The following is a 119729-nucleotide window of genomic DNA, read 5'->3' on the forward strand; positions in this document are numbered from 1 at the left end:
TCTAATTTGGGCATGTTTAATTAAAAGAAAAGATAACAGGCTTCTTCCTAAAGTGCTTACTCAGCAAAACTCCCATAAAGACAGCCTACTTCAGGGCCCACAGTGCTTCAAAGCACAAATGGCACACATACACATGTACTTAAACAGTACGTGTGTTTCCTGATATGTTTAGGCTAGGTCCAAAGCATTCTAGTCTTATGAAATAAATGGGAGTAAGAAGGGTTATTCTTTAGGATTATCTCTTGGCACCCAGTTGCACCCATTGCTTGTATACCCTAAACTCTCATTCAAATCAGTGGGCATTTGGTGTGTGCAAAATATGAAATATCAGGCTCCCTAATGATACAAAGTAAAGTTAAGTTCTTATGTAGGAGTAGCATTTTATGCCACAAATAGTCCCATTGACTTTAATGAGCCCACTAGTAGAGTGAGTAATCTTTATTCACATTCAATATTAGAATGTGGTCTCAACTGAGATTACAGATAATCAGAAATAAAGTAACACATTTAGCAATTCAGAGATCTAGATTTTATTGTTTAGTCCACTGCCCCAAGTGGACATTAGTCTTTAGTATAACTCCATAGTCTTCAATGTCTAACATTATAGGTAACCATTCTATAAAACATGATTAGACAGTCCACACAAACAAAACCTGATTTAATGTCTTTCCTGACTTAAAGTTCTGTTGATGGCAAAACTCAAATTTCCTTCAGGAGTTATGCCCCAGGATTGAACCACTAATTTTGTTTAAAAAAATGTGTTTATACATGTGACATTATTACAGTGCAAAACCAGATTCTTCGTTGGAAAGTAGAAACAATTATAAATCTAAGGAAAGTTCCTGAGTGCCATTTGGTAAAGAATCAATGATTAACGTTGATCCTTTAGAGGAAAAAAGGGACTGTTACAAGCACTTACTGAATTTTGAGGGCTACTACTTCATTTAAAGTTTAGATTTGATATGGGATCCTCATGCATTCACTTCAGATTTTTTCAAAAAATCTTGGTCAAACAAATACTAAATTTTTTTACATTCTATTTTAAATAGAAATAGAAGTTATCACAGTTGAGGAAAGTGACCCAGATTCAGCCATGGTGTAAACACCAATAGTTTCAATGGAGCTGTGCCTGCTTGCACCAAGGTTGAAGTTGGCTAACACAAGGCTGTTTGAAAGATAGTACAAAAAAGTCAAAGTGAAAAAAATATTTTTTGCAACATTTTACAAAGACTTCCTAACATTGTTTAAAAGTCCTACCATAGGAAACTCAGAATACTAAAGCAACATTACTGCAGTTTCCACAAAAGTGCATAAATGGTTAATGTAAAGAGCTCTGCCCATACCTGCACATTGAAAAATGACCTTCTCCTTTAAAAAAAAAAAAAAAGGTCACTGTCCACTGTTCTTCCCAAAATTGCTTTAAAAAGGGTCAAACGGTCACAGGCTTGTTTTACAGATGTTTAAAAATACATGTTTCTAGTAATTTAAAAAGTGTACAATGTTTTACAAGAGAATTAAAAAAGATGCATCAATGTTTATAAAATATTTTAAGTTTTCCTTTACATTTAGTTTAGCCTGGATTAGTAATAATTTTCTAATACACCAGGCTGATGTTGGGGTTTCTTAAAGCAATGGCATTAGATTAAAATGAAACTGAAGCTGCTCATATTCTGATAATTTTCAGAAAGGTGACCAGTAGATTTAGCCCTTAGCCTATCTCTGTATATCCAAACTCATTATCCTTTACACGATCTGCTCTGTCAAACCTTCTTTAGCACATTTGGTGGGCTTTAATAGAAAAGCTTTGCTTTACAATGCTACATTACATTTATAGCTTCGGCTTACTTGGTTATACTGTACTTAATTTTATGAAGTGCTACATACATGTAATACAATATTTTGTACTTATTTATTCATGAACTAGAATAGTATAAGATAAAACTGTAAAGGTGTTTCTCTAAAGTTCATCAAAAACACAGACAAAGGCACAGATATATTTTGGACAAACGTCAGATTTTAGACAAACATCAGAACTTAAAAAATACACAGTACATACAACTTGTTTAACATTTCACATGTTAACAGCATAACATTTCAGACAGTTTAGAAAAAGAATCCAGTTCTCTTAACTGGAGCAGCATACAGGCAGAAACCACAACATTTATGTAAAGGGGAAAAACCCAATAAAATATAAACATAAGACAAGTTTTACTCAAGCTAATAAACATGAACTATATTACTCAATGGGCAAATAACTGCTCTGAGTTCAGGTGAAGACTACACATGTATATCAGCTAAAGAGCATGTATTTATGCCAGTGAGGCCATAGTCTTCATCATGGTTAAAAGGGAAGATATTCAAAATTAGAATGATAAAATATTGTTGCATTCCTATAATACATATTTTGGTGATTCAGTTTAAACCCTAAATTTAGCATCTGAGTAATTTCCTTTTAACCCAAACTTGAAACATATGGATAATTTGGCCAAGTTTCTTAGCTGGTTTGGAGGGCTCCCTTGAAATGAGTGTGTTACTGAAGTGAGTATGAAGTGACTGTGTTAAACTGTAGAGAAACACCTTACTTTGCCCTTTATGGCTACTTTGAAGCCTCTAACTGCATACTTGTCTTATAATTAAAGAGGAGGTGGCAATAGTTTGAGACCCCCTAAACAGTGGATGAATTACAAGGTGGCGAATCATTAGAGACTGCTTTGGATTTAAGACCACAGCAAGCAAAGAGCTGATTCCCCAAGGTTTTTTGAGCAAATCGGAAGTACATTATGTGGCCCATTGCAACAAAGGACACAGAAATAAGCACCAGTAAGCCGAAAGCTTCAGGGTTGGGGGCCAGGATGACCATGATGAAATGCAGCAGATCAAGAAGGTAATTCATGGAGTTCTGGACACCATTTATAATGCCTCTTTCAGACTCCATCACATTTTCTTGGAGCAACTGTGTGACAGTCAAATCAAAGGACCAGAGGCCTATTGGGAAAAACCAAAGAGGAAAAATCTTAATTATCTATATGGAAAGGTTAGATTTCCAAAGGAATCTCATTCTACAGTTATTTCTTTACCAACCCAATCTTCATTATGAGGAGCATTGATTTGAAGTCAAACATCTGGGTCAAGCTGTGCTCTCATCTGACTTGAGCAGATTTCCCACCAGTGTAACTAAGGGCAGAATTTGGCCCTTTGCTGCTATTTCTTATGAAGAGAGAACTGGTGCAACACTGAACCAAGTATGCCTGTCAAACAATGCTTTATACAACAATCCTTATTGATGAGAGAATGGAAATACTCTAGGATTGTGAAAAAATCTGGATTATCTGACACTCATACTAAAACTAAGTAAGGTAAATATTGTAATAAACATTAAATTTCTTTAACTAGTTTAAATTCTCCATGTGCAAAAGAGAAAATGTACAGATACAGTAAAATTAATTTTTTTCCAATGTAAAATTAAAGAAATTTAGAGCACATCATGTAGACTATAACTAAAGTCTACTTATTGTTTAAAGAATTTCATTCCAGTTGTCATCTCCATTTAAGGTTTGTGACTAATAAATAATAGTTCTGTCCTGTGGAGAGATTACTGTGTTGGGGGGGGTGGGGGAGTGCATGTTTTCAACTGTAAACACTGCAGGAAAGTTTGATTTCAAGAAGAAACTCATTGTAGTAGCTCCTGTGCCCGATTAATCTGTTTAGTTAGGATTTAAAATTTTCTTTGCAAGTAACCCTAAATGCATGCAAGCCAAGTACTTCCTCCTCCCAAAACAAAATGATAGAGAAGCCATAAGAGTAAGAGCAGAACTACAAAATGATAGTTATACATTGTTTCATTCATGCAATTAAATTGTTATGCTCTTTGATTCTGTTGAGATGTTAATACTAGGCTATCTAGCAAATCCTCAAAGCTTTAATTAAATATTGTCAAATATATAGCAATTTTAATTAAACATCTGCAAATACTTAATTCCTTCTCATGAGAGAATATACTACATATTTTTACACATGGTACTGAGTAAAGAAAATTATGAATTAAAGAAGGCATTGTGCAATATTATACACAAGAAACTAGGGCTACAGTAACTACATAGACCAGACTACTGCAAGATCAAATACCACAAGTTTTAGGCTTGTTATGAATCATAGAATATCAGGGTTGGAAGGGACCTCAGGAGGTCATCTAGTCCAACCCGCTGCTCAAAAGCAGGACCAATCCCCAATTAAATCATCCCAGCCAGGGCTTTGTCAAGCCTGACCTTAAAAACCTCTAAGGAAGGAGATTCTACCACCTCCCTAGGCAACGCATTCCAGTGTTTCACCACCCTCCTAGTGAAAAAGTTTTTCCTAATATCCAACCTAAACCTCCCCCACTGCAACTTGAGACCATTACTCCTTGTCCTGTCCTCTTCTACCACTGAGAATAGTCTAGAACCTTCCTCTCTGGAACCACCTCTCAGGTAGTTGAAAGCAGCTATCAAATCCCCCCTCATTCTTCTCTTCTGCAGACTAAACAATCCCAGTTCCCTCAGCCTCTCCTCATAAGTAATGTGTTCCAGACCCCTAATCATTTTTGTTGCCCTTCGCTGGACTCTTTCCAATTTATCCACATTCTTCTTGTAGTGTGGGGCCCAAAACTGGACACAGTACTCCAGATGAGGCCTCACCAATGTCGAATAGAAGGGGATGATCACGTCCTTCGATCTGCTCGCTATGCCCCTACTTATACATCCCAAAATGCCACTGGCCTTCTTGGCAACAAGGGCACACTGCTGACTCATATCCAGCTTCTCATCCACTGTCACCCCTAGGTCCTTTTCCGCAGAATTGCTGCCTAGCCATTCGGTCCCTAGTCTGTAGCTGTGCATTGGGTTCTTCCGTCTTAAGTGCAGGACCCTGCACTTATCCTTATTGAACCTCATCAGATTTCTTTTGGCCCAATCCTCCAATTTGTCTAGGTCCCTCTGTATCCTATCCCTGCCCTCCAGCATATCTACCACTCCTCCCAGTTTAGTATCATCATCCGCAAATTTGCTGAGAGTGCAATCCACACCACCCTCCAGATCATTTATGAAGATACTGAACATGATTGCCCCAGGGGTCGGTCCTGGGGCCAGTTCACTTGACACCAGCTGCCAACTAGACATGGAGCCATTGATCACTACCCGTAAGAGTAATGAGTAAGAGTAATGCAGTCAATTGTGGGTTCTTTATTAAAATCTGAGTTTAACAAAAAGGATCTACAACTAACAGAATTAAAAATAAGCACATATTAGAGATTTTAATAGACAGGCATTACTTACCAACTCTAGCAGTAATAACTCCTGCAAACAGAAGACTAACAGAGATTAAAGGCACAGAGTCAGAACTCATCTCTAGGTCACTGTTAACAGAGCTAGATCTGTTTAACCAGTTGTGCATTCCAGTTGTAAAGGATATTTCAGACATATCAGTTGGACGTGCAGTAGGCAATGGTTGTTCTTCCAATAACCTGGTACGGATGTCAGCAAATGGGGAAACAGTCAAATCCAAAGGACTTCCAGGCATGAACACAGAAATCACACATGAGACCAAGCAGGCAAACTGGGCTATTCCAGAGATGAAGCCTGTGCGAACTAGGCCATATTTGCGACGGAGCCAGGTAAAGGCTACTGTTCCCATGATTCCAGTTATGGCCGAGGCCCCCATCAGAAGGCTTAGCACAGAACCACTCAAACCCTGAGTGTATGCATAACCTGTAGTAATGCAATCAAAGCCCAGAACAGTCATATAGAGGAACGCAAGACCCAGACCTGCAAGAAACACAGGTTGCTTGTAGTATGCAACCCATCCATCACGAAATGTGATGAAAGGTTCAGCAATCCAGGCACTACAGCGGATTTCCTTCTCCTGCTGGGGCTCAGACACTGTTACATCTTTCTCAATTAACTGGACTCCTTCAGTGGGCTTCAATTCGCTATCTGTAAAACAGAAACATAACTATTAAGTGCTTTCCTGCAAAAGAACTATGGAGTATAACTCATTATGCTGTATGTATTTAATAAAGGTGCTTCCTTTTTAGGGAGGTTTGTCATTTTAACTATATTCTGGTTAATTAGGTTACAAAAACAGCTTTGTTAAAATTATTATATTTCACATTCTACCCATGCCCTTAAATCCAGAAAGGAATAGGGGAACCAAAAATAAAATTAATTTTCATTGATTTAAAAAGCAGCTTGTTGTGTTACATTGGTGAAGAGACAGTTCTTCTCACACTAGGTTTCTTGTGAGATGTGAACACTAAGCAATGGCTTGTGCAAAATAATTTGCTTAATGACACCACTAGGCACTTATATAGAGCTTTTAGTGTTCAAAGCACTGTACAAACATTAAAAACATTCTCAACACCCCAAGGGGTAGTAAGCAAATATTCCCCATCTTATTGGTGGGTAAATCAACATAGAGAAATAAAGTGACTTGCTGAAGGCCACTTAGGGAGTCTGTGTGAGAGCTGGGATTCTAATACAGTCATTCTTGATTTCCAATCCTAGACATCCCCCCCCCCACCCCACCACACACACCATGCCAGGTTCTCATTTTTTTGCAAACCTAGAGTCAGGAGAGAGTTGGCAAAGACTGAAAAGGCCTGTCAGCTAGAGTGGAAGCCATCACTGAAATTCAGTGTGTGTTCTGGAGTTTATTTGAACATGAAGCTTTGCACAAATCCCTGCAAACTGGAAGGCCTGTGTGAGGCATATTTACAGCCCTAACAAGTCTAGTTTTAAACCAAAGTCAAATTAATAGTGGTAATGAGACAGGTTTTCTAAACATTGCCAGTTGCTACTTGTCTTTAGTCTTAAGGAGCTTGAAGAAGCCCCATTCAGACCTCCAAGGAGCTGTACTCACCTTTTAGCCTCTTCACTTCACCCCATCACCTCTCCTATGCCGAGAGATTGGTGACAATGGCTCTTTCTGGAGCACATCACCACTGCTCCAGCATTAACCCTAGGGTTAACTGCAGGGCACTCTCCCCTATAGAGGCTAAATGTGTTCTCAGGAAGAAAAGCACTCAGTGAATGTTACTAACTAGGACCTCCTAAACTGTAATGAATAGTACTAGCAGTAGACTGCTAAGATGGCCTCATCCTTCACATCTTTTTACTCTAAGAGGCTATTATAAGTCATCCTAGAATTTACAAAGAATGTATTTAGTCTTACAATGGCCCCCCCCATACATCCCCCAGGAACTACTCTGGTCCCTCCTGAAGAGCCCTAATCAAACCCTAAGTATTCGAAAGGGCAGTCCTCATTTAGTGGTACCTCATGTTTAGAGTATCTTTTTCCAGCAACCGCAACAAATTCAATATCGTTGGTAAGGATGTTTGGAAGCTCTGTTTCCTAGGTGTGTTGAGTGGTATTTCCCTGCTAGACATCTCCCTTTTTCAAAGGGAAAAATATTCTTTAGACTTCATATTCCAACATGTGCCACATTTTGGATACATTCTATAAGTGAAACTGGCTAGTTTCTGGAAGGATTCTAACTTGTGAGGTTAAGAGACCAATTCAAGGAGAGAGTGTGTACCAAAAATGTCCATTCTTTGGCTGCTGTTTATGGGGTATTCCAGCCATCTGCAACCTCAAATATTGTTACTCAAAACTAAGTTCATTGGTAACACCACCCAACACTAAAACAAGTTGCTCTAACAGTAAAGAGTAAAATCCTGAAAAGTACTGTTAAGCAAAAGAACCAAAATGGTCTATAGGAGAATAAAGTGGAAAAATGAATGGTTTCCAGTTTTGGTATGATTGATGTAGTGTATATAATAAAATATTTAAGATATCATTGATACCTTTCTGTACATTCAGTTGTTTCAGCTCTGACTCCTCAATTTTTGAAGTAGCTTTGAGAGCCAGAGCAGGGGTTTTCTGGTAGACTTTCCAGAGCAGCAGATATTCCAGACACATAGACAACAGGTTCCAGCCAGAAATGAAGCCACAGCCAATCACTGGTGAGCCAAAGGTCATTATTTGGCCAACTGCCATTGGGGCCAAGATATTGGTCAGCTGATCAATTCTTCGTACTGTAGCATTCATATCTATTATAATTTGATAAGGAAAATACTAATGAAAACTTATAGAAGATTAAAATGAATACATCTTCTGTTATATTACATATACATGAGCCAAATCCCAGTCCCTACAAAAACCAATAGCAAACCTTCTCTTGACTTCACTGGGACCAGGATTTAGCCCTTATGTATAATACTTCTGTGTCTGATGAAAATTTGTTTAATTGTATTGAGCTAATCAAACTCAGCTCCCATTGTGGTCACAGAGTTTTGTCTGAGTGAGATGTTCATGATTGAGCATACTTGGATTAAAGTAAGAGGGATAACAAATTATCAAATGTCTTCAGAATAATACTCAAATGATTCCCCTTTCATCAAAGATCACTATGCATTCCTGGCCTGATTCTGAAGCAACTCTCTTGAAGTTAGTGGGAATGCCAAATACAGAATGGATCATGACCTATGAAAAAAATATTTCTGTAATGGATGACAGACATTTCTTAAACTATCTGTACAATACTGAAACATTTATTTATTGGCTTCCTCAGTTCACCTCTAATTACAAATGACCATATGATGGGATGTTAGATGGGGTAGGATCTGAGTTACTACAGAGAATTCTTTCCTGGGTATCTGGCTGGTGACTCTTGCCCACATGCTCAGGGTTCAGCTGATTGCCATATTTGGAGTCGGGAAGGAATTTTCCTCCAAGGCAGATTGGAAGAGGCCCTTGGGGGTTTTCACCTTCGTCTGCGGCGTAGGGCATGGGTCACTTGCTGGAGGATTCTCTGCACCTTGAAGTCTTTAAACCATGATTTGAGGACTTCAATAGCTCAGACATAGGTGAGAGGTTTATTGCAGGAGTGGGTAGGTGAGATTGTGGCCTGCATTATGCAGGTCAAACTAGATCATAATTGTCCCTTTTGACCTCAATATCTAGGAGAGCAGACCTTTGATATAACTAAATTGCCTTACTGGGGCACACAGTGGTCATCAATCATTCTGCAGTTTCAGAGAGCAAAGTTCTCTCTCCCCCTTCTGTTCCAGTCACGCACAGTTAGGTGCGGTCCCCTTGGGTTTTGACATTAATATATAGCTCATAGTTCCATTCCAATAATGGAAAGAGTCCTCCCTTTTCCTTCCCCCGACCCTATAAACTTTTGCCTTACTTTTCCCAGCAAGTTGCTGTGCATATAGCAGTGACTAACCTTTATTTGCAATGAACTGGTGCCATTAGGAATAACTTTATAACTAAAAGCTCTGGAAGAGGCTTCCATCTTTAACTAAAAAGGGAGGTAGTGGAATCCCCATAACTGGAGGCTTTTAAGAACAGGTTGGACAAACTTGTCAGGGATGGTCTAGATTGAACTTGGTCCTGCCTCAGTGAAGGGGGCTAGACTTGACCTCTCGAGGTCCCTTTCGGCCCTACATTTCTGACTGTTGTGGCCGACAGAAGCCACTGTATGCTCAGCTCCCCCCCACAACAGGCCACACATGTAGGTGCTTAAATATAGATATAGGAGTCTAATTTTATGAGTCCTATTTTGGAAAAATCTTGGGCTAAGCTTTCTGTAAAAAGATGAACCAAGGGTAAACCAATATACTGGTATTTTCCCGGAGTCTGCAGAGAGCCTGAAATTGCTAATTCCTTTCAAGGAATTAACTCTGAAATCTAAAGATAAATTAAGTGTCAGTATTAATAGCCAATTCACTACTGATCAAAGCACACAAGACAGAGTTATGAAGACCTGCATGATCTACTGAGAGAGAACCTTTGAGGTTTTTAAGGTCAGGCTTGACAAAGCCCTCGCGGGGATGATTTAGTGGGGGATTGGTCCTGCTTTGAGCAGGGGGTTGGACTAGATGACCTCTTGAGGTCCCTTCCAACCCTGATATTCTATGATTCTAGGAGATTGGGAGAATAGCATTACTCCCCCACCATGAGTTAGAAGGGAAGCCATATGGGAATCAAGGTAGATGGAGAGAACCATCTGGGATAAGTGAGGAGAGAACACAGTAGCTTTTATCTGCCTGTTCTGCTAAATTACATAGCAGTGTGCCTTCTTTGTGAAAAGAGTATGAAGAGAAATAGGTTCTTTTGGCCTTTAGTCATTCTGCATATTTCACAATCAAGGTAAATATTTTACAGATATTCCTCACAATATAATCCTCATTTTGTTTTAGATACTGTTATAACTAATAAAAAACCCACACCAGACACAAAAACCTCCTTGGGAGAAGTCTATGAAATGGAACAGGTTTTCTGTGTGCCTGGGAAATAGATACCTCAATCATACAGAACAGAAATGGCCATATGATGCTGCATTAATCTGTCAGAATTGAGGAAGGACAAAAAAAGGCAATACTGTCTATTACATTAGACCTATTACATGATAGCTCTCCCCCGTCATGATAGCTCCCCCCGTCATGATAGCTCTCCCAAGTCAGGTGCACCTCTTGTTTGCACCTCTTGTTTGAGGCAGAGATGGGATGTGATTTGCTAAATACAAACAAGAAAGATTAATGAGAACCATTAACATTAAAAAGAAAAGGAGTACTTGTGGCACCTTAGAGACTAACCAATTTATTTGAGCATGAGCTTTCGTGAGCTACAGCTCACTTCATTAACATTAAGGCTCTGCAAGGGAACTTCCATCAACAACTGGTGTGTGTTTGAAGAAAATTAAGACACTACTGGTCTACAGAAGGTAATTGCTAAGAAACTACTGCAAGGTCAAAATAGGGGACAAAGAGGGAGTTTGTAATGTGATAAATAAAAATTTTTAAAAAATCAGAAAAGGTTACAAGTTGTGCACTTTACCTAATAAGAGGGTTAATCTCTCTAATGTTCAGAATATGGGATTCCCTTGATGGTAATAGATGTTGATAAATCTTAATCAAATCCTGTTAGTCAATGTATTTACTATTGAGAATTAAACAGGTGATTTGATGAAATTCTATATTTGGTTTGCAGAAATAAAACTGATCTCCCTTGATAGTGTTAGAGTTGGATTAAAACAAGTAGTAGATAGTTTTATGGCTAGGTAACTATGCTGTGATCAGAGTTTTACAACAGTCATTACTAATCTTTGTAGATATAGTGAGGAATATGGTAGGGGGAAAGCTGCCCTTTTAAACTGTTGTTCTATGTTCCGGGAGCTGTGAGAGAAGAATGTGCTGACTTCAGGGTAAAACTGCAGTCTGTTAAAAATCAAGCCCACATGTTAAGACACTTTTAGATAGTGGAAATAATGTATTTCACCTGCCAATTTGCTTCTGTCTTCACCTGCAACCACAACAATCCAGTCTCTCTGAATTGTGATTGCTGTGGCAGTGCTGGCCAAATTTGCAATATTTGCTATTGTGATAACCAGGATATAGCACATGGTCTGGAGGAAAAGGAAAGGAAAGAAGTGTTAAACATGAGTAAAATGATGGACAAAGTTAATGACTAAAAATACACAGACTTTCTTGGACAATGAAAATTATAGTTCTGTATTTTAAACCATTTCATATAAATGTTACTTTTCAGACAGTACAATGATAATATGAAGATTTAAAAACAATTATTTTATTTATTAACAAAGAGGTATGTTCCCCTGTGCCTTTTTGCAACAAAGCCAAAAACAGTAAGTAGGATTTAATGGCCTGATCCTGCATCATTGAAGCCAATGACAAAGCCTCCATTGATGTCCATGAGTACAGGAAGAGACTCAGTGGGGCAGATCCTCAGTTGTAAGAGCTCAATTGGTGTCAAACTAACAAGTTACTTTCCTTTACTAGTGACACATAAGAAGTCTTAAATTTGAGTACTTACAAGAAGCCATCCAGAGTATAAGGTCAAAAGTTGGGTCTTAAACAAGAAGACAATCATCAGGATGATACCACACAGGATGACAGATGCATTCTGTACAACCAAGGAAGTCTGAGCCACTGTTTCAGGTTAAAAAAAATATATACATAGAATCTGTGGATATTCCCCCATCTTCATGTTTGGAATTATTTAATAATTTTTTTTCTATACAAGCTATATTCTTCAAGTCCTCCCCCCGCCCCATTTTCTCTTTTAAAAATTAAAGTTTATTTATAAAGGTAAGCTGTTTTTATAGTGTGAAGGGATCTCATTTTAACTTTGAATCAACCACCGTTTTACAGTCTATACACAGAATCAAATTCATTCTTAGTGTAGTTCCACTGACCTAGTAGTATAATACAATGAGAAAAATAGGCATTTTCCTCCATTCAGCAAGACTTCCAAACACTGTTTTTAAAAAAAGTGAGTGCTATTGTGTAAATGCTTTAAAATTAATTTTCATTTTACAGAACAGGGTTTTCAATTAATGTAACTACATAAGAGGTGACTGAAGAGAACATACAAGAGCAACAGATTACAAAGGCAGTTCTAATATACAGTGTGGAATATTTCCAGACAGAAGGAAGTCAGCAAGGAAGTGTTAAATTATGTTGTCAGATTACTGGAGTCCAGGAAACCGATTCTGCAATCCTTATTTAGGCAAAATTCACATGGATTTCACCCTCTCTCTCTAGCTACAATTAAGAGTTTTGCATGAATAAGGAATAGATCAGAGCCTAAAATTGGTGTTCTCTTATCTTTGATGTTATCCATACAGAATTGTTTAGTCCATTATTATTCTGAATAGTTTCATATTTCTAGATGGTTAGTAAATTAAGCCTGGTTTTCATATTTAACCAGCGGATCTTTTTAGCATGCCATTATGTAGATAGCTGCTTTAGATGGCTTCCTCTTCCAACTCTAATTTGAGTCACCCCATAATAGCTTGAGTCACCCCATAATAGCTTGAGTCACCCCATAATAGCTTGAGTCACCCCATAATAGCTTGAGTCACCCCATAATAAAGTAATAGCTTCCACTAAGGTTGCTAACCTTTAAGCCTTGGGTTCTTGTCCACCCAATCTCCGATAATGGCTCCCAAAAGGAGAACTGATCCTGCCACAACCAGTCCATAGACAGCAGTCAAGAGTAGGCTGTTTCCATAAAGTTCAACCAGAAAGACAGATACTGCAAAGTGCCACATCCGATCTCCCTTAAATAAGAAAAAAATTTGTATCAGTATTTGCATTTTGCTAGATGGTAGCTGATTTCCATGTTTTAATAGCTCCACAAAGAATACCTATGTGAACATTGCATTTAAGAACTTTGTTACTACCTCCCTGTCCATCCCTCCTGCTCCCAATATAAGCCCTATCTGCCATTCAGTGCATGATGTACCCTTCAACGTCAGCAGGAGCCGAGGTCCAAATCAATATTATTATTGGCCCCAATTAATGTTGGTTATCCCCAATACATCATAGTACCAAAGGCTTTCTATGGTAGTATTACGAGCCAAAATTCTGTCCTTAGTTACAACCAAGAAGCCAGAGAAAGACTAATTTTTATGAAGATTCTTCATCTCAGATGTCTCCAACAGCTACAAACGTATTTGTTTAAGCTTACCATCATCAGTGCTCTTTTAGAAAATGTAACTTTGTCCATGTGAAACTAAAGTTTCAAAGGGTGGAACTAAGCAACTCTGTCATCTATTCTAGCTGTAAAAGTTTAAAAGGACACTGCCAACTTTAATCAGCACTTCTGTCTGAATACATTTCACCTACAAAATACCTTCTAAGACAGAGGTGGGCAAACTACTGCCTGCGGGCTACACCTGGCCCACAGGACCCTCCTGCCCAGCCCCTGAGCTCCTAGCCCAGGAGGCTGTCCCCCAGCCCCTCTCCTGCTGTTCCCCCGCCCCCACGGCCTCACCTTGCTGCGCTGCTGGCACAATGCTCAGGATGGCGAGCTCCTGGGGCAGCACAGTTGCAGAGCCTGGCCTGACCAGGTGCTCTGAGCTGCGCTGTGCGTAGCTGGCTCCAGCCACCAGTGTTCCAGGCAGCGCAGTAAGGGGGCAGGGAGTTGGATAGAGGGCAGGGGAGTTTGGGGGGGCAGGCATGGACAGAGGTCGGGGTGGTCAGAGGGTGGGGAACAGGTCCCACGGGGGCTGTCAGGGGGCAAAGGGGGAAATCAGGAAGGAAAAAAGAGGGGTTGGATGGGGTGGCAGGAGGCAGTCAGGGGACAGGGAGAAGGGATGGTTGGATGTGGTGGGGGGAACGGGGGACAGTCAGGGGGCGGGGTTCCAGGGGCATGGCCTCAGGAGGCAAGAAGCAAGGGGGTGGGGGGAGAAGAGAAGAGAGATCTGGTGCAGGAGCTGGACCATGCCTGGCTGTTTGGGGAGGCACAGCCTCCCCTAACCGGCCCTCCATACAATTTCCGGAGCCTGATGTGGCCCTCAGGCTGAAAAGTTTGCCTGCCCCTGTTGTAACTGCTAACTGAAAGAGAGCAGAGAAGCTGATTTCCTAGGTAGTCAGTTTTACCATTTCTTTTGGTATTGTTTCCACTGTGAAGAGTCAGATTCCTTTGGCATTTGTACAGAGCTTCTACTTAGGAAAACATGACTGGAAAACCACAAATTAGTAGGGAGACAGGGGGCAGGTGTTGAATATGAAACCAGATTTTAATTCAGTTTTTGAAATTGACTAGATTTCAAATTAAGCATCCTTAAGTTTCCAACAGAAGAGTGGTATTTAGAAATAATGTATCCTTCCTGTATTGTAGTACCAACAAGATGATGCAGAACTTATGATAGCAATTGCAATAGTTTAAAAACAACTAAGTGTTAAAGATATTCAAGGATCTATGTAAAGGCAGCCATTCTTAAATTTTAAAAAAAGTTTCCATTATTATGATTCACTAACAATGCTGTGCAATACACATATCCACAGCTGGTCATTGAATATTTTATGTTTACTTTATTTATTTAGGCCACATAATTTAGGTCATTAGCCCAATTTAATTTAGAAATATATTGCAACAAATGCATTGCAGAAGTTGTGTACTATGGCAGACAGTTTGGTTAAGGAGAGTCCCTAATGTTAATCTATTATAGAATATACATTCTTCAGATATCTGCCTCTTCAAAGGCTCAGTAATCATTTTCCGTGTGGTACAAAGGACTTTGAAATGTAGTGTTCCAAGTTTGTTAAAAAAATTTTTTTTTGTTGCAAGACCAGAAACTGAGTAATCTGTAACAAGTTGAACAAGATGACAATAAAGGAAAAGGCCTCCAAAGTGTCACTTCATTTGGGACCAAATTCATTGTTGCTGAAAGTCCAGGGGAGTAGCAGTGATATACCCCAGTGATGAATTTGGCTTTTGGGATTCTTTAGAATACACGCACTGAGGCTCTTCTGGAGATGAGTTGCTCCAAACGCTCACAAATTTAAAAGCTATCATTTATGTAAGTGCCTGTGATAGCTGTCAGAAGCAGGGCCACATGAATTACTGGGGCTCAAGACAAAATCTGAAACTGAGGCCCCTGTGGAGGGAGGGTTGGAGAGCAAGTCTACCCCACATTCACATTGTAGCGGTAGATGTTGTCCTGGGGACCTGGGCCCACTCACTCCTGGCATTGCAACCTTTTGCACAGAATCACACCACCACTCAAATTTGGTCTGGCCACCCCCACCGTAATGGGGATGCAGCTGGGACAAACATAAGCAGTGCTGGTGCACCAGGTCACAACACCGTTCACTCAAATTCCACAGGCTTGGGACCATGCAGACAGGCAGACCCCCAACAATTGACTTGACTTCTCCATGTGTAAGGACAAAAAAAATTTCCCTCTAACATGCTATGCTTACATTCCTTATTTGTGAGAGGGGTGTAAAAGTATGCATAATTTAATTTTCATAAATGGAACTTAAGTGTCTTTCTGAATCAAGAGAATTCAGTATGATTCAAGCTACTTATTCAACTTTCACTTACAAATATATGTAGGTGGTCACTGAACCCTAAATTCTGCCTAACCTATTTGATTGTTCATTCAGGTAGAAAGTTAATGTCAGGAGAAAGCACTACTTTCATAATGATGCAGGCCTGATATACTTCTATTCCTGCATCAAAGTTTTAGTTGTTGAAATTGATTAAATAAAAAAGGAGCTTTATGGAACCCCTGCCCGCATACACCTTTTTAAATATTGGAAAATGATGCACTGTGACAGCTGTTACTCTCAAGGTAAAATCCTGGTCTCACTGAAGTCAATGGCAAACTCCAATTGATTTAAATGCACTCAAGATTTCTCCCTCAGTATCTGCAGGCCAAGATCTTGCTACTGGAGACTAAGAACCCAAATACATATTAAGTGTAGCCTTCTCTTGGTTCCCTATGCCTGTACTACATTGTATGAACATGGACAGTACTCTAGCTTTTATTAATGCAAAAAATTTTAAAAAGCAGTTTTGTCTTATTTAGACTGTGATAGTGCTCAAAGCTACTGCTACAGAATCAGTTGAGGAGTTCATTAACTGAACAATTTCATCCATTGTGTTCACCCACAGTACTTTCATACTATTCCACATCGCCTCAACTTCTCCAAAGCTAGCTGTTTTCAACAGGGGAAGCACACTGGTCTTTAAAAAAAAAGAAGTCAGAGATCATCAATTAATGGCACAGAACAACAGTGAATTAAAAAGCAAGCAGCACAAACAGAAAGTAACTACCCAGTTATGCATTTATAATGGAAACCACTGCACGTCCGGGAGTGCTGCAGCACACCCCACAGCTCTAGTTCCAGGACTTATGCCTTAATGAAAAGGCAGAACTACATAACATGCTTAATCCTGCTATTCTTGAGATCTTTCTTATCATTCATAACATGGATATTAAACCGCATTTCTGTATGAATGAAAACTATTATCCTAACCATTCCTCTTAACAGCAGTTCGATGATTTTAGCACTGTATTATACTAGTACTGTATATAGTTGATAGAATAAGGTTTAAGGCCCAGATCCCCAGAGGTATTTAGGCTCCTAACTTCCACTGATTTGAAGATATCTGTGGAACTGGGCCTAAGGCACCAGCTCAGTAAAGCATGTAGCTTGTCCTTGGCTTCTGCCATACTTTAGCAAAGCACCTAAATGCGTGCTTAACTGGGGCTTAATAGCCTTATTCAGGGCCTCCTTCAGGTCTCTGACCGATGGATCGTAGAGATAAGAGGCAAGTATGTTTAATCAGTTACAGTTTCTTCCTGTATTTAAGAACAGGTGCTTAAGTTGATTAGATTTTCCCCAACTAGAGTAAGAGAGGTTTATCTATATAAAATTATGTATTTTGAATACAGATCACTGATATTTCAGAATGAAAACTATACAAAAGCCATTTCAAAGGTCTGGGTTGAGGTGTTTCCATCTTGAGGGGCAGAGAAAAACCAAACGAAAACCAAAAATAACTTTCCCCTTCTTTCCTCCTCCCCCCTCTCTCTATTATTGAAGGTCTTATTTTAGGCTCCAAAGACGAATTATTGTGGGTTAAAGAACTTTCTAGACAAGTGCAGGACTGAGCCTTAAAAGTTAGACTAAACTTCTGTTGCTGAAATAGGAGTTTTCCTGATTTGGGACAGCGGATTCAGACCCTCAATTGGGTTTTTGAAATCAATAAAGGTGTATTAGTGTTTAATATTTCTAAAAACTGACATTTTTGTTAAACAAACATCTTTTTCACTCAGCTGTTTGCAGTAGTCCAGATTATTATCCTAAATTCTGATTCAGTCACCCTTATTCATGTTGAATGATGCCTTACCTTAATCTGCAGTATCCCCATTGATGGATTTCAGTGGGACCATTCACATAAGGTGCCACTCAATGTTAGTAGCAATAGCAGAATCAGGCTCAATGTGCTGCTAGTTAAGATATGTTCAGTCAACAAAACGCACACTACTTCTCATAGCAGCAGCACCAATGAAGTCGTTGGACTAAAATAATTCATTGCTATATAGCACCTGTTTAAACCTAAAGTTTATTCTCTCTCCAGGCCTTCTTAGGGGGAACACAACTGCGATTGTTTACATTAATGAAAGTGAGGCATACAACCTTGTAGTCCTAGAACAGAGTGTTCAGTGCTGTACAAAGTACATACCAAGCCAGTCCCTGCCTCAGATTTTACAAATTAGAACAGACATAGAAAGACAAGAATGAGTTACTTTAAAAAAAAAAAGTGCTTTTACTCATCGTAATTAATACTTGTCATTCACTTGCAAGATACTGGATTAAGATGATATTAAACAATGTAGCATTTCTCAGGCTAGATTTTGCCACTCCATAGTATTTTAATGAACTGGGAGATCATTTCATCCAAATCAGTTTCTAGATCTACTTCGTTCACTTTGAAGCACTGTAAATTGCTAATGAAGGTTGGTTTAGATACAGGAGAAAGTGTTTCAGTAAATAGGCACTTTGCTACCGGTAAGGATGTTACTGTTTCAGAAAAACAGAAGTTTGTTAATAAGCACAGAGACAAGGAAATCCATTGTACAACATTCAGTAATTTACATTGCTGGACAGGTATACAAACCCTTCAAATTATAAAAATCAAGGACAAAGCAGTACAAAATATACTTTGATAGGGCTCAATTTTGTTATCCTCCACTCACTTTGAGTAGTATTTACTGTTTAACAAGCCTTACTGGTTTCAATGACGTTCCTCAAGGAGTAAGGTATTACTCCGTGTGCGTAAGGGTAGTGAATCAGGCCCTTACACAATTGTGAGCACTGCACTTTTATTTATTAGAATATTAGCAAATACACTGTACCATATCATGTGAAGATTATGAAGACTTAGTGAGAGCTCACCACAGCACTTTTGCAATTAAGTCTTTGCCGAAGACCACCTTTGCTACATGAATTATAGCATGCAGTGCAGATCAGTCAAAAGCAGATTAAGGCGGTTCCACTGCGCGATGTAACTAAATATTTTTTTCCACTTACCCAAGTGGACAGTGAATGTCCAAGATAAAGAAGAAACTTTGCAGATGTAAAATAACTGACACAGGATCCTAAAAATAAAGTGAGAGATAAATGCTAAAGAGGATTCAGATGCATTTGCCTATTTGGCATCTTCCTTGGTTGCTACTAAGTTTTATTCATTTTAAAGTCAGCAATCTCTACACTGCAAAAGTCTTTTATTGCAAAAATAAGCTAAGATGTTTGCTATACATGTTTTAATTCCACACACTGGAATAGCTACAGCATAGCAATTGTGCAAGAGAAAAAGCCATTATACTAAATGAAGAAACACTGAATATTTCAACAGGTCTTACTAGCTAAATATACACAAAGTTTGGAGCGTATTTACATTGTGCCACCCGATTGCACCCCATCCAACATGCAATACCAGTGTTTCTCAATGACCAGTCTGCAGACCAACACCAATCCCTGAGATCTCTCTGACAGAGTTTAGGAAAAAGAACAGGAGTACTTGTGGCAACTTAGAGACTAACAAATTTACTTGAGCATAAGCTTTTGTGGGCTACAGCCCACTTCATTGGATGCATGGAGTGGAAAATACAGTATGATGATTTTATATACATAGAGAACATGAAACAATGGGTATTACCATACGTTGCAAATAGTTCAAGTTTAAGTTTCATCAGGGGAAATTTGAATCTCAAGACTGAGGTCTTCAGCTCCAGTCTGGATCACTCTGATATTGGACTGTAACCTATGGAACTAATTCTGGAAGAACTATTTGCAACGTATGGTAACACCCATTGTTTCATGTTCCCCGTGTATATAAAATCGTCCTACTGTATTTTCCACTCCATGCATCCGATGAAGTGAGCTGTAGCCCACAAAAGCTTATGCTCAAGTAAATTTGTTAGTCTCTAAGGTGCCACAAGTACTCCTGTTCTTTTTGTGGATACAGACTAACATGGTTGCTACTCTGAAACCCGTCATTATGCAAGGCACAGAGTTTAGGAAGGCAGCAAGCTGGTCCCTGGTATCAAAAAGGTTGAGAAACACTGCACTACACCACCTATGTGTGCACCCTTTCCACACTGCACTCTATACACAGCACGCATACATGTTGAGGTTGAACTACAGCCTAAGTCACTAGACTTGATGTAAGAATTACAGAATATAATTCTATGGCCTGTGTTACAGAATCACAGAAAAGTAGGGCAGGAGCTCACACTACACCAGGGGTTCTCAAACTTCGTTGCACCGCAACCCCCTTTGGGCAATAAAAATTACTATGCAACCCCAGGGGGGAGGAGGGGGAAGGACTGAAACCTGAGCCTGCCCAAGCCCCCAGTGGGTAGGGGGCCAAAGCCAAAGCCCAAGGGCTTCAGCCTCAGGCAGGGGGCCTGTCACCTGAGTCCCGATGCCCAGGTCTGAAGCCACTGGGCTCTGGTCACAGGGGCCAACAAGTCTAAGCCAGCCCTGGCAACCCCATTAAAATGGGGTCCAAACTCACTTTGGGGTCCCAACCCACAGCTTGAGAACCGCTGCACTACCTGATCAACAGGAACCTTTCTGGCCTCAATATCTCTGTATTACCCACTGCAGCTGAGCCGCACAATGCCATGCCCCCTTCCCCTGTAGCCCCCGCATGTGAGCGGCATGGGGTGAAGTGCCACCCCCGCACCCACTCGCACTCCTGCCCAAGCAGCGCGCCCCACAAACGCGCTGCGTCCCTTCTCTAGCAGCCGCCTTCGGCCAGCAGCCCCACCGCGCAGCCTGGTCCTCCCCGCAGGATACTGACCACAGCAGCCTCCGCCGCCTGTCTGCTCCGCTGCCCGAGCCATGTCAGCTTGCGCCCCGACTCCCGCTCGCTCTTCTGCGCTGCCAGTCCCGTACCCCAGCCGCGGGCACAGCGGGGGAGACGCACGGGGAGAGGAGGGGGCACGGCTTCTCCGAATGTTTGTCTTCCCCAACTTAGCTATCACTGTAGCTGAAGTCGGGGAGCGATAGCCTTATGCGCAGCGGCTGGAGGGCCTGCGCTCCACCGCCGGCGGGTCCCAGCCAGGCGCCCAGCTCCCGCGGCCGCTCCTACGGGCAGCCCAAGGGGCTCGCCGCCCTTTATAGCCTGGCTGGGCCGAAGGAGCGGCCTATCAGCGTCCAGCTGATCTGCATATTTCCCGGAGGCATTCCCTCTGGGAATATGCTATATTTAGCACACGCCCACGAACTCAGCATGCTCAGTAACAGCTGCCGAAGCCACTGCCCTTCACCCTGCCCGTACGAGCGGAAGATTCTGCTGGTCCTTTTTGAGAGGGGTTAAATTGGCGGAGGGGGCAGGCCAGGGTCTGAGCAAGGGGCGAAAGAAAGCCTCCCCCAGCCCCGCCCTGCCTATGGCGTGGGGGTCGCGGAGGGATAAAGGAGCGACGCGGCAGGGACGGCAGTTGAGCCGGCGGTGGGGCGCGCGCAGGATGGAAGAGGAGGGGCAGGCCAGGCCAGGCCAGGCGAGGCCAGGCCAGGCCAGGCGTAGAGAGCGGGCGGCGCGCCCCGTAGGCGCCTGGCTCTGTGTCCCCGCCCGAGGGGCAAACCTTCACGTCTTAAAACGTTGTAACCCTGCTTCGCCGTGGCAGAGTAAGTCAAACCCCATCCTGAGCATGAAGCGTGTTAATGAAGTAGGTGGCACCAGGGTCTCAGAACAGGTCAGGCTGAACGCTTTGTCCCTGTCCCTCGCCTCGACTCCTGAAGGGTGTAAGCAGGCAGTACTTTAACAACCTGTTTCATGTATTGATTGCTGGATTCCCCCGCTGGAAAACCCACTGGCGTTTGAGGTTAGGAAGCCTTCGCTGTAACTCACGTTTATTAAGAGGGGACTCTAATATTAAGTAATAAGGGAAAGGAAGAGAACAAGGAAAACGTTCTGCTAGTACACTGGGGTGTGTGTGTATTTCATCTATCTATCTATATCTATAGATGATAGATATGTCATCTTATGATCCACTAGGACAAGAAGAAAATAGAAACATATTAAGTCAGATCTCATGAGTCCAGTATTGCCAACCCCAATCATGAGATTGGTTTACAAAAATCATTGATTAAAAAAAATAAATGTTGGGTTCTTCCTATTTTCCTTTTGGGTTTTAAGCCTTTAGGGTTCTCAAGCTTTTCTGAACCATGAGGTCTAGAAATTTACTTTAAAAATCAAGCTGAGATTCTTGCCTAATCAAATGACTCAAGAAATTGAGTCTTCAGAGAAAACACCAAATGTAAGAGCCATGCTAAAATCACAAGGGTTGGCAGTAGTGTGAGTCATAGCTTTCAAAGTGCATATATAGTCAAAGCTCCTTTGGAGTATGAAGCAAGGGACCAACAAAAAATTGGTTGCTTAACAAAGTTGCCATAATTGCCTAATAAATAGTACATTCACAGGGCAGTGGTTTTCAAACTTTTTCTGGGGACCCCGTTGAAGAAAGTTGTTGATGCCCGTGACCCAACGGAGCTGAGGCTGAGGGGTTTGGGGTGTGGGAGGGACTTGGAGCTGGGGCAGAGGATTGGGGTACAGGGGTGACAGCTATGGGGTGGTGCTGGGAATTAAGGTTTCAGGGTGTGGGAGGGGGCTTTTGGCTGTGGCAGGGGATTGGGGTGCAGGAGGGGGTCAGGGCTCTGGGATGGGGGTGCAGGCTTTGGGGTGGGGCCAAGGGATGTGGGGTTTGGAGTGCAGGAGGGGCTCTGGGTTTGGGGGGGCTCAGGGCTGCAGCAGGGAATTGGGGTGCGGATTTACCTCTGGTGGCTCCTGGTCAGCGGCACAGCTGGGGTGCAGAGGCAGGCTTCCCACTTGTCCTGGCACTGCGGCCCGTGCTGCGCCTGAAGCGGCCAGCAGCAGGTACAGCTCCTAGGTGGAGGTGCGCAAGCAGCTCTGCACGGCTCTCGCCCGCAGGCACCGCCCCCCTCCCCAGCTCCCATTGGCCGGGAACTGGCCAATGGGAGTGCAGAGTCCTTTGGCCCCCCTGCCTAGAAGCCGGATCCGCTGCTGGCTACTTCTGGGGTGCAGCTCAGTGTTGGAGCAGGTAGGCAGTAGCCTGCCTTCGCTGAGCAGCACCACTGACAGGACTTTTAACGTCCCAGTCAGCCGTGCTGACCAGAGCAACCCAGTGTCTTACATTCCACAACCCAACCCCAACTTTGAAAAATGCTGGTTTAGGGTGATCTTTTAAGATCTGAGCTAGCCCAGTAAAGGTGGTCTCTACTACAGGTTTCACTATACTTCTTTCCACACCATATGGGTAACCTGCAGCATTCACTGTGAGCAGAAATTACAGAAACAAATAATTCTGTAGAATTTTTAAATGGTAGATATTTAAATGAACATTTCCAATATACAGATTTTCTAGCTAGGATGTCATGCAGATGTTTTAAGGAATATCAAATCTTGTGCTTCACAGTTCACAATGATTGCTCCTGATGGCGCCATGTGGGAGACTTATCTTCCCATTGTAGAGCAGCAGTTCTCAAACTATGGTTTGGGACCCCAAAGTGGGTCACGACCCCATTTTATTGGGGTTGCCAGAGCTGTGTTAGACTTGCTGGGGCCCAGGGCCGAAGCCCAAGCACCACTAGGCTGTGGGCTCAAGCTTTGTCTTTAGCCCTGGGTAGCAGAGCTCAGGCTTGGGCTTGAGCCCTAGGTGGCGGGGCTCAGGCCCCTCGTGGCGCTGACGCTCTTTGGCTTCGGCTTTCCCCTGCCCAGGGCAGCAGGGCTGGCGGAGGGGCTCAGGCTTTGGCTTTGTCTCCCCCCCCCCCACCTGAGCTGCAGGGCTCAGCGGGTTCGGGCAGGTTCAGGCTTTGGTCCGCCATCCTGGGGATGTGTAGTAATTTTTGTCATCAGAATGGGGTGGTGGTGCAATGAAGTTTGAGAACCCCTGTGCATTGCAAAATTGGCCTGGTGAATTTATGGGAGAGGATTTTCTTCCCCAGAAATAGTACGTATATAGGTCATTGCTGGAGGCAGGATACCAACCTCTATGGTCCAGTAATCCATTCTGGTATGGTCACTCCTGTGATCCTGTTCAAAGTATTTCTCTATTAAAGAGGTGGCTATGTTTTTTATCAATGAATCACAGTTTATTCTTTGTATAAAAAGAACCCTACCCTTGGAAAAAGTAATACACCTGTACATAAAAAAGGACTACAATTACTATTTTTATGGGGAGATTGTATATCCTGAAATTAGTTTAGTGGTTTTTCCATAGTGTATATTAACTAGAAAATGCACCAGTTCTTTCTCTCAGGTTGGGATCAAAGGGAGAGGAAGTTTTGGGAATGGCCATATTACAAAGCCTAAGTGCCTTCATTGTACTGTACTTCATCAGCAGGTAAAATTTCTGTGTATAGCACTTGACCTTTTTCCTAGTAGCAAACAGTTACTATTATGACATTAAATAAATTTAACGAATATTTAGTTGATTATTAGACCTATTTACTAAAGGCTTGATTCTGCTTCATTTACTCACAAAGAATAGTACTTTACTCTTTGAGTAGTCCCATTGATTTCATGGGGAGTACCTGTGGAGTATGACATTACTCAAAGGATTTTAAACCTTATGCTTCAGTGTTTAAACCAATCTCTAGCTATAAGACGCCAGGTAAGACCTGTGTGAAAGGCAGGTTATCCCACATCTGGTTTCTAACATTCCCTCCTCTGCAGCTTCTAGTTCTGACCACTGTCCAAGAGAGGATACTGGCCTCACAGGAGAGTGGTTCTGATCCAGTATGTCAACTTCAATGTTTCTGTGTTTGAGAAGCAGAACTGGGCCGGAAATAGTTTATTAAATTGCTATGATCCTTCAAATACATTTGATGCCAACGAACCATGTCAGGAAAACACTACTAAACCAGAGTTTTGGTCATGCTTTTTCTTTTCTGAGCTTCCCATGATGAAAGCTGGATGAATTAAAATACAAAAACACAAATACAATAAAAATACAAAATACAATATAAAGAATACAAATAACAACTGGAATGACTCCATACACATTACAAATGGTACATTATATTGTAAGATTGAAAACAATGTCCTCATTGTTTCTTCTGCACCTTTACTACACAAATGACCCCTCTGCCCAATTTTGTGGTGGTTAGAGTATGAAATTTGGATTCCGAAAGACTAGTTTCTGTTCCTGGTTTTGCCACTGATTTTAGGGTCTTTGCCAAGACACTTATTAACCACTCTGTGTCTCAGTTTCCTCGTCTTTAAAATGGGATAACAATATTTTCTTTAGAGGATTGTTGTGAGTCCTAATAAATTAGTTTAAGTGCTTTAAGATCTTTGTATAAAAGGTACTATATAAGTTCAAATAATTAATATTAAGGTATCCAATACAGCCAATGAATAATTTTAAACTGAATTGCGCTGCTAAGACATCATGAATATTTCTAAGGATGGAGTCTCATTCTGGAACATTAGTTCATTGGAATCTTTACATCACAATATTTACAAGTTTTAACTGGATCTTTGGAAGAGCTTAATGGCTGGAAGTTGTATGAGAGGAGATCCCTGTTCGACTTGACTTAGACCAGGCTGTGCAATCTTGCAGTAATAACTTACACAATTTTGGGGATGCTACAGCAGTAGAGGCAGCTTAAAGGTATAGCTTTGAATCTGAGCCTGGGACCCTAAAACCTGCACCTTCATTGAGAAAGAGGGAGATTTTGAAGGCCCTCTTGGATCCAAGGACCCATCTTTTGACTGTGTCTGGGTGCTTAAAGTTAGGCTTCTAAACCTGTATTTAGACTCCTAAATAATAGTAGCTGGGATTTTCAAAGCTATTAAAGAGACTTCAATAGAATTTGTGGACACCCTCCATAGTGAAGGCAAACAGTGGCTGCAGGAGCCCTGGATCATGTGTATGTATTTACCTGGGGCCCAGAGCCAGTGAAGAGATATGGGGCATCCTTGCAGATGGCCGTGGCCTCCCACAGATCACCTGGGATATGTATATTTATGGACAAACTCCACCCTCCAAGATAATAATCCAGATACTTCCTCCTCTTTACTCCATCATGTGTGTTTTCACATAGGAAGGGTTGATCAAGGCCTTTCTTTTTAATTAAACCAAAACCGATATCATCATGTAGATATTTCTTCACATAAAAAAAAAATCCTTTGGAGTCTCTGCTTAATATCCACATGTAGACTATGCAGGGGAAAAATTAAAATGCTGTCCTTTGTTTTTCAAGCTCTCTTAATTCTACAAAGCTATCTCTGAACAGGCACAGGAATAAATACAAATACACTGTAGATACATTATAATCTTCCTAGACAAATTGTTTATTGGATCAACAGTTCTAAAAGCTCTCAGGCTTTATTTAACAAACAGATAAAGTTGTTTTCTTTAGTTAAAGTAGTTTTCAGTTATAGCCTAGGAGAAGAAATACAACTGTTGAAGTGGTTTTGGATTTTTAAATAACAGATTAATAACTAAAACGATTTGCAGTTCACACAAGATAGAAAGGACTTCTTTAATGAGACAGACCAGAAAGAGCAGATGATATAAAACAGGAAAAATGTGGCATATCCAAACTGTCTCTGACTAACAGAGACAGTTGTAACAATAACATTGCAAAGGTGCAACAGCAGGAAGTGTTTTAATTATTAGTATGTGTGTAATTGTGACATAAACTGGATTAAAGGGATATTGAAATATATTTCCAGAAAAAATACTGACATAAAAAGTATTTGGGGATAGTATGTGCCTTTAAGCCATTGCCCACATCAGTGGCAGTATCTAGAGGCACTGAGGCTGTAGCAGAGATGCTGCAACCAGAGCCCTATCTATGCTAGGAAATTTTACAAAATAATTCCCACCAGTTCTACCACTGATTCAGAAGTGCTGGTGTCAGCATGAGACTTCACGTAGAATAAGATCCTCTATCCAGATTACTTAAAGATTTTAGTAAGTTTAATTAACATGATGGTAAAAAGCACCAGAGGCTGCTGGAACCCTTTCTGTATTAAACTCACATTAGAATGGGAGCCCTTTCTGTGAAATACACGAGTGTAGACAGAGCTTAGTAGTGCTGGGGAGCAATCAAACTCCTTACTGTGCTGACCCATGTGCGGAGGCAGTAGTGCTATGGCTCTGTCCTTGTCAAACTTTATGGATTTTAGCTATCAGCACTAAGTCTCCTAGTCCACTGACACCTGGAGCATGAGGACCAAGAATATGCCTAGCCCCTGTACAGGGGAACAAAGGGTGGAAAAGTTCCTCATGCTCACTAAGCCTCCTGCCCAATGTGCTTATTGAGAGGCTAGGCACATTCTTCTTATAAACTGTTGCTCTCTAGAACATAATCTGCACACCTGTCTGTTCTTACCTCTTTTCATGTCTCACATCCCTCCATCTACCTTCTTCATATCCTTCTCCCCATCTTACCAATGGGTTTTATTCCATTCAGCCCTTATCCCTGGAGCCCCATCTCTGACTGAGGTCACTATGTCTCTATCTTTTCCTCCTTGAAACACACTTCTGCCAAACACCTTAGGACCCTCCTCAAAGAAGTGTTAACAATAGAGGTAACAGGGGTTGAGTGAAAAACAAAGAAACAAAACTCTGAACAAAAAAATCATGGAACTAGCAAGATGCATGATAAATTCACAGCTCACTCACTCTCTCTTGCATCCATTTCCCCCCAGACTTTGCTTATGTGTCATCAAGACTCTGACCCTGCAGCTGACGGCATGGGTAGACCCCTAAATCTGTGCAAATCTCCACTGAAATCAATGGGGCTCTGTGCAGGTACAGACTCACATGGATTCAGTTGCAGAATTAAACAGAATCCAGGAATAAGATTAGTAGAGGTAATGCTTGTACCATCAGCTGAGCATATATTCCAGGGGTGGCCAAACTGTGGCTTGTGAGCCATATGCGGTTATTTTACAGTTAAAGTGTGGCTTGCTGAACCCCCCACATCCGGCCCCGTTCCCTTGCAGCAGGTGGGGGCAGGGGCTTCTGCCCAGCAGGGACAGGGGCTCTCAGGGCTTCATCCCCACCAGGCGTTTCTGCCACAGCTTGGGGCTTCATTAGGAGTGGGACTGAAGAAGCCCCGAGCCCCAGCAAGTGCCTCCTGTGGGTCAGAAGCCCTGAGCCCTGGCAGCTGTGCCCCGGCCCTCGAACTTCTGAAGATTATCATATGCGGCTCGGAGGGTCAATAAGTTTGGCCACCCATGGTATATTCCCACCTTTTTCTACAATTAGTCAAAACTGTGTGTTCTTACTGGATCTGTTGCTCCTCCTGGATTCTTAGATGGCAGTGATGACCCATAGGACCTTTCATTTATAGTTAGATCGTAGGCTGCAATTATTCCTGTCTAAATAGGAATTTAGACAGGAATTCTGTTTAGCCTGCAGAAGAGAAGAATGAGGGGGGATTTGCTAGCTGCTTTCAACTACCTGAAAGGGGGTTCCAAAGAGGATGGCTCTAGACTGTTCTCAATGGTAGCAGATGACAGAACGAGGAGTAATGGTCTCAAGTTGCAGTGGGGGAGGTTTAGATTGGATATTAGGAAAAACTTTTTCACTAAGAGGGTGGTGAAACACTGGAATGTGTTACCTAGGGAGGTGGTAGAATCTCCTTCCTTAGAGGTTTTTAAGGTCAGGCTTGACAAAGCCCTGGCTGGGATGATTTAACTGGGAATTGGTCCTGCTTTAAGCAGGGGGTTGGACTAGATGACCTTCTGGGGTCCCTTCCAACCCTGATATTCTATGATTCTATGAAAACAGACCTTATAATGGGCATATTCAAGTTTATCACCACCAAGATAGATTACTGTGATACACTCAATAGGAAGACCATTCAGAAGCTCCAACCAGTGCAAAATACAATGGTTTGCCTGAATTGAGTAGACCTCTCCAAGCACCTGTACTCATGTGTCTGCACTGGCTCCCTGTTTGCTTCTGTGTGCAGTTCAAGGTGTTGGTGGGTGAAAAGTGTTTAATACTCAGATTAGTGTGAAATTTGATTACCTGAGACTGTCTCTAAGCCCTATACTCTTTGTGGCTGTTCGTATCAGCTGGAAGGCTCTTGCTGTCAGCTCCGGATACTGTACCTTCCAGCTTCTCCAGCAGGGCTTTCTCAGTTAAAAATCTTCGACTTGGAATTCACTCCCTTTGGTAGTCTGCCAGAGCACAGTGCTAGCAGTCTTCTGAATATCAGGCAAGTTGCATTTATCTGGTATAGCTTTGGGTTGATTTTCCTTTCCATTAAAATATGGTTGCTACTATTCTGACTGTTGAAGCAGTGGTTTATGTGAATGCTACCACCATGAGTAGCTTTAGTTAATGTGTTTGAAAATGTTGTAAATAAGTGACTAGTTGTGCTGGCAACAGGCTCTAGAAACCATGAAAAGAAATAAATAACAGAAGGGACGGAAGTAGCAGATGGTACAAAAAAATAGAAGGTACAGAATATTCTGGAATGATATAAAGCATATAAGATACTGCTTATTAATTTTAAAATACACATTGTGAATAAAAAGAACACACTAGTGTGAACAGTATAATGTAATGAACAAGGTTTTTCTTTGAAATTTCACAAAATTAAAAAATGGTATATACAAATGGTGGCATCAGTGACATAAATCTGTGTCCATGACAGCGTGTGACAATGGAGATGCTTCTCTGAGGATAAAATTATTGCAGGAAAAAGTATTTGGTTGCAATTTGACTACTGACCATATATTCAGTCATAAAAAAAGAAGACACTGTGCATTAAACAGCTGCAGTTTAAGACTCTTGTACCAAGTGTAAACGAATGATTACAAAGAAAGTAAAATGTCACATTTTGTTAACAATAATGAGTGGACGTGCCATACACAAACAACGACGATATGTCTGTAAACAGCTCCACATCACACTGTAAACATTTACTCTCCAGAGTCTGGAAGTGATTGTTTGAATTGGAACACTATGTCTGGAAGAAGCAACTAAAATCTCTCTTGAGCATTTGATGACAGACTAGCTGTAATTCAAGCTCATTTTTTAAAGTTTTCCTCATTACAGCTTACAGCAATTTGTCCCCTCCAGGACATTACTGTTCTCTATGACTAAGCAATGCAAAATGTTTAATGATCAGGATTTTATTGGCTGGCTATATTTTGATCTGCAAAAAGAAAAGATTGGGATTTATCACTCATTTTCTCCCCACAATTTTCCCTTCCCCTCCCCTCCCCCTGCCTCCAAAAATAATTTTTTCTACATTTGTGTCTTAAACAGTTCTTTGGGAGTTTTACTGCAAATGATAACATCAAGTACAAGTACAAACCAGACAAGGTTTTTATCGCTTTTGGAAAATGCCTTTCTTGCAAATAATGCATTCTACATGCTTGAAGATCACTCAGAAGTTTAAACTGGTGCAGATCATGGCTCCCTGCTTACTCAGCTAGATTCTGATGTTCCCACTTAACCTCCAGTATTACCTTACTCTTACCTTGATTCAGGAAAAAACTAAAGGATGTTCTTAACTTTAGGCTCATGATAAATCCCACTGACTTCATTGAGGCTTAGGCACATGCCTGAAGTTAAGCACGTGCTAAAGGGTTTTTCTGAATAGAGATGGACTGCTGATTTGGGGCCTCTGTACTTAGCCCCATTGGTTTGAATGGAACTTCTTGTACTGTAAGGGATTACTCAACAGGAGCAATGGAGTAAAATCTAGCCTTTAGAGTTGGCTCCTGTTTGGGGCATAATTCAGCTGTAGTCTTTAGACCGCACTGGCTATCAGTTTGTTTCTGGGTCTAATTCAAGGCATGCTTTTTATCTAGAAGGTTGATTTAGGGACTAAAAGTCCAATAAATTTAAATTAAATAAAATTTTAAAGGAATTTCTCAGAAGACTGTCTCGCTACATTTAAAGCCAGAGGCAGATTTACAGTAAAACACAGGCTCCCCTGGCATGGGGCCCCCCCAATGACAGGGGGCCCCAGGGCCAGGCAGCTGCGGGGGCAGAAGCTTGGTCCTGCCAGCTCCTGGGGCTCCTGCTGCAAGCTCCACAGCCACTGGCAGCCAAGCTCCCCCCTCCCCTGCCCCTCCCTCCCAGCGCTTCCCCCCACCTCCAAACAGCTGTTTGCCGGTGCTCAGGTTGCTCCAGGAAGGAGGGAGGGGGAGGAGCAAGGCCACAACGCAATCGGGGGAGGAGGCGGAGAAAAGGCAGGGGTGTGGCCTTGGGGAAGGGGGTGGAATCGGGGAAGGGCGGAGCAAGGGCGGGACCCCCGCACTCCCCCTACACATACCCCCCAACCCCCTACTGTGAGCTACTCAGGGCAGGGGGCCGGGGTGGGGCTGGGAGCACCCTCATGACCCCAGCCCACACCCCCAGTCCCCTGCCCTGACTCCTGCACCCCCCCCCACACACACCCAGCCCTCCCTGGCTCCTGCACCCCCACACATCCTCATCCCCATCCTAAGCACCAAATAGGAGCTCCTGCATCCCCCCCACATCTCCACCTGCACCCCTCACACTAGATGGGAGCTGTCCCAGGTAAGCGCTCCACACCCCAACCTCCTGCCCCAACCCTGAGCCCCCTCTGACACCCTAAGTCCTGGCCAGACCCTGCACTCCAAAGTGTTTTTACATTTTTTTAAATAAAGCTCTCTTATCCAAAGCGCTTTACAATAGTTAGGTAACGGTACTAACAATATTTGGAAAGATCATTAAGTGGTCTGCCGAAACCCTCAGTGATTTTCAAGTGGTCGGTGAAAAAATAAGTTAGACTACAAAAACAATCAAGGTACCTCACTTTATTTATTTACTTCCTATTACTTATAGGAGGAGGATGAAGGAAAAAAAAAGAATGTTCTTTTTCTTCGCTGGGTCCCAAGGAGGGGCCCCCGAAATGAAGCTGAACACAGGGCCCTACTAACTCTAAATCTGCTACTGTTTAAAGCCAATTTGTACTCGTGCACTTTTATGAAAAAGAACTTGATTTCACAAGTGCTGTTTGTAAACCACGTTCCTTTTTCTTAATACTAGCTAAATAGTGAGAGACAACACATAACCCATCATTAATGTTTGTGGTTGAATAGCAGCTCCATACCCTGCATTCCATGGTAACCAGTCACATCCCTTTTTACAGGTTTAATCAGGAGCAGTAAAACATTTCACCAATGATTCAAGCACAGCATAAAGCAGCAGAGAAGTAAATAAGCTTGTATAGAATTACTAAAGGAAACAATGATATGTCAGCAAATATTCATCTTAATTTAAACTAAGAAATCACTTTCTGTGCCTGTGAAGGTAACAATGTTAACCTCATTTTGCTGGGAGGATTCTCTCACAGGAATCCGACAACAGCAGCTTCAGTGCTAGTACCATTTTCACTGATTTTGCAAGCTGCTCAGTGTGGATGAACCCTTGTGTTCATGCAGAGCCCCACTGAAGGTGATGGGGCTCCCCAGAAGTGCAGCTTGCAAGATCAAGGCTTCAGGTCTTCACAGTATACAACTTCAGCAAGGCAGGTTCTGGAGCTGCTTGATGTTATGTTAGTTTATGTGTGTGAGTGTGTCAGAAATAGTCTCTTTCTAGTCTCTGACTTTGTAAGAGACCAGACCATGTTCTGTATTTGATGGTGCCTGGTGATCATCTGTACTGTACAGCTTCTCATCTTCCTCTGGACTGGGCTGTGGCTGTCAGTCTTGCTTCAGGTCTGCTCAGTCATGTTATCTCTGCTTGCTTTTTTCTAGGTGTCATAAATATAAAGGGAAGGGTAAACCCCTTTGAAATCCCTCCTGGCCAGAGGAAAGCTCCTCTCACCTGTAAAGGGTTAAGAAGCTAAAGGTAACCTCGCTGGCACCTGACCAAAATGACCAATGAGGAGACAAGATACTTTCAAAAGCTGGGAGGAGGGAGAGAAACAAAGGGTCTGTGTGTCTGTCTATATGCTGGTCTTTACCGGGGATAGACCAGGAATGGAGTCTTAGAACTTTTAGTAAGTAATCTAGCTAGGTATGTGTTAGATTATGATTTCTTTAAATGGCTGAGAAAAGAATTGTGCTGAATAGAATAACTATTTCTGTCTGTGTATCCTTTTTGTAACTTAAGGTTTTGCCTAGAGGGGTTCTCTATGTTTTTGAATCTAATTACCCTGTAAGATATCTACCATCCTGATTTTACAGGGGGGATTTCTTTATTTCTATTTACTTCTATTTTTTATTAAAAGTCTTCTTGTAAAAAACTGAATGCTTTTTCATTGTTCTCAGATCCAAGGGTTTGGGTCTGTGGTCACCTATGCAAATTGGTGAGGCTTTTTATCCAACATTTCCCAGGAAAGGGGGGGGTGCAAGTGTTGGGAGGATTGTTCATTGTTCTTAAGATCCAAGGGTCTGGGTCTGTAGTCACCTAGGCAAATTGGTGAGGCTTTTTACCAAACCTTGTCCAGGAAGTGGGGTGCAAGGTTTTGGGAAGTATTTTGGGGGGAAGGACGCGTCCAAACAGCTCTTCCCCAGTAACCAGTATTAGTTTGGTGGTGGTAGCGGCCAGTCCAAGGACAACGGGTGGAATATTTTGTACCTTGGGGAAGTTTTGACCTAAGCTGGTAAAGATAAGCTTAGGAGGTTTTTCATGCAGGTCCCCACATCTGTACCCTAGAGTTCAGAGTGGGGGAGGAACCTTGACACTAGGGTCTAGTCAGTCATGTCATCTCAAGAATTAACAAACCCCCTCCCCACACTCCACTCCTTCCTTCGCTTGGGGCATCATTATTTGTTATCCTTTAAAGACAGGGATGGTTCCACTAATATAGTCAATCTACTCATTAGCTCTTTCCCTATATTACTGAGTTCTCAGTTCTCATACTTAGCTGCCTGAGTCTTCAAAGAGCACTTTACAGTTTTGCATATCAGTATCTGCCTGCCACTCTTCCCGCTCTGAATGTGGCTGACTTCATTAAAGCTAGCAGATGATAAATGACTATTTGTTGTTTTAGTCTTTATCTCTCTGACTTTGAATTTCTCACTCTTAAAAATAAAAAATACCATGGAAATGATCAATACTGCTGCTATCAAATATGTTGTCTGTCTTTAGGCTGTTTTCATTAGATTTAGGAAGATAACTAATAGGTTGTATATTTAGGAAGGAGCTTTTGTTTATAAGCTTCTTCTACAAAAGAATGCAAGTTAATACTTTTGTGTTACTATTGCAATTAATCTAAAAAAAGAATAATAAAATTACTGTAAAGAGGGAAGCTATGGCCATTCCTTTCCCATTCTAATTACTTGTCAGTTAGTGACATCTGTGGCCTAGATAGTGCCATGAAGACAGTCCATATTAAAAGGCAGTGCATAGCAGAGGCATCCTGGGGAGTTGGCTGGAGTGTCCCTGTGTGCTGGTGATCTCCAGCTGCCAGAATGGCCTCTAGAGTCTTTTGGCAGCTGCCATAATTTAGACCCGCCTCTGAGCCGCTCCGTTCTGTACCAGGAGATCAGCCTTGCTTGCTAAAAATCAGGGAGTCGCAAAGGTGGCCTAACGCCACATTTGCTTTCCCCTTCAGCACTGTGCCAAGCGCAGCTCTGCAAAATAGAGAATCTGGCTTATAGTTTTCAGTGATTCAATGTATTATGTACAAACCTACGCACTAGCTATAGTCCAAGAAACTACAAATATGACTAATGGCTTCCTGCTTCCTTGCCATAATACTTATCCACCCTGTCATTAGGGTAAAGGCAAATAGGAGGCCTGAGCTGTGATCCTAACCTGAATAGCTAAACAAGAAAACTTTTGATGGAATAATTAATGTATGTGATGCTGTTTAATCATTCATTTAGAAAGAGACTTCATTTAATCACAAGTACCCACCAAGGATTCCAAAAGAAGAGGTGACAGTGAGAGCTTTGTAATTTATAGCACTGGATCTTTCTTAATCTGTGGTCTAGGGACCAGCCCTTCCTGGTGAGCTGCAAAATGGTTTTGAGAGCCACTCAGTAAAGAATTGGGGTCCTTGAAGAGGAAATGGTCTATGATAATTATCATTCTTTCATGGAGAGGGCCATACAATGAAAAAGCACCTGTTTGCAGTGTTTTATGGTTATAGGCTAGATAGTCTTGCAAAAAAAATCTAGTAAATTATCTAGTCCATCTTCCAAGTCTCTACATCAGGACAAGGCTGATTTAATATCTTAGCCCTGGTCTACACTAGGAGTTGAGGTTGAATTTAGCAGCGTTAAATCGATTTAACCCTGCACCCGTCCACACGATGAAGCCCTTTTTTTCCACTTAAAGGGCTCTTAAAATCGATTTCCTTACTCCACCCCCAACAAGGGGATTATCCCTGAAATCGGCCTTGCTGGGTCGAATTTGGGGTACTGTGGACGCAATTAGACGGTATTGGCCTCCGGGAGCTATCCCAGAGTGTTCTATTATGACCGCTCTGGACAGCACTCTCAACTCAGATGCACTGACCAGGTAGACAGGAAAAGGCCCGCAAACTTTTGAATTTCAATTTCCTGTTTGCATGGTCACCTGCAGCTTGCCATGCTGGCCAGAGCTCATCAGCAGAGGTGACCATGATGGAGTCCCAGAATCGCAAAAGAGCTCCAGCATGGACCGAACGGGAGGTATGGGATCTGCTCACTGTATGGGGAGAGGAATCTGTGCTATCAGAACTCCGTTCCAGTTTTCGAAATGCCAAAACATTTGTCAAAACCTCTCAGGGCATGAAGGACAGAGGCCATAACAGGGACCGAAGCAGTGCCACGTGAAACTTAAGGAGCTGAGGCAAGCCTACCAGAAAACCAGAGAGGCAAACAGCCGCTCCAGGTCAGAGTCCCAAACATGCCGCTTCTATGATGAGCCATTTTAGGGGGTTCAGCCACCACTACCCCAGCCGTGTTGTTTGACTCCTTCAATGGAGATGGAGGCAACACAGAAGCAGGTTTTGGGGACGAGGAAGATGATGATGATGAAGTTGTAGAGAGCTCACAGCAAGCAAGCGGAGAAACCGGTTTTCCCGACAGCCAGGAACTGTTTCTCACCCTGGACCTGGAGCCAGTACCCCCCGAACCCACCCAAGGCTGCCTCCTGGACCCGCCAGGCGGAGAAGGGACCTCTGGTGAGTGTACCTTTTTAAAATACTATACATGGTTTAAAAGCAAGCATGTTTAATGATTAATTTGCCCTGGAATTTGCGGCTCTCCTGGATGTACTCTCAAAGCCTTTGCAAAAGGTTTCTGGGGAGGGCAGCCTTATTCCATCCCCCATGGTAGGACACTTTACCACACCAGGCCAGTAGCACGTACTCAGGAATCATTGTAGAACAAAGCATTGCAGTGTATGTTTGCTGGCATTCAAACATCATCTGTTCTTTATCTCTCTGTGTTATCCTCAGGAGAGTGATATCATTCATGGTCATGAAATAGGGTGCTTTTCTTAAGGGGACATTCAGAGGTGCCCATTCCTGCTGGGCTGTTTGCCTGTGGCTGAACAGAAATGTTCCCCGCTGTTAGCCACACGGAGGGATGAGGGGCTAGCTATGTGGTGGGGGGAGGCAAAATGTGACCTTGGAACGAAAGCACATATGCTGTGTATGTAATGTTAACAGCAAGGTTTACCGTGAAAGAGTGTACCCGTTGTTCTATAAAATGTGTCTTTTTAAATACCACTGTTCCTTTTTTTTTTTTCCTCCACCAGCTGCATGTGTTTCAAGGATCATAGGATCTTCTCCTTCCCAGAGACTAGTGAAGATTAGAAGGCGAAAAAAACACTCGTGATGAAATGTTCTTTGAGCTCATGCTGTCCTCTCACACTGACAGAGCACAGACGAATGCATGGAGACAGACCATGTCAGAGTGGAAGAAAGCACAAAATGACCAGGAGGAGAGGTGGTGGGCTGAGGAGAGTAAGTGGCGGGCTGAAGAAAGGGCTGAAGCTGAAAGGTGGCGGCAGCATGATGAAAGGAGGCAGGATTCAATGCTGAGGCTGCTGGAAGATCAAACTTATGCGCTCCAGTGTATGGTTGAGCTGCAGGAAAGGCAGCAGGAGCACAGACTGCCGCTACAGCCCCTGTGTAACCAACTGCCCTCCTGCCCAACTTCCATAGCCTCCTCACCCAGACGCCCAAGAACGCATTGGGGGTCCTCCGGCCTCCCAGCCACTCCACCCCAGAGGATTGCCCAAGCAACAAAAAGCTGGCATTCAATAAGTTTTAAACTTTTAAAGTGCTGTGTGTCCTTGTCCTTCCCTCCTCCACCACCCCTCCCAGTGCTTCTCTCCTCCACCACCCCTCCCAGGCTACCTTGGCAGTTATCTCCCTATTTGTGTGATGAATTAATAAAGAATGCATGAATTTGAAACAACAATGACTTTACTGCCTCTGCAAGTGGTGATCGAAGGAAGGATGCTTAGCTTACAGGGAAGTAGAGTGAACCAAGGAGCGGGGGGTTTCATCAAGGAGAAACAAACAGAAAGGGAAGAAGGAAGATCCTGGGAACTACAGGCCAGTCAGCCTCACCTCAGTCCCTGGAAAAATCATGGAGCAGGTCCTCAAAGAATCAATCCTGAAGCACTTGCATGAGAGGAAAGTGATCAGGAACAGCCAGCATGGATTCACCAAGGGAAGGTCATGCCTGACTAATCTAATCGCCTTTTATGATGAGATTACTGGTTCTGTGGATGAAGGGAAAGCAGTGGATGTATTGTTTCTTGACTTTAGCAAAGCTTTTGACACGGTCTCCCATAGTATTCTTGTCAGCAAGTTAAGGAAGTATGGGCTGGATGAATGCACTATAAGGTGGGTAGAAAGCTGGCTAAATTGTCGGGCTCAACGGGTAGTGATCAATGGCTCCATGTCTAGTTGGCAGCCGGTATCAAGTGGAGTGCCCCAAGGGTCGGTCCTGGGGCCGGTTTTATTCAATATCTTCATAAATGATCTGGAGGATGGTGTGGATTGCACTCTCAGCAAATTTGTGGATGATACTAAACTGGGAGGAGTGGTAGATACGCTGGAGGGGAGAGATAGGATACAGAAGGACCTAGACCAATTGGAAGATTGGGCCAAAAGGAATCTGATGAGGTTCAATAAGGATAAGTGCAGGGTCCTGCACTTAGGACGGAAGAACCCAATGCACAGCTACAGACTAGGGACCGAATGGCTAGGCAGCAGTTCTGCAGAAAAGGACCTAGGGGTGACAGTGGACGAGAAGCTGGATATGAGTCAGCAGTGTGCCCTTGTTGCCAAGAAGGACAATGGCATTTTGGGATGTATAAGTAGGGGCATAGCGAGCAGATCGAGGGACGTGATCGTTCCCCTCTATTCGACATTGGTGAGGCCTCATCTGGAGTACTGTGTCCAGTTTTGGGCCCCACACTTCAAGAAGGATGTGGATAAATTGGAGAGAGTCCAGCGAAGGGCAACAAAAATGATTAGGGGACTGGAACACATGAGTTATGAGGAGAGGCTGAGGGAGCTGGGATTGTTTAGCCTGCAGAAGAGAAGAATGAGGGGGGATTTGATAGCTGCTTTCAACTACCTGAAAGGGGGTTCCAAAGAGGATGGCTCTAGACTGTTCTCAATGGTAGCAGATGACAGAACGAGGAGTAATGGTCTCAAGTTGCAGTGGGGGAGGTTTAGATTGGATATTAGGAAAAACTTTTTCACTAAGAGGGTGGTGAAACACTGGAATGCGTTACCTAGGGAGGTGGTAGAATCTCCTTCCTTAGAGGTTTTTAAGGTCAGGCTTGACAAAGCCCTGGCTGGGATGATTTAACTGGGAATTGGTCCTGCTTTGAGCAGGGGGTTGGACTAGATGACCTTCTGGGGTCCCTTCCAACCCTGATATTCTATGATTCTATGAACTTTCACACCGTAGCCTGGCCAGTCATGAAACTGGTCTTCAAAGCTTCTCTGATGCGCACCACGCCCTCCTGTGCTCTTCTAACCGCCCTGGTGTCTGGCTGCGCGTAACCAGTGGCGAGGCGATTTCCCTCAACTTCCCACCCAGCCATAAATGTCTCCCCCTTCCTCTCACAGATATTGTGGAGCGCACAGCAAGCAGTAGTAACAGTGGGAATATTGGTTTTGCTGTGGTCTAACCGAGTCAGTAAACTGCGCCAGCGTGCTTTTAAACGTCCAAATGCACATTCTACCACCATTCTGCACTTGCTCAGCCTATATTTGAACAGCTCCTGACTACTGTCCAGGCTGCCTGTGTATGGCTTCATGAGCCATGGCATTAAGGGGTAGGCTGAGTCCCCAAAGATAACTATAGGCATTTCAACATCCCCAACGGTTAATTTCTTGTCAGGGAATAAAGTCCCTTCCTGCAGCTTTTGAAACAAACCAGAGTTCCTGAAGACGCGAGCATCATGTACCTCTTCCAGCCATCCCACGTTGATGTTGGTGAAACGTCCCTTGTGATCCACCAGTGCTTGCAGCACTATTGAAAAGTACCCCTTGCTGTTTATGTACTCGCTGGCTTGGTGCTCCAGTGCCAAGATAGGGATATGGGTTCCGTCTATGGCCCCACCACAGTTAGGGAATCCCATTGCAGCAAAGCCATCCACTATGACCTGCACATTTCCCAAGGTCACTACCCTTGATAGCAGCAGATCTTTGATTGCGTTGGCTACTTGGATCACAGCAGCCCACACAGTAGATTTCCCCACTCCAAATTGATTCCTGACTGACCGGTAGCTGTCTGGCATTGCAAGCTTCCACAGGGCTATTGCCACTCGCTTCTCAACTGTGAGGGCTGCTCTCATCTTGGTATTCCTGCGCTTCAGGGCAGGGGCAAGCAAGTCAAAGTTCCATGACAGTGCCCTTATGCATGCGAAAGTTTTGCAGCCACTGGGAATCGTCCCAGACCCACTACACTATGTGGTCCCACCACTCTGTGCTTGCTTCCCAGGCCCAGAATCGGCGTTCCATGGCTTGAACCTGCCCCATTAGCACCGTGATGCCTGCATTGCCAGGACCCATGCTTTGAGAGAAGTCCGTGTCCATGTCCTCATCACTCTTGTCACCACGCTGACATCGCCTACTCACCTGGTTTCGCTTTGCCAGGTTGTGGTGCTGCATATACTGCTGGATAATGCATGTGGTGTTTAATGTGCTCCTAATTGCCAAAGTGATCTGAGTGGGCTCCATGCTTGCTGTGGTGTGGCGTCTACACAGAAAAAAGGCGCAGAACGATTGTCTGCTGTTGCTCTGATGGAGGGGCGGCGACTGACGACATGGCTGGCTTACAGGGAATTAAAATCAACAAAGGGGGTGGCTTTACATCAAGGAGAAACAAAAACAACTGTCACACAGAATGGCCCCCTCAAGGATTGAACTAAAAACCCTGGGTTTAGCAGGCCAATGTTCAACCCACTAAGCTAACCCTCCCTCTCATATTTCAGGCAGGACTTCATGGAGGGAGGGGCGAGCAAATGAATACAAAACAAATCTGGTCTATTCCTTGTTTTGATCCACTCCATCTATCTTTTACATCTTTGGCTGCCAGCAGATAGTGCAGAAGGACTGTAAGCCATCCACATCTCTTGGCTGCGTGGCAGAAGATGGTACAATAGGACTGCTAGCCATCCATATTTCCTGCCTACTCACCATAAGATGGTACAATAGGACTGCCTGAAGGACTAAAGAGAATGACCTGGTCAAGTCACTCCTAATTTAGTCCCTGCACCCATGTCTGCCCAGGCACTCCTGACCGACGCGGCCAGGAGCACCTCAGACATGACGATGATGGCTACCAGTCCTATTATACCATCTGCTGCCACAAGACAATAGGTTGCTGCTGCTGTGTAGCAATGCAGTACCACGTCTGCCAGCACCCAGGAGACATACGGTGACAGTGAGCTGAGCGAGCTCCATGCTTGCCGTGGTATGGCGTCTGCACAGGTAACTGAGGAAAAAAGGCGCGAAACGATTGTCTGCCATTGCTTTCACAGAGAGAGGGAGGGAAGGAGGGCCTGATGACATGTACCCAGAACCACCCGCGACAATGTTTTTTGCCCCATCAGGCATTGGGATCTCAACCCAGAATTCCAATGGGCAGCGGAGACTGCAAGAACTGTGGAATAGCTACCCACAGTGCAACACTCTGGAAGTTGATGCTAGCCTTGATACTGTGGAAGCACTCCGCTGAGTTAATGCACTTAGAGCATTTTGTGTGGGGACACACAATCAACTATATAAAAACGATTTCTAAAAAACCGACTTCTATAAATTTGACCTAATTTTGTAGTGTAAACATACCCATAGATCATCATAGAGTATCAGGGTTGGAATATTTCCTGGACCATCCTTTAAAAATGGCCTGGCCACTTTCACTCCTCAGTGAGCTGGATTTTTGAATTGGCACATGGCCCAGTGATTAAAATAGCTAGTTTTGTCAATCAGAATACCTGAATTCTTTTCTTTGGTCCTGGATTTTTGTGAAACTTCCCAAGCTAGTATGACAATGTGTTCTGAGAGACTTAGCATTTAATGAGATGGATAAATCAATCAGATTTAGGCCATTCTGAAGACCTTTTGAAAACGGGATTTAGCCATCTAGATTACATAAATGTTGCAATGCTGAGCAAAGCAACACAATAAATACCTTTAAAAATCTGGGCAAAAGTCCAGATACAGATGACAAGTTACATTTGTTTGTTTATTTCTGGAGAATCCTATGTTGTCAGTGTGAGGAAATATCAGCAACATTTTTACTTGTAACGTCTTGCCTAGTATGATATAGGAGGAAAATCATATGATCTAAAATTCTAAGGGTTCTGTGTCACACACAAGTTGGAATGAGTAGCTGTGTATTAGCAACATTCTTACAGAATGCATCCATGGTTCTACCCTGGTGTAAGATCAGAATCAGGTCAATGGACTTTACATTGAGACCCAGCCCTGCTCTTATTAAAATCAATGGTTGCTTTGCTACTGACTTTAATTGGGGCTGAAGCAGGACCTTGCTTTGCTGTAAGTGTAATTTATTTCTGTTGCTTTTTTGAATGAGTTTTTAAAATAAAGACTCCTCTACGTCTATGGGCTGTTTACTAATTATGGTTCTAATCCTGCAAACACTTTTGCACATGTATAATTTTACATTGGGAATAGTCTTGTGTTGAAATTATGTGTGTGTGCCCAAGTGTTTGCAGGCTCAGAGTCTATGCCTATGCTGAATAGATGTGGGAAAGCCAAAAAATGTGACATATAGGATAAACAAGTACAGAATGTTTATCAGATAAAATTGCAACCAGATATGTCAGACAGGTCACAGGCATTGTTGAGAGGTATTTAACCTCAAGCAAACTAAAGGTTCAAAGCAACATATAATTATAAAGGAAAATATTTACACAACTGATTCTCTTAAATTTAATTCCTATTTAAAGACTACTAAAACCCACTGTGAGGAATGAAACTTTATTATTAATCAATTCCCACTTTCTCTTCCAGTTCCATCAGGTTTATTACCATCAGTGATGGATTCTGTACCTGCTGTCTTGAAAGAAATATTTAGTTTACTCCACTACCTATCACTGATTTCAAAATGATGTTTTCAGTATGTTGCTTAGTGGCTGCAAATCATACAGAGTCTGCTAAAGAAATATCTCTTATATTTTACAGATAAAGTTGTTATATGTCACTACATATTTAATATGTAGGGTTGTGTTTCTATAGCACCATTACCCAAGAACCTCAGAGCACTTTGCAAACATTAGTATTCTAAGCTTCACAACACGCTTTTGAGCTAGGCATTATACCTATGCTGCAGGTGGGGAAATTGAGGTTCAGAGGAATTAAGTGACTTGCCCAAGAGCACTTGAGGCTGTGCAAAACATTCTAAGTCTGGGTTGAAAGGGATTCAGTTGTTTCACAATTGGTTTGCTTGGTGTAACACTCTGAATCTCAAAAAGGAAAGTGTTTTGAGTGTTTCACTCACTAATTCATGTTGTTGAATTCAGTCTTCTGTGTGTTTGGTCAAGAACTTCAGTTTAATTAGTAAATCATTTAATTATACTCTGATATAGCAACATAAACAATGCATTACAGTTGATTTATTACTAATACTGAAATACACTGGCCAAGGACAGAACCATGGGGAGCAGAAACCTGGAAGAGGAGAAGGAAGAAAATGTTTAAGGAGCGATCAGCAAAGTTAGAGTCACAGAACCCTCAAGTTTCAGAGTAGCAGCCGTGTTAGTCTGTATTCGCAAAAAGAAAAGGAGGACTTGTGGCACCTTAGAGACTAACCAATTTATTAGCGCATAAGCTTATGCTCTAATAAATTGGTTAGTCTCTAAGGTGCCACAAGAACCCTCAAGGAACATACAGTCTCAATGAGAAGTGATAATGTTTATGGTCGCAAAGGCAGTAGAAAAACAGAGAATGAACATGGAGACAAGACCTTTACATCTGGGAAGGAAGATACAATTAGAAGTTTTTGCCAGGGCGATTTCAGTAGCGTGGAGTAGGCAGAAATCGAATTGGAAGGAAATGAGGAGGGAGTTGGAGAAGAGAAAGTTAAGACACTTGTTGTAGTAGCCAGGCAAGGTACTAACAAACTTCAACAGGACTTTATTTTTTAAAGTGGAAACCTCTTTTCCAAGCTGCTGCTATACCCTCAGTAGCTCTCCCTCAGCCTCTTCAACTCTTCCCCCGTCCTTCCTGTTTCCTGTCCTTTCAGACACCCAACAGCCAGTGTTCCCAATTCTAATAATTACAAGCAACATCTAATCACCACAACACTTCTGAGAAAGAGGTGTGGTTTAGTGACTTAGCAGAGAGCTGGGAGTCAGGCAGTCTTGAATTCTAAGGCTAGATCTGTCACTGACCACTGTGTAGCCTTGAGCAAATCATTTAATCTCTCTCCCTCAGTTTCTCAATCTCATAGGGTGTTGTAAATATTAATTAATATTTGCTAAGTGCTTTGAAGATGGACTAATTTCATGATAATGTCTAGGCAGGTGCCAAGTAGATTTGCTTATTTCTGTCCATCAAACAATAAATACTATATACTTATAAAATGTGCACACAACTAATCTATGTCAAAACATGGTCCTATTACTATTATCCCTTTTCTCCACTGCTGTGTTTCACCTCCCTGTCTTGTCTTTAACTAAGCCCCAATCCTGCTCATACTTATGTATATAAGACTATTTATATGCTTAAAGTTAATCACATGCATAACTGTCTGTATGATCAGACCTAAGATGGTAAACTCTATGGAGAAGATATAATTGTTTACTGTATGTCTGTACAGAGCTTAAAAAAATGGAGCCTCCTCTTGGTTGGAGCTTCTACACATTACTCTAATACGAATAATAATGAGTGAGTGATTGAGTGAATGAATGAGTAAGAAAGTGCTATATAAATGTATTTTGTTGTAAACTCTTTGGGACATGGACCATCTTTTTCTTCTGTGTTTGCACGGTAAAGTGAGGTCCTGCTTAATGACTGGGACTTTTATGTGGTACTGCAGTAGTATTATTATTATTATTACTATTTTATTTATAATTTTTTGTACTTATGCATTTATTATTTTAGATCATATCAGAAGCCTCGTGCATTGTGGCACAGTATGGCAGTGTTGTTTACTTGCTTAGAATTAGGCCAGAGTTGAACTAGTATGGAATTACTTATCTTCTCTTCTGATGCTTCTATTCTAGGCGGAGGTAATTCAGGAAGGCAAAATAGTGTAGTTAGCTACACCATCTGTGTCCTATAGATAGCTAGAGGACGTCAGCCTTGGGTTACACCCAGTTTAACAAGACCACTAATTGTAAGAGCATATTCTCCTCTCGATATGTCAGGATTTACCCATATAACTGAGCAATCATACAACTTGATAGCGAGTCCATAATTCTGAATAGCTGAATAAATACAGTACTCACTGCAAGCAGTTCACAGTTGTCTGTAGGCTAAAATTTGTTCACAATCCCCTTGGCAAAAAACTCTGAATAGCAAACAAGTTTGTAAAAGCTATGAACTGTTTGTAGACGAAGAGAAAAAAGGGTTAATAATTTCACAAGCTCTGATAGTCAATAAAATATGCTTGTATACATAAAATCACAGAATCTTAGAGTTTAAGTCCAGATGGGACAACAAGATCACCTCCTGCACATTACAGGACACTACACCCCACACAGTTATCCTTGTACTGAGCCCAGTAACCCAGATTAGATGAAAATATTACAGCCCTCAGAAGACTAAACAATTGTGTGCCACAAGCAGAGAATAGAAGCAAATGAGGTGCACCAGTGCCCGCATAGCCTTTGAAATGGCAGGGAATTGATTTGGTGAGCTATATCACCTATGAATTTATTAATAATCCAACATGCTACAGTAGTCTTCAAAGAATTAGCCTAATTTCTGCTTCTTTTAGCCTCTCCATCTAATTAATTTTCATTTCAAGGGAAAACAAACAACACTACTTTATGAATCATAGCATCTAGAATGGCCATAATTAAAGACCAAAAATATTAGCGAATGCAAAGAACCAAGATTTGTTTTGTTCTGAAAGAAAACAGCTTGCCCGTCTCTACAAGCCAAGAGGCCTGTGGTGAGCATTATTAAATATGGCCAAGAGGCTGACCAATCGGAAAGCATACCTGGATTTATTGAGCCCATTTCCAAGCCAGGAAGTAAACAACTGAGTGATTTTTTCTTCGCACAGAATGTACACAGTTCTTACAAAAGGATGGCATATTGCAAATTATTTTAATTTTCAGAACTTGTTTTCTTAAACAAAAACCCTTCTCTGTTTATGCACTGCTGTTTTATTTTTATATATTTGACAAAATAAAATAACATTTTGCTGGTTTTCATGGTTTGAATTTTGAATTGTGGCTGCTGATAATTCCCTCTTTCTTTCTGCCTCATGGATGCCAAAAGGGAGGGTGATTTAGAGTTTAGTAGTTTGGTACTTAAGAGTCCTGGGCTTTGCCCCTGGTTCTGCCACTGACACTCCTATGTTACTTTACCTTCTGTGTTTCATAAGCACCTTTGATTCACTGGATCATGCTGGACTGGAAATCTGGATACCTGAAATCTATTTTTGGCTCTGCCGCACATTTTTGTGTGATCTTGAGCAAGTCACTGAATCTGTGTGCCTCAGTTTCTCTCTCTGTAACAGGCAGATATTGACTTTTTATGCCTTTTAAAATCTGCAAGTGAGAAGTGTCATGTAAAGTGTGTTCACAGTATTATTGTCGTTTTATAGTCATTAGTATTATTTATATGTAACCCTTCTGCCCGTCAGAGTTGGCAGCAACAAGTGCCAGGCTCAGTATCTAAGGGTTCCATTCCAATAACACAATGCAAAACCGGCTCGAGCCCCCACCCAGTGACCTGGGACAAATATATACCACTCCTGCTGGGCACCTCCAAGAGGCAATACTTCCCCTCTCGCAAGCACAGAGTCTGCGTGAGGCAAAGCCTTTTAATAACAGAGAGAAACAATGTGGCATTATGTTGGGGAAACACTACCAACAGGATTCCTAACACAATCCATGAGCAAAAAACCCACCCCAAGCAAATTGGGGTGTTTCCTTTCCCTTTGGTTCTTGAGTCCAGCAACCCCAAAATCACCCAAAGTCCCAAAAGTCAAACACCCCAAAAGTCTCTGTCCCTGGTCAGTGCAGCCCCAGAGTTCAAAAGTTTATCTGCAGAGTTTTACCTCCCAACCTGGGTGGAGATGGGGGGCCTAAGGGGCACCTTACATGGTCCAAAGCCAATTGCCCCACCTCTTCATGGGGCTCTGCTCTGCTCCGCTCCGCTCCGCTCCACCAGCCGTCCCACGAATCACTCCGCTCTGCCAGCTGCCCCCACGAGCTGCTCCAGGCATCTCACAAACTGCTCCGCTCCACCAGCCACTCTGCTCTGCCAGCCATCCTGCAAACTATCTTCAAGCTCCCCCACTACTTAACACAACACTCAGTGATGTCAGCTCTTAGTAAATTTAGCTCTTTTGTGATTTCAGCTTGTAGTAGAGGAGCCTCAGTACTAATGCACCATTGGTCCAAAGTGAATTCAGCTTAGCAGTCTGTAACTAGATTCCTAATAGAATCAAAATTAGCTCTGATATTCCATAGTGGAGAGAGGAGGAAGTGTAATTAGCATGTAAGGCCACAACACCATGTATTAATACCTGTCCCCAGCCTCTCTCCCTTCACTGGGTTTTGGAACCCATGACCCTTGCCTAGCGAGTGCTGCTTAGTTGATGGTGAGTCCCTCCATCATAACAAAAGTCCAAATACAGTTCCACTGTCCTTGATTCACATAATCAGGATAATAACAGTTTATTCCTGCCCCAATAACAGAGAAACTCGGGCTTCTACAGCAGCCAAAGTGACCATCTAGGCAGGGTGGGTGTGCCTATGCAAATGAGATCAGCCCCTGAAGTTCTTTTCCACAACCCACCATGACTCGTCACCAGATGTCAGGGTAGAGCTCATCCTGACTCTGCTTACATATATTTATTTCAGTGTTCTCATCTGTAAAATGGGAATAATAATTACTTGTGAGTAACTACAGGGCTTTTCAGAGATTTGATTAATTAATGTCTGTAAAGTGCTTTGAGAGCCTGGGAAGGCAGGCACTATAAATATGCAGAGAATGATTTATGATTAATTTTATCACAGGCCTGTCACATAAAGCTCATTTGTAAAGGGTGGCCACAAAGCAGAAGGAAAAAGGAAAATAATGATGTTATTGTATCCGTGAGAGATGTTAGAACAACAGCATCATAACCAGGCACAAGTGTAATAACCAAATAGATCAACAGTTGAAATTCTGCATCATAGAATACTGTGTAAACGGTGACTATAAACCAGGGATGTTAAAATGAGGTTAGATTCTGGGCTAGTTCAAATGTTTACTTTCAGCATAAGCTCCGAGAGATACAGTCACTTGGTACCCTTTCCTAATTAAAAGGCAGATTGTGCCATTAGGTTGTTAAGGTTGTTGTCTCTTTGTTTGCCTGTGTTTGTTTGAGAATTCCCCATCCAGGTCAATGGGCAGTTCTGCTTAAAAATGGAGTGTGCTAAGCCTGAGAATTTTGAAGTGCTCAATGTTGGACAGGGATGGTGTCCCTAGCTTCTGTTTGCCAGTAGCTGGGAATGGGCAATGGGATGGATCACTTGATGATTACCTGTTCTGTTCATTCCCTCTCGGGCACCTGGCATTGGCCACTATCGGAAGACAGGCTACTGGGCTAGATGGACCTTTGGTCTGACCCAGTATGGCCGTTCTTGTGTTCAATGTTGGCTTAACTTTGTCCCCATTTATGTCAAAAGGAGTTTTACTGTTGATTTCAATGGGAGCAGAGTCAGGCAAAGGCTGAGCTCTTTTTAAAGTCCCCATCTAAACCGGTGCACACTCTCATGCTTTGTCCCTTATACAGCAGAGCTACTAACATTGCTGTTTACACACTGCCCATAGAACAGGGAGCTATCCTATGCACAAAGTATCTAGGTTGGGTGTGGAATATCTAGCCCTCTATATTTAGCCTAAGCTGTTCAGAAATATTTATTAATATTGGGTATTTAAGTACCAACATTTCTAATGGCTATTTATTATTTTTCAGCACCAGAGAGCTCACAGTATAAACGAGTCATGGTGTGTTCTCCAAGGAGCTTGCTGCAATCTTATTTCAGACATGACACAAGATAGGGAATTACAAAACTGAAGGGAAGAGTTGCAAGAGGAAGGACAGAGTGAAAACAATAAGATTACATGGTTACTCAGCAAAGATTAGTGCGGATCACCAGGAAACAAAAAGTGTGTGTGTGGAGGAGGGGAGGATTAGCATGAATAAAGATTGAAATGTCGTCACTGACTCATTTCTAACAGACAAGTGTGAGCAATAAGGAAAGGTTTGAATTTAAAAGGTCCAGGCAGACCAACTTAGAGAGAGCAATCCAGAGGGGAAAGCATGGACAAAAGCACGGCCATGACTGTGGGAGAAGCGGACAAACGAGGTTTCATGGCATAATTATCAGACTGGAGTGGGAAGGAATGATGTGATAGGAGGCTAGATTCAATAATGGGCAACACACAAGAACACTAAGAGTAAAACGTAATGGAAACACATAAAAAAACCCCTACATTTAACTTTGTACAGATCCTTGGGTAAATTTGGAAAACATAAAGACATATCCTGTGGGTGGAGTGTGATTCATACAGTATTCAGATCAGAGTGGGAGGTAGGGCAGAGATTCCACAGGGCATTGTGGGGATTGAGCAGTCCTGCAGGAGGCAGGGGGTAATCCAGGGACCCCATAGAGTTATGTTTCAGGTGAATCAGCCAGGTGAAGTTCTGGGCCAGATCCTAGCAGGTTCTGAGCATCTCCTGTGAGGCGCAGGGTACACTCAAATCCCATTTAACCTTGCAGAATCAAGCCTTCCAATGTGCTAGAAAAAACCTGAGAGCTGACCCATCTAACAACCCCCATCATCTCCATCTGCCAACCAAAACAAAAGTATAATGGTCTCAGTTGTGTTAATATTTGATGTGTGTGAGTTTCCCTACACTAAACTTCCAGAAAGGTCACAGTCAAGAGCAGCGCTGAGCAGTATTAGCCATGCTGTTTCTTCATCTGTCTCACCTGCAAATAAGTGCGTGTTCTTCCTCAAGTGTTTGCTCATATCCATACCAATTAGGTGTGTGCGTGCCTCGTGCACAGTTGTCGGAAAGTTTTCCCTTAGCAGCACCCATCGGGTCAGCTGTGGAGCCCCCTGGAGTGGCGCCTCCATGGCGGTGAATATAGGTCCCTGCTGACCTGCCACCTCCTCAGTTCCTTCTTACCGCCAGTGGCGGTCGTTGGAACTGCGGTTGCTTGCTTTACAAGTGCTTCCCTTAGCTTGTTACTTGTTGTAGCTCATAGTTCTTAGTTTATAGTTGTTAAGTAGTTAGTTAAGTTAGTTAGTGATAGGAATATTTGGAGTGTTGTGTACCCCCGACCCCATGCCCTTCCCCTGGGCTCCGGGGCATGCCTCAGTCCCACGGGTTTAAGTCCCGTGGAATCTGCCACAAGCCCATGCCAACAGGTAACCCCCACAACTCTTGCCTTAAGTGTCTGGGAGAGGCGCACCAGACAGAGAGGTGCAAAGTTTGCAGGGTGTTCCACCCAACGATGAAGAAAGAGCAAGACTTCAGGCTCAGTCAGAACCTGATGGAGGCAGCTCTTCATCCTCAGACAGCCCCAGGCCGACAGCCTCCGGCCCTGAGCACATCCATGCGGAATGCTCCAGCCTCCATGTGTAACACAGTGCCAAGGAAGGCCTATAGCCAAAGAGACCCTCGACACCGATGCTCCCCAGCACCAAAGTCCATGGAGGCAACTTGGCACCGCTTCCACTCCCCAGTGCTGCACAAGCGGCACAGGAAGACGGACAGGGGCCGCTCCCCTGTGCCAAAGACAGCAGTGCCAGCTGGTGTGACCGGAGTGCGTCCAATGCAGGAGCACCCGGTGCCAGAGTTACAGGAGATGGCACCGTGGACTTTGGTCCCTCAAAGGAGTCCGGTGCCCATAGACTCTCCTGACTGGGAGTGCCAGGTGGAGGAATTGGAGCTCCTCTCCACCCCAGATATTTTTGAGGCCATGAGGGATCTGATTGCCATGACGGCTCCTCAGTCTCTGGCTGGCAGAGACAGGCCTCCGGTGCCACAGTGAGCAGCACCATCTAGAAGAAAACCTGCCATGATGAGGCAGTGACCTTCACCAACACAGCACCACCCCCCCATGGCACTGCTGTTTGACACCACCATCGTGGCACTGTTCTCCGGCACCAGTTTCCAGATGGGGTTCCTCAGTTCTATTTAGGCATTGCTCCCCATCACTGGCACCGAGACACTGGTTCCCAGCACAGATAGATAGCACTGGTTCCCATCACTGGCTCAGCGGCACCGGTCCCCAGCACCGGCCGAACAGCACTCATCCCCAGCACCTGCTAAGAGGATTGGCACCGAGAGCCACAGTGCCAAAGAGGATGACACCAGAGAGCTGGAATGACAGGAGGGCCCGGCGCCACCTCTGGCTTCGTCGGCTTCGTCGCCAGATGAAGCACTGGCAAGGGCTTCAGCCTTGGGACCACCCCCCATTGATAGCAGGGCCCATCAGGACCTGCTATGCAGGATTGCCCACAACATGGGGTTGGAGGCAGGGGAGGTGGTTGAGTATGAGGACCCCATGGTCAACATTTTGACACCAGAAGGGCCATCCAGGGCTGCTCTGCCCATCATAAATACAATCAAAAATAACATTAAAACTCTGTGGTAAACCTCTGCATCCATTCCCCCGACAGTCAAGGGGGTGGGGAGGAAATACTTTGTACCCTCAAAGGGGTACGAGTACCTCTTCTCGCACCAGGCCTGCTCGTTGGTTGTGTCTGTGGTGAACGAGAAGGAGAGACCGGGGAAACATAGACTGACTCCAAAGTCTAAGGAGTCGAAAAAGATGGACCTTTTTGGCCAAAAGGTCCATTCGATTGGGAGGCTGCAGTTGAGGATAGCTAACCAGCAAACTATCCTCAGCAGGTACAACTTCAATTCATGGACCTCCATGCTGAAGTTTAAAGAATTGGTATCACCGGACTCGAGAGCAGAGTTTGTGGCAATAGTGGAAGAGGGCAAGGCAGTGGCATGTACCTCTTTATAGGCCTCACTGAGTCCGCGCAAACCCTGTCCTCAGGCATCACTATGAGAAGAAGCTCATGGCTTCAGGCATCTGGGCTTCCCCCGGCAGTGCAGCAGACACTACGGGACCTGCTGTTTGACACTACAGGCCTTTTCATGGAGCAAATGGACTCCAGACTGCACAGCCTTACAGACTCCCGGGCTACTATGAAGTCATTGGGCATGCACACACTGGCAACCCAACGTAAACATTTTAAGCCCCAGCTGCAACAGTGCTCCTGTCCCCCTCATCTGAGCCAGGATTCCTACAGAAAGCAGGGAAGGAATGGCAGGCGCAAGTATGACTGGCTGCTCAGGGGGTATTCCAAGGAAGAGGTGGAGTCTTAGCTATCCTTCGTCAGATCCACCTTCAACAGGTTGGGTCTCCTGCTCAATGTGAACAAGTCAACCCTGCTACTGACCCAAAGGATAAAGTTTATCGGTACGGTGTTGGACTTGATCTGGGCTGGGGCGTTCCTGCTGGAAGCTCGCTTCCAGCAATGACTGACATCATACAAGGCCTCAGACAATACCCTACTACTACAACAAGGGGGTACCTGAGTCTTCTCAGTCACATGGCAGCATGCATGTACGTGGTACAGCATGCCAGACTGAGGCTCAGACCTCTCCAAGCTTGCCTTACATTGGTCTACCATCCAAGGTGCGACATCCTAGACTCTGTGGTCACCATTCCGGTGCAAGTCCTCGAGTTCCTCCGATGGTGGCTCGACCCTCAAAAGGTGTACCAGGGAGTCCCCTTCAACTGACCCCAGCACTCTTTGTCCCTGGTAATGGACGCATCAGTGCTGGGATGGGGCTCACACCTGGGAGACATTCAGATATAGGCCTCTCGTCTCAGGACAGTCCCTCACTTCATATCAACATCAAAGAGTTGAGGGCGGTCCGATTAGTGTGCCAAACCTTCCAGGCCCAGCTTCAAGGCCAGTGTGTGGCAGTTATGACAGACACTACAACTGCAGTGTTTTACATCAACAAGCAGGGTAGTGCCCATTCCTCTCCCCTATGCTGGGAAGCCCTCCTGTTGTGGGAGTTCTGCATTGCCCACTCCATTCACCTGGAAGTATCCTACCTCCCAGATGCCCAGAACGAGCTAGTGGACTATCTCAGCAGATTCTTCCACAACCATGAATTGTCTATCTGCCTGGACATCATACACAATGTTTTCCAGAGGTGGGGAACTCCCTAGGCTGATCTATTCACCATACGAGGCAACAGAAAGTGCCTGTAATTCTGCTCCTTTCAGAAGCACAACCCTTGCTCATTTGCGGACACGTTCCTCCTCCCCTGGATGGGATGTCTTCTGTATGCATTCCCACCATTCCCACTCATACACAAGGTCCTGCTCAAGATTTGCAGAGACAAGGCAGCCGCTATACTGGTGGTACCAGTGCGGCCTCGCCAACACTGGTACACCATGGTCCTGGACCTGTCAGTGGATGCCCTGATCACATTGCCACTGTTCCCGGACTTGATCGCCTTCACCACCCCAACCTCCAGTTCTTCCATCTCACAGCCTGGAAGCTTCATGGCTAAACCCCATAGAGCTCATGTGCTTGGAGTCAGTGAGGGAGGTCTTACTTTGTAGCAGAAAACCCTCCACTAGGGCTACCTACCTGGCTAAGTGGAAGAGGTTTACATTCTGGTGTACTCAGGGCCGCACACCCCCAATACAGATGCCCATACTGCTCATACTGGAGCACCTGAAATAGCAGGGTCTAGCACCGTCATCCATCAACATGCATCTGGCAGCCATTTTGGCCTTCCACCCAGGAGCAGCTGGGCATTCCTTCGCCAACCCCATGGTCGGCCATCTCCTTAAGGGTCTGGAACGTCTGTACCCGCAAGTTAGACAACCGGTTCCAGCATGGGACCTTAACCTGCTCCTCTCCAGACTAATGGGGCCCCCATTTGAACCTGTGGCAACTTGTTTGCTCCTCTACCTATCATGGAAGTTAGATTTCCTGGTTGCCATTACCTCAGCAAGGAAGGTGTCTGAGCTAAAGGCCCTCACCTCCGACACCCCCCACATGGTTTTCTTTAAGGACAAGGTGCAATTCAGACCTCATCTGGCCTTTCTTCCAAAGGTGGTGTCCCAATTCCACACCACACAGGACATTTTTCTACCAGTATTCTATCCTAAGCCTCACAACAGTAGCCTAGAACAGAGGCTCCACACACAGGATGTTCATTGAGCGCTGGCTTTTTACATCAAGCACACGAAACCATTTTGGAAGTCAAACCAGCTGTTCGTAGCAGTGGCAGACTGGATGAAAGGACTCCCGGCCTCATCACAGAGGATCTCAGGACGACACCAGAGAGCTGGAAGGACAGGAGGGCCTGGATCCAGACTTGTTTCGAGTTAGCCCAGGTTCCAGCACCGGCACGAACGGTGCATTCCACAAGGGTGCAGGCCTCATTGGCAGCATTCCTTGCCTAGGTCCGTATTCAAGAGATCTGAAGGACGGCGACATGGTCCTTGGTTCATTCATTCACCTCTCATTACACCATCACTCAGCATGCTGGAGATGATGCAGCATTCGGCAGAGCGGTGCTTCAGTCAGCGATTCCATAACTCCGACCCCACCTCTGGGGTAGGGCTTGGGAGTCACCTAACTGAAATCGATATGAGCAAACACTCAAAGAAGAAAAACTGGTTACTCACCTTCTCATAACTGCTGTTCTTCGAGATGTGTCACTCATATCTATTCCAAATCCCCACCTTCCCCTCTGTTGGAGTAGCTGGCAAGAAGGAACTGGGGGAGGCAGCGGGTTGGCAGGTACCTATATTCACTGCCATGGAGGCGCCACTCCAGGGGGCTCCACAGCTGACCTAATGGATGCTGCTAAGGGAAAAACATTCTGATGACTGTGCACGCGGCACTCACACACCTAATTGGAATGGATATGAACAACACATCTCGAAGAACAACAGTTATGAGAAGGTGAGTAATCATTTTTTTAACTTGGAAGCCAGTGGCAATGTCTGCTCCTCCACCCACTCACAGTCATGTTATAGCCTGTGCTTGCTTTTCTGTCCTGTCAGTGGGCTATAATTGGCTGAGATTGGCTGAGTATTCAAATTCTGCATGTGATAGATGGTATGGGATATAGCAATGTGACACATAATAAGAACAAAATGAAAGTATGAAGCAGCACCATTTTAAAGTGACTTTTAAAAACCTTTGTTCTTGAAATTGTAAAGCAATAGCATATGATACTGCTGTCCCACAAAGCTAAACCATTTCTGTGGTGTACATGACTCTTTAGGTTTCTTGACTACCAGTCACCTGGGTGGGGGTTGAGCTCATCACCCTCAGCTCCCCCGACTCCACTTAGTAGGAATCAAAAGTATTCTGATCCCCTTAAAGAATCAGTACTTTGGTCTCCAGGGTCATTTGATGGAAGAAGGGGAAGCAGTTGTGGGGGCATTCCTGCCAGAATAATAAGCATTAACAGGAACTCTGGAATAAGAGGTTATGTAAAGTAACGCACATTGGAAAACATAATCTCAACTACATATATAAAATGGTGGGATCTAAATTAACTGTTACCACTCAAGAAAGAGATCTTGGAGTCATTGTGGATAGCTCTCGGAAAACATCCACTCAGTGGGCAGCGGCAGTCAAAAAAGTGAACAGAATGTTGGGGATCATTAAGAAAGGGAATATGCGAGCAAATATCATATTGCCTCTCTATAAATCCATGGTATGCCCACATCTTGAATACTGCATGCAGATTCTGATCGCCCCATCTCAAAAAAGATATATTGGAAAGGGTACAGAAAAGGACAACAAAAATGATTAGGGGTATGGAGCAGCTTCCATATGAGGAGAGCTTAATAAGACTGGGACTTTTCAGCTTGGAAAAGAGACGACTAAGGGGGGATTGACAGAGGTCTATAAAATTATGACTTGTGTGGCAAAAGTAAATAGGAAGTGTTATTATTCCTCATAACACAAGAACTAGGGGTCACCAAATGAAATTAATAGGCAGCAGGTTTAAAATAAACCAAAGGAAGTATTTCTTCACACAGTTAACCTGTGGAACTCTTTGCCAGAGGATGTTGTGAAGGCCAAGACTATAACAGGGTTCAAAAAGAACTAGATAAGTTCATGGAGGATAGGTCCATCATTGGCTATTAGCCAGGATGGCAGGGATGCAAAACCATGCTCTGAAGTGTCCTTAGCCTCTGTTGCCAGAAGTTGGGATTGTGCAACAGGGGATGGATCACTTGATTATCTGTTATGTTTATTCACTCTGAAGCACCTGGCACTGGTCACTGTTGGAAGACAGGATACTGGGCTAGATGGACCATTGGTCTGACCTAGTATGGCCATTCTTAGGTTTTTATGTCATTGTAGCGAGGCGCTCAGATTCCCTGCCACCCCAGAGAGTGAGGAGCCTCTCTGGATGCCAAAGTGGGCGGAGCCAGCGAACCCTGCACCCGCCCCTCAGAGGTCAAGGCACAGGACCAGAAGAATAAAAGCCTGACCCCAGGGCTCAGTTGAAACACATCTATTAGAGAGGCCAGATGCATGTGGCGGAGCTCCCAGATGGGAGACTGTGGCAATCGGCGGCCGACCCGAGGACTGGCCAGACCAGCCAATGCCTGATGCTAGCCTGAGCCTAGAGATGCTGCCAAGCTTGTCGTTCGCCAGTTACCCCAAGGAGCCACCAAGCCAACCGAGTGCCAGTTACCCCGAGGAGCCCATGGTGTGTAACCCCTTGGAGGACGCTGGCCGGACTCATGTACCTCTAGAGGGGGAGGTAGGAAGTAGCCCAGGGGCAGCTGGCCCTAGTCAGGCTGCAACACTGCCAGAGCCAATGTCAGTGTGTTGAGGCCAGGAACCCCACTGACACAGCAGTGGGTCTTCTGTCACTGCTAGGGCCCCAGGCTGAGATGCAGCGGAGTGGGTGGGCCTGCGTCCCCTCTGCCACCCATCTCGCTGGTGGCAGTCTCCCCCCTCCCAGGCTGCTCGGAGCCAGGAGCCTGGGCCTTGCTATTGAACTCTTTGCTCAGGCAGGCTAATTCCCTGACATACCTGACAGAAATAGTGAGGTGGTCTGGTTCCCCGCTGCCCCGGAGAGTGATGACTCCTGGCCGAACGCACCTACAGTCATGCATTTTGCTTTCTGAGCAGCAGGAGAAACTGAATAAAACAGGAACAGCAGCTGGGGAAAGAGTTGGGAAAATATATAAGGACTATAAGGTACTATACCATGTGTATTTTAATTAAATGTAGACAAACTTTTCCCCATAGTATAATTTACATAGCCTTTAATGAAATAACTCAAATGCTTAAAGTTAAAAACTGCCCAAGTATTTTCTCGATTGTGGCCAGAATGCTCAGCACTGTGTAGAATCAAAAACTTTGTCATTTGTTTTCTAGAAAGACTAGTAATGGCAGGTGCTGTTCTTATACAGTGAGAGGGAAATCCTGCCAAGCTAATATCCTTGCCCAGATGTGCAAGGTTTAGGTAAAGTTGTAAGCAGAGTCAGGATGAGCTCCACCCTGACATTTGGTGGTGAGGTGTGGCAAGTTGTGGAAAAGAACTTCATGGGCCGATCTTATTTGCATAGGCACACCCACCCCACCTAGAATGAGGCCATAGCTGCCCAAATGGTCACTTTGGCTTCTGTGGGATCCCCAGTGTCTCTGTTATTGGGGCAGGAAGAATAAATTGTTATTACCCTGATTATGGGAATCAAGGACAGTGGAACTGTACTTGGCCTTTTGTTATGATGGAGGGACTTGCCATTAACTAAGTAGCACTTGCTAGGCAAGCTATATGGGTTCCAAAACTCTGTGACTGGAGAGAGGCTGGAGACAGGTATTAGTACCTGGTGGTGTGGGCCCCTTTGTGAGGGCCTGAAACATCAACTGCACCTCTGTCTCTCTCCGCTGTGGAACATCAGAGCTAATTTTGGGTCTATTAGGAGTCTAGCTACAGGTGCTGAGCTGAATTCCCTTTGGCCTTATGGTGCGCCAGCACTGAGGCTCCCACTACTACAAGCTGAAATCACTAAAGAGCTAAAATTACTAAGAGCTGAGCACTGTGTTAAGTAGTGGGGAGCCTGAAGATCTAGAGCGGAGTGGAGCAGTTTGTGGACTGGCTGGTGGAGCAGTTCATGGGACAGCGGGAGCTGCTTGTGGGATGCGGAGCAGTTCATGGGACGGCTGGTGGAGCGGAGCAGAGCGGCTGGTGGAGCGGAGCAGAGTGAAGCCCTATGGAGCTGTGGGGCAGTCAGCTTCAGATCACGTAAGGTGCCCCTTACCTCTTCCCCCCCAACCCCCCCCACACACATACATTTTCACCCAGACTGGGGAGTAACACTCTGCAGATAAACTGTTGAACTCTGGGGCTGGACTTTTGGGATGTTGGACTTTTTGGACTTCGGGTGATTTTTGGATCGCTGGACTCAAGAGGCGTTTGGGTTGTGGGACCCAAGAACCCGAGGGAAAGGACATGGCCCAATTTGCTGGGGTGGGGCTTTGCTCATGGTTTGGTTGATGAACCCTAGTTGTGGTGTTCTCCCAATTTAATGTTGATGTTGTTTACCTCATCTTTAATTAAAGATTCTCTGCTACACCGAGACTCTGTGCTTGCGAGAGGGGAAGTATTGCCTCTTTGAGGTGCCCAGGGGTGTGTGTAAGATTTTCTCAGGTCATTGGGTGGGGGCTTGAGCCAGTTTTGCATTTGCTTTGATGAGAGGGAACCCCTGTGTACTGAACCCGGCCCTTGCTGCTATCAACTCGGCCTGGCAGAAGGGTTACACAGTATAGACACAGCAGTTCTGCTGTGTTGGAAAAGATGACAGGCCATGGAAAAGCCTCATGGAGGACTCTACACCCCTGCATGCAAAGAAATGGTGCTCTGTGTTGGTTCTCTTCACAGCAGCACATATAAAAGACCCAGTGCAGGAAACAAAGGAGTGCCATAATGGGTCAGACTTGAGTACCATCTAGTCTTTTTGAGTTATTAGCCTCCATAATCTTATGTATCAGTGAGTTGCACATTGCATTAAAATATTTATTTTTATCAATTTCAAATTTGTGACCTTTCACTAACTAACTGAGGGTCTGTTTGTTTGCAGGTAATGCAACAGGGTGAACACAAAGACCGAGCAACTTACTTAGTGGTGACCTTAACACTAACACATTCCTCCTAAATCTCCCCATCTTCCCTTTTGTGGAAACATTTAGTACAGCCACCATTGCTCACTGTGTTGGGGTATCCACCCAACACAAGCCCTGAAGGGGTTAAGGTGGCTAGCTGAGCCAATTAACTCCTCAGGGTGCACATGGAGGAGGAGCCAGAGAGCAGGGATAAATTAAATGAGGCTCAGATGGACAGGATTCAGAAGGGGGGCCTATATAAAGCCTGGTAGCTGAGAGCTGCTGGAAGAAAGGCTGTAGTCACTCCCTGGGAGAAGGGAGGTGTGGTTGGGGCTACAGAAAAAATAGCTTAGGGCAGCGGCTCTCAACCTTTTCAGGAGTCTGATTTGTCTTGCGTACCCCCAAGTTTCACCTCCCTTAAAAACTACTTGCTTACAAAATCAGACATAAAAATACAAAAGTGTCACAGCACTCTACTACTGAAAAATTGCTTTTTTTCTCAATTTTACCATATAATTATAAAATAAATCAATTGGAATATAAATATTGTACTTACATTTCAGTGTATAGTATATAGAGCAGTATAAACAAATCGTTGTATGAAATTTTAGTTTGTACTGACTTTGCTAATGCTTTTTATGTAGCTTGTTGTAAAACTAGGCTAATATCTAGATGAACTGATGTACCCCCCTGGAAGACCTCTGCATATTCCCAGGGTTACATATACCACTGGTTGAGAACCACCAGCTTACAATTACTCCCTGGGAGGAGGGAGTTGTGAGGCTGGCAAACCCAGAGGTAGGGGGAGAGCTAGAAGGTAAGGAAAGGGCTCAGGGAAAGGTAGTAAAGTCAAGGAGTGAACACATGTTGGCTGCTGACAAAAGGGTCCCTGAGCTAAAACCTGGAGTAGAGGGTGGGCCTGGGTTCCCCTGCCAACAACTGAGGGAGTGGCATGGGGGCAGTAAATGGGAAGATGGCCAGAAACTGATAGTGAGGAAAGATTTTGATACCCCAGATGGAGGAAGCATGTAGAATGACCTGGCTGGAGGGCCAAGGCACGAAGATGGAGTTGCTGTGAGAGAGAGCGGCAATAAAGCATACAGCAAGAAGCAGAAGGGGGCGTTGGAACTGAAGAGAGCTGATTCCCAGACCGACCAGGAGGAGGTGCCACCTGCGGTGAGTGGACCCCGTGACACTCACTTTTACTGCTTTTTCCAGGATTTCAAGCTCTTGAGCAGGACATATTGGAAGTGGTACATACTATCTTGGTGCAATGCTGTGGTACCATTTTATAATGTAAGATTAGCTGCAAGAGAATGATAATCATATCATACCATTGTATTATACCGCATTACTAGATCTGAGGATGACTGATTTTAGAGGAGCTCTCAATGCAATTTCAGAGTATGTCCTGTTCAAAAAAGGCAGATTCATGCTGTCCCCCTCTTCTGCCAATGGTTTAAATAGTATGAAGGTAGATGGACTCAGCAAAGACAGCCATCAAGATATGTTCTCCTTCAGTGAATAGAAAAGAGTATTGAAGGCAGACAGTCCACATCCTTCTTTCTTGCCTTCACACCTATCTTGAGGTGGAAGCCACCACAAGGAAGTTGTGCTCAGGAAAAACCCACCAAATCATGTTTAAATTCAGTAGGTACCCTCATTTGTTCAATCAGAGGGGACAACAGAAAACAAGGAGCCTTTCCTGTAGCAAGCCTGGCCACTGAAAGGAATTCTCTGAAAACACACACTTTGATAGAAATGTTGTTTGTTTTTCATTTTTAAGAAATTACCGTGCTCTAATTCCAACTCCATCAAAAGAGTCAGGAAAAAGGATGGTCCTGTTTTACCAACACTTAATGATGCTGATATCAGGGCATGGAAGTCAATCTTAAGGACTTTGGTTGGCTCCTTCAAGAATTTTTATTACTTAGGGCTTAAAAGTATGTACAGTACATTGTGTTTCAGCTAATACTGATTGCCATGTGACCACGTTTACTAAGAAAGATCTTTCAATCTAAGTTATTCTTGGCAATAATTTCACAGCTACTAGGATACTAAAGAGAACATAATACCATAGGTAAAAGAACTAATAGAATTAATAAATATGTACTATATGCTATACACCTATTTTTCATATGCACCTGTCTACAATATTATATATTATATCCAAAACCACTGCGCTAAACAAACATTATTAAGATTGCAAAATCAAGCACTCAAAAGTTAGGAAAAGTCAGAATTCAGGTTGCCTGTGCAACCATAATTCAGTCCCTTTCTTCATATGCGTTATGATAGTTTTTTAATTATATGACCACAGGACCACTGCCTTATGCAGGTTTGGAGATTAAAAAGACTTTGTTTTGAAAAATTTTAACCAGCTATATGACCAACCTCATTAAGCCAAACATTCTTGGAATGACTTACCTCTGCTATCCTCTTATTCTATTAACTCAAGGCATACGCATATTGAAGTTACACAGAAGCACTAGCTCAAGAAAACTGCAGCTTTATGGAAATCAATAGAAAATATGTGACTAAATATTTTGAATTGTCAGAATCACCATAGAAAGACTGACTCATAACAGAGCCATTGATAGAAGATCATAAATCTTATAACAAAAAATTTCTAATGACAAACTCGTCCATGGCTATGTCCTCCCATATATGAGTAGCGATACCACATGGGGGGAGTCCTGCACTTCATTGAGCATAATGCTGTGAGTGATACAGCCTGAAATAAACATATCCTACTTCTTTGAATAAGGGTGGAGTATCATCTTACTAAGCAGAAATTTGATTACTCTTATACCACAAGATCAATTAATTGTTGCTTAATTTCATAATTTACACTTGGAAGAGAAAAAAGAACGAGGAGTACTTGTGGCACCTTAGAGACTAAACAATTTATTTGAGCATAAGCTTGTAAGAGAAGGCATCTTCTAGCATGTTTTGCCTATGGAATTAAAAATACTCCAACAAACTCCATGCAGTTGGAACAGACCAGAGTAATCCCAGGAAATTAGATCATACTTTACAACCAGAATGCCAAGAAAAGTGCAATATTATGCCAACTGATGATAGACTTTTCTTCTTTGCCTACTCTCTTGCATTAGGCGGTCTGGCTCTTCACCAGGCCCATATTGGTAGTAGTGCCACTTGATTCTGTGAAACAGTTTTGTACAGCAACAGCTCTTTAGATTTTAGCAAATGATCTAAATCTAGCTTTTTGAACCAGAATATTTCCTCAACTGAATCATCTGAGCTGTTTGGAGTTAGGCTTGTTTGGGCACCTTTTGTAGAGGTATGTGATTGGATGGGTATAGAATCTTAGCCCTGGTCTACACTATGGGTATGTCCACACTACGAAATTAGGTCGAATTTATAGAAGTCGGTTTTTTAGAAATCGGTTTTATATATTCGAGTGTGTGTCCCCCCACACAAAATGCTCTAAGTGCATTAACGCGGCGGAGTGCTTCCACAGTACCGAGGCTACAGTCGACTTCTGGAGCATTGCACTGTGGGTAGCTATCCCACAGTTCCCGCAGTCTCCGCTGCCCATTGGAATTCTGGGTTGAGATCCCAGTGCCTGATGGGGCTAAAACATTGTCGCGGGTGGTTCTGGGTACATATCGTCAGGCCCCCGTTCCCTCCCTCCCTCCGTGAAAGCAAGGGCAGACAATCGTTTCGTGCCTTTTTTTCTGAGTTACCTGTGCAGACACCATACCACGGCAAGCATGGAGCCCGCTCAGCTCACTGTCACCGTGTGTCTCCTGGGTGCTGGCAGACACAGTACAGCATTGCTACACAGTAGCAGCAACCCATTGCCTTGTGGCAGCAGACGGTGCAATAGGACTGGTAGCCGTCATCGTCATGTCCGAGGTGCTCCTGGCCACGTCGGCCAGGAGCGCCTGGGCAGACATGGGTGCAGGGACTAAATTTGAAGTGACTTGATCAAGTCATTCTCTTTAGTCCTGCAGTCAGTCCTATTGAACCATCTTATGGTGAGCAGGCAGGCGATATGGATTGCTAGCAGTCCTATTGCATCATCTTCTGCCGGGCAGGCAAGAGATGAGGACGGCTAGCAGTCCTACTGCACCGTCTTCTGCCAAGCAGCCATGAGATGTGGATGGCATGCAGTCCTTCTGCACCCTCTGCTGCCAGCCAAAGATGTAAAAGATAGATGGCGTGTATCAAAACAAGAAATAGACCAGATTTGTTTTGTACTCATTTGCTTTCCCCCCCCCCACCCCATCTAGGGGACTCATTCCTCTAGGTCACATGCAGTCACTCACAGAGAAGGTGCAGCGAGGTAAGTCTAGCCATGTATCAATCAGAGGCCAGACTAACCTCCTTGTTCCAATAAGAACAATAATTTAGGTGCACCATTTCTTATTGGAACCCTCTGTGAAGTCCTGCCTGAAATACTCCTTGATGTAAAGCCACCCCCTTTGTTGATTTTAGCTCCCTGAAGCCAACCCTGTAAGCCGCGTTGTCAGTCACCCCTCCCTGCGTCAGAGCAATGGCAAACAATCGTGCATCTGAGTTGAGAATGCTGTCCAGAGCAGTCTCAATGGAGCACTCTGATGGGGCTAAAACATTGTCGCGGGTGGTTCTGAGTACATATCGTCAGGCCCCCGTTCCCTCCCTCCCTCCGTGAAAGCAAGGGCAGACAATCATTTCGCGCCTTTTTTCCTGAGTTACCTGTGCAGACACCATACCATGGCAAGCATGGAGCCCGCTCAGGTAACCGTCACCGTATGTCTCCTGGGTGCTGGCAGACGTGGTACTGCATTGCTACACAGTAGCAGCAACCCATTACCTTGTGGCAGCAGACGGTACAATACAACTGGTAGCCGTCATCGTCATGTCCGAGTTGCTCCTGGCCACGTCGGCCAGGAGCGCCTGGGCAGACATGGGCGCAGAGACTAAATTTGGAGTGACTTGACCAGGTCATTCTCTTTAGTCCTGCAGTCAGTCCTATTGAACCATCTTATGGTGAGCAGGCAGGCGATACGGATTGCTAGCAGTCGTACTGTACCATCTTCTGCCAGGCAGGCAAGAGATGAGGATGGCTAGCAGTCCTACTGCACCGTCTTCTGCCGAGCAGCCATGAGATGTGGATGGCATGCAGTCCTTCTGCACCCTCTGCTGCCAGCCAAAGATGTAAAAGATAGATGGAGTGTATCAAAACAAGAAATAGACCAGATTTGTTTTGTACTCATTTGCTTCCCCCCTCCGCCGTCTAGGGGACTCATTCCTCTAGGTCACACTGCAGTCACTCACAGAGAAGGTGCAGCAAGATAAATCTAGCCATGTATCAATCAGAGGCTAGACCAACCTGCTTGTTCCAATAAGAACAATTACTTAGGTGCACCATTTCTTATTGGAACCCTCCATGAAGTCCTGCCTGAAATACTCCTTGATGTAAAGCCACCCTCTTTGTTGATTTTAATTCCCTTTAAGCCAACCCTGTAAGCCGTGTCATCAGTCACCCCTCCCTCTGTCAGAGCAACGGCAGACAATCGTTCCGCGCCTTTTTTCTGTGCGGACACCATACCAAGGCAAGCATGAAGGCTGCTCAGCTCACTTTGGCAATTAGGAGCACATTAAACACCACACGCATTATCCAGCAGTATATGCAGCACCAGAACCTGGCAGAGCGATACAGGGCGAGGAGGCGACGTCAGCGCAGTTGCGTGAGTGATCAGAACATGGACACAGATTTCTCTGAAAGCATGGGCCCTGGCAGTGCATGCATCATGGTGCTAATGGGGCAGGTTCATGCTGTGGAACACTGATTCTGGGCTCGGGAAACAAGCACAGAGTGGTGGGACCGCATAGTGTGGCAGGTCTGGGATGATTCCCAGTGGCTGCGAAACTTTTGCATGCGTAATGGCACTTTCATGGAACTTTGTGACTTCCTTGCCCCTGCCCTGAAGTGCAGGAATACCAAGATGAGAGCAGCCCTCACAGTTGAGAAGCGAGTGGCGATAGCCCTTCTGGAAGCTTGCAACGCCAGACAGCTACCGGTCAGTTGGGAATCAATTTGGAGTGGGCAAATCTACTGTGGGGGCTGCTGTGATGCAAGTAGCCCACGCAAGCCAAAATCTGCTGATATCAAGGGTATGACCCTGGGAAATGTGCAGGTCATAGTGGATGGCTTTGCTGCAATGGGATTCCCTAACTGTGGTGGGGCCATAGATGGAACCCATATCCCTATCTTGGCACCGGAGCACCAAGCCCGTGAGTACATAAACCACAAGGGGTACTTTTCAATAGTGCTGTAAGCTCTGGTGGATCACAAGGGACGTTTCACCAACATCAACGTGGGATGGCTGGAAGAGGTACATGATGCTCGCGTCTTCAGGAACTCTGGTTTGTTTCAAAAGCTGCAGGAAGGGACTTTATTCCCAGACCAGAAAATAACTGTTGGGGATGTTGAAATGCCTATAGTTATCCTTGGGGACCCAGCCTACCCGTTAATGCCATGGCTCATGAAGCCGTACACAGGCAGCCTGGACAGTAGTCAGGAGGTGTTCAACTACAGGCTGAGCAAGTGCAGAATGGTGGTAGAATGTGCATTTGGACGTTTAAAGGCGCGCTGGCGCAGTTTACTGACTTGCTTAGACCTCAGCGAAACCAATATTCCCACTGTTACTACTGCTTGCTGTGTGCTCCACAATATCTGTGAGAGTAAGCGGGAGACATTTATGGCAGGGTGGGAGGTTGAGGCAAATCGCCTGGCTGCTGGTTACGCGCAGCCAGACACCAGGGCGGTTAGAAGAGCACAGGAGGGCGTGGTGCGCATCAGAGAAGCTTTGAAGACCAGTTTCATGACTGGCCAGGCTACGGTGTGAAAGTTCTGTTTGTTTCTCCTTGATGAAACCCCCCGCCCCTTGGTTCACTCTACTTCCCTGTAAGCTAACCACCCTCCCCTCCTCCCTTCGATCACCGCTTGCAGAGGCAATAAAGTCATTGTTGCTTCACATTCATGCATTCTTTATTCATTCATCACACAAATAGGGGGATGATTACCAAGTAGCCCAGGAGGGGTGGTGGAGGAGGGAAGGAAAATGCCACACAGCACTTTAAAAGTTTACAACTTTAAAATTTATTGAATGCCAGCCTTCTTTTTTTTGGGCAGTCCTCTGTGGCGGAGTGGCTGGTTGGCCTGTGCCCCCCCCCCCCCACTGCGTTCTTGGGCATCTGGGTGTGGAGGCTATGGAACTTGGGGAGGAGGGTGGTTGGTTACACAGGGGCTGTAGTGGCAGTCTGTGCTCCAGCTGCCTTTGCTGCAGCTCAACCATACACTGGAGCATACTGGTTTGATCCTCCAGCAGCCTCAGCATTGAATCCTGCCTCCTCTCATCACGCTGCCGCCACATTTGAGCTTCAGCCCTGTCTTCAGCCTGCCACTTACTCTCTTCAGCCCGCCACTTACTCTCTTCAACCTGCCACCTCTCCTCCCGGTCATTTTGTGCTTTTCTGCACTCTGACATTATTTGCCTCCATGCATTCGTCTGTGCTCTGTCAGTGTGGGAGGACAGCATGAGCTCAGAGAACATTTCATCACGAGTGCGTTTTTTTTTCTTTCTAATCTTCACTAGCCTCTGGGAAGGAGAAGATCCTGTGATCATTGAAACACATGCAGCTGGTGGAGAAAAAAAAGGGACAGTGGTATTTAAAAAGACACCTTTTATAAAACAGTGGCTACACTTTTTCAGGGTAAACCTTGCTGTTAACCTTGTATACATAGCACATGTTCTTTCGTTACAAGGTCGCATTTTGCCTCCCCCCACCGCGTGGCTACCCCTCAACCCTCCCTCCTCCCTGTGGCTAACAGCGGGGAACATTTCTGTTCAGCCACAGGCGAACAGCCCAGCAGGAACGGCTCCTCTGAGTGTCCCCTGAAGAAAAGCACCCTATTTCAATCAGGTGACCATGAATGATATCTCACTCTCCTGAGGATAACGCAGAGAGATAAAGAACGGATGTTGTTTGAACGCCAGCAAACATACACTGCAATGCTTTGTTGTACAATGATTCCCGAGTACGTGTTACTGGCCTGGAGTGGTAAAGTGTCCTACCATGAAGAACGCAATAAGGCTGCCCTCCCCAGAAACCTTTTGCAAAGGCTTTGGGAGTACATCCAGGAGAGCCGCGAATGCCAGGGCAAATTAATCCTTTCACATGCTTGCTTTTAAACCATGTATAGTATTTTAAAAGGTACACTCACCGGAGGTCCCTTCTCCACCTGGCGGGTCCAGGAGGCAGCCTTGGGTGGGTTCAGGGGGTACTGGCTCCAGGTCCAGGGTGAGAAACAGTTCCTGGCTGTCGGGAAAACTGGTTTCTCCGCTTGCTTGCTGTGAGCTATCTACAACCTCATCATCATCATCATCTTCTTCGTCCCCAAAACCTGCTTCCGTGTTGCCTCCATCTCCATTGAAGGAGTCAAACAACACGGCTGGGGTAGTGGTGGCTGAACCCCCTAAAATGGCATGCAGCTCATCATAGAAGCGGCATGTTTGGGGCTCTGACCCGGAGCAGCCGTTCGCCTCTCTGGTTTTCTGGTAGGCTTGCCTCAGCTCCTTAAGTTTCACGCGGCACTGCTTCGGATCCCTGTTATGACCTCTGTCCTTCATGCCCTGGGAGATTTTGACAAAGGTTTTGGCATTTCGAAAACTGGAACGGAGTTCTGATAGCACAGATTCCTCTCCCCATACAGCGATCAGATCCCGTACCTCCCGTTCAGTCCATGCTGGAGCTGTTTTGCGATTCTGGGCCTCCATCATGGTCACCTGTGCTGATGAGCTCTGCATGGTCACCTGCAGTTTGCCACGCTGGCCAAACAGGAAATGAGATTCAGTTCGCGGTTCTTTTCCTGTCTACCTGGTCAGTGCAACTGAGTTGAGAGTGCTGTCCAGAGCGGTCACAATAGAGCACTCTGGGATAGCTCCCGGAGGCCAATACCGTTGAATTGTGTCCACAGTACCCCAAATTCGACCCGGCAAGGCCCATTTAAGCGCTAATCCACTTGTCAGGGGTGGAGTAAGGAAATCGATTTTAAGAGCCCTTTAAGTGGAAAAAAAGGGCTTCATCGTGTGGATGGGTGCAGGTTTACATCGATTTAACGCTGCTAAATTCGACCTAAAGTCCTAGTGTAGACCAGGGCTATGAGTTTAGGTCAAACTTAGCGGTGTTAGATCAATTTAACCCTGCACCTGTCCACACGACGAAGCCATTTTTGTCAACTTAAAGGGCTCTTAAAATCGATTTCTGTACTCCTCCCTGACGAGGGGATTAGTGCTGAAATCGACATCGCTGGGTCGAATTTGGAGTAGTGTGGATGCAATTCGACAGTATTGGCCTCCAGGAGCTATCCCAGAGTGCTCCATTGTGACCGCTCTGGACAGCACTTTCAATTCAGATGCACTAGCCAGGTACACAGGAAAGTACCGGGAACTTTTGAATTTAATTTCCTGTTTGGCCAACGTGGCGAGGTCATCAGCAGAGGTCACCATGCACAGCTCATGGGCACAGGTGACCATGCAGTCCCAGAATCGCAAAAGAGCTCCAGCATGGACCGAATGGGAGGTACTGGATCTGATCGCTGTATGGGGAGATGAATCTGTGCTATCAGAACTCTGTTCCAAAAGATGAAATGCCAAAATATGTGAAAAAATCTCCAAGGGCATGAAGGACAGAGGCTAGAACAGAGACCCACAGCAGTGCCGTGTGAAACTTAAGGAGCTCAGGCAAGCCTTCCAAAAATCAAAAGAGGCAAACGGCCGCTCCGGGTCAGACCCCCAGACATGCCGCTTCTATGACGAGCTGCATGCAATTCTAGGTTGTGCCCCTACCACTACCCCACCCCTATACGTGGGGAGGGGTCTCACACAACAGGGATGAGGATTTGGGGGATGAGGAAGATGATGATGAGGAGGATGAAACCGTTCTCCCCGACAGCCAGGAACTGTTTATCACCCTGGAGCCAATACCCTCCCAACCCTCCCAAGGTGGGCTCCCGGACCTGGAAAGTGGAGAAGACACCTCTGGTGAGTGTACCTTTGTAAATATAATACATGGTTTAAAAGCAAGCATGTTTAATGATTAATTTGCCCTGAAGACTTGGGATGCATTCGCAGCCAGTACAACTATTGGAAAAGTCTGTTAACGTGCCTGGGGATGGAGTGGAAATCCTCCAGGGACATCTCAATTAAGCTCTCCTGGAGGTACTCCCAAAGCCTTTGCAAAAGGTTTCTGGGGAGGGCAGCCTTATTCCATCCTCCATGGTAGGACACTTTACCAGGCCAGGCCAGTAGCACGTAGTCTGGAATCATTGCATAAGAAAGCATGGCAGCGTATGGTCCCAGTGTTTGCTGGCATTCAAGCAACATCTGTTCTTTATCTCTCTGTATTATACTCAGGAGAGTGATATCATTCATGGTCACCTGGTTGAAATCGGGGAATTTTATTCAGGGGACATTCAGAGGTGGCCATTCCTGCTGGGCTGTTTGCCTGTGGCTGAAATCATCCCCGCTGTTAGCCACACAGTGGGGGGAGGGGTGAAGCGATCATCCCAGAGAATTGGGGGGGGCGCAAACTTGTACCGAAAGTACATGTGTTATGTAATGTTAACAGCTTGGTTCACTGTGAAAGAGTCTACCCATTGTTCTCTAAAATGTGTCTTTTTAAATACTACTCTCCCTTTTCTTCCTCCCACAGCTGCAAATGTTTCAACGCTTCCCCTATCATCTCTGTTCCAGAGGCTAGCACAGATAAGAAGGTGAAAAAAATGCACTCATGATGAAATGTTCTCTGAGGTCATGCAGTCCTCCTGCACTGAAAGAGCTCAGCAGAATGCATGGAGGCAAGCAATGTCAGAATCCAGGAAAGCACAAAATGAACACGAGGCACTAGAGGAGAGGTGGCAAGAGCAAGAGGAGAGGTGGCGGGATCAAGATGATAGGTGGCGGCAGCGTGATGAGAGAAGGCAGGATGCAATGCGGAGGCTACTGAAGGATCAAACTGATATGCTCCGGCGTATGGTTGTGCTGTAGGAAAGGCAGCAGGAGCACAGACCGCCACTGTAGCCCCTATGTAACCAACCACCCTCCTCCCCAAGTTCTATAGCCTCCTCGCCCAGATGTTTAAGAATGCGGCAGCGGAGGGCGGGGTGGCAGCTCCGGGCACCCAACCACTCCACCCCAGAGGACTGCCCAAGCAACAGAAGGCTGGCATTCAGTTAGTTTTGAAGTACAGTGTGGCTTTGTCCTCCCCTCCTCCACCACCCCACCTGGTGCTTCCCTCCTCCCCCACCCCTCCTGGGCCACCTTAGCAGTTATCTCCCTATTTGTGTGACGAATTAATAAAGAATGCATAAGTTTGAAACAACAATGACTTTATTGCCTCTGCAAGTGGTGATCGAAGGGGGGAGGGGAGGTCGGATGGCTTACAGGGAAGTAGAGTGAACCAAGTTTTCATCAAGGAGAAACAAACAGAAATGTCACACTGTACCCTGGCCAGTCATGAAACCGGATTTTCAAAGCTTCTCTGATGCACAGCACGCCCTCCTGTGCTCTTCTAACTGCCCTGGTGTCTGGCTGTGTGTAATCAGTTGCCAGGCGATTTGCTTCAACCTCCCACCCCGCTATAAACGTCTCCCCCTTACTCTCACAGATATTATGGAGCACACAGCAAGCAGTAATAACAATAGGAATATTGGTTTCGCTGAGGTTTAACCAAGTCAGTAAACTGCGCCAGCGTCCTTTTAAATGTCCAAATGCACATTCTACCACCATTCTGCACTTGCTCAGCCTATAGTTGAACAGCTCTTGACTACTGTCCAGGCTGCCTGTCTATGGCTTCATGAGCCATGGCATTAAGGGGTAGGCTGGGTCCCCAAAGATAACCATAGGCATTTCAACATCCCCAATGGTTATTTTCTGGTCTGGAAAGTACCTTTCCTGCAACTGTTCAAACAGACCAGAGTTCCTGAAGATGCGAGCATCATGTACTTTTCCCGGCTATCCCACACTGATGTTGGTGAAACGTCCCTTGTGATCCACCAGTGCTTGCAGCACCATTGAAAAGTGCCCCTTTCGGTTTATGTACTTGCTGCCTTGGTGTTCCGGTCCCAAGATAGGGATATGCATTCCGTCTATCTCCCCACCACAGTTAGGGAATCCCATTGCAGCAAAGCCATCCACTATGACGTGCACATTTCCCAAAGTCACTACCCTTCAAAGCAGCAGCTCAGTGATTGCATTGGCTACTTGGATCACAGCAGCCCCCACAGTAGATTTGCCCACTCCAAATTGATTTCCAACTGACCGGTAGCTGTCTGGCATTGCAAGTTCCCAGAGGGCTATCGCCAGTCGGTTGTAAACTGTGAGGGCTGCTCTCATCTTGGTATTCCTGCGCTTCAGGGCAGGGGAAAGCAAGTCACAAAGTTCCATGAAAGTGCCCTTATGCATGCAAAGGTTTCGTAGCCACAGGGATTCATCCCAGACCTGGAACACTCTGCGGTCCCACCAGTCTGTGCAGCACCATTGAAAAGTGCCCCTTTCGGTTTATGTACTTGCTGCCTTGGTGTTCCGGTCCCAAGATAGGGATATGCATTCCGTCTATCTCCCCACCACAGTTAGGGAATCCCATTGCAGCAAAGCCATCCACTATGACGTGCACATTTCCCAAAGTCACTACCCTTTAAAGCAGCAGCTCAGTGATTGCATTGGCTACTTGGATCACAGCAGCCCCCACAGTAGATTTGCCCACTCCAAATTGATTTCCAACTGACCGGTAGCTGTCTGGCATTGCAAGTTCCCAGAGGGCTATCGCCAGTCGGTTGTAAACTGTGAGGGCTGCTCTCATCTTGGTATTCCTGCGCTTCAGGGCAGGGGAAAGCAAGTCACAAAGTTCCATGAAAGTGCCCTTATGCATGCAAAGGTTTCGTAGCCACAGGGATTCATCCCAGACCTGGAACACTCTGCGGTCCCACCAGTCTGTGCTTGTTTCCCGGGCCCAGAATCAGCATTCCACAGCGTGAGCCTGCCCCATTGCTACCAGGATGTCCAAATTGTCGGGGCCCGTGCTTTGAGAGAAGTCTGTGTCCATGTCCTCATCACTCTTGTCACCGCGTTGCCGTCGCCTCCTCGCCTGATTTTGCAGGTTCTGGTTCTGAACGTACTGCAGGATAATACACGAGGTGTTTACAATGCTCATAACTGCTGCGGTGATCTGAACGGGCTCCATGCTTGCTGTGGTATGGCATCTGCAGGAGAGCAGAGTTGCAGCGGAAGCAGTGGCTGATGACGGATACCACAAGAATAGATATTTATAGAGAACAACGAGAGGACCTGCGAGGTGGATTCATGAGAGCAGAGTTGCAGCGGAAGTGGGAGCCCATGACAGCCAACATGGAGAAATTCGCTATCAAGGCAAGAGCAGGAGAGCAAAGTTGCAGCGGAAGCGGTGGTTCGATGACAATGGTTAGCAGTCCTTCTGCACCATCTGCTGAAAGCAGTATGGCGTCCACATGGAAAAAAGGCGTGAAATGATTGTCTGCCGTTGCTTTCACGGAGGGAGGGGCGACTGACGACATGTACCCAAAACCACCTGCAACAATGTTTTTGCCCCATCAGGCTTTGAGAGTTTAACCCAGAATTCCAATGGGTGGCAGAGACTGCAGGAACTGTGGGATAGCTACCCACAGTGCAATGCTCTGAAAGTCGATGCTAGCCATGGTACTATGGACACACACTGCCGACTTAGTGCGCTTAGTGGGGACACACACAATTGACTGTATAAAATCGCTTTCTAAAAAATCGACATCTATAAATTCGACCTAATTTCGTAGTGTAGACATACCCACAGAAGATTAGGGTTAGAAGAGACCTCAGGAGGTCATCTAGTCCAACTCCCTGCTCAAAGCAGTACCAATTAAATCATCCCAGCCAGGGCTTTGTCAAGCTGGGCCTTAAAAACCTCTAAGGATGGAGATTCCACCACTTCCCTAGGTAACCCATTCCAGTGTTTCACCACTCTCCTAGTGAAATAGTTTTTCCTAATATCCAACCTAGACATCCCTCATTGCAACTTGAGAATATTGCTCCTTGTTCTGTCATCTGCCACCACTGAGAACAGCCGAGCTCCATCCTCTTTTGAACCTCCCCTTCAGGTAGTTGAAGGTTGCTGTCAAATCCCCCCTAACTCTTCTCTTCTGCAGACTAAATAACCCCAGTTCCTTCAGCCTCTCCTCATAAGTCATGTGCCTCAGCCCCCTAGTCATTTTCGTTGCCCTCCACTGGACTTTCTCCAGTTTGTCCACATCCTTTCTCTAGTGGGGGACCCAAAACTGGACGCAGTACTCCAGATGTGGCCTCACCAGTCCCAAATACAGGGGAATAATCACTTCCCTCGATCTGCTGGCAATGCTCCTACTAATGCAGCCCAATATGCCATTAGCCTTCTTGGGAACAAGGGCACACTGTTGACTCACATCCAGCTTCTTGTCCACTGTAATCCCCAGGTCCTTTTCTGCAGAACTGCCGCTTAACCATTCAGTCACCAGCTTGTAGCAGTGCATGGGATTCTTCCGTCCTAAGTCAGGACTCTGCACTTGTCCTTGTTGAACCCCATAAGATTTCTTTTAGCCCAATCCTCCAATTTATCCAGGTCACTCTGGATCCTATCCCTACCCTCCAGCATATCTACCTGTCCCCCACAGCTTAGTGTCATCTTTGAACTTGCTGAGGGTGCAATCCATCCCATCATCCAGATCATTAATGTAGATGTTGAACAAAACCAGCCCCAGGACCGATCCTTGGGGCACTCTGCTTGATACCGGCTGCCAACTAGACATTGAGCCATTGATCACTACCCGTTGAGTAAAGTCAAGTTATAGCACGTCCACCGCTTTCCCCATATCCACACAGCCAGTTATCTCATCTTTTTTTTTTTTTGAGATTTTCACCTATTTTATTATACACAAAAACATGACCAGAGAATTCTACTGAAGAGGCTGACCACGTCCACAACCGAATCAAACTCTAAACTGGAATTCAGTAGCTGCTCCAGCACCAGCCTCAGCCTTTTTGTTAGCACCAAGTGGAGCGGTACTGTGTCTGTAGGTATCTCTGTCAGCGTCTCTCCGAGTAAGACAAGCAGGGCATTCACCTTCCAGACCTTTGGGCCACAGTCTGCCAGACTCAGGGCGGCTATGGCGCAGGGTGGCAGGCACAATCTCAGGGGGTAGATGAAGATAATCACGCAAATACTGGATACCCTCATTGGTCAGATACCAGTAAAAGTGCCCCTCCAAGCAAACTGCTCCTTCACGTAGCCAAGCGATTTCAGTGACTGCCTGGCTTTCATGACATAGAGGTTGAGCACATTCTTGTCTGCCAGCTCTGGGTGTTTAGGCATGTGAACATCTTTCTTGGCCACCATCACTCCCTCCTTATAGAAGGCAATCAGATTGGTCAGGCATGACTTGCCCTTGGTGAATCCATGTTGATTGTTCCTGATCACCTTCCTCTCCTCCAGGGCGGTGTACCTCAGGACAGAATTTAGATCTATCTGCATATAGGAATCACTTCATCCACGAGCAAAATGCAACCTTTCTGGGATGGAATGTACCAGCTGTTCAACAGTGCACATCAATACTACACAATAGTTTAGGCCAGGAAATGAAGATTCCTACATAAGAGATGCAGTGCTAGATTAAATTTTCCTTTTAATTCTCTGGGGTGAGGTTTTATTTCACAACTTAATAATGTAGAGCAGTAACTCCAATATCAAAAAATAAGAAGCCTGCTTAATATATGAAAAATATTTTTAAAAATGCAATATAATATAAAATAATTTTAATACAACAGACCAAAATTCAACCCTGTTATAACATCCAATTAAATTCAACCACTGAGTTCAACCATTTTCAATAGAGTTACACTAAAGATGAACCTGGCTCATGGAATCATTCATTTACCATACAGGCTGATGAGTAAGCAATGATTTCATTAACAAAAAAATTACTGTCTGGATGAAAAAATGTAAGAATTATAGAATAAAATATCAGTGAATCACTTTTCTTTCCAGATCACCTTTCCATGCATGAAATAAGGTAAATGCCGTTTCAAGCCAGCTTTATAGCTATTCCAAACACCAGAAATTAAGTAGCAAACTGCACTCCATTGCTAATTTGAAAATTGAACTATTGTGTACAGTATGATAGAATCTTATTTCTGAATATGAATAAGTGAGGGATTCATTAGAAATGTGAGTGATTAAAACTCCTCCAGGCTTCATTTTTAATATCTCTGTTGCTAAACAGTGCACATTAAATATTTCAGTAACAAAAAAGAAAAGAAACAAGCAAACTCTTTAACCTCAAAATGGGATTGCAAAAGAACACTGATTTGAATCCAGTTATTTTGAATCACTCTGTATAGTGCACTGACAACCTCAGAATTAACTATGAATTTAAAACAGTGTTGCCAACAAGTGCCAATCTTTTTATGTGAAAAGAAACAACTGTGATTAAAAAATGTCATTGTATTTACTTAAGAATTAGCTGTATGTAGGTCCAGCCCAAGTCCACAAGGCACAATATAGGATTGTCCCCTTCTGTTTCCTTTACTTTTTGTCCTTTTAAGAAACATTAGCTACTGGAGCATAGGATTTGTCATACTGGATCAAAACACATGTCCATAGAGTCTGGCATCCAGGCTCCAGAACTGATCAATAGCTGATGCTCCAGAAGCAGACGGAAGCTTCTATTAGTGCCAACTGTGAAATTCAATATTTTTACATGCATGTATCTGTGCAGAAGGAGGACCAGGGTACTAAAAAATTCCTTCTTGACCCCCACAGCTGATCAACTTATACTGTATCATGAAGCATTAGATTCTTTTACCCTTATTTTACTCTACAGTATGAAAAAATGTTGATAATGCTTATAAAATTAATTAGCTTATATATTTTTAATCCATGCCTCACCATCTTCTCTGCTACTTATACCCATCCTGGGGGGCAATTTGTGTATGCATGATATGTGCTGCCAAAAAAAAAACCTGCGGTGTAGATGCACCCATAGAATCATCTGCAGATTTTGCAACTTTTCTCCTTTAAATCATTATTAAATATTTTATATAATATTGGTCTAAATACCAACCTCAGGCTTATTTCATAAATAACTTCTAGATTCTTCACTCTGAAGACCAACTATTAACAACTTTGGTTTCTTATCATTAGGACCTGATACTGCAAGGAGCATCACATAGACAGAACCCCAATGACTTCAATGTACTGTACTGTTAATGCAAAAGTGTACACAGCCTTGCATTACTTTATGTTGTTTCAGTGTTGCAGGGAGAATGGGAAGAGAAACAAAGCTATCACATGGCGTGGTTCCTCATATGTTTTGGGGCTGATAACATTGCTTAAAACATCTACCTTTTTGCAGTAATCTCTTTATTAAGCTATTAGCACAAAATACAGCATTGTTTAAAGATTTCCTTGAAACCCAGGAGTCAGAACTTCTCAATCCACCACACCCAGGCGATGAAACAAGATTCTTTTAAAGTGCTCTTCTGTGCATCAGAAAACTTGTGGGTCTCATGGCAATATGGAAGGTAGATTTTACAATGTAGCTAAATATAGTTAGGAATCTCCATACTCAAGTAAAAATACCCTCATATCAAATACAGATTTAGTTAGGGTTTGAACCACAGCACATTCAAGTCAGAAGGTGTATTTCTATTGACTGCTCTGGATCAGGACCTAACTGAAAGCACAAAAGGTTTGGAATAGGGTTGAGTTTGAAACAGAGATTCTAATCTGTTCTGATTTTTATCTGAGCAGGTTTGTCCATCCTTAATCTAAATATTATGTAAATAGTGTGGCAGGGTCAGGCCAGATGGCTAGAGGAGAGTGATCGAAGTCAGATAAATTAGCCCCAGGTTAAGTAGGTCCCTTTTTCCTGGGTAAGATAACAGGGAAGGTTCCAGAACAATCAGGAATTTTCTGGAAACGATTAAGGAAGACAGGCTGATTAGAACACCTGCAGCCAATCAAGAAGCTGCTAGAATCAATTAAGGCAGGCTAATCAGGGCACCTGGGTTTAAAAAGGAGCTCACTTCAGTTTGTGGTGTGCGTGTGAGGAGCTGGGAGCCAGAGGCTCAAGAATCTGAGATTGAGAAGGCGTGCTACTGGAAGACTGTGAAGTTCAAGCATTATCAGACATCAGGAGGAAGGTCCTGTTGTGAGAATAAAGAAGATGTTGGGAGGAGGCCATGGGGAAGTAGTCCAGGGAGTTGTAGCTGTCATGCAGCTGTTACAGGAGCCACTGTAGACAGCTGCAATCCACAGGCCCCTGGGCTGGAACCCGGAGTACAGGGCGGGCCCGAGTTCCCTGCATCCCCCCAACTCCCTACTTGATACCGGAGGAGTTGAACTGGACTGTGGGTTCCACCAGAGGGGAAGGTCTCTGGCCTGTTCTCCAATCCACTAGGTGGATCAGCAGAGACTGTGGGGATTGTTCTTCTTCCTTTCCCCATGCTGGCCAGTGATGAGGCTAACTGAGTGAACAGCAGATTTGAGCCACAAATGTGGCCAAACTGAGGGCTGTTGTGAACCTCTGAGGTGAGAAAATCCGCCAATAAGTGCAGGACCCACCAAGGCAGAGGAGGAACTTGTCACAATAGAGATGTTGCCCTACAATCAAGCTCAGTATCTCTATCACATAATCAGCTATATTTTAGTTCCTAACGATTCTCCTGGGCTCTTCTTAATGTATAATTTTATTGCACAATTTACAACTCCCACATTATCTTCCATCACTTTAATGTGCAGTGTTCTGTGTTGTCCTTGCTGCTAGATGTTTGTTAATGATTTCATAGGGTGGAACACCCAAGTGATTAAAGGAAAATGAGTACATCTAAACCAGAGCTCAGCCCTAATTCATTCCTGTTTTTCTGCTTCCCTGTAAGGTTAAACAACAGTTGATGCCTTGTGAAAAAGATTGAAAAACAACCTACTGAGAAAACACTGCAGTCTACATATCTGGTATTTATCTTCCTCTGTGTTTCTCTTTACTAGTATGAGTGATATTAACCTGGAAATGGATCTTGTTTCTTTAGAGTTTAACTGTGGATTCCTCACCTGAATCTATAACAAACAAAACCCCCACTCCACTGTATTCTACAACAAAGATCCAAAATGCTACAGCTTCAAATAGTATTACTGCAGGGTTTGGGACAATTACTGTAGAATACAGCACTATGTTCTAAAACAGAGATCCACAGTTGCCCTTATATTCTGTTGAAACTATCAGGAGTTCTGCCTGCATGAGGCTTGCAGGATGGGGCTCTCTATGATCCTTATGGAAATCATACATTAAAACCAAAAAGTTAATTCAGAGCTAAATCTTAATCACTTTGCTCTTGTAAGCAGTAGTCACCAAAGACACTTCAGTGGGATTACTGGCATGAGTAAGGATAGCAGAATTTGGACCCTGATGATTATTAATCATTAGCAAAGCAAATGGGACATTGATTTCCAGGGTCTCACTGAGCTCTTGTACTGTATTGCTACCCTTGCAAATGACCTTAATTTACAAGTAGGCAGCAGCTTCCACTATGCTCAGAAATACCAAATGTGATTTCAAATGATAAATAAAACTGATTTCTCAGTACATTCAGGGAAGTGTCTTAATTTTCACAATTCTGGTATGAGCAAAATAAGTGCAGTTGTTCATTAAAGTGTTTAGCTTTTATTAACTGTGAACTAATATACCAAAACTGCAGAGGGTCTGCTGCCAACTCCAAACTCAGCCAGCAAGTTTCTTATGAATCTGACAGATGTTTCTCTCCTGTTCTAAATCAGCCATTGAAACTAATTTTGTCCACTCCCCTTCAGAGCTTCCAAAGAACTAATGAACACAAACTGTGATTTAGATTCTCAGTTAGAGCATGATCCTGCAAACTCTGATTCATGTGAGTAGCCCTTACACAGGGCCAATTTTAGGAATGGGTGAGCACGGCAGTGGCCATGGGTGCCCGCTTCTGTGGGGTGCCATATTGCTGCACTTCTCAGTTTGTTTGTTTGTTGCACTGCTCTGATCAGGTGGCCATTTTTGCTCTGCTGATTGGCCAGCCTTCCCCCACTCCCAGTTGCTCATGGGGGCGGGAGCGTGAAAACCTTTTTCTGCCCTGCCTGGCAAAACAGCAAAGACAGCTGCTGTCCTTTGTTTATTCAACAGACCTGCTGAAGTCAATGGGACTACTCAGATGAGTAAGGGTTCTCAAAATCTGGCCCATAGTTAACACCAAGAAAAATCTCATAGGAAAATGGAATACTGGTTCCTTAGGCATAAACTGAAGTTTCAAGATGTCTGAAAGGTTAATTCTTAAATTTGAATTGCTTTATAATAACATATTGTACTTTATGTCAATTGCTCTCTGAAGCTAAATAATCCAGACCAATTTCATTTCCAAGGGTTTTTTCTGAATACAGATAGTGAAGACTTGCAAAAGTGCCTACTAATTTTGAGTACCTCGTTTTTGGGTGTCCAACTTGAGACCCCTTAAAAGGGACTGATTTTTTCAGAAAGAACTGAGCATCCACCCACTGAGAATCAAGCCACTTTAAGGGGTATCAACTCGGACACCCAAAAATGAGGCACCCAAAATTACTAGACACTTTTGAAAAGCATGCCCTACCTAGGCCTTACTTTTTAATTCCAGTTTCAGAAATGGATTATCATTACTCCAGTGTCAAGCTATCATACATGTATGTAGTGTCTTTCTCTCAAATTCATGTTCATTTGCCTAGCAGTCCTTACCTCCTATACATCACGATTAGACACCTCTGAAGTTTCTGTATATTTGAATGCAGGATAAGCACTTGCCTGTGTGAAAGCTGCCACTCCATATTTCCCTTCTTTCTATAAATCACAATGATAAGTTCCTAACGACAAAACATCCTCTCAGAGAAGTGCTGAAATCATTCTAATATCACTTACAATACATTATTGTGGTAATTGGATTTCGGGGGTGGATAAGACATAAAATCAAACTCCTCTTCAGTTGTAGTCAATAAAGTTTCCATGACTCTTTGTGCAAGTGTAGGAGTGTTAACCCTGGTATTCTGGCCAAATACCAATTCAGGAGATTACATTCTGCCTTCCTAAATTCTCCCGAGTAGGTTATGTTTTTTCCATACACAAAGAGCAACCATACACAGATACACTTTTTATATTACCTTTTCTTTTGTAGTAAAAGAACAAAAGTAAGACCTCCAAGAGAGAATACACAGTGTGAGTTTCTTGTCTAGCAGACTACATCTACATACACTAAATGACTCTGCAGCAAGGCAGGGGATTTCACTCCATTTAAAGGTATCCTACACAAGACAAGTCAATAGGCACAGGTTACATACAGCACAAATTGGATATAGTATTCTTCTTCACTTCTTATCCTAAACTATTTTTAATATTGCTGGCTATTGTTAAATAGCTGTTGCACTCCACCACAGAAGTGGATGCATTTCGGTAGTGGATGATCCACATATAAATATATGCTTATGGAATATTGTGATACTTAAAATACTTTGGAGATCAATGAATTGAGTTGCAATAAAAATCCACTTGTTAATGATCATCACCACTTGAAGTTTGAAAGGATCATTAAGCCCTCTGTTTAAGATATTTATTTCTAAAATCATACTCTTCTATGCAGTTTCTGCAGTAATTGTTCACTAATAGCTGTGTTAACAATAGCTGTGGGGTTTTTTTGTCCTTTCTGTTTGTTTCAAACACAAGACATATCATGAGGTATTTGTTTGTCAGACGTGGTTATTTTTCCCATTAATCCTATTGTATGCTCTTCAGTTTCTTCAAGAAGGAGCATGACACATTTTTTACTGTAATTCTGTTCACCAATAAACCCCTGAGTCAGTGACTGTGCTCTTTTGCAGTTTGGGTATGTTTGTTTTTGTCTGGGACAAATAGCTAGAGAATCCTCAGAGGCTGAAGCTGATATTTGAAACATCACTGGACATTTCAGATAGTGAGCCTGAAGTTCACTGAAGTTCAGGGTCAATATGCCAACTTCACCTTACCCTTCATTTGCCTTCACACCACTTCCAGGGATTGTTTGAAATGTATGGTTGCCACCCGGCTGGCAACTATCAAGAAGGGTTATTTGTCCTGTATTGCAACCCACAGCACCCAAAGTTTGAGCAGGGAATATAGCATTCTTGAAGGGGAAGCAGCATTGTCTTGTGGACTGATCATTAGATTTGGAGTTAGAAACTGCCAATATCCAATCCTGGCTCTGGCATTAACAATATGCCCTTGTGCAAATCAGTTAACCACTCTGTGTCTGTGTTTAAGCATCTATAAAATGGGGACAGTACTAAATTACATACCTCTCAGGGGTGTTCTGAGAGTTAATTAGTTAAAGTTTATTCCATGCTCTGAAGATATAATGTGCTATACATATTATTAATATTAGTGGTGAACTTCCTCCAAAAAGAACCTTTTTTACAGAGCATAACTGAACTCTTGAGGGAAGTATTGAGTGGAAAGTGTGGCTTCCTTTCTGGCATGTTTTGGGGTTACAGAATTGCAGCAATACTAAATTAATGATAATAAGAAGGGCCAAGTTAAAATTAAACACTAGCATTTCTTGTTCAGGAGTACCTGGATAAAACTAAAGCAACAGTTATGCCTGAGAAAAAACCTCTCCTGTGCATCTTGTCTGCTTGTAACAATCATGAAACAACTTCCAAAGGCAGATTCCAAACAACACTTGCACTCTCCACTCTGAAAAAAAGTACACACCCACCTCCTTCTTTATCAGCAGCTGGAAAACAGTAGCCAACATGATGACCTAAACAAACAAAAAACACTCTAGCTTGTTAAAGAAACCAATGGGATTTCAAAGTTAAAAAGCACGTGTCATATTTAGACATTTTGGTAAATACCTGAGGATTTAAAAACACAAAATATTTTGCTTATTCTTCTTGTTTGCTGTTACAGGAACACTTATTTCTGTTCTTCATGTGAAGTGTACTAGAGTCACCAGAATTTTATGGTATGGTAATTCAGTTATAAATTTAACTGAGATAGTTTTATGATGGAGATAACACCATTATGGATTGCTTTTTGTTGGTAGTGTAAGGAGGCTCTAGGACTACTACAATGTGACCTACACTAGAAAATCCTGCCACATTTGACAAATAAAAACCTCTCCCAGCTTCCCAAATAAGTGTTGAAAGTAACTCCCATTTACATCAGTGATTGTCAAAATGGAATAATTTCAGTGATGTTACTCCAAACTTACACCAGTGTAAATAAAAGCAAAATTTCACCCAGTAATGACCAAGCATGTAGGACGAAGCTATGGACTGTGACCTTCTGGTGGTAAACCACAGAACAGCTGTTGTAGAGAGCTGAGAAATTCATGACAGAATTTGCTGAGAGATATTGATATAGAGGTGCAGAAACACAGCTGCCATATATGGCAAGCACTTTTAATACAAACACAGCCTTCTTTTGAGAGATCTTGGTGCCCCTTTGAAATGGAATAATGCTAGAGATTTCTGCTCACCATCACAGTTTGTTTCCCATGTCTGTTCTCTGGGCTGGTACAGCGAAGAGCAAATTCCATCACATGTTTCTCAACTCCCTACAATAGTTGTTCTATGTTTTACCAGCAGGTCACAGTCTGTAGCTTAGTTCTACATGCTGGGTTAGTACTTGGATAAATTCTTCTTTCATTGACACTGGTGTAAATTGGGAGAGTAACACCATTGAAATCATTGGCATTATTTCATTTTTACAGCACCATGAACAGAATGTGGCATAGTCAGATTGATTCTTCTTCTACTTAGAACAGCTTTATAACAGTGTAACTTAGGTGGTGTTACTTCCACTGGAGAATGGGAGAATCAGGCCACTGCTGCTAAATATCTCTATCAACCAAGTTATATGGATATCTTAGTACTCTTTAAACAACAACAAGTGTGGCCTGACTGTCCTAATTAAGCTCATAATATGTACAAAGAGAGATTTTAAGCATATAGGAGCCTAATTTTAGGCATCTTTGTTATTTAGGCACCTAAATAAGTGGCCTGACTTTCAAAGGTGCTGAGCACACAGGGGCTCTCATTAAAGTAATATGTACAAGTGGTTTGCTGTTCCGTCTAATTTTGAATGTTGCAAAGTGATGAGGCCTCTATCACTCACATAGCATATGGAATAATCTTCTGAAGGACCTCACTGTCAAGAATCACAGAATCATAGGACTGGAAGGGACCTCGAAAGGTCATCTAGTCCAGTCCCCTGTACTCAAGGCAGGACCATGTCCCTGACAGGTGTTTGTCCAACCTGCTGTTAAAAATCTCCAAGGATGGAGATTCCACAACCTCCCTAGGCAATTTATTCCAGTGCTTAACTACTCTGACACTTAGGAAGTTTTTCCTAATGTCCAACTTACACCTCCCTTGCTGCAATTTAAGCCCATTGCTTCTAGTCCTATCCTCAGCAGTTAAGAAGAACAATTTTTCTCCCTCCTCCTTGTAACAACCTCTTATGTATTTGAAAAATGTTATCATGTCCCTTCTCAGTCTTCTCTTTTCCAGACTAAACAAACCCAATTTTTTCAATCTTCCCTCAGAGGTCATGTTTTCTAGACCTTTAATCATTTTTTGTTGCTCTTCTCTGGACTTTTTCCAATTTGTCCACATCTTTCCTGAAATGTGATGCCCAGAACTGGACACAATACTCCAGCTGAGGCCTAAGCAGCCTGGAGTAGAGCGGAAGAATTACGTCTCATGTCTTGCTTACAATTCTCCTGCTAATACATCCCAGAATGATGTTCGCTTTTTTTGCAACAGTGTTACACTGTTGGCTCATATTTCGCTTGTGGTCTACTGTGACTCCCAGATCCCTTTCCACAGTACTCCTTTCTAGGCAGTCATTTCCCATTTTGTATGTGTGCCACTGATTGTTACTTCCTAAGTGGAGTACTTTGCATTTGTACTTATTGAATTTCATCCTGTTTACTTCAGACCATTTCTCCAGTTTGTTGAGATAGTTTTGAATTATAATCGTATCCTCCAAAGTACTTGCAATGCCTCCCAGCTCAGTATCGTCCACAAACTTTATAAGTGTACTCTCTATGCCATTATCTAAATCACTGATGAAGATATTGAACAGAACCGGACCCAGAACTGATCCCTGCAGGATCCCACTCGTTATGCCCTTCCAGCTTGACAGTGAACCACTGTTAACTACTCTCCGGCATGGGTGGTGGATGAACTCCCCCTTTGGGGAGGGTAACCCGCCGACCCTGCCCCTTCTGCCCGAGCCCTGAGGTTCCCCCCTTCCCCTACGGATGGAGGAGCCCCGGCCCACCCACCCTAGCCACCCTAAGCTGCCAGTTGGCCCACTCCAGCCAGCCCCAGCACCAGGCCTGTCCAAGACTCTGGCCCAACCCCCAGGCCAGCTGCAGCACCTCACCGGGCCTCCCTGAGCTCCCCAGGCAACCGGCTGGAGCTGAGCCTCCACTGGCTTCAGGGAAGGGAGGAGGGGCCTGGGGGTGGAACATGGGCAAGGCCACAGCCTGGGTCAGGGGAGGCTTAGCTTGCCCTGGCCTTTGATATCTGCCACCCATGCTCTCTAGGAATGGTTTTCCAACCAGTTATGCACCCACCTAGTTCCGTCTAGGTTGCATTTCCCTAGTTTGTTTATGAAAAGGTCATGGGAGACCGTATCAAAAGCTTTACTAAAGTCAAGATATACCACGTCTATCGCTTTCCTGCTATCCACAAAGCTTGTGACCCTGTCAAAGAAAGCTATCAACTGGGTTTGACATGATTTGTTCTTGACAAATCCATGCTGACTGTTACTTATGACCTTATTATCTTCTAGATGTTTGCAAATTGATTGCTTAATTATTTGCTCCATTATCTTTCCGGGTACAAAAGTTAAGATAACTGGTCTGTAATTCCCCAGGTTGTCCTTATTTCCCTTTTTATAGATGGGCACTATATTTGCCCTTTTCCAGTCTCCCTTCTATTCAGATTAAGTTTTCTATTTCCTAATTTCATCCTTTCTGTCTCAGAGATCGTAGCTGTTTTGCTAAATAACTCTGTACTAAATTACATGATAGGAATTATATAATAAACCATTTCTCTTCCTTCTGGGTGTGTGTTGTCTTTGCTCTTTACACAACATTAAGAATATGTGGAAAGTATGTGACACAATTAGATTCCAAATAACCATGTTTGCTATCTGTATAAAACATAGAAAACACAGCTACTTCTATACACTGCTGCTGTGTTAGGTTCTAGTGGCTTCTGCCATAGAAGAGGTCACGCAGAGGCTCATTAGAGGGCTCCCAGATTATTTAAAGGGATACTACCCAAATCATATACAATGCTTTTAGCCTTCCATTATTTCTACTAGTATGTTCCTCCTTAGCTGTCACTCTAAATCAGTGTAGTTGGCTCCAAAAGTTGTAGTAAAAGTTGGCCAAGTATGATTAGAACTTCAAGTCATACTGACAATGTGTCACAAAAGGGCAGCACTGGAAATCAGTGAAGGCTTTCTGAATAGGTTTAAAACAAGAAGATAATACTTAGTAGTGAATAGAGAAAAATATAATGAATTTTGCCATTTTGCTGGGTTGGTGACAGGGCAAAAAATACTAGATTTTTTATCCTGTGTTGGACCAACTCTCAGTGCACACTCTGTGTGGTCTCTTGTACTCAGCATCTTACTTGCTGTGGAACCCCTTGCTGTCCTCCCTCAAGTGCTTACTCTGAATATTTTCTTTACTGCTGCTGGAACCATCATCACTGGTCATAGGACTTGATTATTTACAAGGCACTGATAGCCATAATAATGAACTAATATTTCTTACATATCAAAATATTTTGGAGAAGATCCATGAGCTAAGTGAGGGAGGAGATAAGAATGAGGGGAAAAACAGGCGGACTCTTCAGTGCTGACTAGACATTTAAAAAGATTGGGAGTGAAAACTAAAATCAGATAAAACATTGGTTGGGCAACAGCTTATCTTGCTGTTCCTGTTTCGTGAAGGGAACTTATTCAGGCTCAGTAGTTTCCTGATGATGGTCATAAATGAATAAAGCAAAAATAAGTCTCATCCCTTAAAGTCAGTGTGGACTAGTGAATGGGGCATGGGCAGGGAGCCAGAAGACTTGGGTTCTACTCTCAGTTCAGCTATGAATGCCTGTGGGATCTTAGCCAAGTCACTTAACCACTCTGTGGCTCAGTTTCCCCTTATTTAAAATGAAGATAATATTATTTACTCATCTGCAACCCAGGGAGTCACTCAATACCAACTGGCAGAGGGCACATCATACCGTAACTCACTTCAGGCCTGACACTCATTTTCCCAACACACTGTTGCCATTATCTGTATCCAAAAGGTGCTGTGTAAGGTATCATCTGCTAGCCAGTAACACACTGGTCAGTAATATTATTGTATGCTGTATATAAAGATGATGTATAAACGGTTTTAGATGTGTTGCTGGAACTATGTTCTCAAAAGGTGTTTTGCAAGCAATGCACAACCCCAACTTGTCTTAGACAAAGGAATGTTGTTTCATCTGTTTTTCTGTGTCTCTAGTGTAAATTGAGCCAGGTAACACCTCAGGACAATGAAAAGTACATCTACATACAAGGGAAACAAAGCCATCAAGCTAAATGAGCGGGGCTGAGCGTGGAGGGAAGACCATTTAACTATCATGACAGCGGATGGAGTCTGCACTTCCCAGGAAGTCTTCCTGGCTTTTGAAACAGAGACAGTAGACTTTGGGAAATATAAGCAGAAGCAGAAAGCCATTTGGTATGCATCACTAGGGGATAAAGGGAGAGCAACACCCTTTGAGTTCATGAAAAATGAATCCTCCTAGCCTGAAAACCAAGAGTAGCTGGAACTGACTGTAGGTGAGAAAATTGCTTAGATAAAGGTTGTAACTTGCTGAAGTTAAGTTTTAGTTACTAGAAAGTGTAATTGTTTTTGTTTTACCTGTAGCCATATCTATGTCTTCTATTCTTTCTTATTATCTCTTATACTCTGTTCTTTGTTAATAAACTTATTCTTGTTTGACTGCAAAACTATCTCATTGCTGTTACTCTTGGGGGAATTCTGCGCAATGCAGAGTTTGCACAGAAATTAATGTTCTGTGCAGAATTTCCTTTTCCCCCCACAGAAATGGGCTGCTGAGCTGCTGGCTGCCACTAGATTTGGCAGAGCCGAGCTCCAAAATAGAAGACACTGTGAAGAGAAGGGGGACAGAGCTGGAGGATTCTGGGCAGTTGCAACTCCTGGCATGCCCTGAAGGAAGGAGGTGGCAAGCAGGAAACTCCACACAAGCCCAGGACCAAGCATCAGGCTGTTTGTCCCTCTGAATCCCTGAGCTCTAGCAGGTAGGGGGTGTGGGTGTTTGGGCTGCCGGGGACCCAGCAGCTGGGCTCTGGGAGGTAGGGGTGTCTGGGCTTGGGAGCGCCATGCAGTTGGGCTCTGGGGGAGGGGGTGTGGGTGTCTGACTCCACAGCTGGGCTCTGGAGGGGAGAGGGCAGAGAAACAGGAACTGGGTTGTTGTAGGGGTTTCTTTAACTCTCTACACCTGGGGGAATTTTTTGTGTGTCTGCATTGTTACAGATATAGTTGCTGACAGTTATTTTGAAATAAATTACCAAACTAATTAAAACTGACGTGAATCTATAGTGTTATTCTGACAAATAAAATATGCAGAATTTTGCAGAATTTTTAATTTTTTGGCCCAGAATTCCCCCAGGAGTAGTGCTGTGTATTAAATGGAAGGGTGAAGTGTTCAGCTAAACTAACAGGCTGGTGTATGTTCTGTCTCTTTGGCAGCAGAAAACTTGATAACTTCTGTGAGAGGGACTGGAAACTGCAGAGGGAGATGGTTTTGGGGAGACTCAGGACTGGAAGAGCTGTTGGTGTCATCCTGCAAGGCGTAACCAGGCTGGGGGAACCTAGGATGAGGCCATTATGCTGATGAAAGCTACTTGCATCAGGGCTCTGAGCCAAAGCTGCACAGCGTAGAAGCACTCTGGGTTACAGGGCAGGCAGTGGTGAAGTCCCAAAGTGTCACATTGGCATAGTCCAACAGGATTTACTGTTTACTACTTGCTATTTGGCTCACACTCAAACCACAGTTGCCAACTTTCATGTGGTAAATAAGCACCCCAACTTTCACAATAAGCCAAAAATCAAGCTAATACCATTTCAAAACAAGGCCAAAGCAAGCCAATCCCTAAGAACCCCAGCACTCTATGTGACTAGATTCCCCCCCCCCCCCACAGTCTGGGACTGTAGTGGGCCTGCTGTGCACCCCTGACTCTCTTCCCCCTCTTGCCCCTGCTTGCCCCTTGTCTCTGCTTGCTCGGAGCGGATCAAAAAAAAGAAGTAACAAGCTGCAACAAGCCAAAAACTAGCCAACAAGAAACTCACAAGCCAATTAAACCAAAAACAAGCCCAATTTCTGCAATTTTTTTCGTGGGTTTGGCATGTCTGACTCAAACCACTGATTTACTAGATTTTTCAGCGATTTTTCAAGTGAGAAGGCTGAGTGGAGTCAAAGAAAGTTTACAGATTAATTGTTTTTTGTTTGTTTATTTTGGGCAAGGAACTAGAACAAAAGGCATTTTAAAATGAGCAGCAGCAAAATAACCACAAAGTTAGAACTAGACAGATTGGAGGCCGATCAGAAAGAGAAAGAATGCGAAGCTGCAAAGGCAGCTCATGATCACCAAAAATGGGAAGCCAAACAGCAAGATAAACAAAACCAAGTAAGAGAAGCAGACCAGAGAGACGAGGAGAGGGAGGCAGAAAAGCAACAACAGGAGGAAGCACACCAGTGAACCATGGAACTAAAAAGAGAAAGAAGCCCAAGAAAGGGGGAGAGAGAGACTGTATAACCTGGATATGATGGATAAATATGGACACAACCCACAAGTACTCTCTCTTCCTCAGGAATAGCCTGATGGGACAAGCTATGCCCTGCATACAAAAAATCAGATTGAATTGAGGAATACCTTACAACTTTTGAAAGATTCTATGTGTTGCATAAGGTCCCAGAAGACAAGAAATTCCCCACGCTGGTGAAAAGGCTTTTGGATAAAGCATTGATTGTATTTAATGAAATGCCAATTGAATAGGTTTGAAATACAATGAATTTGAAAAGGCTGTATTGCAAAGGTTTCAAATCACCCTTGAAGTGTACCGGGTGAGATTCAGAAACTCAAAAAGGATGTTAATATGAGTTGTAGAGAATATATGTATGATTTGATCAGGAAATGGGCAGAAGGAAAAGGGGCAGAGAATTACGACCAGTTATTTGAACTTTTTGCATAAGAGCATTTTCTAAGTGTATGTATGCTCTGATGAAATCAGAGCTGCTCTTTGAGATAAATCGCTAATGTCTGTGCAAGAGGCTGCTGATCTGGCTGATTCCTATGCACAAGACAGAGATTCCAGTGAGCACAAGCCTCCAAGTGAAGGGCAGAGGGAGGAAAGTGGGAGGGTTGAGCCCAGGCATTCACCTCCACAGAACCGATGCCGTCCTGGAAATCACATTTGCAGATCTATGTCATAGGAGGACGGACCCAGAAAGTATTTCACATGTAATTCCACCAAGCATCTGAGGGACAATTGCCCTAAACAAAGGGAATCTCAGCCTACAACCATCCAGCCACAGCCCAGATTAATGCAGCTGTTGTAAACACAGGACCCACAGAGGTGCCTGAAACATTCCTGATAAACTTTGTAAGGTCCGGCCCTTTGGAGGTTGCTGCTGAGTTTATTAAAGTCGTCACAGTGAATGGCAAAGAATGCCTAGAGTGGAGAGACATTGGTGCCCAGATCTCTCTGGTTAGAGAGGGCATGGTCAGGAAGACTGACGGGCTGCAGGGAGAAAGTGTAGAGCTCCTGGCATTGGGAAGCTGTAAAACCAGTGTGCCTTTAGCTAAAGTGCATTTGGAGTGGGAAGGTGTGGAAGCCATTTTAAATGTTGGTGTGTTGGATTGAATTCCAGCAGAAATACCCATAGGAAATGATGTATTAACTACGTCTAAAGTTGTTTAATACAAACTTGCTCTTTTCTGAATGTTGGCAGAATGAAAGGCTGTCTTGGAAACACCTGAAACTGGGCTGCTTGATAAAAAGGAGTAATAAGAAGATAAAACTTCTGATGCCAGAAGTAGTCACAGATTTGATCCTGTGTGAAATTTTAACCATTTTTCACCAGTAGCTCAACAGCCTTCCACAAGAAAATGATGAAATTCTGCCCTGTTGGAAAAATCAAGAGTTGTGTACATTTGACCTTGGCAGAAAAGTCAATGTTTTACAAAGAAAACATTTTGTTGTTGTTGTTTGTCAAAATTACAGTTCTCTGCTTGTGAAATTTGTCTGTCTTTTTGTTTCATTTTTCTTTTACATTTGAGGTGAGATTGAAAAATGTTTATCTTTTTCATTAACCCATATAAATGTGGATTTTATATTTAATTATCAGGTGTGGGAATGAAGTAGAGGAATTGGTATGTGTGCAATTGTTCATCAACCTTGAAGCCAAGAAAACAAATAGAAGCCTATGTTTACATAGCTTAGATATTCAGAGCCAGTGCGTCAACTGGTGTAAATTGATATAGCTCCTTTGAAATCTCAATCATCCAGTCAGATTAATAAAGGGAAGTATATGGAGACAAACCGATTTACTCCTGCTGAGGATCTGGCCCCCAGCTGTTACTGAGCTGGTGTGAATAATTAAATTGTTTAAAATATGGAATGAAGAAACAGGTAGATGAATGTAGGGGTTGTATTTCTATTTCCAGCTTTACTCTCCTGGCTTTTGATTTCACAAGAACCCCCAATAAATTATAACCCCTGGGTTGGAGAGTAAAATGTTCCATTTAAATTTTTTAAATAATACAGGTTTCAGAGTAATAGCCGTGTTAGTCTGTATTCGCAAAAAGAAAAGGAGGACTTGTGGCACCTTAGAGACTAACCAATTTATTTGAGCATAAGCTCATGAAAGCTTATGCTCAAATAAATTGGTTAGTCTCTAAGGTGCCACAAGTCCTCCTTTTCTTTTTAAATAATACATAAATGCAAATGCCTAATTTAACTGTTGCGGTCCTTTCCCCTACCAACCTTCCCTTCTGCAGTCTCCCCAGATAGCTCCAGCTGCTATAACCCCCAGGCTTCATTCTGACTTTGACCACCACTGGAACACTGCGCAGCCTGCATGGCTATGGCTGTTCTCTAGCGGCAATCACTTGAGGAGCAGTTGGCTTGATGTTGAAATCCAGTTCCATGAACCTGATGGAGGGTTTGGTTTAAACCTACAACGTTTGGACCACACACTCCTTGAAATAGTAAAGAGCCAGTCTGTCACAAGTAATGTGCTTGGTCTCGTGGGGAAGGTAGAATCCTCTAGTTTATCATTTGATGGAGTGGTAATGTCAGAAGCATCCAGTGAGGACTCAGACGAGATTATCTTGGGGTGGGGGAGGGAATGGTGGCTCTAGAATCATGTTTTGCATTCTGCCTATCCCCCAGTGCTCTGAGAGGCTTCTCCCAATAAATATCTGAAGAAGATAGTTTATGGGAAAGCCACTTTCCACTTATGAAGCTGCATAGCATATTCACAACTAGAAATTAAGTGGACTCCAATTTTTCAGTACACAAATGACAACCGTGACGCTTCAGAATCTGAATTCTGACAACAGAAATTTACTGATCATTCATTATTTTAAAATATTCCATATCATGCGCATGATTAAAAACTGGACATTTATTATACACAGTACTGGAATTTACTGTAGTGTTCGTGGTATTTCCTATTCTAAGCACTGTGGGAGAGGTTCATATTATGTCGTAAGCATACACTTTTAATGGTGCTTACAGCATATGTAAACTGAACAGAGTGCATGCTTTAGAGGCTCTAGACAGTATACAGAGCCTTAACAAAAATTCCAGTGTAATTCAAAGTGAATTAAAATGAGTCTCAGAGGCACAATTAGGCAGTGAATTGTGGGGAGAGGGGACAGGCTTTTTTCATTATTCCTGTATTCCATTTCTTTTGTGAACAGATCAGATATTGTCATTAAGTCTAACTTTCTTTTCAAAACAACATCACAGACAAGTGGTTGAAGGAAACTGTGAAATGCATATCCTTTCCCAATCCAGGTTTCTGCATGCAGAAGGCTAGCCTTCTGTATGGATGCCATTCCCCCCCTCAGATATGTATACCATTGCCTTGTTTATAAACCCAAACTTCCTCACTACAGCTAGGCACCTGTGTCTCTGACACACCTAAGTCTCTTTGGCTCTTCCAGCAAAATTCCAATGTTTACATTGCCTTGTAGTTGTCTTTGGTGCATGCAAACATACCCAACCAGTTTCCTATTTCCTTAAATTGCCTCAGTCAGCTGCAGATTGACTCTGTCCTCCCTAGCAACGACCACCCCTTCTGTCTTGATGCTATCTGCAGACTTGTCCCACTTTCTAGACACATATTCAGTTTCTGACAAGATTGGTCCCCATGTTGAGCCTTGGGATACTTTATTTTAATCTTTCTAGCCAGGTACATTTGCTTGTGTTGATGCTTGCCCTGAGGACTTTGCTTACCAGCTTCCGGTAGTGGTATATTATTAAACACCTGGCAACTTATATTTTGTCACATCAGCTAAGATCAGGTGGTATGCCCCTGGCCTCAGTTCCTACAAGCAAACTCCCCAGGACAGGTAGCAGAGCTTTTCCAGTGGAGGGCCCTAATCTGCAGGGGCGGTGAGTTATATGGGGCCGTGATGCCCAGGCTCCAGGAATTTCAGGGTCTCTCCCCTAGCCCCGCCTGGAGTGTCTCCCAGCCCCTGACTGCTGCCCCTCCCGGCACCCTTCCTCTGGGCCCTGGAGCATCCCTGGAGCATGAAAGTGGGCGGCTCCAGCTGCCGTGCCGCTCCATTCTGTTTATAAGCTTCCTATGTTGGGTAATTTGTGTTTGATTTTGTATCTTTTTACATTTTTGTAAAGACCCCAGATGCTGAAGAGAACGGCATTTTACAAGATCCTTAAATATTATCACTCAACGCTGAATTTAACAAGTGTCCTAGTCATTATTTTTCATTGAAATCAATGGCTAGGTAAGGGAATTAACTTAATTTATTATAATTTAAAAATAAAAAACTAAGTATCCTTAATCTAGTTTTCAAAAGCCCAGTGACATCACATAGTAATCTATATTCAGTCAGGAACCTCATTTGTGCAACAAACTTGGACCTGTTTAGGTACCATCCCCAAATTATAAATGTTTCATACAGTGTCAGGAAGTCATTTAAGACTAAATTGTACCTAGAATGTAATGTTAAACTGTATTATAATGTTTAGCCACCAGGTGGCACTGTGAATAACATACCTGTCCCAGGACTTCTCCTGGGGTAGAGCAGTTATATGCCACCTCTCACTCAGCGTCAGGGCTGAATCTCCAGGAAGAATCTAGCCCTCAGTGAGAGACTTTGGCATACCCAATACAACTCTTTTCATTTGTTGATTTTTAAACTTAACAGTTACAAATAGCAAAAGTGCTCTTATCTTGGATGTGAAGGTGGGGTGATCTGTTAAATGCATTCCTAGTGCATGATTAAATCTACTTTAAGAAGACTTGTCAGTCACACATTCAATACTCACCTGAAATTATTGACATTTCCACTGTAAGTACAGAAGTTGAAAACACCCACTCTTCAGGACCAGGAACCTTTATTAGCCCTCTCACAGGCTAATCAACAAAACACTCAAACACAGGGATATTGTGATGAATTAGTCATTAATAAACTTTAATTGTGTTTGTAACTGAACATGAAAAGGATAATCAGTGGGGAGCTTATACTTTGTCCACTCAGTTACTCAATTGTCAACCTCTGCTGTTTGTACATATCAATCATAGCAAATAAATCACTGATGCAGTAGAATGTTCACAAGCATTCAGATTAAACCACTTACATTGCGGAGCAAACAAGTAGTGAACTATAGCAACAGCATCAGAGAATGAAGTGTATGAATTATTGTCCAGAATTGAAGTGTATCGTCTAAAAGAATTCAGGCACATGCCAGGACATGTAAATGTCTCAGTTGGATTCCAGTACACTTCTCAAATAGCTGTTTGTTGAAAAGCATTCTGCATGGAAGCATACTAATTAACAGTAACACTTAGCGTCAGACTCAACATTAGTCTTTCAACTATTCAAATAATTTAATTCCAAATGTCCTTAAAAATTAGAGCAAAAGTGATGTCATAGACGATCGGGGTTGGAAGGGACCTCAGGAGGTCATCTAGTCCAACCCCCGATCAAAGCAGGATCAATCCCCAACTAAATCATTCCAGCCAGGGCTTTGTCAAGCCTGACCTTAAAAACTTCTAAGGAAGGAGATTCCACCACCTCCCTAGGTAACGCATTCAGTGTTTTACCACCCTCCTAGTGAAAAAGTTTTTCCTAATATCCAACCTAAACCTCCCCCACTGCAACTTGAGACCATTACTCCTCATTCTGTCATCTGCTACCACGGAGAACAGTCGAGATCCATCCTCTTTGGAACCCCCTTTCAGGTAGCTGAAAGCAGCTATCAAATCCCCCCTCATTCTTCTCTTCTGCAGACTAAACAATCCCAGTTCCCTCAGCCTCTCCTCATAAGTCATGTGTTCCAGTCCCCTAATCATTTTTGTTGCCCTCCACTGGAGGTTTTCTAATTTTTCCACATCCTTCTTGTAGTGTGGGGCCCAAAACTGGGCACAGAACTCCAGATGAGGCCTCACCAATGTCGAACAGAAGGGAATGATCACGTCCTTCGATCTGCTGGCAATGCCCCTACTTATACATCCCAAAATACCATTGGCCTTCTTGGCAACAACGGCACACTGTTGACTCATATCCAGCTTCTTGTCCACTGTAACCTCTAGGTCCTTTTCTGCAGAACTGCTGCCTAGCCATTTAGTCCCTAGTCTGTAGCTGTGCATTGGATTCTTCCGTCCTAAGTGCAGGACTCTGCCCTTGTCCTTGTTGAACCTCAAACAAATTAGAGGATTGGGCCAAAAGAAATCTAGGTCCCTCTGTATCCTATCCCTACCCTCCAGCTTATCTATCTCTCCTCTCAGTTTAGTGTCATCGGCAAACTTGCTGAGGGTGCAATCCACACCATCTTCCAGATCATTAATGAAAATATTGAACAAAACCGGCCTGAGGACCGACTCTTGAGGCACTCCACTTGATACCGGCTGCCAACTAGACATGGAGCCATTGATCACTACCCTTTGAGCCCGATGATCTAACCAGCTTTCTATCCACCTTATAGTCCATTCATCCAGCCCATACTTCTTTAATTTGCTGGCAAGAATACTGTGGGAGACTGTGTCAAAAGCTTTGCTATAGTCAAGGAACAACATGTCCACTGCTTTCCCCTCATCCACAGAGCCAGTTATCTCATCATAGAAGGCAATTAGATTAGTCAGGCATGACTTGCCCTTGGTGAATCCATGCTGACTGTTCCTGATCACCTTCCTCTCCTCCAAGTGCTTCAGAATTGATTCCTTGAGGACCTGCTCCATGATTTTTCCAGGGACTGAGGTGAGGCTGACTGGCCTGTAGTTCCCCGGATCCTCCTTCTTCCCTTTTTTTAAAGATGGGCACTACATTAGCCTTTTTCCAGTCATCCAGATCGGGACCTCCCCCAATCGCCATGAAAGTTTTCAAAGATAATGGCCAATGGCTCTGCAATCACATCCGCCAACTCCTTTAGCACTCTCGGATGCAGTACATCCGGCCCCATAGACTTGTGCTCATCCAGCTTTTCTAAATAGTCCTGAACCACTCCTTTCTCCACACAGGGCTGGTCACCTCCTCCCCGTGCTGCGCTGCCCAGTGCGGTAGTCTGGGAACTGACCTTGTTCATGAAAACAGAGGCAAAAAAAGCATTGAGTACATTAGCTTTTTCCACATCCTCTGTCACTAGGTTGCCTCCCTCATTCAGTAAGGGGCCCACTTTTCTTGACTTTCTTCTTGTTGCTAACATACCTGAAAAACCCTTCTTGTTACTCTTAACATCTCTTGCTAGTTGCAACTCCAGGTGTGATTTGGCCTTCCTGATTTCACTCCTGCATGCCCGAGCAATATATTTATACTCTTCCCTGGTCATTTGTCCACTTCTTGTAAGCTTCTTTTTTGTGTTTAAGATCAGCAAGGATTTCACTGTTAAGCCAAGCTGGTCGCCTGCCATATTTACTATTCTTTCTACACATTGGGATGGTTTGTCCCTGTAACCTCAATAAGGATTCTTTAAAATACAGCCAGCTCTCCTGGACTCCTTTCCCCCTCATGTTATTCTCCCAGGGGATCCTGCTCATCAGTTCACTGAGGTTGTCAAAGTCTGCTTTTCTGAAGTCCAGGGTCCGTATTCTGCTGCTCTCCTTTCTTCCTTGTGTCAGGATCCTGAACTCGACCATCTCATGGTCACTACCTCCCAGGTTCCTATCCACTTTTGCTTCCCCCACTAATTCTTCCCAGTTTGTGAGCAGCAGGTCAAGAAGAGCTCTGCCCCTAGTTGGTTCCTCCAGCACTTGCACCAGGAAATTGTCCCCTACACTTTCCAAAAACTTCCTGGATTGTCTGTGCACTGCTGTATTGCTCTCCCAGCGGATATCAGGGTGATTGAAGTCTCTCATGAGAACCAGGGCCTGCAATCTAGTAACTTCCGTTAGTTGTCGGAAGAAAGCCTCGTCCACCTCATCCCCCTGGTCCAGTGGTCTATAGCTGACTCCCACCACAACATCACCCTTGTTGCTCACACTTCTAAACTTAATCCAGAGACTCTCAGGTTTTTCTGCAGTTTCATACCGGAGCTCTGAGCAGTCATACTGCTCTCTTACGTACAATGTAACTCCCACAACTTTTCTGCCCTGCCTGTCCTTCCTGAACAGTTTATATCCATCTGTGACAGTACTCCAGTCATGTGAGTTATCCCACTAAGTCTCTGTTATTCCAATCACATCATAATTCCTTGACTTTGCCAGGACTTCCAGTTCTCCCTGCTTGTTTCCCAGGCTTCTTGCATTTGTGTATAGGCACTTGAGATAACTTGCCATTTGTCCTGCTTTCTTAGTATGAGGCAGGAGCCCTCCCCTCTTGTGCTCTCCTGCTCGTGCTTCCTCCTGGTATCCCACGTCCCCACTTACCTCAGGGCTTTGGTCTCCTTCCCCCGGTGAACCTAGTTTAAAGCCCTCCTCACTAGGTTAGCCAGCCTGCTTGCAAAGATGCTCTTCCCTCTCTTCGTTAGGTGGAGCCTGTCTCTGCCTAACACTCCTTCTTGGAACACCACCGCATGGTCAAAGAATCCAAAGCCTGTTCTCCAACACCACCTGCGTAGCCATTCGTTGACTTCCACGATTAGATGGTCTCTACCCAGGCCTTTTCCTTCCATGGGGAGGATGGACGAGAACACCATTTGCACCTCAAACTCCTTTATCCTTCTTCCCAGAGCCACGTAGTCTGTAGTGATCCACTCAAAGTCATTTTTGGCAGTATCATTGGTGCCATGTGGAGAAGCAGGAAGGGGTAGCGATCTGAGGGCTTGATGAGTCTCAGCAGTCTCTCCGTCACATCGTGAATCCTAGCTCCTGGCAAGCAGCAGACTTCTCGGTTTTCCCAGTTGGGGCAGCAGATAGATGACTCAGTCCTGCTGAGGAAAGAGTCCCCAACCACCACCACCCACCTCCTTCTCTTGGGAGCGGTGGTCATGGAAGCCGCAACCCTAGGACAGTGTGTCTCATGCCTTCCGATCGGCGGAGTCTCCTTCTGTACCCTTCCCTCAGATGTATCATCTAGTCTACTCTCCGCATTAGTACCTGTGGCGAGAACATGAAAATGGTTGCTTACCGGTATCTGCGTTGCTGGTACATGAACACTCCCCTTTCTTCTTCTGGAATTCACATGCTGCCAAATTTCTTCACCATCCTTCTGTCCCCGCTGCACAGCCTGCTCTGAATCTTCAGAACATTGTGTCCGTAGAAGCATATTCTGATGTCTGTCCAGGAAATCTTCAGTTTATCTTATGCAACGCAGGGTCGATACTTGTTTCTCCAGATCTTGAACTTCTCTTTCAATATGGAGACCAGCTTGCACTTTGTACAGATAAAGTCGCTTCTGTCCTGGGGAAGAAAGACAAACATGGCACATCCAATGCAGATGACAACAGCTGAACACTCCCCATCCATATTACCTTCCTTCTATGAGCTTCCTTAGGAGTTGTAGTAACTACCCAGAGAAGCCGGCAAGATGTAAGCCTCAGTGGGCTCTCCACAGGCAAACTTCCTCTGTTAGCTTCTCTGCTGTTCGCCGCTCAGCTGGTTCACAGCTCACTGGCTTTTTATAACAGGCAAGCCCACTCAAGGCTCACCTGGAACAAAGCACTCCCAATTCACACTTTTCAAACAACCAATCAAGCACATGATCAAACTGTCCCCACAACAGACACTCAGATACTCACCAACACAGCCTCCCTAATGCAGCCCCTAGCGTATCTCCTCTCAGACAGATCCCAGGCAAACTCCCTCTGTTAGCCTCTTTGTTGTTCGCTGCTCAGCTGGTTCGCAGCTGACTGGCTTTTTTGTAACAGGCAGGCCCACTCAAGACTCATTTGGAACAAAGCACTCCCAATTCACACTTTTCAAACAACCAATGTCTGCAATGTAGTCAGCTACAAATTGTGGGTTTCCTGCTGTGATACTTGTGCGGTTTGATGGGGTTTATATAAATTTGCCCTAGCTACAGCAATTCATGTTAATTTTGGAATGACTCTCCTTGGGTCTTACAATGTTATCTATTATTAAAATAGAGAGAAAGGACAAGGTGAGACAAAAAGTAAAGGGGACATCCTCACAGTGATCTCACTGACTTTGGCTAAAAGTTCTGACAAAATCCCACAGATTTGTGAGAAAATTCTGTGCAAATGTTGCCAAATCATAGAATCATAGACTATCAGGGTTGGAAGGGACCTCAGGAGGTCATCTAGTCCAACCCCCTGCTCAAAGCAGGACCAATCCCCAACTAAATCCAGCCAGGGCTTTGTCAAATTTCCCTCTGATTTCTGTTGATCCTCCCTGTTGGTAAAAATATGATCCAGTATCTATGAAAGTCAACGGACTTTCAATCAGTTTCAATTGGCATTGGATTAATCCCACTAAGCGTTGTGCATTATTTGCCTGATCCAAAGCCCATTTGCTTCGCTGGGTTTTGGATTATAACCTATTAGTTAATGTCCACTGTCTTCGGTGGTAGCTATGGATGCTCTGAAATTAGGCCATAAACCTTACCCAGTCACACAGGTCCTGATCCACAATGGTATTTAGAGACCCATTCCAGTAGGCAGCCTCTGAGCACACCTGCTTGACCGGACCCCACACATGAGTCAAGTACAGTACAGGATTTTGCCTTCTATGTCTGTCTTCTGATGATTGGTAACCAAGGACACAAGCAGCTTACACACAGTACTGGCTGGATATATCAGGCCTCTGCAATGCTTAATGGGGGAACAAAAAGGTACATGAACTCTGATAATGATTTCTTGCTTTTTCACTTTTACATTTTTCCCATTAAACTTGTTTTTCAGTGTTTCATTCCTAGCCTCATTTTCTTCTTAAGTGAATTAGCAGAGAAACGAACTAAGCACCTGGGCAACCCTGTGTAAGCAAAAAGAAAAGGATTACTTGTGGCACCTTAGAGACTAACCAATTTATTTGAGCATAAGCTTTCGTGAGCTACAGCTCACTTCATCAGATGCATACAAGTGAGCTGTAGCTCACGAAAGCTTATGCTCAAATAAAATGGTTAGTCTCTAAGGTGCCACAAGTACTCCTTTTCTTTTTGCGAATACAGACTAACATGGCTGCTACTCTGAAACCTGTGTAAGCACTGAGCCTTGGTATTTTGGGAAGGGAAATCCTGTCTTTCCCTGACTATTCATAACAGGCAATTCCATTTTTGTTTCTGTGACCCAGCTCTAATGATAGCAGCGATGCGCTGTTGGACTTCCCTGGGGAGGTTGTAGGTTGCTGAAGTTGAGCTTTTATGCAAGGGGATTAGGACCACTAGCAACCCAAAAACTACATTTGCAAGGTTTGGTGAATGAACCACACACAAACGAAAATTGTTGGTGTTCACACACTTCTAGTTGTTACTTGATCACCAAGGCCTACAGATAGCAGTTTCCATGTTACCAATTTATGATGGTGGCATCTAGTGGTTAAACTAGGAAACCAGGACTTATTGTTCCTGGCTTTGCCACTGACTTACCATCGGGTTATTTAAATTCTCTGTGCCTTGCTTCAGCCATCTGTGTTGTGAGACCTAATTAGATGTTTGTAAAGAACATTGACCTACTCAGATGAAGCAAGGCGCTGAAGTGCAAAACAATATACTACTATTAGTAATTATTAAAATAATAGGTTTAGCCAAGAAAAAGGAAGCTTTTAAAACCAGGAACTCATATAACTTGTTTAACAAATACCCTTCTGCAGGGTTCACTCCTTCATTTCTGCTGTCCATTTCTGGTAAAGGGCTATGAAATGAACACAGTTTTTTTCTAAACACTAATTAGAATCTTTCCCTTAATTTCTTTTTACACATTTGTGGTTCTTTCATTCTCAAGCTTTTGAGGCCTATCTTCTCAAATTATAGCACTAGTTCTAACCAATTTCTTTCTTTCTGTTCTTGCTTATACTAGGAAAAAAAGTTATTTTTTTAAACCCTAGTGTAGGCAAGTTATATGTTCACATATTAGGTGGACACCAGGGATTTATTCAAAATGTCAAAACCATGTCTGCAAAGGCTTAACCATGTGTGCAAGTAAGGATATTACTACCCTGCAATCAGGGGAGTGATTGCAGTTTGTGTAGACACACACTGCAAGTCAGTGAAGATGTGGCAGCATGGACTTCAGTTTGGTTGTACAAGCCCACCTGAAACCACTGTGTAATTCAGCCCATGCTGAAATCTGTGCTGCTTAGCCTTCATTAGGTACTCATAATACTTAAATTAAAGCTAGATCAGATATGTCTGCACATGCTGCAGTTACACCTCTGATTGTGGTATAGACATATCCTAGGCTCTAGGACAGGGGTGGGCAAACTACGGCCCAGGGGCCACATCCGGCCCTTCAGACATTTTAATCCAGCTCTTTAGTTCTCTCCTGGGAGCAGCGTCCGAGGCTTGCGCGGCTCCCGAAAGCAGCGGCATGTCCGCCTTTCAGCTCCTATGCGTTGGGGCAGCCAGGGGGCTCTGCATGCTGCCCCCTCCCCAAGTGCCACCTGCACAGCTCACAGAAACGCTGGCCAATGGGAGCTGCAAGGGCGGCGCCTGTGGACAGGACAGTGTGCAGAGCTGCCTGGCTGCACTGCCGTGTAAGAGCTGGAGAGGGGACATGTTGCTGTTTCCAGGAGCTGCTTGAGGTAAGCGCCACCCGGACCCCTGCTGCCCTATGAGCTTCTTGGTCCAAGCCCAGAGCACTGTCCACCCCCAACCCCACCCCAGAGCCCACACCCCCCGCTGGAGTCCTCCCCCCGCACTCCCTGCCCCAGTCCAGAACCCTTTGCCACGCCCTGAACTCCTCATTTCTGCCTGCACCCCAGAGCCCTGCATGCCAACCCCCAAGTCCGTGAGCATTCATGGCCCGCCATACAATTTCCATACTCAGCTGTGGCTCTTGGACCAAAAAGTTTGCCCATCCCTGCTTTAGGAGGCAGCTGTTTACAGCTCCCTAAGGGCAGCTTTTCCGATAAATCTGGATTCTCAAGGTGTGGGGTTCCCAAGCTTAACCGTATCGCAGCTCCCTTCCAGGGATTTTAAAACTTGATGGCGCTTCAAAACCAAGTACCATTTTTCAACCAACTCGAGACAATTCGCGCATGCTCAGTTACACCAAGAGCGGTGGCCAAACGTACAGAGGCGTGACTTGTTACTGAGCATGCCCGGAGAAGCTCGCGCATGCGCTGTCGCTCCACCGGCCCGGCTAGGTGGGCGCAGTTCGGGGCTTTGCGTGTAGTGCGACTGCGCAGTTCGGGGCGTTTGCAGGAAGTAGTCGGCCCCAACCGCACGTGGTGGGATTAGGGAAGCGCCAGCCAGTGTGTGTGAGTTTCCGCGCTTGTCACCCCTGGCAACGGGACGCGTAAGGACGGGAATGTCGGGCCGGGAGCCGCGGAGAGAGGAGGAGGGGGCGAAGCTGCCCCAGAAGGACGAGCTGACCCGAAAGGTGGGGGCGGGGCGCGAATCTCACTCCCGCACACGGCCCTCGCGAGACCGGAGGTTCCGGCCTCTGCAGAATAGATGCGGGTCCAGTTCCGGTTGGGGTCCGTGCGGGAGGAGGAGGGGGCCCCCTGCCGGCTGGGCGCAGCGCGGCCCAGTGGGGGCACCAGCCTGGTCTCCTCCTGCTTATTTGGCGTCATCACTACAAGAGCGTTCGCGGTGTGATGTCACGCTGCAAGGTCTAACGTCATAATGCCGCGACAGCGAATCAGGATGTTATATTGGCCCTGAACACACTTTCTGGGAAATCGTGTGGCGTTGAGCGCTTGCTGTGAAAATGGGGGTGCAGGGCGGCAGGAGTATAAGGGTGATGACTTTATTTTTACCCCCCAGAAAAAAATTAGAGATTCAGTACCATGAAAAAGCAGAGATTTTTGGCTTTTTTATTTTTCACAGTAGAGAAACTTCCACCATAATTTGGCCCTAATTAATGGCCATATTGGCAGTGGCAGGGCTAAATGGAGATATTGGTAGAACTACTTTGTCATGCCTAGTGTTGATCACTCCAAGCTTGAGATAAATGGTCAGGGAATTGTGGGTTATCTTATGCTACAGCTACTTATCCCATATATGCTCCATGGAGACATAAAATATTTTAGCCTCTGGAGTTGTCATTCTGGCATTCTTCACAAACACTAAATATTTACTGTCGAGACAGTAGTGTCATCAGTCTGTAAGTCTGGTAAATCCCAAGGAACCTCCTCCATTTTCCTTTTGTAAATGTGCTGCTTCTCCATGTCCTCGGTGGAGGATATTGGTGTAAAATGTGTGCTTTGGTTTGAGCGCCTGAGAGACTGGAATGGGATCAAAGGTGGATTTATGCCAACTTTGTGACTTCCAAATTCTGGAACCAGTTAAGGTACTGTTCAGTTCATGGCATAAATAGAGGAGATGCTGTGCTGTTCTAGTTTATGTCCAGTTGCCTGTGGCCCTAAGGGACATTCTTGCAGCTTGTAATAGCTGAAGTGTAGAGGTTCTTTGGTCTTTTTTCCAACAGTGACCCCTATATCGGGGAAAGAAGGTGTGGGCAGCTCTGCACTTCAAGGATTCCCCCTGCCCTTGAGATGTTCCCAGGAAATTGACAAAATTGGCTTCACAGTTCTTTGCATTGTTGTGTGCTTCAGGATTTTTCTAACTTCTTTGTCACCCTGAAGAGACCCATTTTTCCCCCCTGGAAAGAAGGAGATCCCACAAAACAGATTTTTCATATGCTGTTGTTCCATTAACCTCAGTGAAATTCTTCTGATTTATACCAGAATAATTCAGAATCTAGTTCCTAGCCTGTTGCTTACAAAACATACCATATTTGCTTACATAGTAACCCCATCTACAAGAGTAGTAGGTTTTATTAGGGTCTGGTGCAAAGCTCATTGAAAGCAATAGAAAGACTCACATTGATTTCAGTAGACTTTGGAATCAGGCCCTAGATGTGCAGTACTGATCACATGCAATTGTGGAGAAAAAGATGCAGATCGTATACAAATTACCTCCCTTCTAAAGCAGGTATTTGAAAATATGATTTACTCCCTCCTGGTTTGCTGGCTCAGACTTCTACAGATACCTAGTTTTCAGATCAAATTAATTTCAGAAAAATTTACTTCGGCTTCTATTAGTCATATGCCCCAGGATATCTTACTGGTTATGTTTATATTGGCTATGGAAACATCTTTCATGTGTCAGTTTACTTTCCATTCTTTACTCCATCACTTTTCTATCTGATTTCTCCTGGACCTTCAGAGTAAGGTAGATGCAAATGTTTGTCTATCTGAAAACATGGGTTGGAGTGTTAATAGTGGGTTTGTCCCTTCCAACCCTGATATTCTATGATTCTACCTGAAAGGGGGTTCCAAAGAGGATGGATCTAGACTCTTCTCAGTGGTAGCTGATGACAGAACAAGGAGTAATGGTCTCAAGTTGCAGTGGGGGAGGTTTAGGTTGGATATTAGGAAAAACTTTTTCACTAGGAGGGTGGTGAAACACTGGAATGAGTTACCTAGGGTGATGATTTAATTGGGGATTGGTCCTGCTTTGAGCAGGGGGTTGGACTAGATGACCTCCTGAGGTCCCTTCCAACCCTGATATTATATGATTCTATGGTTATAACATACTGATTTATTTGTTATAAATCTAGAGTTCTGTTATGTTTTTCAGATTAAAGAGCAGAAAGTTGTAGTTGATGAGCTTTCCAACTTGAAGAAGAACCGGGTGAGTGATTACAAAGTGGTTTTTAGCAATTCATTTTTTGCATTAGATAAATCGCCATTGTCCAGCTTGTCCTCGTCCGTCCCTTCACAAACGCAAGTCAATGCCACACCACTCTGTTCTATTACAAACATGTTCTTTCCATTTCTGGCCAAGAGTTTTGTTCTGGGATCAGCCTAACGCATTTCCGGTCTGCCCAGTGGTCGCTTGTGGTCTCTGGGGATCCAGTCACTGATTCGGGTTGTCCACATATTGTCTTACCTGCGGACTACATGACCCGTCCATCTCCACTTTGCGTTGTACATCGCCTGCACTACATCGGTCACCTCCGTATGCCTTCTGATCTCCTCATTTGGTAGATGATCACAGAGCGATATCTTGCAGATTCGCCTTTCCATTGCTCTCTGGGTGACAGTGAATTTTTCTTCCTCCACTTTCATTGTTGACCAGCTTTCCACTCCCTATATCATTGCTAACAGAGCAGTGGAGTTAAACAGTTCTTTCCTTTTCTTCATGGGCAGTTTATCATCCATTAGAGTTGTCTTTATTTTGTTGAAACTTTCCCGCCCCACCTTTTTCGTGCTACTGCATTCCCCTTTGAATGTTCAGCTGCTGACCTAGATAAATATATTTGTTGACCTCCTCAATTACTTTCCCTTTCACAGCGATGATTCCTGCTTCGAATGCTCATTCCGCATCCACTTAGTCTTTGACGTGTTCACTTCCAACCTGATAGAATGCGACAGTGTTTGCAGTTGCTGCAGTTTATTCTCTAGATAAAGGAAGGTGGGAAAGCATGAGAAAACAAATACAAACACTTCAAAATAGCTGATGCCCACTATGAGTGACATTTTTTAAGACAGCATTTAGTTGTTGTTATATTGATATTATTAACTTAGTTTACGCACCTTATCAAAGAAGATTTATTTTCCAGGAAGTGATCATATCCAGTTTTGTGGTAGTGATGGAGTGTAGCGCATCCTAGATCAAAGTAAAACACTTGTGTGCCCCTTCCAACACTTCTCAATGCTTCAAGCCAAAAAGAAGACAATTCCTACTGTACATTTTCTAAGTGGTGAGGGAATTACTCTCCATATTACATTCAGAACTAAGCTGTGCAGGAATTGTTTTTTATCAGGGGAAATACCAAATTTGGCATCAAACTCATAATATTTGTCACAGATTTTCTCAGATTTTGAAGGCAAAAGTTGTTTAAAGTTGCTTTAAAAAAATTCAAAGAAGACCTTCTCTGCTGTTGTCCTCCTCTATGAACCCCTTGAGTTTTATGACCATTATGCAAGAATTGGTAGGTGAAGGGCTGTAGATAGAAATGAGAAAACAGATGTTATGTGCACTGATAAGCAAATAAATACTTTCCTTTTCTCTAAGGATAACTTATATTGGCTAAAACTCCAAGATAAAGATGTATATCCTACATGGAAGGGGAAATATCTGCTTCCGGCTTTAATACCTAAGAAAAGCAAAACAGCTTTCAATGGCTACTTCAAAATGATTGTGTTCTGATATTTACCAGTTTTTCTGTATGGCTATCAGTCTGATTAATCAGTGTCTAAAGTTCGTAAAAGAAAAATTAATTCAGTTTATCTTTGGATCAGCACAATTTGTTTTGTCGTTAATCGTGTCCATGATGTGTGGGATTTTCAGAAGCCCTTACCATTGGCCTAGCTGCTTCCTTTGAAATAAGAGTGAGATTTACCATTCATTTTGAGGGGAGCAGAGTTAAGCCAATATTGAGCGTGTGTGAAAATCCTACCTTATATGCACAAGTTAAAACCCTTTTAAAAATAAAGATAGAGTTAACTATATACAAATGTCATCTACAAAACATACATAAATGACCACACTGTATTTTCAGAGAGATCTGATGCATTACCTACCAACTATTTAATTTCAACAGTGCACAGAAAAATTGACAATCAGTGTAAATGGACTTACATGTTCTTAAAAATAAATCATTCAAGGTGCAGGTAAATTATACAGAAACATGTAAACAATTCATGACAAAAGCAGAATTAGTTTGAGCCCTGGATAGCTCTGGACTGATAATGGGTCCTTGTCAAATAAGATCAATTTTTTTCTTGGTATGCTTATTAGTGGACATGTTCACATCAGAGTTGGCACCATTGGCTGACTCATTGGCAGTTTCAGCAGAGAGTATGGAAGAGATGGAGGATGGATACTGAGGCACATTGGAGGGGCAGTGTAAGAAAGCATGTACCTGCCACTTCTGGTACAAGTGTTCTGTGGATAGAGGACTTCAGTCTCCAGGACTCTCCATCTGAAGTTTCACAAACACACAAATTTCCCCCCCCCCTTTTTTTTTTTTTTGTGGTGTATATAGTATGCCAATTGAGACTGCTATTTCATGTTTTGGTTAACTGTTCGGTTCTGATAGGATTAAATGCACAGTAGGTATGATATGAAATCACAAGCTCGTGCCACAAGTTTTGTCCCCTAGCACCATGACTGAATAGTTCACTGTGGCTTTGTGTACTTTGTGAATGTCATGGATACAACTTGATAAAGAATTGTCTTTATGGTGTAGTAGAACCTCGTTTTTACAAACCACCAGTTACATGAACCATTTTTCTTGATGGGACAAAGGGTCACAACAAAAGAGATGTCAATGAAGAACGAATCATCATCCCTTTATATTCTGATGCCTTCAGTGTGTTGAAATTGCTTTACAGTTTGAAAGACAAGAAAATGATGCAGTTGCATCATCCTGCAACTCAGGCACTGTACCGACTAATTTTTTTATGTTCAATTTTATGAACTTTTCCACTTTCTGCACTCAGTCTCCAATTAGGTTGTAACACAGAGGCTCTACTGTATATACAATTTATGTTGGGCCAAATCCTGTAGTTTTTAATCCATCTATTCTAAACTCTCACTGAAGCTTTGAGTGAGTAGGGACTCCAGGACTCTGTCAGTATAGATGATAACCGCGTTCTGTTATACATTTTACAACTATTATATGTGTTGCAAAGAATTAACTTTTTAATATTTTTATCTTTTATCCTATATTATTTGTATCACGTACATGTACTTTTAGTACAATGCCTTTTAATGTAGTAAATTGATAGACACTTGCCTTTTAAAACAATGAGAATTTGTGTGTCCTTTTGGCGTCAGTACTTTCAGTAATGTCTTATCTAAATTGTTGATTAAAATGTCTAACTTGGCCTGATATTTGCCAATATCATGTTAGCCATTCATACACTTTAAGTATTCATAAATATGTTTACTTTCAATTTAGTTTATATTTGAAATGGTGGCACTTGACTCATCATATCTGAGGGAAGAAGAATATAAAATAGCAGTAGGTAACAATGCTGTGGATGATAAAACAGTTGTCATGATAACATGTTAGACTTCTGCTGTGGATTTGTTATTAACCCTAACCTATCCCAATTTCCTCTTATTTTTCAGAAAGTTTATAAACAGCAACCCAATAGCAACATATTCTTTCTTGTAGACAGAACAGAAATGTTATCTGAATGCAAAAGTAAGTTCTTAACACACATTGCCTACCAATATTTAAAGGTGGTATTTGTAACTGTGTAGGATTTCTCCTGCAGATCAAAATGAACAGCTTTATTCAAAGCTGTATGATTGCTGTGTTTAATTTGTCTGTATAGGACAGAAGACTAAAGTAATCACAATATTATGTATATGCGTGATAAAGTACTTAAACTGAAAAGCTTCCAGTCCTAAAAATGTAGGACGGGATGCCAGTAAAAATTATAGTAGACCTAGTGCCCAGTCCTCTGAATTGCTGAGCACCCTCAACTCCTTTCAGGAAGCAATCAGCATCTTGCAGCATTTGGTCCCATATAGGAAGAATAAACCTGTCTGAAAGTAACATGGGTTAAGGAAGAAAGAAAACTGAAGTTGAACTGAAAACCTTTGGGGGCTGGAGGAATGGACTTTGGGATTATGGAGGTGTGGAGGGTCGAGGATCTAGGATAGAAGCATCTGGAGATAAGGGAGAATGAGAGAGAGAGACTTGTTGGTTAAATAAAGACCAAGAAGCATCAAGTAGATGAGAAATCTAGGGTCAGGTGTGGAATGAATTCCAAGATGTAAATGAACTCAGTAATTTCTGGATGGAACAAATGGTGCTTGCTCTTTGTTTCTTAGAGTGTTTTTAGCCAGTTTACACTGAGAAGGCTTTAGTTAAGATAGTTTATGCAGTAAAGTGCAAATCTTATATTGACAGTAGCTAGGAGTTCACCAGCTTCTGATATTGGTAAAAGTCTTATATATAAAAATGCAGTACAATAATAATGACTTAGATTAGAGAGATAGATTGTAAACTCTTTGGGGCTGTCTTTTTGTTCTATACCTGTACAGTACCCAGCACAATAGGGTCCTGGTCCATGACTGAAGCTCTTAGTCTTAGGCACTACAATAATACAAATAATAATTTTGGTACTTGATAAGTCAGGAGTTATAGTTAATAGCCCAATCAATGCAAATTTAACGACATACAATTTTTAAAGTTCATGTATACAAAAATGTGCATTAACAATAAGAATATATATCTAAATTTGAATGTCTTTAAAGGGGAAAAAGCTGCAATGGGCTGATTTGTGCAATGGTACTGATGCATAACACTTTCATATTTTCTTGTTATATGTCTTTAAATTTTGTGTTGATTGGACTGTTGGCTATAATTACTGACTTATCAGGAACCATTATTATTACTATTTATTATTTGTATTATCGTAGTGCCTAAGACGCCCAATCACAGGACTGGAAGGAACCTCAAGAGGTCATCTAGTCCAGTCCCCTGCACTCATGGCATGACTCAGTATTATCTAGACCATCCCTGACAGGTGTTTGTCTAACCTGCTCTTAAAAATCTCCAAGGATGAAGATTCCACATCCTCCCTAGGGAATGTATTCCACCCTGACAGTTAGGAAATTTTTCCTAATGTCCAACCTAAACCATCCTTGCCCATTGCTTCTTGTCCTATCTTCAGAGGTTAAGAACAACAATTTTTCTCCCTTCTCCTTGTAACAACCTCTTATGTACTTGAAAACTGTTATCATGTCCCATCTCAGTCTTCTCTTTTCCAGACTAAATAAACCCAGTTTGTTCAATCTTCCCTCATAGGTCATGTTTTCTAGACCTTTAATAATTTTTCTTGCTTCTCCAATTTGTCCACATCTTTCCTGAAAGGTGGCGCCCAGAATTGGACACAATACTCCAATTGAGGCCTAATCAGCGCAGAGTAGAGAGGAAGAATTACTTCTTGTGTTTTGCTTACAACATTCCTACTAGTATATCCCAGAATGATGTTTCCTTCTTTTTTTGCAACAGTGTTACACTGTTGACTCATATTTAGCTTGTGGTCCACTATGATCCGCAGATCCCTTTCCACAGTAAGTATTCCTTCCTAGGCAGTCATTTCCCATTTTGTATGTGTGCAACTGATTGTTACTTCCTAAGTGGAGTATTTTGCATTTGTCCTTATTGGATTTCATCCTGTTCATTTTAGATCATTTCTCCAGTTTGTCCAGATCATTTTGAATTATAATCCTATCTTCCAAAGCATTTGCAACCCCTCCCAGCTTGGTATCGTCTGCAAACTTTATAAGTGTACTCTCTATGCTATTATCTAAATCACTGATGAAGATACTGAACAGAATTTGACCCAGAACTGATCCCTGTGGGACCCCACGCATTATGCTCTTCCAGCATGACTGTGAACCTCTGATAACGACTTAACAGAGAATGGTTTTTCAACCAGTTATGCACCCTTCTTATAGTAGCTCCATCTAGATTGCATTGCCCTAGGTTGTTTATAAGAAGGTCATGCGAGACAGTATCAAAAGCTTTATTAAAGTCAAGCTATATCACGTCTACTGCTTCCTCCCATACACAAGGCTTGTTTCCCTGTCAAAGAAAGGTATCAGGTTGGTTTGATACGATTTGTTCTTGACATATCCAAGCTGACTGTTACTTATCACCTTACTATTTTCCAGGCGTTTGCAAATTGATTGCTTTATTATTTTCTCCATCTCTTTCCAGGTACAGAAGTTAAGATAACTGGTCTGTAATTCCCCAGGTTGTGCTTATTTCCCTTTTCCAGTCTTCTGGAATCTCTCCCATCTTCCATGACTTTCCAAAGGTAATCGCTAATGGCTCAGATATCTCCTCAGTCAGTTACTTGAGTATTCTAGAATGCATTTCATCAGGCCCTGGTGACTTGAAGACATCTAACTTGTCTAAGTAATTTTTAACTTGTTCTTTCCCATTTTAGCCTCTGATCCTACCTCATCTTCACTGACATTCGCTATGTTAGATATCCAATCACCACCAACCTTCTTGGTGAACACCAAAACAAAGAAGTCATTAAGCATCTCTGCCATTTGCACATTTTCTGTTATTGTTTTTTCCCCCTCATTGAGTAATGGGCCTACCCTGTCCTTGATCTTCCTCTTGCTTCTAATGTATTTGTAGAACGTTGCCTGTTGCACTTTGTCTCTAGCTAGTTTGATCTTGTTTTGTATCTTGGCCTTTCTAATTTTGTCCCTACATACCTGTGTTATTTGTTTATATTCATCCTTTGTAATTTGACCTAGTTTCCACTTTCTGTAGTATTCTTTTTTGAGTTTCCGATCATTGAAGATCTCCTGGTTAAGCCAGCGTGGTCTCTTGCCATACTTCCTATCTTTCCTATGCAGTGGGGTAGTTTGCTCTTGTGCCTTTAATAATGTCTCTTGAAAAACTGCCAACTGTCTTCCATTGTTTTTACCCTTAGATTTGCTTCTACTGGGATCTTACCTACCAACTCCCTGAGTTTACTAAAGTCTGCCTTCTTGAAATCCATTGTCTTTATTTTGCTGTTCTCTCTCCTACCATTCCTTAAAATCATGAACTCTACCATTTCATGATCACTTTCACCCAAGCTGCCTTCCACTTTCAAAATCTCAACCAGTTCCTCCCTATTGGTTAAAATCAAATCTAGAACAGCCTCTCCCCAGTACTTTTCTCCACCTTCTGAAATAAAAAGTTGTCTCCAAGACATTGTCTACATTCCAAGAACTTGTTCGATAATCTGTGCCCTGCTGTGTTATTTTCCCAACAGATGTCTGGGTAGTTGAAGTCCCCTATTACCACCGAGTCCTGTGCTTGGGTGATTTTGTTAGTTGCTTAAAAAAAGTCTCATCTACCTCTTCTTCCTGGTTAGGTGGTCTGTAGTACACCCCTACCATGACATCACCCTTGTTTTTTACCCCTTTTATCCTTATCCAGAGACTTTCAGCAAGTCTGTCTCCTATTTCCATCTCAACCTTAGTCCAAGTGTATACATTTTTAATATATAAGGCACAGCTCCTCCCTTTTTTCTCTGCCTGTCCTTCCTGAGCAAACTGTATCCTTCGATACCAATATTCCAGTCATGCATATTATCCCACCAAGTCTCTGTGATACCAATTATGTCATAGTTGTGTTTATTTACTAGCATTTTGAGCTCTTCCTGTTTATTCGCCATACTTCTCGCATTGGTATACAGATCTAAGCTACTGATTTGATTTCCCCCACCGTCAGTTCTGTCTTGTCTCTCCCTTATCCCTGCTATAACAAGCCATGCTCCCCCCAAATCCCTTCTCTCCAGTCTCCATGTTTTTGACTTACCAGTGGGCTTTGGTCAACTGCCCCCTTCAAACCTAGTTTAAAGCCCTCCTCACTAGGTTAGCTAGTCTGTATCCAAATAGGCTCTTCCCCTTCCTCGATAGGTGGACCCCATCTCTGCTTAGCAGTCCTTCTTCCTAAAACTGCATCCCATGGTCAAGGAAGCCAAAGCCTTCCTGGTGACACCATCTTCGCAGCCAGGCATTCACCTCCAGGGTGCATCTGTCTCTGCCTGGGCCCCTATCCTTGACCAGAAGGATCGAAGGGAACACTGCTTGCGCTCCCAACTCCTTCACCCTTACTCCCAGAGCCCTGTAGTCACTTCTGATCTGCTGAGGGTCATACCTCGCAGTATCATTAGTGCCCACATGGATGAGTAGCATGGGGTAGTGGGGGAGCATGGGGATGATCCTCGACAATCTCTCCATAACATCTCGGATATGGGCCCCTGACAGGCAGCATACCTCCCAGATGCCATGTTAGGGTGACAGATGGGTGCCTCCAACCCCCTCAGAAAAGAGTCACCAACCACCACTACACTACATTTTCTCCTGGGAGTGGTGGCTGCGATCCTCCCAGCCTTGGGGGTACATGGCTTCTCCTCCTCCACCTTTGGGGGTGATTCCTCATCTCTTGTTGCCCAGGCAGCATAAAGGTTTTCAGTCACCATGGTGGGTGGGTTGGGAGTAGGGATGGAGCACTGCCTGCTGCCAGAATTAACCAGGAGCTAGTGTCCTCCCTGTGACAGAGCCATATCCTCCTCCCTCGGTGGTGTGACAGCAGTCTTCTGTAGCTGGATAGCTTCCTCAGTCTTGGATGTCTCCCTATGACTACTCCCAAGGAACTGGGCATGGATGTGCCTCAGCCTAGCCACCTCCTGTAGCTCTCCCACCTGCTTCCTGAGAGATTCCACCATCAGGCACCTTTCACACTGGATGGTCCCCCCCAGCCTGGCTTTCTGTGAGTGGGAAATGCAGGCCACAGTCTCTGCAGATCCACACCAGGATCTGCATAGAGGCATCCATGGTTAGGTTGTCTGCCTAGATACAGGCGCAGGTGGAGGAGACAGGAGCAACGTTGGCACTGGCGATGCGGCCCTTCCTAACCATAGCGATTTTATTTAGTCTCCCTCCCACAAACCCCATCTCAAACTCCCCTGTTTGCGGTCCCCTGTTCGTTAGCTCCCCTTGCTCGCTTAGCCTCTGGCTTTTAAGGCCTTCATGGACCAGGATCCTATTGTGCTAGGCACAGTACAAATATAGAACAGAAAGACAGTCCCTGCCCTAAAGAGCTTGCTGTTTATCCCTCTAATTCATTATTATTCTACCACATTTATCGAATTTATTAAAAGAATTTTAAGTGATTATTTATTTCCTCTTTTCTTTTATGCAGACACATTAGATGACCTGAAGAGGGCACATCAGGAGATAGAAAATTCAGAGAAGACCAAAATCAGAAAATAGACCTTTTAAATTCTATATAGCAATGTGTGGTATTTGTTGTGTTGTCAGTTTGTTTGTTCAGCACACTATTGGTGGCTTCTTCAAAGATGGTCTGCTGTGCAACCTAAGAAGAAGAGGACCTAACAGCAGCCAGCATCTGATAAAGACTGTGTCTGATCTCTCCTACCAGTGTTTGTTTTCTGGCCATATACTTCACCTGAGGGGACTGATGACTCCCCAGCCTCTGACAGACATTGATAACAATGTGTTTCTTTGGAATGGAGAAGTCTTCAATGGAATTCACGTAGGGACAGCAGAGAATGACACTGAAGTTATGTTTCATCATCTTTCATCATGTAGTAGTGAATCTGATATTTTGTCACTCTTCTCATCTGTTCAGGGTCCGTGGTCTTTTATTTATTATCAAGCATCGAGACACTACTTGTGGTTTGGAAGGGATTATTTTGGTCGTCGTAGTTTGTTGTGGCAGTTTAATAAAGAGCTAGACAGGGCTCTCTGTTTGTCGTCTGTAAGTGCTCTTTCTGAATCTGATAACCAATGGCAGGAAGTTCCAGCATCTGGAATTTACAAAATTGATCTTAAGGCATGTGCTATATCTGAGTCTTTGGTTTTAACATTCTATCCCTGGAAATACCATTCCAGAGAAAATGCAATAGAAGAAACATTCCTCAGTGGCTTGGATCAGATTTCAAAAGATTTACCTGCCTATGTGTCTCTTACGATGAGTGAGTTAAAACTTTCTCTAATAACACCAGTTGTTCCTTTGAATAGGACAGTTCCTGAAACTTCAGTTGACTCTCATTGCCGTAATATTACTAATAGTACAGTTACTGTAGAAGATCTTCATCGATTTCTTGCAGAAGAGCACAAGAAGAAATTGGTCCAACAGCTTATTGATGTTTTAAGTGAAGCAGTAAAGAGACGTGTTTTATATCTGTTTAGAGATACAGGTCAGCTAACAGGAGAAATTCCGAGTATGCCTACCAAGAAAGCACATGTTGCAATATTGTTTTCTGGTGGTATTGATTCTATGCTTATTGCAACCCTAGCTGATCGACATATTCCTTCAGAGGAACCAATTGATCTTCTTAACGTAGCCTTCATGATTAAAGAACAGACAATACAAAGCAAGCAGAAAAAACAACATGAATTGCATTCTTGTCAGGAATGCTGTAAAAAACTTGATACTACAATTGTTGATAACTTTTCTTGCTTCAATGTGCCTGACCGAATCACTGGCAGAGCAGGACTGGAAGAACTAGAGACTATTAATCCTTCAAGAACTTGGAATTTTGTGGAAATTAATGTTACACTTGAGGAACTGAAAAGAATGAGACAACAGCGCATACGCCACTTAGTTTATCCATTGGATACCGTTCTGGATGACAGCATTGGTTGTGCAGTTTGGTTTGCTTCCAGGGGAGAAGGTTTTATTACTACCCAGGGAGATGTAAAACCATATAAAAGTTCTGCAAAGGTATAAGATCTTCTTTGTTTTATAGTTGGTCAATAAAAATAAGTGGTAGTTTAGCTTCAGTAGTCAGTAAAAAATAAATATCCAAGCTCGCTGCAATACAAGTAGCAAGCATAAGTAAATTTTGCAGTTGTAATAAGTGTGTAACTGTCTGCAGTTCCAAAAATGCAGGACTCCTGCATTCAATTCCTTGGCATGGAATTATTCTATTCTGTAAGCTTGAGTATACAGCAGTAGAACTGGGAAAGGCAATAGTCTTCAGCCTGGAATATTCAGTTTTTGAATTGATGTAGTAGAGAAGAATTGTACCATCAGATCTAGTCTAAACAGATCTGAAATATTTAAATCTGCAGAAAATTTAGTTAATCAGCATTGTTTTGTGCTGGTATCCCACATCCAGTAATTCCCACAATATCAATATTTGGGTTGGTATGTGACAAAACAAAATGCTATTATTATTGAGGGGTGAGGATTGTTTTTTGAAGGCTTCTGACATATTTTAAACAGTCATTTAAAGAGCAACTTTTCCTCTGTTTCCACCTGATATTTTTCTTGCCGTTTTGAAGGGGGCAACTTCTTGTAGTAATTTGATAGCTACTTCAAGAATTCTCTTTTTCCTCCCACTTGTCTTTGGTAGTGAGCATGGAGAAAGGATGAATGTTTTTTAAAATGATGCTGCATATTTGGAGTTCACTTCTGCATCTGCTTTGAGGTTTATACTATTTGCTGCCAGTTAATGGGGATGTTTAAAATGGTTGGAGTCAAATAATAGAGGATTTAGTGCACAGTTGAATGGATTTTGCTTTATTTTCAGATTGTGCTACAACCTATAATGGCTTATGCATCAGAGTGGGTCACCTAAAGATGTGAATACTGGTTTTATTTTAGTTGTCTTTCAGGTGACGTGATTTACTTAGCAGTTTATCTCAATTCTTCAAAAAGTTCAAATTATTTTTTCCCCCAAATAGACTGAAATGGTTTATTGTAAAAGACCAGGTTTTTTGTTTTTCTTTAATGAGTTAAAGCGTGAGTGTATACTGTTCAGGTCTGATCCTGCTCCAATTTAAATCAGGGTTCCCAGTGACTTCAGTGGGAACAAGATCAGGATCTATAAAAATGAATAAATGCAGGCTTATTTTATTATGTTAATCTAAATGTGTTTGAATATATTTATTGGGTTTATTTTCAGATTTTTATAGTTGAATATTTGGGGAATCTATAACGTTTTCCCCCTTTACAGTTCCTAGATAAATAATAAAATACCATTTTTATACTCTTCTGTAGGTTGTGCTTACAGGAATTGGAGCAGATGAGCAGCTTGCAGGATATTCCCGACATCGTGTTTGCTTCAAAAAATACGGTTTAGAGGGTTTGAATAAGGAACTAGGAATGGAGCTGGCTCGCATTTCTTCTAGAAATCTTGGCCGGGATGACAGGATTATTGGAGATCATGGAAAAGAAGCAAGGTAGCACTGTTTTAACATGCAGCAAACAGTTTCAACTCAGAACTCCATTTCTAGCACTGCAGTGGAATTTTAAATCAAAATTGTCTTTTCTTAATTTTTAAAAATTCCATGAGGACATTTGTTTAGGGTGTGGGTGTGTGTACACAGACATTGGGCCTGTACTAATTTAAAGTGCTTAGAGTACCCCTTAAGAAGACATAGCAACTTGAAAATCACACTTCCACCTGAAAATTTTACTTCCAGTCTCATGTTAGTATGATGACGTTACCCTCACAAGCACTCATTTGAGGTGCCCTCACCTGCACACTGTGATGGTTCTTGGGGTACCCAGGACTTTGAGCCACCTTGTTACCTCTTTGCCTCCAGCAAGAGAGAGACTTGCTGTTGCTTAACCCTTTGCAGTGTTATCAGCTCCCTGACACCTCCAGTCTGTTAGCCACCAAAACAATCTCCTCCGGACAATGCTAGCCCGGCCCCTCCCTTTGCTTTAAGAATAGGTCCACTCCGGTCCCCAAACCGTTCTGAAGATTTTCCCTTTGATATCTTGCCCCTCTCACTGGCTACTCACAGAAATATCATGTTTGCTATCCCCCAGGGGACAGTGTATATATGAGGTTGTGTGATTCAACTGAGGATCAGCTCATATATATCATCACAGCACTGCAATATTATAGTGAAAACTTAAATTTATTATCAAAGGCTAAAATGTAAGAGACAGTGAGTAAGGGTAGTCCAGTCAGCAAGGTAACATTAAACTCGGTACACACTTTCTAGAGACTAAACTTAACTTTAACAGTCTAACCATCTGTCTAAAAGCAGTCTTATCTCTCCTAAATGTCCTTTACAGTGCTGCCAAGCAGGGCCGTTTTGGATCCCATTTTCATGAATGTGCCCAATTATTCCCTCACATGCAGGATAAAGTGGTGTCTTTTTGCCTTCTCCTTGTATCAGCAAAATTAATTGTTGGCTTCCAGAGTCAGGATGACCCCTACCTTCTCCCTACCCCGAGTTTTATTGCTTGGTGTGCTGACTTCATGTTGCTTTCATATTCTTCTGTTGACTTCAAATGCAAAACGGGCTTTCGTTGTGTTGACTTACAAAGGCAGGTGGGTGACTAAACATCCTTTGTCTAGTAGAAACCTGTTTATCAACACTGCCTTGATTCAGACATTTTTGGAATGTATTTTCAGTGAGTGAATGAGAGAGAGAGAGAGCGCGCGCGTGTGTGTACCCATTTCACAACTATATTAATGACCAGTGTGATCCTGGCGTTCATTTAAGATCCTACATTACATCATTTATGGATAAATATGATGAATGTGGTGTGATAGGTATAGTGAGTTTGTGTGGCCTGTTGGGAGTTACTGTTACAGACAGGAGTTTTTATGGTCACACACTCTTTTCTCCAGGTTTAGCATAACAGAAACAGCAGCAGCAAAGTTTAAACTGAAGAGGCAGCAGATAGATATGTCCACAAGGAGGAAGGAGAGGCCTGAGCATTTTTGGTAGTGTTCTTGGCCCAAAAGACTTCTAAACCTCAGGAAGGGAGCAAAAAAATTTTTTAATCCATACATGCTGTTAGGTGTTCTTATAGAAACCTTATATTTCTTATATTTAGTTGATTTTGTCACTTTATAGGGGAACAGCCATTGTTCTGCATAAAGCCTATGTAAGCTGGCTTTGTATGGGGAACTACATATGGGGACTTTAGAGAATGCAATCCATACACTTCACCCACCACCTAGGCTGTGGGATTGCAATACATGCAGTTCCTTGCAGCCATTATTCCTGACTATGGAACAGCAGCTGCTGCCCTTCCACACCCCTCGACTAGAGTTCCTAACCATTAGATTGGTATAGCCTAGATCCAGTAGCCCCAATTTAATTTACCCAGAAACAAAACATCTCCTTTCATGCCTGTTTGTCCCACCTCATGATCCCACCATTGGAGTTAAGTGATAGTGTGGAGGTTTTTGCATATTAACTCTGCACTGGGAAGAATTTCTTTCGGTATAGTAAACTGAAAAATGGATCTTAGGGCACCAATCGTGATTTTGTGACTAGCAGAAAATGTGTAATATCTTGGGGTGGGGGGGAGTTACCTACAGAGTTATAAATCTATGATACATGTGAAAGGACCTTTAAGAAGGAAGTGCCCTTTTAGCAAGGTAAAAGCTGACAGCAGGCATTAACGATCTAAATTTTTGTGACTTGTTTTTCCCTTTAGAATGGTGTAACAGAATTTTCAGTGTAAATGTGTTTTGTCTGAGAGGTTAAAATTAGACACAGCACCAGAGTGTAGCTGTATACTAAGGTTAGGTTTTACAGTAGTTCAACATTTAAAGATCCTCTGATCTTGAAAAACATTCTATTTTATAAACAGTTCTGCACCGACATAATTTATGTTTTCTCTCTTTCAAGTATCTTTATTGGTGGTGACTAAGGGAGCTATGCACAAAAACAGAATTTCTGTCATTTGCTCCTATTTAAGTACAAATTATTTTTTTGGGGCAAGACTTTTAAAACTTCCAATCAGATAAGTTTAAATGAAGTTTCTTATGGACGTTTATTGCTGTTTCAGTCTTTCATTTCCTCAAGACTCCACAACACTTCTGTGTTTCTCACAACATGTTAGCATCAAGATTTATGTTGCATCTCCTTCTAGGAATGGATATTGACTTGAAAGTCCAAATTTTCTACAGATCAGAATAGTGTGAATTGAGTATTCTAAGGGCAGTTATCTCGTACACTACACATTTGTTTATGAGTTTAAACCCTGTCAAGATAACAGTTTTTCATAATATTATTTTCTGTTTAGATTTCCTTTCCTTGATGAAGATGTTGTTTCGTTTCTTAACTCTCTACCTGTTTCGGAAAAAGCAGACTTGACTCTGCCTCGAGGAATTGGTGAGAAATTACTTTTGCGCCTTGCAGCTAAGGAGCTTGGCCTCACAGCCTCTACTATTCTGCCAAAGAGGGCCATGCAGTTTGGATCCCGGATTGCAAAAATGGAAAACAGCAACGAAAAGGCATCTGATAAATGCAGCAGACTTCAGTCAGTTTCAGTAGACTAACTTGTGATGCTGCAATTGAAGGTTTGTTCATGGCACATCTTACGAGAAACTTATGGTTTAAAATTTTGTATATTATTATGTGGATATTCAATAAAATCCTCAACATTTTAGAATTGTGTTTTATCTACTGGTTTTAATCAGTTTATCTGTAATTACACCTTGTATTTGGCCTAATGAAGAACTACTGTATTATTCAGTCTGGTCTACCAGAGCACAACTGCCGTGGGTGGAAGCAGAGGCAGGGGCTCCACAGAAAAACAACAGATTCAGGCTGTATTTTTTTTTTTTTTAACTAATTTTCACAGGGCTCGAGGGAAATACTTTTGA

The 119729-nt window shown here is 43.5% G+C and overlaps 2 protein-coding genes and 1 long non-coding RNA gene across 17 annotated transcripts; 2 read left to right on the plus strand and 1 right to left on the minus strand.

Moving 5' to 3' along the window:
- Window positions 1–514: 514 nt before the first annotated feature.
- On the minus strand, window positions 515–20997 carry SLC40A1 (solute carrier family 40 member 1). Of its 3 annotated transcripts, XM_073306138.2 has the most exons (9): window positions 20671–20997; window positions 18894–18961; window positions 12961–13120; window positions 11872–11987; window positions 11317–11443; window positions 10522–10554; window positions 7836–8081; window positions 5310–5966; window positions 515–2985 (listed from the first exon to the last, which is right to left on the minus strand). In XM_073306138.2, the coding sequence occupies exons 1-9, from the start codon at window positions 20711–20713 to the stop codon at window positions 2666–2668; spliced, it is 1770 nt and encodes a 589-aa protein (XP_073162239.1). In that variant the 5' UTR covers window positions 20714–20997; the 3' UTR covers window positions 515–2665. The 3 variants fall into 3 exon arrangements, with proteins under 3 accessions (XP_073162239.1, XP_073162240.1, XP_073162241.1); XM_073306139.2 differs by lacking the exon at window positions 10522–10554; XM_073306140.1 differs by lacking the exons at window positions 11872–11987; window positions 18894–18961; window positions 20671–20997 and having other exon boundaries at window positions 12961–13119.
- Window positions 20998–21070: 73 nt separating this feature from the next.
- Window positions 21071–90690, plus strand: LOC140895735 (uncharacterized). 5 transcript variants are annotated; one of them, XR_013634428.1, is made up of 6 exons: window positions 21071–21497; window positions 58628–59825; window positions 77642–77717; window positions 86315–86634; window positions 86901–87117; window positions 87569–90690. It is a non-coding gene; the product is annotated as an uncharacterized LOC140895735 (long non-coding RNA). The 5 variants fall into 5 exon arrangements; XR_013634429.1 differs by lacking the exons at window positions 86901–87117; window positions 87569–90690 and adding an exon at window positions 32596–32689 and having other exon boundaries at window positions 21072–21497; window positions 86315–86822; XR_013634430.1 differs by lacking the exon at window positions 87569–90690 and having other exon boundaries at window positions 21073–21497; window positions 86850–86908.
- An 11050-nt stretch (window positions 90691–101740) lies between these two features.
- On the plus strand, window positions 101741–119515 carry ASNSD1 (asparagine synthetase domain containing 1). Of its 9 annotated transcripts, XM_073306166.1 has the most exons (8): window positions 101741–102004; window positions 104209–104262; window positions 107713–107788; window positions 110321–110420; window positions 113318–114865; window positions 116147–116328; window positions 117303–117434; window positions 119147–119515. In XM_073306166.1, the coding sequence occupies exons 5-8, from the start codon at window positions 113411–113413 to the stop codon at window positions 119400–119402; spliced, it is 2025 nt and encodes a 674-aa protein (XP_073162267.1). In that variant the 5' UTR covers window positions 101741–102004; window positions 104209–104262; window positions 107713–107788; window positions 110321–110420; window positions 113318–113410; the 3' UTR covers window positions 119403–119515. The 9 variants fall into 9 exon arrangements, with proteins under 9 accessions (XP_073162267.1, XP_073162266.1, XP_073162268.1 ...); XM_073306165.1 differs by lacking the exon at window positions 110321–110420; XM_073306167.1 differs by lacking the exon at window positions 110321–110420 and having other exon boundaries at window positions 101741–101882.
- The last annotated feature ends 214 nt before the right edge of the window (window positions 119516–119729 follow it).

The sequence above is a fragment of the Lepidochelys kempii genome, chromosome 11 (assembly GCF_965140285.1).
Source record: "Lepidochelys kempii isolate rLepKem1 chromosome 11, rLepKem1.hap1, whole genome shotgun sequence".
Classification (NCBI taxonomy): domain Eukaryota; kingdom Metazoa; phylum Chordata; order Testudines; family Cheloniidae; genus Lepidochelys; species Lepidochelys kempii.

Excerpts from the sequence above, each read along its gene's own strand:
- ASNSD1 (XM_073306166.1), top strand. The coding sequence starts at position 113,411 with ATGTGTGGTATTTGTTGTGTTGTCAGTTTGTTTGTTCAGCACACTATT. Across the intron at positions 114,866-116,146 it reads CATATAAAAGTTCTGCAAAG|GTTGTGCTTACAGGAATTGG; the intron begins GTATAAGATCTT and ends ACTCTTCTGTAG. Across the intron at positions 116,329-117,302 it reads GATCATGGAAAAGAAGCAAG|AGTCAGGATGACCCCTACCT; the intron begins GTAGCACTGTTT and ends GTTGGCTTCCAG.
- SLC40A1 (XM_073306138.2), bottom strand. The coding sequence starts at position 20,713 with ATGGCTCGGGCAGCGGAGCAGACAGGCGGCGGAGGCTGCTGTG. Across the intron at positions 11,444-11,871 it reads TATACTCTGGATGGCTTCTT|ACCATGTGCTATATCCTGGT; the intron begins GTAAGTACTCAA and ends CTTTTCCTCCAG. Across the intron at positions 5,967-7,835 it reads ACAACTGAATGTACAGAAAG|ATAGCGAATTGAAGCCCACT; the intron begins GTATCAATGATA and ends TCTGTTTTACAG.